The following is a 134,565-nucleotide window of genomic DNA, read 5'->3' on the forward strand; positions in this document are numbered from 1 at the left end:
TCGGCTCTGCATGGGAAACATAAGCTCGCTAGCATGTAATTAGCTGTTACTATTTTCATTCCGTGGAGCCCTAAAGCAGCACGAGGCTGTTGGTTGCATACCCAGTGCCAGGAAACTTTGAGGCTGTCAGTGTGGCTTTTGCGTATTACTCTTCAACTTAAGCTATTAACTTTCTGTATAGAGAGGCATTAGTCTGGGGAGACAGAGGAGACTGTCCTGACCAGAGGACCCCTCCCTGAAATGAATGAGCCCTCACACTACCCACAGTGGGGAAAGACACACTTTGCCAAGCCATCCAGGATGAAAAATAAGTTCTTTCAAGAAGCAGTTTTTTCAGGGAAATTGGCAAAATCCTAAGAAGGCAAGAAGTTGTAAATAGCTTGAAGCTCCAGAGATGGAAAGTGGAATTATTCTCATGGAGCAGGCTTGGTCTTCATTACAAAAAAATTAATTCAAAAAAGGTATGCTCACGCGGATTTAGAGGTTTTAGCATATACATTTTAGGAAGACACCAGCCAACTATTTTAAGTGGAAAACAGGACTGTCCTCCTGAGGGACTTCTCAGTGACTTTGAGGTAAAAAAGCTCATTTTCCCCTTCCCTAAATCCTGCACTGAACATCATCCAAACTGCAGGCTAATGCAAACTACTGGCACCACATCAAAGCATGGCTGGTGTCTGCCTCACTTCCTCTGCCCTCTTCCCTCTGCTCCTTCGCTTCTCTCCATCTCTGGAGGGGGCAGAGTGAAGACGGGCTACAAGAGCGACAGGACATTTTAAACAGAAACACCTTGTCTTGCTGTTCTACTGGGAAAAGTCAACCATAACTAAGACCTCTGAGTAGGCACTTAGCATGGAGTGGAAATAAAATGAATTGCCAACTTGGCAGGATACAGAGAGGCTCGCCACCCTGCCAAATGTTGCTGTTGTAGAGTTTTGCCACACAGGGCTCCATACTCATAGATATCATCCTAACAAAATACTTATTAAGAACATTATCATAACTGTAACAAAGTGATGCCTATTTGATGCCATGAAAAATGACACTTTAGCTGGCTTATGTGTTGCCATAATAACCATGAGATCCTAGACATACCTTGCTAGGATGCAAATCAGGCAGTTCATTAAGTTAATTAATGAATCAATCAGCAAAAATGTATGTGTGATGGGTAAAAACCCTATTTTTTTTTGTATTTTAACTTGATTGAGGATTTACTCAGTCGTCTATGGGTTGAGAAAGTTCTGCAACGCAAGGGTTTGTAAAACTTTTCCAAAACTAATTAGATGCAGTCTCCGTGCTAAAAACAAGACTGTTTGTCTTAGTTTCTCAGACGTTGGCATTCTGTAAATAGTTTTCACCCAACAACAGCAATATGTGTCCTCACACAACACATTGGTGGTATTAATATGAATTCTGTATCTTATACCAAAGGAGTTTTTGAAGTTTACAGAAAATCACTTGATCCCCGGCTACCCCAGAGAGTGTTGAAGTGTCCTTGAGCAATACCCCTAACTAGCTGCTCCTGAAGCCCGGGTTGGCACTGTGCGTGGCAGCTTCTGCCATCAGTGTGTGAATGTGTGTGTGAAGGGGTGAAGGCAAACACTGTAAAGCCCTTTTAGTGGTCAGTAGACTAGAAAAGTGCTAAAAAAGTGCCACTTTATCCAGCAAGACGTACCGAAATCCAATCAGCTCACTGGCATGACAGTGACAATGTGTCAACACACACAGACACCACATACAGTATGACGTCTGTGTATTTTTAGGTATAGTATGTATCATGGTGGGGGGCAAAGAAAAAAACACATTTCCAGAAATCAGTGAGTTCACATCATAAAATCTGCACAAAATGCCAGGCCATGTGACGCAGATATGACAGATCGTATTTTATTTCATTTTAAGAAACTGACAAGCACTCATCAATCAACATATTAAAACATTTGCGCCATCTGTTCAATCAAACGCACATGATGGCTCCTTAAAATAAATACTTTTAAGAGGAAATAATACAGACAGAATATGGGAGATTCAAACCACACGGACAAACAAATTATCCAAGATGTCCAAGAGACGAGAGGGTCTGAAAATTCCCAAAGTCAACCCCGACTCTCCAACGAAAAGTGTTGTATAAAACAGTTAAGCATTTTTAAAAATACAGAATCTTACAAAAAGTTGTTTTTGTTTTTTTTTTTGTTTTTTTTTTTGTACTTCTTTAAATCACTGTAAAATATCAGCTGGTATTATGACAAGAAATGAGGATCTTTTTTTCATGTTTAATAAAAAGACAGAATGTGCTTCTGCATTTTACATTAGTATTCACATATGTTATGAATGTACTGTGTAATCAAAGTCCTCCGCCTCTCTGATGGAGCTGGGATGGAGTCTGAGACACGTGGATTGCACAAGGCTGATTTTTCCTCAACCAGTCCCCATAACCAGATTGTGCGCTGAGCTGAAGATACACACCGGTGACCATGGTAACAACAAAGGTGCAGCCAGTCCTGAAACACCCACATATTTGCAGAGACCACGTCATTAACCATTTTTTCAAACAGCCTCTGTACACCATCCATGCTGAGGCCATGTTCACGAAATACGTCACAGCCAAGTGTTCTAATGATTCAAACCATTGTCTTTGTAGGATATATTATTGACAGTGTTCACATTTTCTGTATATAAAAAACAAACAAACAAACAAACAAACAAAACAAAATTTAAAAAAAAAAAAAAAAAAAATCAATTTTGTTCCGTTAGACAGCTGCTGCACTCTCAAACTGTCGCTGTCCAAAAAAAGACAAAAATAGCCATCACAGGGAGAGGATTTCAAGAATACAGGTTACAGTACAAAAACATGGTCCAAGTGGTAGCACATGAAGCATGCATGTGTTTATGTTGCCCCCCCAACCCCTCATGCCAAGACATATAAAAAGGCCACATGGCTTTTCCTTCACTCTTAAATGCACGTGTGCTCCGTCTGACTGGCCTCTTTGTCTGCTCTACTCCTTTGAAGACCGACAAAAGGTGCTTTCCTATTAACGGACTCAACAACAGATACACCGCCCCATAGCGTCACTATGAAGTGTGTATTCCGCCCGGGACAGGAAGGTGTGTTCCTGAAGCTACCTGCGACCGCGTCGAGGAAACCAAACACAAGTCACAGACTGTTGTTGTTGTTGTTGTTGTTGCTGTTGTTGTGATGGAGCAGTCACTACACGGGATGGATCTACAATTTGTTAGTGTGTGTACACAAATCTTGCTATTAATCTCTTAACAAGGGCTTTGTATTTGTTAAGGGATCAGTGGGAGTAAGAGCATGTAAACAAAAGGCAGTTGGGCTTGAGCTGAGTCTGCTGAGCTCCGTCCTCTTTAGATCACCCCGACACGGAAAAAAAAAAAAAAAAAAAAAAAAAAGACACAGGGCGTCTCCAACCAGATTCCAGCTTTCTCTCTAGTCTAAGTGCAAAGGCTTAGTGAAGCCCTTCACCCCCTATTTATATTTTTCCCCCCATAATCGTAGCATCTGTACTGCTGAAATAACACAACGAAAATATAACTTAAGATAAACTCTCTAGGCACTGTTTGATTTCCAAGGCTTTTCACTGTAGATTGAGATAAAGGTACGTGAACAAACAAATTCTTTAAAAAAATTCTTTAAAAAAAAACAAAAAACAAAAAAAAAACTGAAACATCAGAGAGTGATGGTTTTGCAGACCAAACACTTTTTCCTCTCTGGCACATCAAGGTCCTCCAGTCAGCTAACCCAGCCAAACAGACCAGCTTCAAGCTCTGCGGTGGAGAGGCCGTAAGGAAAGAAAGTGTCTAAAGGGTAAGTGTGTGTAAGTTTTCAAGGTTAAGTGTCAGTTCCAGTCTTGAGCATATCTTTCTCCTTCATACTAAGAAACACCAAAAAGACGAGATCTTAAGCCATGATCTTAAGCCATGATCTTCTGCGGTATCTCTATAGAGGCCTTGAGGAAGATGCAGTTGTCTCGGATGTAGTTTCTCTTCTTGATCTCTTCGTGGGAGATGAACTTGGGGTAGCCGAAGCCCAGGGTGCTCTCGTCCAGCGAGTTGCGGCTGCTGCAGGGCTTCTGGAAGTTCTTCCAGTTGGGGTCCGGATTGAAGGTCTCCGTGATGTGCTGGGGCTTGGAGAGTGACGGGTCGCTCTGGTCCAGGATGGAGAAAGTCACCTTGTAGGAGAAGGGCCACTCCAGCAGGTTGTCGTACTCGCCGGGCAACACGCGGATGTAGATGGACAGGTGGGAGCCCTCCCCGCTGCCGTTACCGTTCAGGAAGGCCGACACCTGCAGCTTGTAGCCGTAGCGGTGGGTGTAGAAAGGCGGGCTGAAGAACTCGTGGTTGTTTCGGAGCTTGGCCTCCTGCAGCTTGCGGGAATAGTCGTTGAGCTTCCAGATGAGCACGCCGTCATGGCTGACAGACAGCTCCTCCATCTCCCTCCGCAGCTCCAGGATCTCCTGCCTCTGGCGCCCCACCAGGTTACACATCATAGTCAGGTGAGACTTAGTGGTGTCTTCCAGGTGACGACCAATAGCCAACTTGGGGCACTGGGGGACAGAGAGCAAAGAGATTATTCATAAAAAAAAAAAAAAAAACACTGATGCAAATAAACTGTGCATCATTTAACCAGAGTTAACATTCAAGTAACTTTATAAATCAAACTGAATATTGCATCCACACATCAACTCCTTGCAATGACAATGAAGATATTGGATGATAGAAATATGGGCTACTACATTTACTGACTCCTCTTCTGTTGTTGAGAGACCGCAATGTTTTGTTTTTTTCATGCCGTCTATAAATGTTACACGGCAAGAATTGAAGATACATTATAATTCTAAATAGAGCTGACAACACGAAGCACGATGCTCATCTGCCACCCTCCTCTCCCCCCCGAGCTTGTCCACATTTTCTCAAATTGACGTCAGATTCAAAAATAGACAGAATGTAGAAGAGTTGCTCTCATTAAAATAGACCCTACAGGCACAGCACTGTATGTCTGAAAAAAAAAAAAATGCTTTGCAATTTGCCAAGTAGCAATATGAGACAGAAAAAACGGAGCAGAAAACAGGAAAAGCTAACAACCCCACAAAAAAAAAAAAAAAAACGGAAAACCCACGTCCATATGAACGTCATAAGCAAATGAAAATTGGTGCGGGTAGATCGATGACGGCATTACTGCAGAACCTATAAAATACGTCAAAAGTGATGTTTTAATCTGGAAGGCAAATGGGTTTTGGGTCACTTTAGTGTGGGTGAGCCTTACCCGGTGTTTGCAGCCAGCATCTTTGAAAGGGCAGAGAACGAGGGCGCTGCCGCAGTTGTCCTTCACATGGTTAGCCAGATCCTCTCGGGCGATGTTGGGTGTGCCGCACTGGTTTGGGCACTGGACAGGAAACCGAGGGCAGTGGTACTGGTGGTTCTGTTGGGTGATCAGGGACACTGTCAGTAGGTGGAGTGACGACTGACTGTGTGAGTGATAAGAAAACAGCGTATACCGCGGCCGGCTCAGAAACCCGAGGACGTGGGGGGGAAAAAAAAAAAAAGACAAATTGAAAATTCATACAATGCCTGTGATGTTAAAAATGAGGGGGGTAAGAAAACGTCCCTTGTTATTGTACCCTTTTCCTGAATGTGACTCTCCCCTGTGGGCCACAGTAGGTGATCGCTCATGACCGGAGAGATTCTTTCCACTGCATTCAGGGCAAGAAAAATCAAGCTGTTTTCAATCATAAAACGATAGAAAATGTTGGCTCCACGCAGCCAGCAGCAAAAGAAAATACCAGCCTCACAAAACCACTCTGTCAACAAAAATTAAACAACCAGTATAGTAAAAAACAACCGATGGGTGGAAAACGGACTGTTTGGAGGAAAAAAATGGCAGTACCCTGTCAAACAAAACAAATCTTTGTAGAACAAATTAAGTGTGCAAATATGCAAAGCAAATGCATTATTTCATAGTTCAAACTGTCCCCCTAAACCAACGAAATGCCTCTAAAAAATAGATAAAAGGGTCAGAAACGCCCTCTGAAAAGAAAGACAGCCTTACTCTGGCGTGTAGTAAAGAGGAAATTAAATTTAATGATTGGAACAAACAAGCCGATTGTTGAGTTAACCTTAATACATCATAAAACACTGTGTGCTAGATTGAGACATTATGCATTGGCTCACAAAGAAAAAATCTGCCGTAACGGGAGAGACGAGTGTGAATGGCTGCTCTGCCTCTGGCCAGGATATGTGAGTAGGCAGGTGCTTCCAGGTGTAGGCGCAGCCAGCACAACAGCAGCGTGCGCTTACAGGGCGCCGCCACGGGGCAGAGGCACCATGAACGCCAGTGTCCCTGCCACCACGGGGCCCATGCCGTCCTGCTCCACTGAGCAACGAAAACCCTTCATCAGCCACATGTGGGATGACACAGCTGCAATGACATCGGCGGGAGACGCGCTCCGTCGAACAAAGCGCAGACACACTGATACCTGATGTGCCTCAAAGCTCTGGGTCCGGGCACCACACCGGATTACTCTTGCCAAATGTCATAAACTTATTTCGCTCTATAACGCGAGCTGGTGTTTGACTGACCTGGATGGTGTCGAAGACGAACTCCTTGCCACAGTACTTGCAGGGCTGTGTGCGTTTGGGACACTCGGCCATGCTGTGTTGGGACAGTAGGCGACGCATCATCCTCGCCCCGCATTTGTTCTCACAGTACACACTCTCCTGGGGACAGATCCCCTGGTGGTTCTGGGATAGAAAGAAAAGACAAAATCATAATCACGGTCACACAATCAGCCATATTAAAAAAAACTTAAATGTCCATGTTTCCTGGCACAAAATTGCTCAAACTGAAAACAAATTCTTTTTGGAAACTAAGTGAGTACATATTAGTTATGAGCTGTCTGAGATGATTAAAGTTACGCAGAGTGACACCGCACTCGCCAGCATGGCCCAGTCACTTCTAATTTAGTAAAATAAAGAAGTAACCAGGGAAATAATATGCCTTATGATTCTGGATATTTAATGATGGAATCTAAAGGGGAAAAAATGATTATGCGGGTCCTGTGTCAAAGCTGAGGGTGGATTAATGCCCCTGTTACGGTGTGCAGAGTGTGGGCCAGTGTAAACAGAGGAGGGGCAGCCAGGTAGAAATGACAGAGGTGTTAGTGAGACGAACCCTGGGGTAGGAAAGCACATGTGGTATGAAAGGCAGCAGTCAAAGCTTCTTTCCATATGCCAACACATGTGTTATTTCAAAATACATCGACACCTCTCTACAGGGAGTGACACAAGCGCATTTGACTCCCTGCTGCCTCCCACAAAGAGCGTCTTTCACACAAGGCTCTGGAAATATGCGGCGTCACTCGGGCTGTTTACTTCCAACTCCTGCTGCACTACGAGAAGAAAAAAGAAAAAGAAAAACAGGTTCGGTCCCGGTGTTTACCTCGTAGGCCTCACCGGTGAACTCGCTGCCACAAAACTCGCATTTGACCTTGCGCTTGGGGCAGTCGTGTTGCAGGTGGTCCGGCAAGTCGCGGCGCGTCAGCTTGATGGAGCAGCGATTGGGGCAGGGTATCACATTGAAGGCGCAGGTGGAGAAGTGGCCCTGAGGGAGACACAACGAGAGAGAGAGAGAGAGAGAGAGAGAGAGAGAGAGAGGAATGTGTCATCAGCCGCAGACACACACCCTCAGCCTGGCATTCAGCCCGGCCTCAGCCGAAAAGACAACACACGAGGAGTGGAGACGGGGCAACAGGTACCAGCAGATACACAAGTCACGGTGTGAGATAAGGCGATGTAGATAAAAGAGGGAGGAGAGCTGACAGGGAAACTGACAGGGGAAACAGAAGAGCGGCGCCGGAAGCGGGAGGATGCGATCAAAGCCTCTCACCTGGAGCTGCTTCATCTGGCCGGTCCAGCGGCAGCCCTCCTCACTGTGGATGCAGCGGATGGGCAGAGCCAGGATCTGCTGCTCCAGCTCCGGGTCCGGGTAGATCTGAAGAGCAACCACAGGACACGGTGAGCGCACCACACGACTCAGGCATATCTACCAACGTCAGCTGTGCACAAGGTGTCAGAGCAGCTGAGAGGCCACTGTGGGCAATATGGTTGAAGTCAATATCAAGACAAAGAGTCAATATAGATCACCACAGGACTCACGTGTAAAATGATGTTACATAATCAAATCAACGTTCATCCTGTCAAACAGAATGGTAATTGCAGATGTGCTGTCAAAACTAAATTTCAAACAACACTCCTTGAAATGTTCCTGGTCTAATTTTCCACAGCTTTTTAAAAATAAAGGTCTTTGTCATCATCAGTTTAGATGTGTGTCACGATATTCAAAATCACCAGATCATCATGATGCGATTCTACAGGAAAAGACAAAGGATTAATGGTGGAGTGTATCGGCGCTCAGACTAATGGCTTCTCTGCTAGAGCCGCACCAGGCAACTCTGTGTGCGTGTCACTTTCAAACATCATCAAGAGGTAATCGTTTGAAAAGCTTGAGCTTCAGGACCTGGAAATAAAGTATCGTGTCATCTGCAAACTGGACGTGGCATCCTCATTTTCACCAGTGCGACTGGTCTGTGACACTGAAGGGCCGCGAGAAGCAAAGAAGTTAAGTTTGTTGAGTCCAGGAGCGCTTGCTTGCTGCTGTTTGTTATCTCAGAGGCAGTTTTTTTTTTTTTTTGCTCTTGGGTTTCAGCTCCACAATTATTCTGGTGTTTCCACACTCATTACCAGAATAACTTTTGGGCAAATCTACAGGGTCTAAATTAAGGGAGATGGGACACCCTTCTCTGTAGCAGCGCTGCTTTGTGATTTAGGATGATCAAGCATGCGCACAGCACCATACATTACATCGCCCAGAGGTTTAGCGTATTGCCAGTTGAACATTTTGAAGTGTGCAGCAAGCCTGGAGGCATGGCAGGCGCAGCCCAGCAAGTCTTGCCTGCTTTAGGTTTAACTGGGTGGTTGAAAAACAGCGGCTTGTTATTTCTGACATTCCATCATAAAACAGTGAATACTCGGCTAAAAGAACAGTTCTTCATCAAAACAAAAAGAGGAAGGACAAAAGATTGGTCATAGTCATGAGATTCTGTTGGAAAATTAATCAGCGCCTCATGCCTGTGGTTGAAAATGCTTACTCCAAAATGCAAACCAACAACGAGCGATGCACTAATGCTGAGTGAGTTAAGTAACGGGTTCATAGGACGAGACAGAGAGAGAAAAGAGAAAGAGAAAGAGAATTGTCTTTGGTCACAGAGTCAGGGGGGATGAGTCAGTTTTCTACCAAATCAGACCAAATCCTCCCCCCTCAGCGCACCGCTCTGCATGCATCTCCTTCCCCGTGCTGTCACAATAGGAGAGCGCTGGTCAAACAAGAAAAGCCACTTCCTCAAAATGTCACAACAGCCCTCTAAACAAATAACAGTTCAATAACAGCTCGATCGTGGGTGTGTGCCTGGGGCAGTCAGTACTGTATTTAAACCCGATAATAAGTGCAACTGGGAACAACTGTCATCAATTAACGGCCAATTCATTAAAACAACAACAACAACGACAAAAAAAACACATCTACTCCTCTAATTTATTGTTTTCTGTCCGCCGTGTTGCGCTCTGTGGATGCCTGTGTCAGAGCAAATAAATGCATAACAGTGTGATCTTAAATTGTTGAGATTAATAATGAATCATATTACACACGCTCTTGTGAGTGGTGCTTAAAATAGTCAGGGGGTTTGGGCAGGCGTATATCCTGAACATTAAAACAGCTGCGGAGCTGCTGTACTTGAGGTAGCAGCCTACAAACGCTTTACAGTGCGATGCACAGAAGCAGAAGCAGATACGATTTTGCTGCCATAATCACTTTCTTTGAGGAGAGGCAAAGAGGGAAAAATCTCCTAAAGTAAACTGAAACACTCTCTCATTGTCCCAGTCCAAGGTTCTGCAGGGGACAGCGGTAATGACCTTTTAATAACCCAGTCCCAGGCGGATCAGGGGAGTAAGCTCTTTGGAGCTCCGACTTGGGGTTTATTCTGTCTGCTTTTGCCATTGTTGGCTGTTGTCCCACACGACGTCCCTACTACACCACAACAGCAGCAGCACACCCCTTCATTCCTGTTGTTTGCTCTGAGTGGATTGGGTTTGTTGTCGGGAGGCTAAGGACAGTGTGCAAAGAGCATTACAATAACCCTGAGAGTAGACCACCAGCATGGGGTAATTTACAGGCGACAGGGAGCCTGTGAAGGCCTTGGTAAATAACAATGTCTGACAGGTGTGCTATGAGCACATCCTTCCCGTGAGCAGTCTGGGCTGCCAGCACAGCATGCACACCAGAGCTGCTGTCCCACTGATCCTGCTGCTGCACTGGCTTAGTGGCTCTATGAGCCATTCAGGCTGAAGCTAAAGCAAAGAACAATTACATATAGTGATGTACTCTCCAGTGGCTCTATAATCAGTCCATGCCAAAATGCGGCTCAGAGACAGAGATGACCGTTTACTGTCCATTGGCTCTTTGATAGTTTTCACTGAAAGCTTGAAATTCTCTCGTGCATAGTTCAGAATTAAGCCCTTATCCTTGCGTTGCACTCCTTCACTGTACAATGGAGAAATCACGTGTGAGAGAGAAATTCTTTGACTCTAAATACAGTCAATCACTATCTTTTTTGCCCCAAGCGTAATCTGATTAACTACTTTAAAAAGAAAAGGGGGAAAAAAAACGCCATAGTTCAATAATAGAGGTTTGGATATATGGTATTCGCTCCCTGGAGTGGCAGAAAGATTTAGGGGAAAAAACAGAGTGGTTTTAATAAATTATCCTCCCTATTTCAATCAGATCAACCCAATAGTCTGCTTTCCCACCATACTGGAATGAAATGCAACCTTTGACTTTGGGTTGCGAAAAGGATTATTGCTTCTATGTTACATTTGAAATCCGTCCTCTCAGATTCTTTGGTACAATTCTTTTTTGTTTTTTTAAATCATGGAAACAGCAACATTAAAAGTTGAAGTCAGCATCCCGAAATGATTCTCCAACATTTTAGGCATTCCAGCTGAAATGAGCTGCATTTGATTCATTAATAATCAAATTAGCAGCGCTGCACTCCGATGGCTCCTTATCTCTCTGGTCTCATCTCCAGATTGTGTCAAGATCTGATGTAACTGGGTTATAGTCACACCTGGGATTAAAATGCATCACCAGTGCACACAAAGACTTACGATTTTTCTTTCACTTGTCACGGCGCTGATTGTCATGCATGTCACTGCCTCTCCTAATATTTTCATCCTTTCAAAACGACAACACACACATGCACACACACAGCACACTCCTCATCACGCTTGCTTCCCACTCCCGAGTATCTTGACACTCCATTTTTGACAAGCGTGTTACCGTCTGAGCTGCGTGACTCCTCTTTTATTTGGCGTGTTTGCTTGTCGTGGGTAGGGCACAAAAGTTTATTTCTGTTCACAGAGGTTCTATATGTCGACTGGAGATGCACTGCATTGCATTTACTCATTGCTGAAGACATACTTTATCCAAAAAAAAAAAAAAAACAGATTTTGTTCCATTTATTCATCCATCTATGTATTCATTCGTCCATCCATCGGGTGCCTCACAAAGAATGACTGTTCTAAAAACTATACCTATGATACAATGATAAATCAAACAAGATATATTGTTTTTGGGTGAAGTATTCCTTTAAAGCGGTGAGACGTACTTCAATGCATTTTTTTTTTGCATTTACACCTGAATTTTAGGCTCTTGCATTATCTCTCTACCAAGGACACATGTTACTGCTTGGTGTAAAGGGGTCTCTCTCTCTGTGTGTGTGTGTGTGTGTGTGTGTGTGTGTGTGTGTGTGTGAGTGGTCAGCACGCGTGTTGGTCTCTGGGCCCAAGGCAAGGGACAAAGTGACTCATGTGTCCTTCATAGCCAGAGTTAAAATTTGCCTCGTCTTAGTATACTGGCCAGGGTATGCAGGAATAACATAAATCATACAACACAACACACACATTAATCAGACGATGCAGGCCCAGGATGGTCAACCAAAGCCGTATTTTTCAAGGAGAACTACATCTGAGGTGAGCAATTTCATTCTAAAACAGCAGTCTTAAGTACAGATACAGAACACTTCATCATTTTAATCCACATATATTCTCAGGTTACATAATCATACTTCATTTCATCTGTCAGTGTGGATTAGGAGTGAATGGCAGTGTATTATTAGAGTGTAACAGTACCTTGGCATAGTCCAAGGGCAGCTGGTCCTCTGGACACTTGAAGACGCCCTCGCTGTAACACAGAAGGAAAAAAAAAAAAGTATTTTATTATCCTATTATCACCACTGACAAGAGGTGCAAGCGAACACAGGCAGCAATTAATTCCATGTATCTCAACAGAGTGGATGATAACCCGCTTTTTAATTATGTGGATACTTTACTTTCAGCGATCATTTTGATTACAAACTTCCACGAGAGAGAAACCAACGCTAAATGACACTTCTTTTGACTGGCAATGAGAGGAGGCCTTGGTCTTATTCTGTCTGTGTTCAAAAGCATTCTTAATCGGAAAAGTTCTTTGACTCATCACATTATGTGATGGACGGGCGCACACGCACACACGCACACACACACACACACACACACACACACACACACACACAGAGACACAGTCACTGCATGGCTCTGAGGCTTTTATGTCATTGCTCTTTTATCTTTCTCTCCCTCAGAGGATATATTTTCACAAATTCAGTTTTACTACTGGAGAGGAAAAGAGCACAAGTCAGAGACTGATCTGTGTATCTATAATGCATTAAGGGCTCGTGCAACCCCCCACCCCATCTATTTTTACGGTTTCTATCACAGCTTAGAGTGAGGGTTTAATTTTTGCTCTTGTTTAGATGACACTGTGTGAGTTTTAAGCGCCTTCCAACTTCTGCCTTTGACAGTAAAGCAGTAAAAACCCAATCTTCACACTCAGGGCTCTCCCTCAGGAAAAACCTGACTGCTGATTTGCCTTTGCGAGGCTGACACTATTGGGTCTGAGCAGCCTCTTTGTTCCTTTTCTCCGACGGCAGCACAAAACCAAAATTAAGATCTGAGCTCTCGCTGCACTTCAGACCCCACACAGTTGCTGTGGCGCTACAAAAGAGCCTCCTTTAGTCGGTTTTAGGGCCAGATGAGCTGGGTGGCACGGCTCGGTGGGGCAGCCCTTTGGCAACGCAGCACCTTCCCAGCCTGATGTCATCATGAAATATTCACGGTTGTAAATAATGGAGGTTCGACGGCCGCTACTGGAGTTTGGGTGGGATTTAGGCTTGTAACAGCGCAGCAAACCCACACAAACATGACTTAGCCAGGAAAAAAGAAAAAGACAGAAGGAAAAAGCCGACAGTGGCTGATCTTGTGTGTTGCTGTAAAAACATGCTGTTTGTCTGGAGACCCCCTGCTGTCCTGGATCACAGAGCTGACGGATCTGGAGGAAGGGCTAAAAAGCAGCTAAAGAGATATACTATACAGGCTGTTTTTGGTGTTCCACAAAGTATAGGATCACAAAGCGGCTGCCGTATTCGGTTTTCATCTGTGGCGCGACCATACTGACAACTCTCAAGTTTGTAATGCCATTGCTTTAACCTTCCCCCCCCCAGGGGCAGCTACCAACGCTAGAGACCACAACAAAAGAAAGGTACAGAATTGTGTTTTGTTCAAAAGTCACAAGCCCTGCAGCCTGAACTGACCTGCCATGTGAAGGAGATAAACAGGCAATATTTAATGAAGAGACTTCTCATAACCCGGACCATCCCTGCATTACGTTTAAACTAATTAAGGCACAACGACGTGCACACACTAGGGCAACTATTTGTCTCTCGGTGCTTTAATTTGGTTGGCTGCAGTGTCACCTGACCGCGGCCCCCAGAGGCACAGGGACATGTGACAGGACACGAGTGTGTGTGTGTGCGCACTTTGCCCCATCTACCCAGCTGCTATTGAACCAGGGAATGCGGTGAGGGGGGCTGGGAGAAGGGGTTAGGATGGAGAGGGAGGTTTGATGAGAGGGGGGCAGGGTATGGCGGAGGGAGGTTAATGCATGACGAGACAGCGGTAATTCGCCTCCATTAGGGTCACTGTGTCAGCAGGGAGCTGGAGACCAATTAACAAGCCACGATGAGCTATAAAAGAGGGTCAATCGATTAGAGTCTAGGAGAGCCCCGTCAGCAGACCGGCTCAGACGTAGTGTGAAGTCATTTACCGACGTTGAGGAATCACCTCATTCTGTGGAGATAAAAGTCCGGACGGGTTTCACAGCGACGGGCCGTGTGTAGGTGTAGGGAACACTGCCCGTCCCGCAGCCACACAGCGAGAGGAAATGGAAAGCGACAGGCTCTCAGTTGTGGACAGAGGCGGTGCGAGCGCAGGCAGGGTACAGCCAGAGGCCCCGCTCAGCTCTGGCCTCTCATCTGACGCACAGAGAGGCAGACAGGCGAAAAGAGCCTAGTCACAGACTGTCAGGATAATTCCCTCTCCGGTCGCAAGGAAAGTCCTGCAGTCACACATTCATGTGTTTGGCCCACTGCTGATAATACCACTCGACTCTCTTGCTCACTTGTTTGTAGGGCTCGCTGCCTCTCTGCGACAGCACATTAGCCGCGGAAGGTAGGTCCGACGCGTGATTAAAGCTCCTATTCAATTCCATCCATCTCGCCTCCGTGGCTATGACGATTTGAAGGCCTCTTCACGGAGAGGAGAGCGCACGAGCGAGGAGGACAGACGTCACCGCTACACCGACAAAGAGAAAACCCGTGTACAACCTCGCAGGTGGGACCTTGCACCTCTGCCAGCCACCTCGGCAACACACGACCTCTTCTGAAACGGCTCTTTCATGCGAATGTTTGTCTACAACGCTGAGATAGCGCTTTGAGCACCGTTCCCAGCCGAGTCAATGAATATCCAGGGTGAGAAACTGATAAACAGGCGTTTCAATGTCGTCTCGGAACATAGCCGGGGATCAGCCGAGGACTGGAGAGTGTATTTAATGCAGTCACCACATAGCTAAATGTGCAAATCACCTCACGTTCACTGGCAGACAAGGCTAACCAGCTTATTGTCTAACTTAGCATGTGGCAAAAGCACTAATTAGGAGTGGTTCTCCTCAGCACAGTGAAACGCATCCACTGGCAGAGCCCGTCATTCCCTTGCACCCTACAGCCGCGGGCCCCCTTTCCACCTCCCCCTCTAATTGCCCCTTCTCTTCCCCCGAGCCTCAAATCTTCTTTCAGGCGCAGATTAAACAGCCATCCATTCACCCGGCGATACCAATGAGGACAGCCGTCACAACATGCTTCGTCACTCCGCATACACCTCCTGACAGGCAGACGGTGAGAAGGACAAATCCCCCAAGTTTAATCTCGCCGGTGCAGAGGAGAGCGGAGTCTACAGCGACGAGCTCCGGGCCACAAAGAGAGAGGACGTCTGGACTTCTCACGGGCTAAGGCCGCCGACCGGAGAGCGACCCTGAAACCTAAGAGAGAGCCTCAAACAACCGCTCCGCCCTTATGTTTGCAATTGTAACGAGGCGAGGCTGCAGAGACCCACTAGACAAATAAAATCGAGAGCGCGGGGGCTTCGGAGCGTCGGAGTCTGTGGCACATTAACACTCTAAACAGACCTCTGCCACCCATGACAGACGAGGCATTTTCTCATACACTCAGACAGCACTGCCCGGGCCGCCTGGTAGGCTCGGCTTATCTCCTGCTGGAGCTTACCACGAGGTTTTATGTTCATCCTCAACCCCAAACCCCCTTTTCTTTCATGTAAAAAGCTGGATTCACTTTTATACACAAACAAAACCTTAAATGTCATCAGCAGCCCCTCCGCCGTCTCAGAGCTTCCTGGCTTTCAGTCTCCCAGCTGATCCCAATTCCCTGCCTCTGCTCTCAGGAAGTTGGGAGAAAACAGGAATTTCTGTTTCATCTCAGATGGAGTTCCTATAATCCCCCCCAAATCCGCCCGTGTTTCTTGTTGTATATGTGCATGTAAGACCGTGCGCAGTCATGATTTTCTCCGTCCATGTCTTCCGTTTTGAACAGTGTAGATATGTGTTACTGCTACATTAAAGGAAAACTCTACCTTCACATAGTCTTGCATGTCACACATCAATTAATAATATTCAGAACATTCCAAGGATTATTTAGTGCCACAATTTAGTTTCCTGGTGGATGTCAGTTTTTTTTTTTCTTTTTTTGTTTTCCCCATCTATTTTTTCGCCAGTTAGTGATTTCTTCATTTCCTAGAAAGCCTATCAATAACCACCAGCCTGATCTTGATGTATTCTTGATATGTAGGTGGTGAGAGTGAGGATGAGCAACAGCCTAGCAAGAGTTTCTCCAGTTGAGAAAAAGCGAGATAGCCACGGCCCTTTCTCAGAAAGCAACGTCTCGTGGCTGCACAGCATCCTGGTTTATCGAAGCTACAGCGAGTGGAGAAATTGATATCTCTTCTTCCTCTGTGATGGATCTTTCCCTGTGTGAGTTTTGATGTTTCAGACAGCTGAAAAATGCTCCTCTATTAAACTCCACTGTAGCTTCCCAGGAAATATCTCATTTGACCACTTACCCACAGGAACAAGAAAAGTACACCATCAAACAACAAAATGGACCCATAAATGCAAAATACGCCACCAATGGCTGTTTCATAACAACATTAATGCTTTAAAGTGGATTTTTCCTTCACCACAAAAAGGTGTTAATGCTGATATCATTCACACTGCACGTTATCAAACATAACGTTACATTTTAAGCAGTAAATAAGCGAAAGCGCAGAGCGGTAAAGAAAGCTGCCTGCCGCTTGAATCAAGTGGTCTGCGCCCACGTAAATTCATGCCGCTGTTACAGCTTTATCAATACAGAGATGTCTATTAGTAACCCACAAGAGAGTGCTTAATGATGAGCTTATGTTGCTGCTTGAAAGTACGCAGCACTAAATTATCCCGCTCCTGCAAAGAGGAGATGAAGACGCTCCGCTGCCTTAGCTAAATGATTTTTGATTCAGAGGCAAAGTTGATTAGCAAAATCAACCTGAGCGCAGCCCGGGTGTGTGAATGTATCTTTAGGAGGAAAAGCCGCAGGTGGTGGCAGGCATGGAGCAGCTCTGCCTGTGTAGAGTATCCTCCGAGTATCCTCCGAACGAGGTCGACCGCTGGGGCTGGGTGGTGTTTCTATCTGCGGAACCTGATACACCATGAGGGCCGGGCTCCCTTCCCCCTTCGGCTGACTTGGCTTTCAGCCTGGACGGTGACAAGCTCACCCCGGCCCTCTCATTTGTCCCAAAAGGGAGGAGCAGCTTCTACTTTTCAGGCTTTGATGACATGTTAGCACACAGGTGGACCCGCTCCTCCTCTACAGGCCATGTGTGTGGCGTATCTCATGATGCCATGACAGCTCCTTGTGTGAGATTTAAGAGCTACAAGATTAGCTGTCCATAGCTGTCAAGGATTATGTCTGTAGAGATGTGTATAGTTGCTAAGGATTATGATGTGCATAAGCCTTCTGACCTTTTTGATGACATTTTGCTCAGCCAGTCATAATCTGAAGACAATTCTTGTGTCCGGGAATAGGCCAAGTCACCTTCTTCTGCACTGAAACAAGGTGCCAGATCAGGCTAAGAGCTTGTATATATTAAATGATGACTCGGTTTGAACCACTTGTCACTTTAGCCGATATCTGATGAGAGGATCGGCAGCAAACTCATCTCACGTCTCCATGGCGCACATGGAAACACTTCAGCGTGCAGAACGTTACGCAGTCAAATTAACTGGCATCATCCAACGTCTTTGAATGGATGAATCATAACGTTCATCTTTGCTGAAGTTTGTTATGAATCGACTAAGGGTGTAAAACCAAACTGAAAAAAAAAAAATCAAGCGTTCAATACACAACACGCCCTACAGAGTTCCCACCAGTGATGTTTGGACCTGCAGGGCGACTGCGCCTGTGCATTACATGTTGAGCTGGGAGATGAAAAGTGCAGTGTTTCAAAGGGAGCCATACATCACACTTAGCTGGTAAATTAATCAACATCCTGAGAGTATGTTTTGAACAGTCTCAATGCCTCTGCCACATCGCTGCATGAAAAAAATGAGACAAAATACAGAGAACATTGTGAAAAGTGGGGAAAGAGAATGGGAATGGTCTCGAAAGTGCAAAATAAACCAAACTGATACCGAAAGTGCAGCCTGCTTTCTATTTTGTGCGTTTTACCAACCCCTGAGCGAGTCTGAGTAATGCTAGAGCCAGCGAATGGATAATGCAAATTGTGTCTGCTGAAGCACTGGCATTCACTCCAGCGAGACCCCGTGCAGAACTCACGGAGGTGATTGTCGTGCAAATTGTCACGTCACATTTCGGTCGAGGCGAGCAACGGGCCGAACAGTAGTCGTTTAACTGCGTTTATGCGGTCGGGTTTTTGATGGATCACAGGAACATGGCAGCTGACTTTAGAGGAAAATGGCCCGAGGTGCATGCTTGTCCAAAATATGCCACCTGTAAAATCCCAACTGACTTCCACAGCGCTGGTCACTGGGAGCCACTGGCAGCTGTTTCATATGAAGTAACAGCGGCTGACAGTCGGTGGGTCATGGTCATCAACGGGAGAGAGAGAGAGAGAGAGAGAGAGAGGAACCGCATCTGACTAAATGTCAGACAACCAGAAAACACAGCGTAAGAGTGACCCAGTGGTTCAGTGGTTATTACACATATCCATATACACATCTAAACTCTTTAGATTGATTTAAGAGCTCTATTTTATGCTTCCTCATCAAGAGAAGAAATTCTATTTTTATTGCGTTGCTTTGCCAAAACAGGCAGAAAAAAAAAATGATGCAAGTGGAAGAAAGAGACTACTATGAGGACGAGTGTGTGGGTGGATGTCTGGCACTGCTTCCCTGGCTTCTTCTCCTGCACCCCATGCAACACACTGACTGAGAAAAAAAAAAGGTGGACCAAGATATAAAAATGCATCAAACCATCAGAGGCTGGTTTACTACGAGCTACACCGAGCAGCCCACAAAACGTGAACAAAAGAAAATGGATTTTGGTACGAGCAGGCTATATCTGTCTCACTCTTCTTTGTTGTACACCTACACAGAGATCATTTAGTGAGCAGGGAAAAAAAAAAAAAAATAAATAAATAACACGGCAGATCATGGCTATCAGGACACCTGAGGCCATCCATGCTCATGCAGCCAGAGCTTATGTAATGATATTCATTTTTCCTTCCGGTTCTCCTAGGCCTCGCTGCGCTGACATTTGTGAGCACAAGCCATCTGTGAGCTAATTCACACGCTTCTAAAACATGCAAAAGGTTAGCAAAATATCAATTTGTTTATTCTTTAAATGTCAGTTTTGTATCAAAGCACTAACACTGACGGCAGATACGGAGTAATAATGGCACGACATATTGTCTAAAGACTATTTTTAAACTTTATTTATGTTTCAGCCCCAAAAAATGTATGGAGGGCAAAGAGAGCATGTTTTTATGACATGAAATAAGAAGCAAGCTCCTAACTCAAAATAACAAAAAGCATGTTACAACTGTTATTTTGCAGTTAATAATGCAGTTCTGATAGTGCAACTTTTACATAATAGAAAAGGTTGCAATCTCGAGTTTTCAAAAATATAATAGCTGAGCTAGTAGTGAAAATTCAATATGCAACTGTCATCCATTCACAAAGCTGGTTACTTGCTATGGTTGTTCATCTAAAAAAAATATTAAATACAGTATGTATGGAAGACGTTTTTGGTGGTTATTGTTTGAATATTTCAACCTTTAACTGCATTATCATGAAAAAAGAAAACATTAACTTAATGCTGAGTAACTTTTATTACATTAACAGTGAATTTATTATGTTAACAGGAAAATTACACTATTAACTGCAGATTGTTTTAATGACAGTGTTTTATTAGGTTAATGGAAAGTTGCAACAAGGCAAAGGTGTGCGTGCTGCCAAAATGAAAATTGAGTTAGTGCCTCCACTCTCCTGGAAGCAGACCTACTTTTCCAGGCCACGGGAGCTTTGCTTGCGTCTCTGGGAGGTTCGTGAGGTGATACCAGGCAATCAATCTGTTTGAATTTGTGAGCAGTTAGATGATGACTCATCAAAATGCCAAATGTACAGCTATGATGCACTGCCATGCGAGCAAACTGTGTGCGGCTCCCCGAAGGAAGGAGCCACCTGCCACCAGGCAGGGCAGCCTCGGCAAGCGGAGCAGAGGAAAGATGGATGAATCGATGGAGGGAGGGTCAGAGGGAGGGGTGCAGCCATCTGCAGACTGAGCGCAAGCCTCCGAGATGCCATAATCCATCCTTAAGTGTGCGAGGAGAGACCGCGCTTACATGTATTCATAATCCCCTGCGCTGTCTCCTTCCATCAGTGTGATTGGGCGATGACACGGAGTCTTTATCAGGAAAGTGAGCGGTATGGAATCTTTATGACATGAAATCTGACCACACCTCATCTACCCACTCTGTTTCTTTACACCAACTTTATACTTATCTCATTATACTTATTTACCTTATCTTATCTTTCTGCTTGCATAGCCACATCACATCCCCTCATCTTATAGTTTCTCTGGAAAGCTCCTCCTAACTCCGACTGGTGATACAGCAGCTCAGATGATCAGTTTTTCTCATTACAGAAAAGATTCCTTAAAAAAAAAAAAAGGCATGGATTTCAGTCTGTTGTACAGTTGCATGCTTGCACAGTTTGTTTTCCACTGCTGGCTGATATACATGTGCTTGGCTGACACTCTAATAAATAAAAGAGCAAATGTAATGCAATGATGTTGGGTCTTTTTTTTTTTTTTTTTGGCTCTGTTCGATTTTATCCCCAGATTATATGCTGTATGCAGGAGGTACAGGAAAATCAATCCACTTTCATTAACTGATGCTGATCTGGGCACAGGGTGGAGGGGGGAGAGAGAAAAGTCCCATCAATTCTAGCTGGAGCTGAGCTCTGCACACACACACACACACACACACACACACACACACGCCTCCAACACTCTCACCCACATAGCAGCAGCAGCAAAGTGCAGACAGCAAAGCACCAGTGTAAAGGAGGCATACACACATGCACGAGTAGACATTCACCGCGCACATGAAAGGAGGGCTTAAAAGGGGATGTTGATGTTTGATCTGGTGGAGGGATGGGGAGGCTGGAGGACTACCCATGAGGACCAATGAAAGTCCTGAGGTTCTCACATGGCGCACATGTGAGAAGGCCCTACTGCTCTCTGAAGAAGTGCTAAAAGCTGCTATAAAGGTAGCCGTGGTGTGAAACGCCTCACTCGCCGCTTTACTACCCGTTGTGACACAATATGCAAAGATACAAATGCGCGGAAAAAGGACAAGAGCATCTGTGGTTCAGAGCCCGGGCGGGAACGGGAGTAGATGTATCGGCTGCTGTGCATTTTCCACCCGAGCGTGTAAATTTCGGTTGTTTTAATTAGAGATGGGTGATCTAATTTTAGCCTGGCTTCAGAGGGCAGATGTCTGCTCGAGAGGGCGATGTGCAGCGACGACGCCCGGCTTTGAGGGGCTGCGGTGCTGCCGCGCTAATCCTGTGGAATGCCTACGCTGAACTGAGGGGCTTTGAGATCGACAAAGAATCGCCTGGCCTATTAAAAGCTGCAACTCTCGGCTGCTGCCTGCTGACTGTATGCACAAGACATTTGAAAAAAAAAAAAATACTCCTAGCCACTGACATCTCATTTTCCTTCAAACAGTGTTAATGAAACAGCCATGGAGTCAAAATTGTCAAGAGGCAAGGCATGAAATCGCAATACTAATACAGATTAAGTGTGGAAGCAGCAGCCCGCTTCAGGCCACTGTACAATCTGTCGGTCAACATAAAAGTAGATTGATGCCGTGCATTTTAAAATCACTACTTGAACGCAGTGGTAATAAGGCGCGCCATTTAGTAAACAAACTAATAATTAAGTGTGTTTGCAGGTGTTTGGCTTGAGGGCATCTCCTGGTGTCTTTGAACTTACACAGTTGCTTTTGATTTTAATTGTCATTAATTTGGAAACAGGGTGCACTTTGAGCCTTCGTACAGCATTCTGAATTATCTTGGGCATTCCTGATGCGGAGGGTATCTGACACAGCAGTCGGGGAGCAGCATAAATCCACAGATCAGATCAGTGGGCTGCTTTTCTATCCACAAATTCTTTTTCTGATCTTTTTCTGAACATGTTTATTCCGATAAGTTCGCAAACTCACTAAGGAATCAGTTTCTGAGATACACTGGAAAATACAGCTCTCGGCTGCAGCCGGACGTGCACCTCGCAAGAAATGTAACTGTAAATGTTTAGGTTACTTTCTGCTGTTTAAATTGTTCATATTACTATTTTTTCTATATTCCTTGTTTATAGTGTTTATATTGCTTGCTACTATTTATTATCTGTTTATAATGTAAATTTGCTTCATATTCTGCTATCCACTTTGCTACTATAATGCTTGAAATTTCCCCACTGTGGGACTAATAAAGGAATATCTTATCTTATCTTATCTTATCTTATCTTAACAACACACCACGGCAACACAACAACTATGATTGCTCAGCTTGATAGTATTGCATTTTCTCCTACGGATTTCCGGCTGGTTCTTCTTCTTCTTCTTCTTCCCCCCTCTTCAGCAGCCACTTGAGTGAACCATGGACCAAATAAAGGAGAGCTTAATTGAGTTTGTAGCTATGAAGTTCGGAAAAAACTGTTGTTCAACATTTATTAGCTCCAACTCCGACACGATCCGCTCAGTTTTGGTCGCTGACGCAAACAAAGAAACCTCCACCGTCTAGTCAACGACGTGGTATAGAAGCCGCCAACACGCTAGTTGGCGGTTTTACTGCAGAGCGACGACGCAGAGGCATAAATCAGCCTGAACACTTAGAGCAGTGTGGCAGCCTTGAAATAAAAAGAGACCGATTTAGCATTTAGAATCTCAAATAAAACCAACAAAAAAAAAAAAAACACGGGAAGACAAAGGAAACACTAGACTCTTTTAAAAACGTGCAGTGCAGTTCCAATCCTCTCACAGAGAAATGAGGACCACAGCAGTCCTGACACTAACTCCCAGCAGAATTGTGTGTTAAAAAGTCATTAAGATTTAAAAAGGATTTTACATCTAGAGGTTTCACATTCCTTTAAGCAATTAAGATGAGGCCATCGCATGGTGGAATAATTCACAAGCTATCTCCTGAATGAAGCAGTGTGGATTTCAGCGTGTTGACTCAAACCAAGCAAACGCCTTTTGTCGAGACAGTTCCTGGAGAAGAGTGAGGATGAGCACGTTGGTGGCTGGTTATTCCCGTGTAATAATCCCCCCCTGTGCTCTCCGTGGGGTTTGTTTTGTGAGTTTTAAAACCGCCAAGATCTGTTTCTCCCAGAGGCCAAGGGGGACAGTTTGGTTTTAACGTGAATTTACTCCACACTTAGCCTCCAGAGACACAACATCAATCAGAAGGCACTTAAAGGTGCTTGCTTACTAGGATGGTCTGCTGCATCCATGAAAATGCGACCTCATGATAAATCACATTTTATAGTCATTTTTTTAGTCTATTAACGGCGATGTTCTCCGTGCCCGGCTCCGCGGCAGACAAGGCAGACTGCTGTTTTTAATGCATCGAAATCAGTGCCCCTTGGGATGGAGCCTCACAGAAATATTCTCATAAGCCATAAGTTAAAATAAAGCGTTCATTGTGGAGTGACTATCATTCCTTGGAAAACCGGCAGCAAACATACGCTATGAACAAACGTGTCCCTTCAGAGGACGCGTTATCTGATTATCTCCTGTAAGCCATAAATTCTCATGAAATGTATTCGTCAAGATGGCTAGATGAACATACAGATCTAAATTCAAGCGAAATAACGCCAACTGTAATAACGCACCACAGCGGCTCCGTGTTTACATTGTGCAAATCCAGGCAGTGACTGACCAAAAGCAGATTACTTTGCCATCTCTGCATTGCCTCTCCCCTCCATTCTGACCAGCAGCAGCAGGTGGGCTGCCCAGATAATCCCTCCAGCCAATAATATCTTATGGTCTACAGATCTTTTAATTAGCCTACATCTGCTCACCCCGTATAGAGACAGGATGGAAAATCCCAAAATCTGCAAACGCATGACACGTCAAAGACTACGTTCATCAGTCACACCTTACAAATTCAGCTGTTTTTACGCCTGAGTTGCAAGGCTGTCAACAACGGCACGCTCATTTACAGCCATAATAGAGTTTATTAATGTTACATCCTTTCTGTTCTACGTAAAGCCTGCGGTGTTCGACTGAGTGCTGTGTTTGTGTCTGCTCTGTATGCAACACTGGAGAATAGGAACATCCCCATTGTTCCTGTTTAGCAAGCCACTGCTGATTCAGTGCGCTGGTTTGCAGCTCTGAGCAGAAACTCTATCAAATTGTGGGTAACACCAGAAAGATCAGCCCTACAATCATTACCCAGATGTCTCTTCTTCCCTGTCCTTCACAGATAAGCACAGCACAGCGCTCTGCTCCACATGCCTCTTGAGCTGACCTCATATGTATGTGTGAGATAGCAGGTGTGGGTAAACCATTATCAGCTTTGCAGTGTGAGGAAGTTATTTTAGTCCAGTCCCACAAGAACATCTTTGGGAAAATGTGTGATGCCCTCAGTGGCATGTCCATTAATTAGCGAGAGGCGCAGGAGAGCTACTTTAATCCTACAGGATCATAAGGAGTATAAACAGCAACACTATGACACAACCTGACTGATTTTATTAAATGCCTTGCAGCTGATTAGCCGAGTAAGAGGCGAGCGCTGTATCGCTTACACGCTGCCAGACAGGATCTGAGATTGTGGGGAGCCGAAGAAGACGGTGTGAAATGGAGAGAGCATAATGATTCGACTCCATTTGGATTTTCCCTTGTCAAAGTCTATGACCTGCCTCCGCATGACTCACCGTTATCACGGTGGAGTGCAGGGAACACATCCATGAGTCTTATGTGCGTGAGTCACAGGCTTCCTCTCAGGCAGGAATACTGGAAACTTTCCTCCTAGGCTCATCAAAAGTCTCTCCTTAAATGCTTCTTACTTTCAGGAAGTATTCAAATAGATGCCTCACCCTGACACCTTCCTCTGAGACACTGAAAGGAAAACAGCATTATATAATGTGAATTTCCGTTTCCTCCTTATTTGCATTTCCATTGAACTGCCAGTGGAAAAGCTCCTTTTCCTGATTTGTCAGTAAGCTGATTCAGGGCTATGAGTTGTGCACATCACTGGCAGTGACAATTTTAGGTTCTGTGCTTTTGTGTCCATGGTAACTGTGAGCGAAGGTGAGGCTTTTTTTGTGTACGAGGGAGAGAGAGCAGTTGGCAGACAGTGAGCTGGGGGTCTAGCTGCTGGAACACCCACAAACACACACATTCACACATCCGCAAACACAAGCGACAGTCACTGCTGTCATAATCAGGAGCTATAATCACGTCTCAGACACGCCGCGGCTCCTGTTGTCCTTATCAGTCTGAATCTGCAGAACACATGCAGGCAGAGGTAATAACTATTGGGAAAAAAAACACAGTCCATGGCCTGTGCATGCTCCCCTCTGCCTCAGAAATGCTATTGTGATCCGGCGTCGTGCTGCAGCTCATGCACTTGTCCACTTCTCTTTCTGGGGATGCTATTCCTTTGTTTAGCAAGGCGAGGTGGTGACGTCAAATCGCCTCCTTTGTTTCAAAATGCCTCAGCTGCATTGCTCCTCGAGCATGAATTCTTCAAACTGCCCCTGTTGCTGGGAGCAACAATGAGGTGAATGATAAGATTTTTTAATGAGCATGTGAAAGAGCAAAGGGAGAGAAAAAAAGGACGAGCAGTAAGTACAGATACTAACCATCTGCTGTAACAATCAATCATTTGGCTGAGGAGGAAATTTTGCTCTGCGACAACAAGGAGGATTAATTTCTTAATTCTTGCCAGATAAATCATATGTGTTGTTACTGTTATTGAGAACTGAACTAATTTTTTCTCTACTAATTTTATACAATAATCTGTTTTTTGGGGGCTATCCTAATGGCTCTTACTTGGAAGGTGTTTTATGTATCTGTGTTTGTTTGGTTAAGACTCTTTGTTTGCCAAACATGAATTTGCATAGAACTGCTCATAAAACAATAGCCACCTTGGTTACACTGTGCCCTTTGACCACGCTTTGTTGTTGCGTAGCATCTAACTGAGGTCTCCCACTGGTCAATTCACAACTACCAGCCAATCACACGTCACTTCAGGGTTGACGGGGTGAGAGGGGCTGCAACACAAATGCTCCCTCATCCTGAACGAGCCGATTGAACGATGCATCTGGACACCGACGTGACAAAGTGACTTCCTTTGCAGGGTTCACGCATGGGATCAATAGTGTGTCTGTTCAGGGGGATGAAGAAAGGAGCTCTGAGTGTTACGCTGCGTTGACATATCTGAAAATGGGCTGCAAGAGAGATCCTGACACCCCACACAAGGGAGTTAGTGTACTTGGGAGAGGCACTGAGCTATTTGGTTAGAGGACCACCGCAGTAAACAGACCAGATCTGATGAGAGGAAGATAGAAGAGCCTCTAAGTCCTGGCAGGAAGGAAGGAAGCCCTCATCACAGATCTTTCACTAGCAGCAGGAGCTGCGTGGGGAGGGGGGCGGAAAGGATGAGGGCGAATGGGCAATGACCTTAACATTGATGGGGCCCCATGGATAAATGACTATAATTCAGAGTGTGTATGCTTAAAGTGAAGGGCTTAACTGCTCTGCCGACACCTGTTCTGGTCTATATAGGAGCCTTTCACTGAGACAGGTGCCTCGGCACCGAGCCGCCTACTTCCCCTCACTCGCTCGCTCTCTCTCTGCTTCACTCCCAGCTGCTCTCCTTTCAGACCTCAGACACAGATTCCTCACATGCCTGGCTGTCAACTCAACAACCACAGCAATGGTCACTCAACTGCCTGCTCCCAATGACAAGTCCCTAATATAAACAAGGCCCGCCAGAATGTCTAGAAAGCATTTTTGCATGAGGCTGACCTAAGTGATAAAGTGAAAATACTACTTCACTGCAATGTTTACATTGTTAAAATCTGATTTGCTGGGTACTTGTGCAAACAGAAAACAATTTCATATGTGTAACAGCACTTTCCCAGACACATATTTCCCCCATAGAAGTATGTGCCTGGTTAAATTTCTGCACTTATGATACTTAGTTTGACTCAAATTAAGAAAAAGATAGAAGTCATCTTATGGCACAATTTCCACTGTTATATGTCCTTGGTTGGAAAATACACGTGAGCATAAAAAATGTGGGCTTGATGGTGCCTGACTCTGCATTCTTCTAGAACAACACCCTGTTTTAGAAATTAAATTATGCACAAAATTTTGACATGAATCAGAAAAAGTGCATTCTACTGGAATAATGCATGTGGGAGCTTGAACATGTGAGTGCTGCTGGATGCATGTGCATGTGTACAGTGGAGCTGTCAGCCTTCTAACCGGTGCAGTGACCTGTGCACAACACAAACAGTTTGGGGGAAGTCAATTAGTACAAAAGGGGAGCAGAGCGCAGATGCAGCCAGACCGAGCGAGAGCTGCGATGGTTTTGAACTGCAAGGCACAATCTGCTGCGCTGTATACCTCTCCATGTCTGCTGCTCAACCTTAAAATGGTCATTAGTGGTAATCTACCCACCCACTAAAAGCCTTCATTAAAAACTTCTTCTCGCAGACCTCTACATCAAACACTGATTGCATTAATTGTAAGGTCCTTCGCCTCTGCACAGGCTCCAGCAGATCACACATGTTGTGCTGCAGCAGTGTTGGCAGAGAACATGCACTGTATGTGTTAAAGATAAGCATGCCTTTATTTTAGGTCCTTTCACATAGCATGCATACCCTTGCACGTGTAAGCACTGGCCATGCTTTCGGATGTGGGCCAGTTGGCCAAGCTCCAGCAACAGAGCTGGAGTTTGGCGGCTCGGTCCCAGCATGCTCACTGTGTGAGAGGCAAGGTGCTCTGCTGCATAGCTGGAATGTTTTCGCTCTTTGTTTGGCCCAAAGGGCTGGGAGATCTGTTTAAAAACGACCTCTTATAGTGGTGGACAAGTTTGGGCAAGTCCGCTAGCAGCTCTCAGGCTGCTCCACACTGTGGAGATGGGAGGTCTAATTCTTTTAACAAACTCAAATCATATGGGCTGTTACTGAGTAGTCATTGATTTAATTTATGGGATTCAGGAATGCAAAAATGAATCACACCCAACAGCAGCATAGTTTAACTCCTCAACTCCTCCCACACACCAGCGTTTTAAAAAGGAATCTCATAAGGTTTTGCCATAGCCTTATAAATAAAAACCAAACAGCTTGAATGTCAAATAAAAGCACTGGTTGAGCCTTACCTTTTGTTACCATTTAAAATAGCCCAATAATCATATCAATAATCAGTAACCAAGTGTGAAATCCTAAGACTGAAGATGTAGGCCTACTTTGCAATTTGAGTCTTCATATTAACAAACTACAAAACCAAGTGATGAAACCAGTTTTCACTGACCATTTCATTAACAAATTAATCTATAAATCAATGAATCAGTGAGTCAAACAACCTGTGGCAAGGCGGCATATGCACCGTCTGCTCAAACAATAACAGGACGTTATTCACATCCAGGTTCCAAAGTATTTCTTTGGACCAAAAAGTGCGAGCAGTGTCACAGTAGCTTTCCTGTCATTAGCAAAGCAGTTAAGCCACAAATTGGCCTAGGCTTCTAAACTTTCAAATCATTCTTACAAAGTGACTTTGGAGAGGCTTGACATTTCAATGGAGAAAACCCACATAAGAACTTTAAGTGGCCTCAGCCTTTCGCGAAGTGTGAATTTCATCCCAGCACAAGTGCTTTACCTCATTCTTTACATTCGCCGTAACAGCTGGGACGGTTTGAGTCCAGGATAACATCTTAGTTGTCCGACCTCTGCAGCTGTGTGAAATGGTCAGAGCACTTTCTCTCAGCAATGTCACAGCCGTCACAGCTGGATCTGTAAAGCCTCTCCGCTTCCTCACAGGAAACTCTCCACAATTATCCTGAGACGAGCTAACAACAAACTTGCTATTTGTGCACGGACAACAAGCATTTCATATCAAATACCCAAATGAGCGTTCCCAAGTGAACGGTGTTAAGCAGATGAGTGACTTCACCAGTTTCTGTCATGCCACACATAAACAAACGTGTTTCCTTCCTAACTGTTCTGGCAAAGTAACAACTAGGGACTTTGATGAAAATCCTACTTATTCCTGCAGTCACACTTTAAGTTTGTTTTCTTTAGTCTTCACCGTGGTGGAAAAGTTTACTTTGCTGCATTTTATAGCAGGTTCATTTAAGTCCATGCCGCCCCATTACAAGCAAACCAGGACTTGTAAACAAATGTCACATGGACTCACAAGAAACTCCATTGGGCAGAGGTTTACTAACTTGCCATCCCACAAGGGTTTTGGCAGCGAGGGGGGGATTGCTGAGTCAAAACAAATTTGATTCCAGTCCCTGTAACTTCAGCTAAGCTTGATGGACTTGCCTCTTTAAATCTGACCATCAGTCAAGACTGTTTTGCACTCAGTTCATTTTATTATGCGAGGCTGTCCAAACATGACTAACTGCTGACTATCAGATGTCATCATTTCTCTCCTTAGAGCCATAAAACCTTGAGTTTTGGGGTTGCTCCCTGGAGCTGGATTGGTTCTAACTCTTAATAAACCTCACTGCACTTCACTACTTGAAAGCGGACTGAGGTCTCAGGCAGCCTCAGTGCAGGTATTTGGTGTGCACCTGGGTTTGAATGACCGAGCAAACTAAACTGAAGGAGTAAAAGCACTAATGTTTGAATAAATTGCTCCAAACATGGCTAGTGTGGACTTGCTGATAGGCAGGGCTTTGATTCTTACGGTCACTGAGCTCTTATTTCTGACTCAACACGTGCTACGCTGCACATGTTTGAAGCAAACAACCATGTTAAACTTTAAAGATCAATGACGTCTCGCATAATCATTTGTTTCAAAGTCCACAAGCGTGGTGATGTGTAAAGTCCTATTCTTGAACATTCAGCAAATCACCATCGCCCTGACCAGTCACTGCTGCGGAAACATGATAGCGATTGCATTTATAGGCATCACATCACAATATCCTGGTTACAGTGGGACTTTACTGATACTGTGCAACGCAGGCGTATAGATACAATTAAGCGTGCCTAGATAGACGGGGTATTGATTGTCCTTTTCCCAGACACAGGCTGCTGTATCTTGGGGCATTTTTTTTCTTATGCACGTGTCCTGCTTTTCTGTGTCACTGGCTACTTCTATGCATTGATGTGTCAAAGTTTATTGGGCTGTTTCCAGCTCCGTCACCCCCAGTACATCAGCTGACAGCAGCCTCAGTGCACAGCTCTAAGAGGCCTTCACAGACCATGACTACAGAGCAGAAGCCTGAGGGCTTTCACTCAGCGAAACAGAATCCCTCTCTGTGCAGCTCACTGACCACCGTTGTAGTCAGAAATGGATGGACAGCAAAGGCCCCTTCCTCCCGGATCTCGACCCAGGATGCCTCCGCAGCCTCTGGACACCTGCAGGGGACTGTGAATGTCTCTGTGATGGGACCGAGGGATAGTGATGGTAATGAACACACAGTCATTCATCAGCCATCCATGGCATCGGGCCCATTCAGATACATACACCCTCACACTGCGACACACACACACAAAGCCCCAGCTGCCTAACGTGCCAGGCTTATACACAACGCTGGGCACCAATGCTATCCACCTCCATTTACCCCTTTAAGAGAGACCCGATCTCTGCAGCCAAAGTGCCTTTATTTACATTCCTCCAATCAGCTGCACACACAACAGACAGAGGTCACTTCATTTTGTACTTAATGGAGAGAAATGCTCTTGCTAACCTAGATTTCCCCATGCTGACAGAGCCTTGCATATCCCTGTGTCTCAGATCACATCCATCATCCCATTTCCTTTCCACTAAACTCTGCCCCTATGCACAAATAAGATCTTTATCCACTTTCTGTGGGTTTTCCCAGATGGCACAAGAGACAAGGGGCTGGTGAAAGATGAGTAAAGGGGGAGAGGGGGAAGAGGTGCTGATGATGGTGGTGAGGATGCATCGGGGCTTGCAGATGATACTACAGCAGAGAACAATGAGCTTTACACATATCAGAGAGAAACAGCACCACTCATACAGAGTTTGTGAAACGTTAAATGAATCATCATCCTGTTCAAACGCACTCAGACACATTTCCTGGATTATGCAAATAAATAATTGACCCACGAAAATCTTTCATTTTAGCCTCATGACTCGGCCTAAGTCAGCAGTTGTGCAACTACTGTTCTGAAGCCTATAGGAAGATGTTGTGGGGCAGAACAAACCAATTACACCCCTGTCAAGGCTCGGCCACAGCACTGTATCATTCCCACAGAGATACCACAGTAGCACTGTATGACATGGCTATAGCTCAACAAGCTCAAGATTGATGTGCCACAAGCCATGGCATGTGTGGCATGGCCATAAGCCCTGCCTAGCCCTAAAACAGGAAACGGCTGCAGATACCATTAAGTGTTTCATGTTCCTTGTTAATGAAGAACCAAAGTTATGGCTGTTAATACAAAGGTTTGCCCCAACTAGCATGCACTGAAATGCCGAGGCATGTGACTCATATTTGATTGCATTGAGTGTTAAGCCTTTAGGGCTGGGCTGCTTTTACCCCATGACTCTCCCTCAGAGCGAGGGCAGCCTCCAGGGCTGCTGCTCTATAGTATTTACACATTCCTCCCAGGGCGGAAACACAGCCCATTAGCATCACATGCTAACATGCCTGTGGACAGAGAGGCATACACCAGCTCTTTTCAGCATTAAGGCATGGTAATGAAAGAACAATTCACTTTTGTTTTCCCCCCAAGTGCTTTTCAGGGAAGTTCTACTTTTGATATCTCTTTGAAGAGGGCTGAAACGTGACGAGGGTAAATACCGGATTAACCCTTTTAAAATAATGACTGTGTCCTTGAAAATGGACTATTTAATTCGGTGAAGATCTATTTCTTGGGGAGGGATGATATCTCGCCTAATTCGCGCTTCACTGAATAAGAGGTTTCAATGGAGTGATTAACAGTGAAGCATTGTCATGCAGTAGCATTCACAGACTTAGGGAGGCTTGTTGCAACAGGGAGCAAATGAGTTGTGGAGACAGTGACAGGGCTGTCAGTGTGAAACTGTGTAGACTGGGCTGGCAAGCCTCGACTGGATCTTATACGGCCTTCAATAATTACAGGAAAAGATCAGCCTAGATGCACAATGGGCACAGCATTAGCTAACTACTCTCTGTCAGCTTCAATAAACTTGAACTGTCCTCACAATGATCCACGGTGCTGTAGCCTCTGTGCTGTCCCTGAATGCTGCACTGTCTGCACCCTCAACCGGCACACTCCGCTAATTAAACCAGTGACAATACACCCAGTCTACTTCAGCTCTCATCCTGTATGAGAGGAAACGTGGGTTGAAGTGTTGCTGGAATATCATATGCTATGTTGACATAAATGTTTATTGAACATTTATTTAACCTGGCAAGTTGCCCGAGAACTCATTCTTACTTACAGCAAAGGCTGAAGTGTCTGCTCTGAGGGAGACAGAGATAGTTTTACAGGATGGGATATTCTGTTTCCCAGAAAACAATCTATAGGACTACAGCAACTCTGCACCGTTCAACGAGCACCGTTCAACTCAGCAGTTGACCGATATTAGAAATCTATACATAAAAAGAGGATGTGTCACATTCTGAAATCATCACCCCATTAGCTTTTAATATAACTGAGCGCAACATTACCCGCTCTATGGATCAAGACGTGACTAATCTCACAGACAGAGTTTCAAATACATCTTTAGATCACGCAGGAGCTCACTGATGAATCATTCCCCGTTGATCCTCTGAGATCCCCGGTCAGCATTACCAAAGACGAGGCAGCCAGTTATCCTTTTTATGTTCAACAAATAAACTTTTAAAAGTAGGCTAACTTTTTATTTGTTGAATCCAGTCAGTCTGTGTGGTGGGAGTGAAAGAGTCTAAACTGGAGAAAGAACACAGAGGCGGGCAGGCCTCTGATGAGGCAGACAAAGCTGCAGGCAAAACTCATTGATCAGCAGTGATCGCTGCTCCTCCTCCCCTCCCACTGTGTGTATCTGTATTTCAGCTTTTCAACCAAGTACAATTTGCTGCAGTTTAGAGAGGCAGAGGAAGCTTCGGGCTGAGATGCATACTGGGTTCTCATACCGATGTAGCCAGAAATCTGGTTCAAATCAATAATCTCATATCACCAAGTCTCTCCTGTCAGTCTCCGCTGCAGCCTGTTTCACATTCACACACAGAGCCAGAATGTCTTAAAGATAATCTTTACGTGAGAAAAAGTAGGCTTCGAATTTTACTTAGCTTAATACCCAGTATAGTACCAGAGTTATTTGCAGGGTTGTTTCTCTTTTTTTTTTTCAAGAACAGAAATAGTTCAGTGTTAAAAAAAAAAATCATTCATTTGCTTGAAAGTTTCCCTCAGGGTGTCTTCTAGTTTCATCAATTAACATTTAAGACCTTTTAAGATCTTTTTTCAGTGCTAGTTAGAATGAAATATCAGCCCGATTTGTAACTGAGATAAAACAAAAACAACTGCAGACCTGTCAGAATAGATGTTTGCACGACTCAGCTGATGTCTCATTGAGTAAACCGCAACATTTTTACAACCTCTAAATCTGCAGTTACAACTTAAAAACACTGTATTTAACTTTATTTAATACCATTTAAGGCTTTGAGGTTAGGTAATGTGATTTTTGACTTATCAAGGCTGTTTCAGGACCTGCAGACCCCCTGCTCCCATTTCCCCCTGCAGAGCATATCTTAAATGAAAATGAGCCAACAGCAAATGTATTTTTGTCAAGGTGTCAAAGTAGCTTCCCATACTAAAGCTCTCATTTGACTGACGCGACATGTCAACATCAGTGATGTTGACAACATTGCAGCTGGTAGGCAGGAAAATAAATTATTCCCGCACCATCTAAATTTGCATAGACAGCCACTCTTTGTGAATACAGAAGATCAACTTCCATTCACAGCACAGGGAGAGAAACTGAAGCCAATTCAAAAACACTGACACTACAGTTCACTGTCTACTCAATGTAATTGAAATGTACCTCCTGTCAAAAGGTGAGGTTACACTATATTAGCCTGACCAGGAACTGTTTATGATTATATCCAGGTGATCATTTTCTGTGCAAGTTGGATGCTAAAGATATTTCTGAATCAGCATTCACGTCTTGGCTCATATTTAGCTGTAACTACTATCAACCTTGGTTTCTGTCTGGCAATTTTTCAATCTGTCTTTGTAGTGCCACTACCTTAGGCATCATGTTTGTGTATACCACTTTGAGACGGCTGTTTGACAGCATGATGATCTACCAATAAATAAGAAAATGCATGTCTTTCTAGAAGTTCCCCGTCTTGACAAAGAGTTTAAGAGATTAACGAGGGATCGGCGGGGCAGGGGTCTGTCTCAGAGTCGTGACCTTGGAGTGAAAGGTCGCTCTGTGCCCCTGATGCCCTGACACCAATGAGGGAATCTGTCTAATCCTTCAGCTCAGGCAGACTCCACCGCCGCGCTCACACACCGCCACCCAGGCCTAAAACCCAAGCAGGCACAGCCCTGGGGCAACAACGCCAACAGGATGGGAAGGCATGGGCCCTCTGGAGGTCTGACACACATACATACACACACACACACACACACACACATACACACACATACATAGACCACAGTGCACCACCTCTGACATTAACCGAAGGCATTTCGACCCTGTCAACAAGTTAAAGTTAAATTAATCAGCAGTTTAGATTCAGTTAGCCCAATCAGGCTTGTGTAGGCGCGTGTCCTTTATGGCCTTTTAACAGCATATCATAAATGTGTCTAAAGCTGGTCCTCTGACAGAACAAAACGTTCCTCAGTCTTTTTTTTTTTTTTTATGTTGACAGTATGAGTCATGAAGCCTGGGGAATGCACTGAAACATTTCATAGCCTATGTCAAGAGGGTGTAAAAAAAAAAAATGACAGTGCAGTGGAACACACCAGAAACTGAAGTGGGAGTTAAATGTAGGCATTGTGCAGCAACACACACACATACACACACACACACACAGCCCAGGCAGGCCTCACACACTCTGATCAGTCACCGTACGACAGTATAGCAGAGTAAAATCACACCACTGTAAAAACCTGCGAGGGAAAGGTGAGCAGGGCACACCTACACATCCTTTATTTACTGTTGCTCTACCGAAACTAGACAACGTTGTAGCCCTCAGTATCGCCTGCAGGGAGGTGGATCTCTCTGTCACACACACACATACACACAGAGAGAGACAAGACACTACACACAAACACACACATACACATACACACAAATTACCTAAGAAATTCTTGCAGGCAGGTGTCACAGAAGCGGTGTCCACAGGTAGACACTTGGACAGGCTCCCGCATCGCCTTGCTGCATAGTGGACACTGGAACCGTCTCTTTGGCTTCTCCAGAAACTTGTAATCAAAGCCGGGCATCGCTGCAGGATTTTCTCGCAATCGGGCCTTTTGCTGCAGGTTACAGGTAAAACACCTCTTTATGTCAACCCCCTCCGGTCCTATCTGCTATTTTGCACGGCCGTCTACGCCGATGCAAGGCTCATGTCCCTCCAGCCACCGGCCGATCCGACGGATATTGACCGATTCAGTCCTGCCGGCCGTCTCCCAGTCTTCTCCTGCAGCCGGGGCGACTGATGGCAACAAAAAAAAAAAAAAAAAGAAAAAACCCAGACAAAGCCTCGACAGTCCCCAAACGCCGCCGCAGTCGCCGATTTCTCTGACAGCCCCTGATCCACGTCTACAACACGGGGTTATTTTGCCTGGCGGTGCGTGTGTGTGCGTCCTTCCTCCCCTCTGTAGGTGCAGTACTTACTGCCAGGCTGAACACAATACATATCCCTCAGTCTGTTTAGGAGGTGAGCGGAGTCCCGCCTCCTCTTCCTTGCAGGAGGAGTCAAGAGGCTACAGTCCGTGTTCGCACCATTTTCATCCCCCTGATCTCGTTTATGGATCTTTAATTGGCCGTTTGTCCGGACGCACTAGTCTATAATGACACGTAAATGAGCTGTTTGTCAATCATGCATATAGATAATATAGCCTACAATGGCAGGTAACCCTACACCTTGATGAGCAGACCCAGTGTTAATTGTCATGCCTCGCCATTAATAAAAAATTCATATATAAGTCTTCTGCCGAGTAAAAGCCACATTACTGTCAAGGGTTTTTGTTGTTAAGGTTTAGGTTGATGATTGCACTAACTAATTGACGCAATACCTATATGAATCTATAAGAGGTGAAAGATGCCCTCTGGTGGTAAGGGAGGCATAAGACTCAAAGAATATTGTGTTTTGCTGTATTTCATGTTGTTTTTGTATGTACTATAAAATATAAAACCTGAATACCACTGTGAATATTAGTGATAAAAAAAAAAAATGGGGGTATGTTATTTGAACGTGTGGTAGTGTGCACAGGCACGGATCTGGATCAGTTTTTTTTTTTTTTTTTTTTTACCTGCTATATTGCCACTTAATTACATCACCATTACATCATCACACAGGAAAGCATTTGCAATATATCCATCTGTACTCCAGCATACCTAACCCTGTCACATGTTCTTAGATGGTGATGTAAAATATCACCACTGTGTTTATACATTTACATACATTTACAATGTAGTGTAAATGTCTATTTCCAGTTGCAATCCTAATGTTCAATAATCAGGAAGATCAGACTGCACTAATCTGATTCAGAACTGGTACCTCCCTTGAATCGTAGCCACTAGGAAATAAAAATAAGACACTGCTTATTGAATTAAAGATGCACAAAGTGAATGCAAAAAATACATTGTAATGTAATGAACATAACATATAGAATGAATGATAATGTTGCTGTACATGTAATGGTAATTACAGTAATTACACTATCTGATATTTAATCCAGTAAAATTACACATCACACTAAAATGATCTGCTTAACGTGGGAATTTAGGGATTTTTACAGGCTGTGAAATGCAAAAATAATCAGATTATTCCACCAAGTAATCCAGTGCTAGAGATTATCTATTCATTCTAAGCAGGTAATTGGTAACCGACTACATTTTGAAATCCACCCTCCATATCTCACCAGTCAGTGACCAGACATGATAATGATGTCTGATTACCAGCAGCTAATAAAACGATGTATTTAAATTAGTTAAATGCAGAATAACAATCAGTTCAACAGCATTTGAAATTCATTATGATTCAGAGGAATGAAGCAGGAAAGAGAGACAGGAAGAGGCCGTCTTTTAAAACTGGTTTTCTCTGTTTAAAGCCCTTATAGCGTCCATTCCTGTTTGAATGCAATCAGCGCTCAGCCACGTCAGCCTTCTCTCTGAACATATCAACACAATGCATCTTCTCATTAAACGCTCACTTCATTATCACACCATTTTTCACAATCATCATGGTTTTTGTTGTTGTGTTGTTGGTTTGTTGGTTGTTTGCTCATTTCAAAGCTCCAGCAACCAGTTGACGCCCTGCTTTTGAAATGATTTCATCACTGTAAAAGCTTGAAGACTGGTTATAAAAGGGTTACAGGCAGTGATAATGACAAATGAAACATACAAAAAAAAAAAAAAAAAAAAAAAAAAAACACATTGCGCAAGACAATAAAAAAGTATTTCACGACTAGATGTCTCTAGGACCTTGTTTTTGCCTGCCTCTGTTTGGCAACAGCCTAAGGTCACCCTGGGAACACAGTTTGTACAAATGTATACAGCCTCACTAATGATGTCAAAAATTTCAGTGAGTTACACAATGCTCCAAAAATATATAAAATCAGGTTGCACCATCAGCTGTAATACCATCGACTGCCTTCAGGGTCGGTTCAGTTTCCTGACACTAAACAATGAATCGTTATCTGCTCTGTGTTGTGGACTAAAACCATAAAGAACAGCGTGACCACTGACAAAGTGATGGAGATTAGTTTGTTTGGCTCATTGGGCTGATGGGTAACTAAAGACTGAAGTGGCATTCATTCTTTTCTTTTCCCTGCATTGTATCACCTCATTCACCACTAGCTCAAGAGATCAAACCAGTTTGACTCTCCACTAAGTGTCATCTCATGCTAGTCCTGCATGTGAGAGAGGACAAAAGCTGCCGAATGACTTCCTGCAGTCATACTACTACAGCATTCCACTACCTAACCTGCTTGAGAAACACACTTTACTTGAGCAGTGAAATATCTGACCTTTTTCAGATTTTCTCCATCATATCGTGGCATTATTGTGTGACTGAAAGCAAACAGGCTTACATTTCTAGAAAGCACAACATAAAGAGGGAGAGCAAATGAAACGCTGCGGCCGCAGCTGCAGTATGAAAGGGAATCTTTCAGCTGCCGCGCAGACGGGGCCTCTGGGAGAAGTTATTCAGAGGAAGCTGTCCTTCACCTTGCGCCATCGCCGAGCTTCGGGACAACTGCTCGGTGGGTGAGGAGCACTTTTCAAGACAAAAATCACGAAATCATCTTGGGGCAGGTTCTTCGAGCAAAGCTGGAAAAAAAGGAAGGAGGGGGAAGTAAAACATCAACATAACATCTGTTCATTAAATATCAGATTTCAATCACTTCCATCGTCCACTTCCAATATAAAAAAGGTTTCTCCCTCACCACAGCCACATGAAAACAGTCTAATGAAGCTCCAGTGACTTTATTGTCTTTATTCATTTAACTGTTCAGTTTTGGGATTGTTTTTGTTTCTTCATCAAGACATAATGTATCACAGATTTCCCATGCTGAGAAGAATATATTTTTGGAAGACACACCAAGCACTTGTATTGTTTTGGCATGAAAATGGTGAAGTTTAAAGACTTAAAAAATATCGTCGATTCGTGTCGTATGTCTAAAAATACTGGATTCTGCCTTCAAATATCCATATAAGTCAAGCGCTAGTGCAAAAGAAAACACGGGGGGGAAAGTGGTGTACGGGGCTGACACCTGAATCTGATCAGAGATTAAAAAGCTGCTGCCATCACAGTTTGGCAGGACAAAGAGCTTGAATTGGCTCGAGTCAATCCCAACACCAAGCTATAATTTTGGTGGCTGACTGATAAGCTGGATGGCGGCCCAGCCTTGAGAGTGACATAACAAGTAAAAAGGTAGAGGCTCCAAAGGGAAACAAGCTCTTTCATTTCCTCTGTGCGAAGTTTCTATTGTCCACTATAAAAACTCCTGGCTAAGGTCAGAGAAACCCACCTCCTGCCTGCAAATGTTTTATTATTGTACAACCTTACAGCAACATTGCTCTTCCTCCCTGTCCATTCCCATTGTATAAATAATTCATTTATTAAAAATACATAGGCGCATCAATATGTATCATCAATACTATTCCAAAAAGGTATACAGTACTTGTCAGATTATTGTCTGTATCATTCTGTTAGTCTTAAAAGAAAATCAGTGGTATTGATATTATTACAGTTACAATGAGTGGCAGTCATGTTGGTTTTCAGGTCACATGGTGTGGGTCATGGGAACATTAGGACTGCAGCCCTGCAGTCTCTACCAAGGATTACCAACATCTCTGTTACTTATTAGATTGTGATGCAATTTAATCTTTTCTAAATCTGCATCTATTTTCAATTTGGAGTGTGGAGGGCCGATTTAATCCCACTTTCATTGTTTTGTGTTGTTGTGTTGTGTTTTTCTCATCACAATATCTGGGTTTTGCAATATCTGGGTTTTGCGCTAGAGGGGAAAAAAATGCAGCCTAAATGTCCTCTATTATTCTCGAGAAGGAATCAGTGCCCACAGTATTTGGATCTGTGTCCGAAATCAATACCAACAGTGCACATAGTAAGATGATAGCAAAATTGGGGTAAATTATTACTTGGGCACAGAGATAGAAACACTCTTGTTAAGTAAACAAAGAGTGGCTGAGAGAGCCTAGTTTGTCATGGCAAATGCTCCAGAAACACAACGTCCAGTCAGCGAAAAAAGTTGGGAGCCTGAGTTTTTGGTTATTGGTTGTAACTGGTAAGGAATACCAAATTGCCTCAATCCAAGTGAAATAGGTGCTGTGACTGGAATACCACAGGCTATGGGAATACAAAGAGGTAAAGATGGGGCAACACAGCGGTAAAGTCTTCACAGTGGGGGTCGGCTTTCAAACTTACAAACGAGCCCTTTCATGTTCCCAATTCTACAAGGAAAAACGTGCGTCTCTGTCAGCGTCATCGAGGGGAGCTTGTCTCAACTTTAGCATCTCTTTCATTGGGGGATTAGCGATTGCTGTTGGATTTCACCACATCCGAACATCTCATGGTGTTTGTTAACAAGAGGTAATAAGTGAAATATTACGTTTCACTGCCAGCAGAGTGTTGCCATGACAACAAGCCACTGATGTCACCGTGAACGGGTGACTCTCCTCAAGCTGCACCGCCTTCGGTATCCCAGAATCCTCCTCTTTCCTTCCGAGGCGGCCGCGGGCTCCCTTTCCCCAGGTGTACACCTCCCCTTCTGCGGCAAAGGAGAGGAATGGCTGTGGTCACCGTCTCCTCAAAATCACATTGCGCCCAAGAGGTTCATTAATCCACACAAATCCTTAACTGACAGCTCTCTCTCTCTACTGCCATGGCAGCATAATAGCTCTATCTCCAGGAAGCCAAAGCTGAACAAAGCCTTTTCCTAACAAAGAACACCTACAGGCATGGCCGGCACCGCCTTCCTCTTCCCCCAAGGGGAGGCAATCATTGGCACAATCTGACATTTTACTGTTTGATCCTGGACTAAATTAAAGAAACAGACACATATAGTTGTTAAATATCTATTTAACATGTGGTTTAAAAAAAAAAAAAAAAAAAAGAGAAGAAAGAAAGAATCTGGAATTTAATTGCCCCCGACGACTCACCAGATCCAATGGCTAAGGAGAAGGCGTCTCCACAGGCGGCCATGGTGATTCCCTGTAGCCCGGGCACCAAGTATGGCACACGGCTGCTACGGCGGGAGCTACAGCCCATCTGCCCATGCTGGTTACTGCCAAAGGTAAAACACTGACCCCTTTCTGGACAAGGAGCAGCACAAAACGAGAAAAATCTATGAGCTTCATCTTAAAGGTTTGTTTTAAAACTTCACTATGATTGTGTCCTGATTGTGAAGTTAATTGTAGGACCTTGATATAATTACTGTAATCAGATGAGAAAATACTCAAGATGCTTGTTAGCACAATTCTCATGCGGGTGGTGTCAAAAACACATTTCCTGCTGCTTTCTGTCCCAAAGAAGGTGTTGCTGGTTTCCCCATGCTCGTTTCCTCTATGGCTTTACTGCAGGGTCTGAAGATCCCTCACTCATACCACAATCTAGAGAATATTTCACCTGTAACGGCAACCGAGTGGGCTGTCCCGATGTCCGCATAAACAATCTTCTCCATATTCAGTGGGGCCGACTGGACAGGAGCAAAAGAATGGACCTCTTCCACCTGATTCGAGGGATTTGGCTCCTCTCCAGCAGCTATCTTATCCAGGCCAAGCTTGTTAAACCTGACCACAACAAACAACAACGAAACCCAAGTAACTTAGAGCAGAGGCTGTTTTTTGTTGAAAGAGAACAGCAGCATTAATTCCATTCTTCATAAAAAGAAAGAATTTATACTATATGCAGATATTCTTAAATGTGTCCCAAATTGAAACTTTTTCTCTGGGTACATTTCATTTCATTTCATTTCATTTCATATTCATAAGATAAGGGCAGATGCAATATATATAAAGAACTGCACATCAAGAATCCAAGGCAATGCATCACAGCATTAATAGCCAGGTCCTACGCCCATTAGTGTAATGGGCTGGCATACACACACATACATATATAGACACATACATATAAAGCCTATATACATATATGCATATATACACACATACATGCCTACACCTCACCCACCCTGATTAGTTTTTAAAAAATCCATCACTATATGTGGGTGAATGTCATGAGTTCGCAGGAAGTAACTAAACCACAGGTATCTGAGCAATGCTGCCTCCACTCACAGCTCAAATGAACCCTGTTGTGTTTACTCGTGCTACTCCTACTCACACAGAACTTCACATCCTGTCCGAAACCACGCTGAACGCTGGATGAACAATGAGGAAAAAAGTGTTTCTCATTTTAAGAGAATGCTGTCTCACAGGAAGAGGAAGCCAGAGAGCAAAGCCATTTGATCTCCTTTAATCCTCCACCATCCACGACAAGAACTAGGTTAATCATCCACAGCTACATTTTAACCGAGGAATGACGAGCCTTGGTGTGGTTGTTAATGAAGAAGAAATCACTTTCATGAACTGGATCCAAATCAGCCAGCAGCAAGTTGATCAACATTAATGGCATAGTTTGAGGTGAGAAAATATCAGATATGTACCGGTTGCTTCCACATGCCAGGATTTTATACTGGGTGCTGATGATCATAGAGCAGTCCACTCCACACAGCACCCTCTGGGCTTCAAACTCTACAGGCACACACACCTGCTGAGGACAGTTGTGTGAGTCCTGGGTGCCGAGCCCGAGGCGACCTTCCAGACAGGGGAAGAGAAAGGACAATTGAACTGTTACCTCATATGCTAAGATCGACTCCGAGCGTTCCTGTCGTAAATCAGTGACGTAAAAATAAGGCAGTGCTAAGGTAGAAGATGACTAGCTCATTTACCATTGTCTCCTCTTCCCCAGGCAAATACTTCGCGTTCATTGGTCACAGCGAGCACATGGGAGGCGCCGCATGACACCTGAACCAGCTCGTATCCCAGCAGCGCCTCCACTATCTTGGGCTAGGTACAAAAAACATGAAGAGGCGCATGAAGCCTGATTCATGACTCTGTATCCACCACAAAAAGATCAAGTGGGTCTATAGTTTCGTTGGTGTGTGGCAGGATTTTTTTTACTTTAGTATTTTACTTTATTTTTTACAGTATGTCTTATATATATATATATATATACAAAAGGCCCTTTTATATTGTCTCATATTCTCTTGTGTATGCTCTATATACTTCATATACTTTGTATGTTTCTAACATGACCACTGTTAGGCCAAAGACAAACTTACACCTGTGGATGATAAAGTTTACATTCAATTTTGTTCTATTTCCCATTTCATCACTTTCTTTAATCCATATATTTTGAAAGGAAATGATCTGTACAGCTAAAATCACCAAATCAAAAAGTAAGAAAATGAGGAAAATTTTCAGTACAGTCCATGTTTTACAGTATGAAATAAGGTTTACAGCTAGCAACCAGAGTCACTGTGTAAAAGCAAGTAAGCGCTCTCAGCGAAACCAGGACTCGAAACCGGGACTTCACGATGTTGAGTGAATGTACACTGTGTTGGATTAACAAGGATTCCTGCCTACAATACGTTGGGTGGAGTTTTCAACTGAATGGCATCCAGGTGATAGTTTGACTTTGAATCACATGAATCATAAAGCACCGTAAGCAGCACTTCTTTATGTGGTGGAGAAACAAAATCTAAATCTGCATAAGTTATCAGGACATTTTAATATTTCTAAAACATTTGAATGTTTCCATTTAGGGGTTTAACATTTACCTGTGTTACGTCATTGAAATTACCATGCCCCAGACAGCCATTGCTTCCACTCCCAAACGTCATGATAATGCCCCTGTCTGCAAATTGAAATAAAAAGTAGGGATTAGAGGTCCTATTAGTTGCTGAGTATAGGTGTATCCTTATGTGGACCAACAGAATGTTTATAATCCCTAACTAGTGAACACTAATCTGCTTCAACACGCTGACAAGTGATGAAAGAGCTGAGTGAAAGGTTCTTTAATCCTATGTTATCTGCTTTGCAATACTGGACAGACGACAGCCTCCTGAACGCAAATGGGACTAACACTGTACCCCAAGAAAAAGTGCACTTCCATAATTCCAGACAAGTTACAGTGAGGATTATTTCACGAGATTCTGCAAACTAATTTCATGGTAAGTGAAAAGTCCAGCAAAAGAGATGACTGCATCTATACTCTCATATGTGGGGCTCAATTCGCCGGCTGTCTCGGTGTTTTATGACAGCAACGGTGCGGTGGTGCGTGAAAGCAGAGAATAAACATTGATTTCCTGCTGGGGAACTCCCCGCTAGGCTGACTGGACGTGAATGCTATCGATGGCGCTCCAAAGAGAGATGGCCCACCAACCTGTCATGCAGGTGGTAAAGAGATCACCGCAGGACACAGACTTGATTGTGACTCCAGACTGACCCTCGAGGAAGCGTGAAATGAACTGCGGCTGCATTTGCTCCACCACACCAGGCAGACTGGGCTCACCGGAGCCTACTGATGGAGACTATAGCAGTAAATGATTATTAGTCACTGACGACAAAATGAAAATGCACCACTCAGTGGAAAATGGGTCTGTGAAACTAACAGCAAAAGTGAAAGGAAACACCCACTCTCAGATACTATTACACTGTTAGATATCATTAATCTGTGATGTACAGTGCATTCTAGGAGTTGGTTGGGATGAAGCAGTCTAATTTACTGAGTGATTTTCAACAACATCCAAAGAATAGGCATGAACATGCTGCTGTCAATCAAAGGTGGGCCTATGGATATATAAATATAGCAAGCAAAGTAGCCTATGATGCCTGAGCCATGTGTGTGAGTCATGCTCCTTACTGAAAGCACAACACTGTGGTGCCATTGCATTATGATCTACAGAGGCTATAGTTAGAGGACAAACTCTTCAACTCTTCGACTACAATGAATTTCTCCTTATATTGTTGTTGTTGTATGTTTTATAAAGATAAAAATTCTATTAAGCCATTGCAGCAGCACTGGAAAGATTGTTTGTTTGGCCAGTTACGTGCAGGAATAAGAAAAATGCACAAGCAAACAACAGTTGGGCTTTGAAATGCAAGGGGCATCACCAGTAATTGTTTTTCACAGCGTTGAACTGTTTTAGGGAGGATATTTTCTTTACGATGCAATGAAAGCAGCGATGCAAGTCACTGACATCATCGCCAAACTCTTGAGGGTTTACATGGGAAAAACAAGTGCAGGAGTACACGGACCTCCCAGGTAATGAGACGGCCTGACTTGGTGACCCCCATCTTCTGCGTGCGGCCCAGGGAGACCTGCAGCACCTCGGTGTTGAGCATGGGCAGCCGCAGAGGCACGGAGATGCCACTGCCCCACGTGTAGACCGAGGACAAGGGCAGCGAGTGCAGCTTCCCTGTTCCTAAACCTACGGCTCCATCTGGGTCAACACAGGAAAAAAAAAATCCATTTATAGAAGTGGATGTTAAATTACTGTAAAGCTGCTGGTTCTTTTATCAAACAGAAGAATAGCAATGTGTCCAACCTCTGGATCTGTTGCTAGGCACTCTCCCTCCTGGTCTACCATGAGGCCCAGGCTGCACCGTGGACAGTGGTTTTTCAATTCTGGGAAAGCAGTGAGATCATTGTTGTGATTTTTGTCATAGAAATAAGAAAAAAAAACTAATTGCACATGATACAGAGCACCTTTACAAGTGTTATCTCAAATAAAATTCATATCTCTTAATGCATCTTTCTAGTCATTAGGCACAAATCCACGCTCGGAGACACTACCTGCGCATTTTGACATTGCCGATATCTGTGTAGAGATTAAGCAGCGGCCTGATGCAAATGGGAAGAGCCATTATTTCATTGAGCTGCGGCCGTTTGGACGGGTCCAGGTTGAGCATGTTGAGGATGAGCTGCCGGAGTTCGGGGCTATATCGGTCTGAAATCGGAGCAAAGGTGCCGCTCATGATCTTCAGGACAAGGGCAGGGAGATTCTGAAAGATACGGAGCAGAATCAAAAGGTGGGTAACAGAAAATTGTGCAATGCTTGATCCATGCTTTGCTCATTTTAGGCTTAAAGTTCCAGTTCCAGTGCAGGCAAAAAAGATTTCACTATCCGCGTTAAAATCAACAGCCGCAGCAATCTGCTTTGTGCTGCAACGCGGGGACAATGTGGGACCTTTGAATTAAATATTTTGAGAGAAATCTTAAAAATTCAGCTCCCACGAGGTTTATAATGTAGCACTGACGGTTGTTAGGATGGCTCATTTTTATTGCGTACCCTTTGGTAAAAATCCTCACAGCAATCCACACAGTTATCTTTAATCTATTATACATCAAGTTACAGCAATAATACCAGCACTTCAAAGACTAACACAAAAGGAAGAGGAAGTGAATCACTATTTCTGGAATAATGAGGGACCGTGTGAAAGTGGAATGACCATTTGAAAGTATTAGTAAAGAAAATGCTTCTCGTACAGCAGCCTCAAAGGCTCTCTTAAGACTGGCTAGTTCATAGAGCACACAGCCCAGAGCCCAGATGTCGCTCTTCTGGTTGTACGGCTTTCCCTCACACAGCTCCGGGGAGATGTAACATGGGGTTCCAACCACCTGTGTGGAAAAATAATGAGACACTGAGTTGTGGTAGCACTGTTCACGAGATACTGTTAAAGGGACAATATGGAAGTTCTGACATAATGCACTGCAGAATATACTGTATTTTATGTTGTTTTTTTCACTGCTTTACTGGGCTCTCTGACCACCTTGGAGTATTACTGCGCATTAGAGTCTGTTCACATATCATGCCACTGTACAGGCTCTGCTGGGTAGTAATATTTGTGTTCTACTTCAAACAAAGTAGTACCAAAGTAAAGAGTGATCTGATGGCACGGTAAAATACACAAAATACAGTGTATTCAGTTGTGGATGGCGAAAATGTTTTTTGGGCATGTTTGTTGTGGTTTAAATATTGTCATTGCATTTTTTTTTTTTTATCAGTTGACGCTGTTTGTCACTGCTGTTGTTGTCCTATTGTCAATTGCCTGCCTGAGGTTACGTCCATGCAACTACATGACCATTGGTCAGTCGCTCATACAGCCTCATGCTACAAATGATGAACGACACCTTTAAGATCCATGACATCAAGCTATTCTCTGTGAAAGACAGACGCAGGCCAACTCACGGTGTAAGCTTTGCTCTTGCTCACGAGGATTTTGGAAATTCCAAAGTCGCCGATTTTGACTATCATCTGGTGCTTGTCGAGAAGAATATTCTGTGTCTTCAGGTCCCTGTGTAAGATGAGTTTGTTGTGCACATGGTAAAGGGCCAGCAAGATCTGCACAAAGAAGTGAAGGATGGTGTCTTCATCCAGCAGGGAGTTACAGCGCTTCTGGATGTAATCAGCCAAGGTTCCACCTGCATACAGGAGCAAACAATGTAAGGTTCATCGTTTGCAATGTGAGACGGACACTGTATTGTCACGGTTCAGACAGTTACCTAACCACACTTTCCCCCAAACAACACCACAGGGTCTGATACATACAGGCGCTCTCATATTTAGGCTTGACACAAGAGCAACAGTAGAGGTATGCAGCCCTCCAGCACAAAACCCTGGGAAAGGCTACAGCTGTGTACTGCACTGACTGCTGTGTGATGAATGACAGGAGGTGATGTAATGAGACACTACAGGCCTTTTTACCTGGTGCATACTCCATGGCGATCATGAGGGCCTTGTCCTCCAGGAAGTTCTCATAGTATTCGATGATGTTTGGGTGGTTGAGCAGTTTCAGCACCTGACACTCGTTCTGCGCCGCCAGCCGCTCGTCGCGTGACATCTGCTCCACTGGGATCTCCTTCAGGATGACGAAGGCCCCATCACTGCGGCGCCGACACAGGTGGACAATCCTGGTCAAGAATAACAACAACAACAACAACAACAAAAAAAAGGATTAATGTTGCAGGGTCCTTTGTGGTAGTGTTTCATATTGCAAAGCTTTGTGGGGATTTTTACAGTATTTTGGTACTGGCAAATATTTAGTATGACTATGGAAAAAAAAGTTGGACAATTGAAGTGATGAGGAGCGTAGCAGTGAAATATGAAGAAAGAAAGACAGGTTTACATGATTTTAATTAAATACAGAGGAGGAATATGGGCTCTCACATTAAGGACCAGTGAGTTCAGTGCAGCATAGTTTCATATTCTGAGTATTGCTCGACGTTAACAACTGATATAAAAATGTAGTTTTTAGGGAATGTCATTATTTTCCCACTGAATGGAAAAGATGCGACAAATGTAAAGTAGGCATGCGAAAACAAAAGACTCAGTCATTTATTTATAATAAAACAGAGTACTATAGCTAGATGTAGATAGATAAGAGTAGCCTATATTATAAATCCGTGCTCTGTGCATACCCCGCAGTAATTAGCTAGCAGAAACAACAAACTGGCAATAAGTATAAAGAGCTGAAAAGAAATAGTAGCCTACACATAGGCACGAAAACGGCTTATTTCACTGTTTCTTGACTTCGTTTGGGAAACTACACCAACATCATTTCTGTTTTGTACAGAAAGTACAAGACAGAAAAGTTTCCACAAGCAGGCGCCTTGACGCATCACTTCAGGTCCCATCTGGAGGTTTTTTCCTCTCTGACTTCGGCGCTGCGTCACGAAACACCGAGAGAAATGACTTGCATGGCGCCGCACAAATACGAAGAGAAAAACTTGTTGTTTTACCCAAAGGCTCCTCTTCCGACCACTTTGATTTTCTCATACTTCTCCATCGGTGCGCCCAAACGTTTCCGTCGTCTCCAGGCAACCCTCCCCTCCTCCTACAGGAACCAACGAGGGACAAAAGACAAGCGCACAGCTCGCTTTTGACCATGGAAACGCGATGTGGATGCGCCATGTGGCTCAGGACCCACCAACTAGTTTGTGAGGTGAAATATATTTTAAGAAACTTCAAGAGCCATACATTGTGTGCCAAGTGTGGTCCCATGATGAAACTTCATCATCATCACTCATAGCCAGCATCACAAGGTAGATAGACACAAAGAAAAAAGATAGATAGACAGAAAAAGATTTACAACTGATTTGAACTGAAAAAACAATCTTATATCATCATTAGGATGCATTCCATATTTATGCTATATTTAGTTGTAATACATTATCTTGCATTCAACAGGAACAAATTAATGAATTTTATTGTAATTGACTGGGAATTACATGTGGACTAAATTTCTAGGGAATCTGATGTTTCCACATGCCAAGTTTTCAAGCCAAGGGAGTCTTCTTTTATCAGTCTGTGACAGGCTACAAAACTGATCTGTACACAGTTCATGTTCTATGTGGCACATCTTTGTTTTTGGAAGATGATCCTTTTTTTTTTTTTTTTTTCCAGACAGTGGATCGGCTTCTCTTGGTTTCAATATTTTGTCCATGTTGTCAGGTGAAGGCTGCTACCTTTCTCCAGTCATGGTTGATTTCATCATGGTGTGTTAGTGGGACCTGATGTAGAAACTGTGCCTACACTGCAGGATTTCTATGTTTCCATCCTCTGAAATGCAGCAAACTAAAATTATAGTCTCACAAACTTGAAATACTCAAGTAGTCTAAAAGTATACACAAGTACAGTACTCAGCTACTTTCCAACACCTCTTGTCATGTGTACCCAGTCTCAGAAAGAGACACACTTACACATAGCTTTCACACACACACACACACACAACCAGAGAGAGAGAGAGAGAGAGAGAGAGAGAGAGAGAGAGAGAAATGAAACAGTACAAAATCGAACATCAAAACAAAGGCAAGTGCTACTTGTGATGCAATCAAAAACAAAAAATTTCAGCTGGGAAATGGCACTGAATTACTTTGAAGTGAGCGTTCTTTCAAAACTCAATCTGCTCAGCATCTCGAGACAGAGGGAAAGAGGCTTCAGCTCTCCTGGCTGCCACAAGGACAGAGGCTGCAGAAACAGTGTGGGCTAAACAACACAAACACAAAAGGCCTACACATTTCTGAGTTGAACATCCATATCATGCAAGAATAAAACATTTTCAGACTGTCAATTCACATTTTTGATAACAGATTTTGTCTGCCCTCTCTCAGGAACAAAATAATTATCATATGGCTAGAGCTGCTTTGAACAGGCAAAGTTTTACACTATATTAGTAGTATATTTATTCAGTCATTACACACAGTACAATATATAGAAATCTATTATTATTGTGTAAACAGTCTAGACAATATTGTGCACAACAAAGTAATTAAGAATGAGAGACACAGGCAGAAGCATAATGTTTATATATGCCCGTCCTTCATTCTTATTAATTAATCCCAGAAAAAAAAATAGTCAAAAATCATGATTTGTGTGCATTGTTGCTTACATTCTTGCTTGCAAACAAAACAATTACATTACTCAAAACAATTGCATGTGGTCATTAAAGCCAAGTCCAGTTGAACTGAGCAGAACTGAAGAGAGAGTGAGAGAGAGAGAGAAAGAAAGAGAGAGAGAGAGAGAGAGAGAGGTAGAGCAACACTCAGGTTGAAACTGAAATGGGGAAACAGATAAGAAATAGATGGATGCAGACCGAGAGAGCGAGAGGAGAGAGAGAGAGGGAGAGAGAGAGAGAGAGAGAGAGAGAGAGAGAGAGAGAGAGAGAGAGAGAGAGAGAGAGAGAGAGAGAGAGAGGACCGATGATTACCTGAGTTTGCAGAGCTGGAGCTGAGACTTGTGTCTAGACGCCCGGTGATTATGAAGCGCCTTCCTCTGGTCTCAGATAAGCAGGAAGGGGGCTGCATGAGTACTGTTTCCCCTCTCTGCCACGATGGAGATAATAAATGCTTTGTGCTCTAACAAAGCCCGGTCTGTGTTGCACCGAAGTAGCTCCACTATTATCTCCATACTGAAATAATGACATATCAGCACAAACAGTTAACGCCATGTAATTGAACTAATACTTTTTCCTCTACAATTTGCAGTATCTTGATGAAGATGGGGTGAAAGGAATATAAGATGGGCAGATAGGTAGTTAAATAAACTTAACCACTGTAATGGTAAGATTTTTTTTCCTCTCTCTCTCAGGTATATACTGTCCAAAAAAGGACTTTAAGGAAGCTCACACGTGCACAATATATCACACTCCTCAGACCTGCTTAGTGACATTTTTGGCCTTTTATCTGATATCTTCTGTCAGCATCGGAGCTGTCTGTGGATGCAACAGTCAGTGTCCAGGTATGCACGGTGTGTGTCGTCTGGCAGCAGAGTGAAACTGTCGATAAACCCTTGGTATGCACCTGCCGGTGAGAACTGCCCTTACAGCACAATTTGCCATACATCTTTTGAGATTTCCCAAGAGACATTTCACAATCAGAGGAAACAGTGGGTGACCTTCTCCCATCACAATGTGGTTCTCACAACGTGGCTGTCTCTTATGTCTCCACTTGATTGTCAGAGAGAAAGCGACATCCAGCTCGTAAACACCATCTTCCCAACGGTGCTGAAACTTGTTTCTGCTCAAGTGTTGTATAAATGATAAATGAGTTTCTGCTGGCTTCCACAGACAGCTAGAAATTTGTTTTAGCACACAAATACTTCTTTTATTACCATTTATTGTCAATGGGTAGCCAGATAGACAGACAGATAGAAAGATATTGACAACTGAACTGAACTGAAAAAAGCTTTCATTGCACTTATATCGTCATTAGGATGAATTTTTTTTCTGTATTTAATTGTATAACACTGTCTTGCAATTAGTATGAACAAATCAATAAAACTGGTATTTGCTGGACATTACATGCCATAAGTCTTTTGAGATTTCCCGATATATGCAGTTGTACAGCTTAATTGAGCATTTATTACTGTATAAATGACTTCAAACCCACTCTGCGAAGCAATGCTCCCATGCTGCTGCCGGGGAAATAAATTAAATCTGCCCCTTCCCCCGACCAGGACAGACCTATTTTTGTTTGGCCATTTACAATGCTCTGGCTGGAAATCAATTAACCCCCAGCTTTCCCCTGTATTAGCCGTTCAAAGTCTCCACAGTAGCCTTTTCTCAACAAGCCTCAGGGGGAAAGAAATTCAGCCTGTGATCAATAAGGTTCATGAACGCTGAGCCAGGCACAAAAATTTCTGCCACATACATCATATATCGGGGCACAAAACTGTGTCAGTCCTATCTGCTGTGACTCCACGTTCAGTGAAGAAACACAACAGCAACTGTGAAACCGTCGTGACCCTTTACCTCTGCTGCCAAATGTGAAAAACAAAAATCCTTATCTGTTTTCTCCAAGAGGCTAGAGCTGTTAGGGAATTCAAGATTGCAATTTCTGACCGTGTCACTTGGTAGGTTATGGTGATAAAACCGTTCAGAAATCCACTAGAACAAAAGCCTCACATCAATGTGAAAGACAACTATGACAAAAGAATCTCAACCAGGAAACACAAGCCCGAGCATTAAGTTACTAAGTTATTAAGTTATTAAGTTACATCTTCCTTTCTAATTGCAAGGTATTTTGTTGCCAAGAGCTCTCGGTGCTCACTGGATGTATTTACACTCACTATAAGTTTCGTCTTTCATATAATAAGTTTCATCCTTGAGATCCTGAGAAAGAACATGAGAAAGGGAGCAATAGGCCTATTGATTGGGTCTGAAACACGGCACCGCTGCATGTATATTATATATACAGCAATGGCCTCAACTACTGCTAATGGCACATGATTGATACCATCAACTCAGTCTTTGTTGTAATCTGTCTGTTTGCCTTTCTCCCTCAAACACACTAATGCACACAGATATATGAAAATATACTGTACATGTTCTTGAGAGAAATAAACTTGAATTATTGGTCAGAATTAAACAAAAAACAAAATCCACAGAGGCTGTCATGACTGGATTGTTGTGGAGTCACACTATGGAGCAGATTGCCACCTTACCCATCATAGGGAATTTTCTAGTACATGTCAAGTCTCAAAGAGGCGGGCCTTTATTTTTGGTATTTGCATTGAGCGCCCCCAAGTGGCAGTAAAATGAACTGTGAGCTGCTGAGCTGAAAAACAGCTCCTCTTGTCTGTATCAGTGGCTCTTCACATTGGGTTTTGCTGTCATCTGGTGGTGTGTTTTTTATATTGTATACAGCGTCTATCATCATTTACCATACCATCAACATTTAACATTTTTCCAACTTATGACTGCAAAAAACAAAGGCATAAACAACATTTATTTAAGTTATGATGAGCGCTCCCAAACTGACTTGATATGTATTGTGGGCAACACATACACTGTTAGATTTTGGCAAACAATCAACAAGCGATCAAACCTATTACGAAAAAAAAAAAACAAAAAAAACATTACCAGTATTACAAAAGTATTATGCAATATCAGTCGAGTAATAGGTAGAGTGAAGGTGAGGTAAGCAAAGTGGTTGCAAGATAACATGTGGAAGTTAAAATTTAAATTTAAATTCAAATGAGCTTTACTGGCATAGATGTTGAGGTTACATTATTGCCAAAGCCATATTGCAAAATATTACATTGTGTATGATCAATGAAAATGTAACAATGTACAGCAATGAAGTGTTTAAAAACAGTCTGTGCATATAAGCATAGAAACATTTTCTGCACCCCAGAAAAAATGAATTTCACTTAAGAAAATGTGATATCAGCATTTCCAGGTCTATTTACAGTAATTCCATAACTGAGGCTTAACTGTCCTTGTGAATGGGAGTCACGAGGGTTGTGCAGGTGGGTGTGTGAGTAAGTGTGCTCGGTCTTGGTTGTTGCCAAGATGATTTTGCTCCCTCCTCGCTTCCTCTTCCCCTTTCCCCACCAGGCTGCTGAGGCCAGCTGTGGGGACTGAGCTCCGCGCTCGCTGTGTTTATGGAAAAAGTTATGGATTGGCAGCTTCTTCTCTCTGAGGAAGAGGGCGTTGGAGGTAGAGTTTCAGTTTGACATATTTGTTTCAGTCCCTGTTAAACAGGACTTGCTGGTGTGTGTTGCAAAGAAATTCAACTGGAAAAATCCTGACTGCACTCAACCCAGCGGCTGCATATCATTGATCCTGTTTCATCACAGCATCCATCCTGAACTTTTCTACAGCATTACGGAGGCATGACCATAGGGCTTCAATAAAGAAATGAAGACTATCTTGTTTGAACTTGTGTGCACTCCAATCTGCTCGCCCTGAAATCAGATTTTAGCCCCACTGTTTACGATTTGTTTTCTTGAGTACAGCCGCTGTTGCCCCTCCTTGTTTCTGTGGTTTTCTTAAGGCAAGCCACCACCCACACCGCTCCCTCTCCACCACTCCCCCTTCACTCTGCTCACAGACAGTCAGGCAGGCTGAGCAGCAACACATTACAAGGGGCAGGGAAAGACAAACACAGTTGCACTGGAATGAGCTGTTACAGGGATCCCCTACGTGCCTTCCTATTTAGGCTCAGGAAGTTGAAAACGTGAGGAGAAGCAACATCTGTTGGAGATCAGTCGTGCAGAGGGAGCCGTAAAACGGTGGGAGAGAGACAATCTCCAGCAGACCTCTGTTCACAGACTCCTGGATCTGCCTGGAGGAGAACACTCCCATCACACATACCCGTCAACGGACCGTGGAAAGCAAGAAGAGACGTGGATAGAAGTGTGAAAAAGTCAACAGGGGAGGAAGAAGAGGCGGGGGAGACAGACAACAAGAGCAAGCGCACAACTGGAACAAAAAAAAAAAAAACAGGGGGGAGGAGAGGATGGAATCCCTCTTTCCTGTACTGCAGAGTCACCCAGGCCCCTCAATCCTGGTGTGCTCTCTCTTTTTCAGGTTGGCCCATCGGCTGCTCCAAACTCTGCCTGTGCCCAAGTTGGTGAAACAGGATGACTTCCGCTCCTGGAAGTGGAGAAACCTCTCCGTCTCCATGGTTCACTCGCTCCTCACTGGGACATGGGCCGTGACCTGGTAAGTCTCCACACTGGAAGACCATTGTTCATTCACTGTGAATCCACATGATGAGTTATGCAGGGGGGGTGTGGAGCAGTGACAGTCTGTGGCAGCCAGGCCAGGCAGCGGCGAAGAAGAGCATGCTCATACAGGGTCAGGAATGGGGGAGACAATGGCATTTCTAAGTGGGACGGAAGGGAAATACCACTGCCTGATCCATACAAAGCTCTCAGTTCTCTGCATGTACTTGCTGAGCTCTTTGCAACGATGGTTTGTGCTCTATGTTGATGTTGAAAGTGTACCAAATAGTTTAGCACTTGTGGTTCAACGTCACCTTTGAGCAACAGTCTGCTTCACTTAGACAAGAACCTGGAACGATTAACAGGAAAAACCTGCTGGCTAGACAACAGTTGAGAAACTACTAGAATGAGAAATTATTCCTACAGGGCGGTGGCAATGCTGCTGACTCATCTTTCAAGTTTAAAAACTGCAGGGGGAAAGTTTAATTTGACCCCGTCATTGGCTAATTCTTTTGGCCCTCTGCTTTTCAGAACTTTACTGGGCTTTTTAACTAGTCGAAGCCTCTACTGTGCAATCACATGTTTGAGCAATGGTGTAACATCTCTGCAGATGTGAGGGGAACAAGTGACTTAACAAAACAAAAAAAAAAAAAAAAAGGTTGCTTTCCAGCCATGCATCCATAACCACAAAGTTGTATTCTCAGCCATAACAAGGCAGAACCAGCTACTACACTGCTTTATATGTCATAACAGCAACAGGTTACTCATTAACATCCATTCATTCATGGCATATTTATACAGGGAGGGGACAGACAGAGTAATCTTTTGTTGAAGTATGCCTGTTTTGCAAGAGAACCACAAAGTGACCAAGAATGATAAAACACCAAGGAATGCAATTTTTCAATAGTTGATACACTGGTAATGACAGCAGTTGACATTATACAGAAAGGAGATATGCTAAAATGTACTCAGTAAATCAATATACATATGATAATGTACTACTGCTACCGCTACAGGGACAGACATCTGTTGGTAAGGGGTTGAAGAATCCATAATGCCTGATATTAATGTCTCTGCTTAGTCAGGCTTTTCTCTCCAGGAGTGAGCCCATGTTTGTCTGAGTGAGGGGAATACAGACCCCACTATCGATAACATGTATCCCTCTCCAGTGTGGTGGTTTGGCCAGAGACTCTGCACAACATCCACTCCCACTACACCCCTCTGTCCTACGTGCTCGTCTGCGTCTCGACAGGTCAGTGAATGCATCGTGACAAAGAACGACACCCCAGGAAAACAATTCAAATACTTGCACTGTGGTATGAAAAGACAAGTTTTGATAAAAGTGGATGTGTGAATGCAGCATTGTGTAAAGTTTGCTGTAAAAAAAAATAAAAATAACATGTTTATTTAGGGAAGCACTGAAGTAAAATCATCAACCTTGTGAGTGACAAGGGACAAAAGGCTGTGACTGGGGAGCCTCATGCCTCATGCACAATACGGAAATGTGTGGGATGATGTCATTGTTATCCATCCTTTACTAAAACAGATTGCCCAATACTAGAGAAACACTGCCACCTCCCAGCCGCTGCTTTTCACGAGGCTGAACAAACGTCTCACCTGATCCCACAGAACGGGGGGTGGCGGGAATGGGCGGCACCTCTAAATCACCATGGGCACCAGAGCTAATCCTCTAAAGACTCGGTGGTCTGGCGTGAATGCCGTGCGAGCTGTAGGTGTCAGATGAGAAGAGGAGTCTCCCCTGCATTTGTGTGTCACCATGAAGACGCAAATCTGTGGAGATCTTCCCTAACAACCACAAACAAGCAGTAGTTCCTCTGAGGCAGGCCACACCAGATCCTGGAGTTCATACTGCTTGACATGGTGGCTGGTTATCTGTCTCGCTATTCACAGCATGCCAGCCAGTTGAGGGCACAAAAGGACTCTTAGTCTCTTGAATACTCCCAGCTTAATGAGGCCTACACAGTAAGCTAAGCATGGTTATATTGTGAGCTGTTTGGCTGGCATCTTCTAAAAATAATAACAGGAGAGGCATTTAACCCCTCGCTCACTGGTGAATGAGATCACTTCCACAAATGTGGCCTCTCATTGTGTGCTGATGGCCCTTGTTAAAAGTCCAGCACATGCAGCACAGTGCAAAGAGTTAATGTATTGCATATTTTTAAGAGTAAGCACAGAGAGGCTTTGGCAAAGTTGGTGAAATTTAAAGTTAATATCAATTAATATCTAAAAAAAACTTCAGTGTTTATAAATTTTAAATATGTGTATCACATGCTTACCACTGTTATAGTGTGTCAGAAAGCATTTGCTATCTGCCTACACACTATTTATAAATGCTTTAAGGAGGCTGGGAATTCAAAGTAAAGTGTCATCAGATATCCAGCTATGTTATATGAGCAGGTGGTGTGATTGAGTAAGTAATGACAAAACAAAACAAAATTAGTGAGTAAAACAAAATTAGATTCAATGGTCACATGTCGATACTCAGATAGTGAAGCAACAATGAAACAAAGAGCAGATGTTCAATAAACCTTCACATAAAAACACATTCAATGAGGTAAAAAAAAAAAAAAATGACATTTTTGCCCACACATTTTCTCTTTAATTTTTTTTTTTTTTTTTTTTTTTTGATAAATGGAAATTATGTTTTACAAGTGAAACAGGGTTTGTCACATACCATTTACTTGTAGTGTTTCGTTTGGTTTTGTTTTCCTTCCCGCTGCAAGCTGCACACGGCTCTCCAGTAGCCTAATGATCTAATTCTGCCATTGTTCCAGTTTTGCTCTGCAGAAAATCGATCCATTATCTGCCATGCGTGCGTGTGTGCAGCAGCCACAGTGACTGATTTGTTTAATGCTGCTATTGTCCCCAAGTGTCAACTGTAGTTTTGTGGCAACTGTAATTTCACTACCAGGCCTACATACTGGTCATGCGGTTTAAAGTGGTTTGTACCACAAAAGCATTTGGAAACACATTCAATTTCATTAAGCAGAGATTTTTTTCCCAAAAGGTTTGGTGTGTTTTTATGAATGTTTCAATCATCTAAAATATCAGCCATCTGAAATAAATTAATTACCAAGGGGTTCGGATTATGATTATTACACAGAGTGAAGTTTGATGTGTGGTGCGGACGCTTTTCATCTAATAATCGAAATTTTCACACTGGAAGTCAAACTGGTTACATGTAATGTCAGAGTACAACATGAAAGAAATTGTTAATTTGAAAGCCAAAATGTGTCCAGGAGCACATTGGATGCTATCATATCACCTGACGCTCAGGAGACGTTTTACAGAGGCGTTACAGTCACTTTGGCATCGGAATCAGACTATCCCCATAAACTGTGAACAAAGAGGTTTAACAACTTCGATTACAGATCACATTGCTGAAATGATGAGCTCCCATCCCTGCAGCAATCATGTCAGTTAATCTTTTTTTCCCCCTCTTCTTTCCTCACAGGATACTTTGTGCAAGATGCAGGCGACATTATCTTGACTGGACATGCAAAAGGATCGTGGGAATTCCTACTTCACCATGCACTGGTGAGACGGCTTACCTGTGGCCGCGTTTTCTTTTCAGTAGTATCGTACTTACATTCCTGGTTCAGATAACATATCACAGCCAGCGCGCTCAGCCCGGCCTCTTAGCAGCTGGTCTGTGAACGAGTCTGATGTCAAGGTGAGCTGCCCAGGTAGCGCCTTCCATGACTGGGTGTGTGCATGCGTGTGTGTAAAACGGTAGGAAAAGGAGAGGTAAATATAAGGAGGAGGACAGATGTTACCTGGGGGGGAAATGAATATCGCTAGTTTAAATACTGGTGGAAAATTTGCTTCTGCGTGTCATGAAATACAGGAGGTCATGTCAATTTTGAGAACATTTTCTCCACTGTGAGAAATGCAGGCCTTCCTCATCTTCCTCATCCCTTTTGTGACTTATTAACTTGGTGAACTGCTTTTTATATGCCACTGCTCTCTCATGCTGTTGCTGTCACCTGCCAAACGCTGTTTAATGTTTGTCTCTCATCTCTTTGCGGATGACTTATTACATTATTTTATTTTGTCCCTTGCAAGCCCTTTGGCAACTTAGATCCTTTCTCTGGGTAAGAAGAGAGAGAGAGAGAGAGAAAGAAAGAGACTAATTGACTAGTTATAAGGAAAACAGACTGCCTGTATGGCCTGAACTGAGATAATTGCGGTGCTTGGCGCTACTGAGCAGAGGATCATTGTCTGGTGAGAGCAATACAATTGACAGACTTGTGTATCGTTGAAAAGACATATATCTCTTTTTCCAGGGTATTTTTGAGCATGATAATGCATCACAACATCTACAATTAATGAAACTGCCAATATGTCATATCCAAAGCTTGGTTTATGTGCTTAATTGAACTAAGAGCTCTTCTAACACATCTCTCTCTCTCTGTGTGTATTTGTCTCTCCCTCAGGTGATCTGGTGTTTCCTGTACGCCCTCTACACACAGCTTTACGTGGCTGGCGCCGTCATAGCTCTCTTTGTAGAGGTCAACAGTGTCACGCTGCACCTGAGGCTCATGCTGAAGCTGGCGGGGGCGCAGTCCTCTGCCGTTTACCAAATCAACAAACTACTCAACGTCTTCACCTACATCACGTTCCGCCTGAGCGCCCAGTTCTACCTCACCTGGTACATTGTGCACAATTACGCCTCTCTGGACCACGGCGGTTACTTTCTCGTCACCATGGTGGTGATGAATATCATGATCCTGATTTATTTCTACCGCCTGCTGCGTGCTGACTTCCTCCCCCGGCGAAAGAGCTGCGTGGGACAGAACGGGACGCACAACAACTCCAGAAAGTTTCTCAGTGATTGATCGTGAAAGGTCTGCATGACAAGGACTGTGGACCAGCACACTTAGTATGTTTTGTGGGAGGTTTTTTTTTTTTTTTTTTTTTAATCTTTTGTCCTTTCAAACCATTACTGTTCAAACACGACACCTTCCCTCATGGCAGCAGGTTCCCTTGTTGCTGCGTGTCACGCGGCCAAAGAGCAAAAACATCTGGTTCAAAACAGGTGGAACCGGGTGCGGCCTCGCTCCGGTGCTGCATTCCAGAGACGCTCAAAAGTCGGAAATTCCAAATTCCTACTAGGAAAAATGCAGCAAAATAGCTCATGAAGTCTGAATTACGTCAAGGAACCTTTAATTTCCTTTTTTTCCAGGATGCAGGTATCTGACCTCAAGTCAATAAGTCGATGTAAACACTTGAACATGTTTATAGACCTCGAAATACACTTAAAACCACTTTTTAGCACCACATGACCATGAAATCCATAGAAACTCCTGTGTGATAAGTAGTGAAACCTACACATTTGAAAGCTGCACTTACAGTTGCTAACATTCTTTGCTCGCTACCCGGCTAACACTGCCACTGACATCCAGTAAGCCTTTGCATGAGGAACAGTATTTTATTTAAACATGGGACTCCATTTTCCTCTCCTGCTCAAATGTTTTAAGGGAATGAAGCGAGAATCTCAGATATGTCCTCTTTCTTTATGACGCCCGCTGCGGCTGAAGAGATAGTGGGCTGAGGCTTTACTGACAGACAGAGATCATTCAGCTAACACACTACGGTGCAGGACAATTTAACACTTATAGTTGTCAAATTACATTTTGCAGTGAAATCTGTTTTTATGTGGCACATCTTAAAGGTGAGCTGAGCTGGATCCTGGGAAAATCTTCATAAGTAGCACAATCAATATGTTTGATATTACAGCAACATTAGACAGATTTGATATCAAGTAATAAAAAAAGCCAATATGAGATACCAACAAGTGATGAAATAATTGAATAATGGTGCATTTTAAAAGACAGCGCACCTCATTTGCTCAGTTGACAAAATGATACCACTGTTCCTGAATGGATCCCCTTTGTTTGCAAGATATTGAATGAAGACTTAAGGTGAAAGTATGCTCTGTGTTTTCTGTTTTCTGTTTTTGTTTTTTTCAAATATGGAACAATCACATTCTGGAAGTAATCTCTTCAACCGTGCAACTGCACATTTCTGATGCATTTCAAACTAGAAGTGTGCACTCAGTGGAGTGCAGATCTCCGCCAGGCGTGTCGTCTTTTCCGGGTGACGGGATGCTCTATGTGCTGAGCAAAACCCGGGAGAGACTCAGCCGCCTATTGTTTTGCCAAACGGCCCAGATTACCAGATAGATTACTGCATGATTCAAATATAATACAGTAGGGCATACACTACCTATGGCTCGCAAGCCATATTTTGCCATTATGGCTTTTGGCAGAAACTACTTTTTAAAAAGAGTATGAATTAAAATATCAAAATTTAAAATTGCTACTAAGGTCTCTCTCACACACACCACTTAGTGACGGCTACTTTACACATCATTTTTCACAGTTGTGAATCATCGGGCAATTTAATCTATTTTAAAAACTGGTAGACAGATTACATCAGCCTCTGACACTTTTTACAGTGTTTTTCTCCCGCGTGGCTGCTCTGTGTTTAGTGTTTTATAAAATCAAAAAAAGGAAAAATGCAACAGATGTCCCGTATTTTTCCACCCATAATCAGAGCGAACACGACCGCTATAGGATAGAAAATATATATTAGGCTGATAGACCTACGCAGAGAGAGAGAGAGAGAGAGAGAGAGAGAGAGAGAGAGAGAGAGACAGCACCAATATTTGAGTAAGCTAGACGGTGAGTGAGGAGAGGCAGCAGAAGAAGCGAGAATGTTTTGAATCACTGCAACCAGGAGAGCTTCTTCATCATTGTCATAACTGCACACAAAACACTTCAGGCCCAGTAGTTTCCAAGATTAGCTGCGGACGGACACACACACACACACACACACACACACACATACGACCAAACACACAATCTCCTCCAGGCTGCTGCCTGACAGAGATTATGATAGTACATGTGCTCAGTTGACCATGAACTTACAGCCTTCATGTCCTGCTCATTCCATAGTGACAGTTAAAGTTAAAAGCCAACAATTAGTACATTTCAGTCAGTCTGTTCTTTTTTCTATTTCAACAACGGCCAAGAAAATCAAAGCAAGACATGAACAGACATGAACAGTGTAAATGTGCCTGGTAACATGTCCTGGTGCCTTTTACCACAGTGCCTTTCAAAGTCAGAGCTGAGTGGGGACGGATGTAATCAACTGTGCCTTTATAAGAGACAGACTAATGCCAAACAATTTTTTGTTTCGTTTTAAGAGGAATTAGATTTACTTGACCATCACCTCAAATAATGTCTGAGATATCTTGCATCTTGAAGTGAAAACTCCTTTTTTCTTTCTTTCTTTTCTCAGAGGCTTTGTATTTTGGATTGTTGAGTGACCGTGAATAAAGAAACATGAAACAACAACAACAACAACAATGTGCTCTTTATGTGTAAATTGAAGTAAAATGAAGTAAAGAAAAAAAAAAACTTTGGGGTTGCTGTGCATTACTTGACTTTTACTTTTAATTGAGCAAAGGAAGCAATATCAGAATATACACATTCAGCCTTCAAAGCCAACAGCATTTTAAAGAAGAGTCAAATATAAAGTCAAAAGTGATTTTTAATCTCTCTTTTTTTTTTTTTGCCTCAAATAACCCTCATAACTCTGATATCGAGCATAGGTTACCCAGAAAAGGTGTAGGGCGCCCTCTGTGGTCCAGAGGAGGAACAAATAAATGTCCTGGAGCATTTTTCTCTCAAGTAGATAAATAGATAAATAGACTGGAATAAATAAATACACTTACATATACTTCAGTTTGTGCCTAGATATGTGTTTAAAAATACTCAAATAAGGAAAATAAATACATACATAAAGCCAAGAATGTGGAATGAATGAATGAATGAATAAATAAATAAATAAATAAATAAATAAATAAATAAATAAATCCTAGAATATGGAATAAATAAATAAATAAATATAAAAAAAAAGTACTTGTATATGACACCCATCATGAATATATGCCCAAACAAAACATTTTGGATATCTACATTTGGAGGAAGAAGTAAGGAAATACATTAAAATAATACTCTGAATGAGAGTCATCCACATACGGGCTACAAAGGCATCATTTTATACATCTTTTTTTGCATATTTATTATTTTGAAATTATTTGCACGCATATCCGGAAACAGCCTAACGTGTGAGATATTTAATATAATTTAATTTAAGGGCAATTTGTTGAGTATGGCTGATCACATCGGAGCAGTGTGAATATTCATGAAGCTCAGTCTATTTGTCGTCGTTTGGGATGCTTCCTCGTTTTCTCCAGCAGGGGAACCAGGAGGAAAAATGTGGCAGTGGGAAAAAAAAAAAAAAAAAAATCTGGGAACTGGGTACGTCCCTGTCGACGTTATTTCCCCTCAACTTCCGTGGATCATGTTTCACCTCAGCCGACAGTGAAGCTGATGGTGTGGATGGCTTTGTGCTGAAATAAGCGGAGCCTTAGCGGGAGGAAAACGCCGAGACGGGAGAGCGGAGGACCGGAGCGGACTGTCCCGGCCCGGTTCAAGGTATCCGGAGACATCCGTCCTCACCGTCCTCCTGTGGGACTCTGCACCTCCGTGTGTGGAGCGCCACAGCCTCTTTTTTCCACCTCGGACCCCTCATCATTTATATCTGGTCGTTTTAACTCTCCAAAATACTTAACATGGAATTCACGTCGGATTTCGCCCGATTTTCGCTTTTGTAAATGTGTTTTCTTCAGTTGTTTAGGTTTTCGTGAACGCAGACCTCTAACTTGTAAAACCCTAATTACACCCGCTTGTTTCTCCACAGCTTCGTTGAAACAATAGGATTAAAACAGATCTACAGTAAGTGGATCATCTCCCTGCTGTCTTGTCTGCCTCCGCCTGTGGCCGCGCACAGATAATGAACAAAACTTCATCTGTATGCTTACCCTGTGGTGTGTCTGTCTGTCTCTCTGTCTGTCTGTCTCTCTCTTTCAAGTGAATTGTACATAAAGGTGGTCACAGGTCGAAGGTGTGGGGACAGTGAATGATTAAGCTCCATATTTAAATCATTTCACTGGTAAACTTGTGCAAAACATGCAACAGCTTGTATTGAGTGGAGGGGGTGCTGAGTAGAGCGGGGGTCACTGGGGTAATGTGTGCTGTTGAAGTGTGTGTGTGTGTGTGTGTGTAAACTGATCGAAAGTGGTGAGATTTCAACATCAGTTTAAAATTTTATCTTATATATTTTTTGGTATTAGAACGATTTCTAGTGAATTAAACTCTAGTATTCTTCCTTTTTGCTGAGGACTCCTGCAGATGGCACATTGTTGATCTGTCTGTCTCTCTCTCTGTGTCTCTGTCTCTCTCTCAGCACACCACATGTCCCCCTGACTAACATTTCCCTGCCGTACTCATGTCCGTCCATGTTCCAGCCATGAGTGTGTTTCCTCCTGTGCGCAGGGACCGCGTCATCGCCCAGCTCCCCCAGGTAAGCCACCAGTCACCGCTCATTCACCTGTAGAAACTCTCCTCTGTAAAGCCTCGCCGAGTCACCAGGCCGGTCTGCTCCAGTGTTTCAGCAGAGACGCCGCCCTTCACACTAAAGACGAGTTCAACAACAAAGTGAGGACCGCTTGCCAGGAGCAGCGCACCGGCACCGTGGGGTGAGCACAGAGGCCACGCACATTTAGTGAAGTTAGAGTGTACCTTCAACTTATGTGCTGTTTTTAATGTTTACCCTGTGTTGCTTTTTGTTTCTTTCTTTCTTTCTTTCTTTCTTTTTTTAAGTAGGTTTAAAATCTCCAAAGTCATTGTTGTCGGTGACTTGGCTGTGGGAAAAACCTGCCTCATTAATAGGTAAGCAAAAATCAAACTCAGTCGCTTAATATTTGACCGCAACTCGAGTAAGGAAGCGGTTCCGGGAAATATATAACAGAAAGGGATGTAACCGTCCCTTCATTGCATCAGCTGTCAATTCTGCTGATTCATCTGGGTTTATCTGCCAGAATAAATAAATAAATAAATAGAATGAATCACTCTCTTCTGTCTGCATCAGGATGAGATGTTTTGACAAGATCATTTACGTTTCTTAAAAAAAAAATCTGAATGATGTTGTGATCTAAAGCAACACTATGAATTCCTGTAACTTATCTTTTATTTAAATAATGTCTAGGTAATTGTGTTGTCTGTCCACATGTTTATACAACGGATGTAACACGGTGGATGGATATGAAATTTGGACTAACACAGCTGAATCAGATCGCTGACTCGAACTGTGATTTACAGACTCAACCTGAAACTGAGTCGAATTGAATTGTTGCACAAAAGACAAATTGCTCTTAAGTGAATCAGCGACCAGTGACTCATGACTCAAACTGAACCATCTGTTCAGCCAAAGATTCACTTCCCCAGTAAATGCTGATCACCGAATTATACCAGTGCCTCACTGACACCAGTGAAACAGCCCGAGCTAATGTGGTATGTGTTGTGCCTATTTATAAGCTGAATAATGTAATAAGCATGTTTCATTATTAGGTTTTGCAAAGATGCCTTCGATAAGAACTACAAGGCGACGATCGGCGTCGACTTTGAGATGGAGCGCTTTGAGGTGCTGGGCGTGCCGTTCAGCCTGCAGCTGTGAGTCCCATCGCCTCATTCTTGCACTTCAGAGTCTGTAAAGTTCGTCTGCTGCACCGCCGCTCACCAGCCTCTCTCTGCGTTACAGGTGGGACACTGCAGGGCAGGAGAGGTTCAAGTGCATCGCTTCTACATACTACAGAGGAGCCCAGGGTACTGCAAGACACACTATAACAATCAGCTTGTGTTATTTAGTGCAGCACAATAAATCAAAATCATGTTTAACCCTCTCCTGCCACCCTCCTGACATTCATTTTATTAACAGTGAACATCTTCCTGGAAAAGGATTTATGTAGAAAAAGCAGTGTATACATACAAAATGCAGTATGTTGCTTTTATGGCATGTTTCTTGGTGTAATATGTTTTCATCATCACATTGGTCACTGTTTTTCTTTCTTTTCCTCCAGCTGTGATTATTGTGTTTGATGTAAACGACATCGCCTCCTTGGGTCATGCAAGGTGAGGATGTGTTTTTATGAGAAATTGTTTTCATATTTCCACACGTTTATTTTATTTTCCATCGAGGCGACTTGACATTGTCTTTGTCCGTTCGCAGACAGTGGCTGGAAGACGCTCTGAAAGAGAACGACCCCACCAGTGTCCAGCTTTTTCTCGTCGGCACAAAGAAGGACCTCAGCGTATGTATTCACGTTATTCCTGAGGCTGTTTTTACGTGGATCTGCCTGGGAATGGCAAACACTGCTGGCTTCACTCGAGCCAGAGTTAGTTGGGGGTTATTTGGACGGATGCCAGTACCACCACGTCTGTGTGTCCCGACTCAGACCTCAGGAATGTAACTTCTCCTCCCTCAGCAGACCCAGAGCACTGGTGATAGAATGGGAAATCACAAGACATTTCAAATTGTAATGTAGCAGCGGTGGAAGGCAACTACCCATATTTTAGTATCTGAAAAAGAACACAACACACAGGACCTTTTTATGTAAGTATTTTAAATGTTTACCTCTGTATTCACTTTGCAGCTTTTATATAATTAATGGAAAAAAGGACCTGGAATGGAATCCATTAAGTGCAGCTCATCAAAGGAATAAGGATGAGCACTGAAACATGTGCCCAGCTGCCTCAACACACACTGAAAGAGGCTTTTTCCTGAAACACTGGTGTACCCATCCCTCTGTTGCTGCTTTAAGGTTATTCAAATAATAGGAGAATTGAGTGCTACTTTTTGTTTTCATGAAAAAAAACACCAGAATGTTGAGATCTGTCATTTATATTTTTAAAAGGCCTGGACTTTACCAAAGATTACCTATATGCTGCTATGCTTTGCTATTAGGACAACATAGGTAATCTGTTAAACATGCATACATACATATTTTTTGGACATTACTGAGATTTTTTTTTTTTTTTTTTTTTGCTAATCAAATAATTTCCTAGAGAATCACTTAATGTGACTTGAGCAAATTTGAACTGAGGTATTAATAGTAAGTAAAGGCAGAATGAGTGGGGTTTGTTGGCTGCTGTTTGTAAAAACAACATTGAAAGCTGGCCCCTCCTCTGTGGCTGAGCTAATCACTATCAGAAGGTTTTCCTTTCCTAGGATGGCGACGGAATGAAACGGCTGCCCAAAATCTAACATTTCCGTCCTAGGAAAAAAATTTGCCCTGCTGGCACCTACCTGTCCAACAGAAAACAGGCCAACGTCGCGTCACTCTTCATCCTCCTCTCCCTCAGTGCTCATCAGCAGGTGAAAGCCAGATTCACTCTCGCTGTGCAATGAGCTTTGTCCACTTGCTGATTTGCCTCGCTAGATTTCCTTTTTTTGGCGGTCCACATCAGCAAGATTCGTAGCTTCCTATTGGATGTCGTGCTATCGATCTGGCACTGTGCAGCGCTGTGATTGGCTGGGAGCTGGGAGAAGAGTCCCGAGCTCAGCCAAACAAGTAAATCCAGGCAGAGGGCAGGGGCTCTGCAGACACACACCAACACACACTTCCAGTGGCTCATGAATGATAATTGAGAGGGATTATATTTGTATGAGTGTATACATTATTATTATTATTTTAGAAAAATCCTACTCATTCTGCCTTTAATTTATATTATAATATCAGAGTTAGATTTGTATTATTCATATCTGAACTCGTCCGTCCTTGGCTTCCTTCAACAGTCTCCTGCACAGTACGCTCGGATCGAACAGGACGCCATCAAACTGGCCCAGGAGATCAAGGCAGAGTATTGGGCTGTGTCGTCGTTATCAGGTAAGGGACTGCTTGCATCAAAATAGCCTGATACAGTACTATAAATGCATTCAATAAAAGTTTATTTGAAATTTAATAACAGCCAGTGACCACAGTGCTAAGTGATTTATCTGTTGTTGCGATTCTGAAGGGGAAAACGTGAAAGAGTTCTTCTTCCGTGTGGCATCACTGGCCTTCGAGGCCAACGTCCTCGCCGAGCTGGAGAAGAGCGGGTCGAGGCAAATTGGAGATGTTGTCAGTGAGTATACCATCCCACATGGTGTGGTGTGGCAGAGGAGCACTCGCTTTTGGCACACACCTTGATCCCAAACTGCATTTCTTTCAGGAATCAACAGCAATTCAAACAATGTGCACGCCACATCCAAGAAGAAGCAGCCCAACTGCTGCCAGTGAAGACGGACACACGGGTTAAGAGGCAGAGGTACGGACCAAAACAAGACCTTTCTCAGTGGAAAATGACGGGCTCCGTGGCCGCTTTCCAAGACTTGGGATTTTGTGGTGAAACTGGGAGGAGGGACGCTGGAATCCTGGGATCTTTGAGTTCAGTTTTTCCTGGCCTAGAAAGAATTTTCCTCAGTGGGCTGTGGATTCTTGTGGCATTGCTCAGTTTAACTCGTCTGGCGTTATGACACAGCGATCACCCAGAGTCTGTCTGTTTAAAAAATGACCATCCTGGTGCCGCCGAAATGCCCGAGGACAGTGTTTTCAGTGGAAAGATGTTGGATGGATGTGTGGATGCTTATGTAGCTCATCAATGAAATATTTTTGCTGCGTTACTGTTGTTTTTATAGCGAACGCTTTTTTTTTCCCTCGCAGTAATGCTCTGTAGTGTACAATATATTCCACTGTTCTGATGAGTTCTCATGCTTAGTAGTATAACTGTTTTTGCCTGGTGCACAGTTTTATAATATCACCGCTGCGTTATAAGTTACAGCCGTGGACATTTTTTTTATATCTACCATGTACACTGCATAGGTACTTTTTCACTTTCTGGTTACTTACTTGTGGTACGAATGAGTCACCTCAAACTAGTGCTGATGGGTAAATCAGAGTCCCAGACAAAAATGTATCTTATTCTTTGTTTAATTAAAAAAATATATATATATAAACACTTACCATCATTTATTTCTCCTTATATTTTACTGATCTAATACATTTTATGAGAAATGAAACATCAGTGAAGAAGTGATGGTTTTGAAATGAGTTATATTAGACAAGCCGTACACAAGTCAAAGACACCTGTTTAAACAAAATCAGTCATAAGCTTGAATTATTGAAAAAAAAAAGGAGATCTGTTGATATTTACAGAGATAAAAAGTGTTAAAAATATGATCATTAGACTAGTCACTTCCAAAAAGGTAAAATGTGTGTGTGCTGGTTGGATTTCTCTGACATTTTAGGCACAGATATTAGCGCTATTCCCTAAGTTGTGTCATTGTTGTGACTGCTGAAGCTCTTGAAGGAATCGAGATACTGCCCGTCGATTTGACTCTGGAGTTCGTCTGGGATGCAGTGGGAGTATTTGTAATTTTCCTTAATCCACTTCCCTCCCTCGGTGTTCTCGATGGCCACAGCAGCCACACCTGCGGTTAACACGGGTGTGACATTATCTTATTTATAGGTGATGACGCTCAGTGAGGTGTGGTGTATTATTGTAATTGCCTGTAAAAGGTTGAGGGTTAAAGGCAGCACTCACCCACAACGGTGGCTCCCAGCTGCTCCACCAGCTTGATTGCGGCCCTCATGGTGCCGCCGGTCTCTATCCACTGGTCCACTATCAGCACCCTGAGACCTGCAGCGAGGAGACATGGTGGATTCTGCTAACATCTGCCGGGACATGAGTTCACAGAAGGCGCCTCACTCACTCAAACTGAGTGCCCGGACAAGGCTGCCAGGACTGCGGCCCTTTGTGGTGAACAGACCAGACGCCACAGTAATTTGCACTAACCAACACTGGGAGGCGCTGCGCCACATGAAGTGAAAGATGAAAAGAGGCGCCCCAAATGGACAAAATAATAATAATGATGATCATTTCAAAAGGCAAATCAATAAAATCCCCAAACGACAAATGAAGTTAGACTGTAATAAAACAAGAAAGCACCCAGTAGCATGCAGAGATGATGTAGTTTTGTATTTTTCATTAGTTTTTATTTTTATTTTTGTTTTCTGTTCAGTTTAGTTTCACTCTGTTTCCAGGGTGGGTTTGCTCATATCAGTTAAGTTTTTATTGTTTAAAAACGTTTAAATATAAACTAGTTCTTATTAGTTTTGGTGTTAGTTTTAGTTTTTTTTTTTTATCATAATTATTATAATATGGGAGGTGTTTGTCAGGGTCTAGATTTAAGAAGGTCAGAATAGGTATTGTGACACAAACACACCACTTTGTGAGGGTCCCACTCTCAATAAACATCAGCACCAAGGCCTCATGCTTGAGCAACTGACCAAATTCACAAAGACTAAACACATTTTCAGTAACTTTGGCTTCATTTTAGTTGGTTTTGTAAGAACACAATATCGTTTCAGTTAGTATATTTTTATTTCAGTTGACTAACATGCTTTTTCACACCTAGTTTTAGTTTTTAGCTTTAGCTCGGCCAATATAATGACCTATAATAACCTTGGTGGAGTGCAAACCTCCTATGCGGCAGTCAAGATATGCCAGTTCCACATGTTGGACGTCACCAAAGTTCAATCAGCATGATACTTCTTGGCTCCGTTAGGAAGTTATGTGCATTTTTATGTGAAGCCATGGACACTGCCACATCCCAATCTGGCAAGTCAGCATGAAAAGTGGTGTAAATGTTTTGGAGATCCTGATATCAAACAAAACCGAGCAGCAGAATGGGGTGAAAACAAAATCCCCGTCCAGCTCTGTTGGTGGTTGTAATAAGATGATAGTGCTTTATTGTATTATGAGGAATAAAAATAAATAAAAGTTAAAAATTGTAGAAGTTTTATGGTTAATGTAAGTCTTAAAAGAGTTAAGAGATGCTACTGATTCTGCAAGCTGGGGCAGAGTTTCCCTCATCCTACTGAGATATTGGCTGATTCTAAATATTGGATATTGGCCAATAATGTCATCCACCTCCACCTTGATGGAGGCTCCTTCCTGACCACAGGCACATAACAGAAATCTGTAATGCATGAAAATGTATATTTCCACATTTAATTTATTCTCTGGTCACACTTTATTTTGACACTCCAGTGTTTGTCCACTGAGTCTCGTGATATTCATAATTGTGTGAAAAGTAGTCAGTCATTATTCAGTCTGTTCATTCAGTGTCTGTTTATTCAGTAGTTATTCAATTATTCAGGGTTCATTGTATGGTGAGGGTTGTAATTTAAGTTTGGCTAACAGGTCAGTCAGCCTTTTGCAGTCTGGTAGTTAGATATTACCACTAGACTATTCAAACACAGTATTACATACATATATATTTAACCACTCAATCCTGTGTTTTGTGAATTATTTTACTGATCAATTCATTGAAAGACATCAGTGCATCCCATAGTTTCCTCCACTACTCAATCTCTGGGCTTCTGACTTATCTGAAAGAAGTTCAGGCAGGGTTTTAGTGTCAGATGATGGTCCAAATAATCATTCAGGGGCTTTTCCGACCTGACAAGAACAAAAAAACTGAATCTTGGTAATTTTCTGGTCAGAAATATGGCCAAATTCAGGTATTGGTACTGCATGCCTGTGAAAGATTCACATTGGTTGGTCCCTGCTTTGGTGTGTTTGTTTCTTGATTACACATTACGCTAAGCTTTTTCCCCACAGCTCACAAACTTGACCTGTTGAATCATTCCCTACATGTTGGGAAAACATCAGGTCACTTGGTGAAATAATAAAAAGTGAAGATTAACCTGGTCTCAGCACATCCAGTCTTACTTCCATTGTCTTTTCTCTGCCCGAGTAGTCTCTGTACGGCTGGCTTTGGGTTGCTATGCACAGGTGTCCTGCTTTGCGGATGGCCAGAAAACCTTTTCCAAGGGTGCTGGCAATAGAAGCTCCTGAAAACGGCAAATCAAGAACATTCAGACATCCAGACACAGAGTGATTTTCCATAAATGATAATCTTGTCTGAATAAATCCAACTCATGACAGCAGTTCCAGTGTGGAGATGTGTAAAGTGCATTTCAAATGGTCTTGTTTGTTGGTTACAAAAGTACTAACCAGTGGTGGAGCCTGGGGGTGTCTGGGGGTGACCATCACTGATTTTTTTCCCCCCGTTGTAGTTGTGCCCACTGTTGCTACCCAATTAGGACCACTGGTTGATTTGTAAGGCACAGGTTAAGGGACAAAATTAAGATTATTGAGAAGTTGGAGGAGGTTACATCCTTGCCAAAACCAGTTAGTAATCGGGCCAATGATAAGCCAGTACTGGGAAATCAAATAACAACTATTTGTTTGACCAATGTGGTAACTCTACCACTCTCTATACGTCTAACCTGGCAACCCACTGGTTTGGCTACTGGCTTGGCTGTCCATGAGCTTCCAAAGCTCCTGACCAGCACATCGAGGCTAGCAAACCCTTCCTTAAATCCCAGACTGATACGCTGATATTTGATGATATGCATTTTAAATGTATCATTGTTGGTAAGGTTTGGCAAATTATGCATGTCATAAATTGAACGTAATATAAAAAATAGTGGTGCACTCATAAGCTTGGTGTTCATTTAGCAGTCACTGTTGTTGTGAATTGAAAAGAGAGTAACCTGAAATAGTAACTATTTGGCCTACGTCACTGTGCTATGAAAGAAACCCCACTGATTTCTGTGCTACCCCAAAGAAAATTATCTGGCACCGCCACTGCAACAAGCCTGACAGAAATGTCTAAATTTAGACTCTTTGCCATTGGCTTGGGTTTCCTGCCCTTCTTATGGTAACATGGCCGCAGCTGAACATGTGCGCAGACAGGAGACACACATGTTCTGTGTGCAACAAATTATGGTTGCCCTTTGCATACAGTTGACTGCCTTCAAAGACTTGTTGTTACCCAGAATAAATCCCATTGCGTCTATGCCAGCTACCAGGTCAATGCTGTCGTTGTGGAATGGACTGAGAAGGTCTTTCACACAGTCTGCTAGAGCCTGGAACAAGCATAAAGGTAAATATGAACAAGTATACACAAAATGCAAACGTTTCAAGTTCAAGTTAGATGTTCATTTATAGTTCCTAATCACTGTTTGCTGTCTCAAAGGGCTTTAAAGACAACAAAACGACAGCCCCTGAACTGAGAAAACTCACCCCCTCACCAAAAAAAAAAAACAAAAACAAAAACACAGTAGTAAACAGGGTGATATGTATCACAGTTATTCATGACAGTGAGAAACTATAATGCACAAGACTGGTGCATAGTGGGTAACAGTCATTACTGAAGATAAATTCTCTTGCAAAACAGTAAACAGCACTGAGTTATTTGGAGGACAGCCGCAGCCTCTGCAACACATCAGCCTGCTATGTTAATGTGATATTCCCAGAAATCAAACTGTCTGTCATACCTGGGAATTGCAGTAGAGTCTTGATGGGTCCAGCCAAGCAAACTTTGGTCCTTTTGTGTTGGGCGCCATCAGAGAAAGATACCATCCTTTCTGCCTGTTTGCTGGAACAGCCAACACGTCCATGCTCACACTCACAGCACTTGTCTACACAGTTAGACAGAGAAGAACTGTGGACGGTGGGTGAATGGGTGGACTGTGAATGAGCAAGTCACCCATATCGGGTTCCAGTGGGGCTGGGGAGGGAGGGGGGGGGCGTGTGAGTGGTTGCCATGAAACATGATGGGTCACAATGCCCCAAGCTTACTTATTCACCACAGGCTTTGCACTGCAGGTGCATCTGTCACCAGTCCCAAAACAATATTCTACTGCATTATCTATGATTTTGCAATGTAAATTAGTCAGATGATAGCTGTTTTAATTGCTGTACATTACAATGTGGTTTATCAGGAAATTAAATAGTTTAATTTAACCGCAGGGTTGTGGTTTGAATACAGTTACAGTACAAGTGCACTGTTACTGTATACCCTACTGTAACCCTTTTTTAGCGGCCCAACACCCCCACCCCCTCCTCCCTCATGAGAAGCAAATAAACTTAACATACCAGCACGTTCTTGTTCTGGCAGCTGTTCAGAGCTGCAGAACTGTGTTGTCTTCAAAGTGCTGCCTTTCAGAGTCATGGGAGGATCAGTGACTGATAAGTAAGTTAATTTTGCTATCATTTCCACTCCATGAGGTGCAAAATCGGTGATGTCCAAGCGAGCTCACAGGTTTCCACAGCACAGGATTTATATTCCTCAGCTCACAGGCATGAAACTCTGCTCCAGTTATTAAATACTCAAACATTCATGTTTTTTCCTGTGCCACATTCAAGCCACATGACTTGTTGTTTACACACCGGCCAGGGGTTAAGGCTGCTGTCCTTTCCCTTACTTCTAGCTAGTTGTGGATACAGTGTGTATCCAGTGTGTGATTTGAAGTAATTTGCCACCCCCCTCATTTGCAAAAGAACCAAGATGCACTTGCACCCCAGTGAACGGACTCCATCCCCTTATTTATCTTGCAATCACTGATCATTATTTAGAATATTAACTACTTTTTCCAAGTTTTTATTGTAATCTTTGTATCACTGAACAGAGCTGGGAAATTGTAACCAAAGTGACACTGAAAAGAGTGGAAGAACAGTTTTACCTAACATACAAACAGGTGAGAAATTAATATTTCTGATTCCTGGCCAGACGATTAAAGGGCTGCATAATGACTGACCCTGGTCTTGGTCTTTCCTTACTTTGTGCAAAATGATAGCATTTGTTCATGTGATGGTTACAATGTTTCCAAAATGTTGAGATCTATAAAACTCAGGGAATCCTCAGTTCTAACTGACTTAAGATTGTAAATAAATTGAAAGAGAGGTAAATTCATTTCAAAAGCCAGTAACTTCCTAGTTCGTTTAAATTGGTTCAGTTCAAGAATCAGCACCTTCAAGGCCACAGCACACACTGACTGTCACATTCTTTCATTTAATACATTTTTAATTAAAATCTTTTTAATACTAATTCTATATTGTTCGCTCAGTTTTGCCCTCTTTCTTCATCTTACCCCAGCTGGTGTTACAGTGCAACACTGGGATAAATTGATTAATACTGATCTATGATAAAAACTCAATATATTGATGATAATCACAAAGAAGACATGTCTTTGACATGGACAATTAGAGCTGCTAGCACTATTTGAAGGATCCAAGGGCAGAGAGACACCAGCAGGCAGACTGGAGCAAAAACAAAAACACAAGGACAGCAGCACAAACAGACTCAGTGACCTCAAGAGAAACAGGTTAGCAGACAACGAGATAACTGAAACACAAAGGACCCTGAGAAGACTGACAGAGGTTATCATATCATGCAGAGGTTATTATGAGGGAGCTCCTCAACTGCTCCACCACCACCACTCCATTGGCCATGCTTTTATTTATTTATTTATTTATTTTCATTTTGGCTTTATTGGCCAGATTCCAGTGAGGGAGACATGAAAGCCCTGCATTTCCACAATGTTTGCAACCCCTTTCATTAGTGCTATTTTTGCATTTCAGAGGCCTATGACCTTGGTATTAATCATGTGGCCCTTAAAAAAAAAAATCTCCAAGCACACTGGGATGGTACAGCAAGTAGCAGACAGAACTTGTCTAAGCTGCAGGCTCAGGTGCAAGCCTCATCCAATAAGTGTCTTTGAGCAAGGCACTGAATGCGCTGTTCAGCTGATGCAGAGGGCTACTGCTGCTGTGCAGAACTTTAACCAGCAAATGCAAAGAAAAACAGCCTGTCCATCATAAGCATAGAGTCCATGTCTTTTCTGGTGAACAGTAGGGTTATTAAATTCATTTTGCCCTAAATCCTCCCGGCAATCACCTTTCAGTTCAGAAGAATTTTTTTTTCTCCCTCAAGATGTGGTCGAATGTTGCCTCTGGTGATTTGACATCATTTCTCTCCGCCTTCTAACAATCCGATTTCAGCGTCCTGAGTAGGCTGGATCTCCGCCTCTGCCAGAGATCTGTGTAAGCCCAGCCATGTGACATAATACTGAGGTGATTAAAAACCCAACCTTTCTTACTTTTTCCCCCTCTTCTTTTTTTTTTTTTTTTTTTTTTTTTTCTCCAGGTCTTGTTGCACTCACAGGCCACACCGGGTTGACTTGTCAGTGAGAGGAGCGGAGAAGCAAAGGGCTGCGCAGTGTACGCCGGGATGAAATTCTTGCAAAAATTCCTCAACATAATAAAGTGAAATCAAGACACTGACTGGTGCTGATGCAGGGAGCAAGTTTTCCTGTGGTTTCTGTATTTTTCTGTACAATGAATAATATCGCAGCAGCAGAAACTGGCAGGAAATTTTGAGCAGCGGCATCATGGCAAAATCCCTGTTGGTTACCTTTGTCATTTATGCCATTTAGGCCTCTAGGAATATCAGATGAATTTCCGGAGACGAGGTGAAGTAATTCCTAAGTGAAGAGGGAATATACATAGAAGTAGAACAACTTAATAGATAAAACTGTTTTGTCTTTTGTAGAGTTTGAATTCAACAGTCATAAATCAATCAATCAAAAATAAAGCAAACTCATGCTCCTCAAATAATCTACACAGGATGCAACAGATCGGCGCCTCCTGTTTCTGCTCGTCAGGTTTGTCTAAATCCAGCTCCATGTGAAAAGCGGGCCGCCCCTCACCGAGGCTGCCAGTGGGATTGCGTGCGAGAGCGCCAACCTTTCTCCACAATGAAAGAGTTTTGTCCCCACATTGTGATTTAGGTCATCACCAATTCAGTCCCTTTTTTGTGGCATTTGAAAGATGTCCAATCTCCTGGGCTGGCACAATCACCCCATCCCTGTTACCATGGGAAGCGGGGCAAGAACCTCCTCCATGCGTGTTCCCGGAGTAAATCTCGACTTTTTGGGGGGTGGGGGGGGGGGGGGTCGAAAGAAAGGGGAGCTGGGAGGTAACTTACGGTCATCTCTGCACAAGCGTGTCAGTGGTCCATACCGCACACACCCCTGTTGCAGCGTTAACCCTATAGGCTAGCCTCTTACTATAGATTTTTCTGTGAGGTGGCATTTGTGGATAATATCTGCTGTCAATGACAAATCCATCGACGCTGTTCACGCATCAGACAGAGACACTGCAGCTCGTCTGAAATCTGAAGAGGTTAATTCGCCTGACTCCTCCCAGCATTGTCATTTATGGTATTAATAATCGCACCACTTCAGCGTTGCTTTAAAAGTGGGTGGGTTGCTCCCAAGCGCCGGGAAGTGAGAGGAGCTGTCTCCTTTACGCATGGTGCTGAAAGTGCCTCTCGCCCCATAATGTGGTCGGTCTTTTTCGTGTTTCTGTCTTATCTGGACAGAAACTTCGTCAAGAGCGAAACCCTCAGCCGTCATTTAGACGCGGAGAAAGAGAGCAAAGAGATGTTTTTCATGCTCAACAGCACTTTCTGCGCAAAAATGTCACTCGTGGGGGAGAATTACCTTTACCAAGTGTCAGACGGGGCCGAGGAGGTGCGCTCTGTGGTGAACCCCGCTGGGAAGCTCGTGGACTGCTCTGTCATTGTGAACCAGATGCAGGTGAAATCCTTCATGCATGTGTGCAGGCTGGGACTGAAAGAACAGAGAGCCGAGCGACTTTTGGAGACGCCGTTTGCGCGCATGGATGAAGCCAAAATGTTTTGCCGGGAATTTAACAAGAGACCAGCGCGCACGAAGAGGATGGTGCCTGCACTGAAGCAGCTGGACAAGGAGGAAGATGAGAGCTCTGTCAAGAGATCCAAGAGAGGCTTTACTTATCCCGGGACGCTCTGGTGTGGAGCGGGGAACATGGCTGATAGTTATGATCATCTGGGTAGGTTGTCTGATAGGATTTTCAGTGCAGATGAAAAGCTGTCAGATATCGATCCGGTTCACTGATAATGTCCTCCATGTTACAGGGGATTTTGCTGAGACCGACAGCTGTTGCCGTATCCATGACCACTGCCCTCATGTCATCCATGCGTTCTCGTCTAAATATGGCCACACGAATTTCAAGTGGCACTCCATTTGTCACTGCGACTGTGATAATGCGTGAGTCAACATTCCTTTGTTATTGATTTATTGATTCATTTTGCTTACTTAGTTAATTGTATTTTCACTTCATTTTAATCAACACCAGACAAAAAAGTTATTTATGGAAGCCAGCTTGCATGGGTTCAACTTGAAGGGTCAGTTGGACCAGTGCTAGTAGTAAGTTCAAACACCTGTTTGTTATGATGACAACTAATTGTAATAATAACAAAATAAAACAAAACAAATTAAATTAAATTAAACAAAAACGTGTATTTAAAAAAATATTGTACTCTATATTAATTTTTGGATACATCATTAGAAGTCAGATCAGGATCCTGTGCATGACAGCATGTGGAAACAGGATGATTTATTTTCTTCTGAATGAAACCCATTGGGAGACAGTCAATCCCGTCCTTAAAACGTCACGGTGAAATAAAAATTTCCTGGTGAGAGATGTTACATCATGGGTGCATCTCAATTCTTACACATCAGACACAACCGATGCAAACCCTGACATTTTAGGATGATGCATTTTGGGACTGTGCCCTGACTTTGAAAAATAACACTTATTAGCCTGACGGGGTAATCATCATTTCAGTGCATAACTAATACATCACATATTCAGAAAAGACAAAAGGGAAGCGCTGCAGAGAGATTCCCTTTCAAAAATTGGACAAGTGGTGGGTGTAAGAGTTAGGAAGATAAGATAAGATAAGATAAGATAAGATATGCCTTTATTAATCCCACAATGGGGAAATTCACAGTGTTGACAGCGGCAGTACATGCATACACATACACACACACACATATTATAAAAAGGCAAGATGCTAGGATGTGACTTGAGTAAAAAAAAAAAAAAATAACTCATAAAAAAACAATATCTAAGGCGCTCTCTCTCATTTAATAAAAACCTTTATCTAGAATGGCAAGCAAAAAAACTTGCCTTTTCTCCTTTATCACTGGTTGGGATGTCATGAACCTTGGATGGATTATGAACCTTGTTACTGACTGACCCATGGGGCGCCCGCATCATTGGTAGGGGAAAACATGTTTCACTGGATGTGGATGGGTGGCTCTTCATTCATTTGTTTGTGACAACTCTGATGCCACTGAATGGATTTTGATGACCTTTTTGAAAAACCTTGATTGGCCCAAAGGGAGCTCTGCAATTACAGCTCAGTACAGGGTGACATATCTGTTACTGACTGACTGTATCTTTTGATGTAGCTTCTGTTTGTGTTTTGTTTTGTTTCCAAACAAAGCCAACGTCCGAGACACTATTAGAAAATCCCTAATAATTCCATAATCTCCATTAGGATCTGAATTGAGGACAATGAACTGATGTGAGTGGCTAACATCATTATTACACAGCTTGACGGTCATTTTGATGGTGCCTTGCAGACGGGATATATGAGCATATTCAAACCTGAGCTGTGCTGGATCCTCGTGTAGGTGCATCTGCAGCATAGTGTGTGTGTTATTGGCTGTATTACAGACAAATGCCACTGGATTCCTCGATTAAAAATGCCTGAAACTCAACTGAACATGTCATTGTCTCTGTCACATGCTGCAGGTTGAAGGCGTGTCTGAGGAAAGTCAACGACACAGCGTCCCGGGTGGTTGGTCAGGCTTTCTTCAACGTCATAGGAGTGCCTTGCTTTGAGTTTACCTACGAAGAGCAGTGTGCAGAGCGCCACTGGTATGGCCTGTAAGTATCAATATCCTCAGTTTAAACTTTGTTTTTTAAGCGGCTTTGCAACATACTGAGCTGTATTACTTTCTGCAAATGACATGAACTAATCCCCTCTCCCTCCCTCTTGTTCCCTCTCGTAGGTGTAAAAGGTACGAGAAGTTCCCAGTTGCTGTGCTGAAAGACTCGATCCCATATGATTTTGGTGGTATAGATGTCATTGATGTGCTGACTTTGGCTCCTCCCAAAAAGAAAGTCTCTATGAATAGCAACGAAGAGAGGAAACCGGAGAATACAACCCAGTCTACGATATCAGGCTCCCAGAGCGGCGGCCCCGAGGAGCCGTCAATCAGAAACATGGTCACAGCTGCCGAGGACTTCATCAAGGTGCTGGCGACTGTCTCCACCTCTCAAAGCTCCACCGCTGATCCCGCCAAAGGAGAGACTCAGAGCTCCGAGAGGAAGAAAGGAAAGAACACGGGGAAGAAGAAGCAAAGCACCAAGAAGCACAAAGGAAAAAGAAAAGGGAGAAAGAGAAAGCTGAAAGCAGAGGCAGGCGCAAAAGCAGAGGAAGGAGCCTCGGTTCCTCCCTCTGGCGGCAAAGCAGAAGAGGTCGTCGACGCGAGTAATTTCATCAGTGAGGCAGGTGAGAATGAGCAGCCGAGCAGAAACACAAACAGATTTACTGATAGCCAGTACGATCTGGCGGGGAAAGAGGAGCATTCCAATGAAGTCTTGAAAGATGAACCAGCGATGGATAAAGAAACCTCTGATGTTTCTGTCACGTCAGTCGCTCCTGTCAAGAAGGAGCTGGTGGCACAGGAGACTAATGCACTTACACTTTACACAGAAATAACTCCTCTTTCTACATCAACCGGCACAACTACTGTGATTCCACATAAAGCAAAAAGCCGAAGGTCAAGAAAGGGGAGAAGAAAAAAGAGCAAGACAATTCCCATTCACCCCCCTACAGATATGGTATCCAATATTGCCCTAACAGATGAATCCCTCGTGAAAACAATAGATAAGTTAAGTAACATTTCGGTCCCCACCACCATTAGCATAACTCCAACAGCACAGCTTGAACAAAAAAAGTTTCAGAGCCCCGCTGAAAGACATGCCAGTCCCCCCATTGTGATCCCCAAAGTCAAAAGGAACAGGTCAAAGGAGAGAGCGGAGGGAGAAGAAAGGAAAAGAAGGAGGAAAATTGGCTCCGCTGCTCCCATTGTGGCCGCTGCCCACAAAAATTCCTCTGCAGACAATCTCACAGCGAGCGCTGAAGCTGCTGCACCAACCACACCACCGGTCCCTGCCGCAGGACCGTCACAGCCGCAGGTTTCACACAGATCAGAGATTTATGGACGAACATCCGTCCACAATACGGCCGTAAACTCAACCTTTAGTGTTCTTAAAACCAAAAGGCAAAGGTCAAAGGAAAGAGGGCAAAGAAACAGAAAGGGGAAAACAGCATTGCCTCTTCCAAGCAAAAACCCACCTCTCCATAATACCTCTGAAAATGTCGCTGCTGTTCTCCCTGCTTCTGAGAGCATTAGTGCAGCGAACAGTCCAACACCTACCTCTGTTATCAGTAGGCCCCCTGTCGACACAAAGACTCCCAGTGACAGAGGGTTTCTCACTACTGTCACAAGAGACCCTTCTGTCAGTAGAAAACCACACAGGCTGAGAGTCGGTCAGGAAAGAAAACCGAGAAAGCAAACCACGCACAGCAGTGGAGTCACCATCTCTAGCCGCAGTGACACTCTGCATACGCCGGCGATGCTTACCAGACTGAACGTCCCAACGGTGCCATCCAAAACGGACAAACCAGAGGAGCTTAACCTGCAGCGGGCGTCCTACATGACCACAACAGCCAGAGCCTTCATGAGCCCGGTTCAGTTATCCATGCAGAGAGCGAGAGAGCAGTTCAGTCGGAAAAAGAGAAGAAAATCAGCCCTCTCTCTTAGACAGCAGTGAGCCGTTTGATGCCAACATACAAGGATAGGGTGATCAGGCAACTTAGCGATCTAGCCTAGGTCTTTATGATCCAAAAATGTAATTTTTGACTGAAATACTCCATTTACAGTGTAATCTTTAATGGCACAACAGCATACAGGAATCATATCGTCTGATTATAAAATGAAAATCATGGTTTGTAATTCTGTATCCTGCCTGTCTCTGCTCTGATTATGAATATGTGTCAGTTTTTACAGTGTAACCGTCTATGAATAATAAAACAATTGTTAGAAAAAAAAAGTAGAACAAAACAATATGATCCAATATGACTTTTTTTTTTTTTTTCCAAGGTGGCTATATATATATATATTTTGGATAAACTCCCAGGCTATTTCTTGTTTTTCAGATTCATTTTCAGGGCATATGCCTCATAATCTCAGCATGAAATATTTAATCAAAGGGGGAAATTAAAACTTGGTGAATGCACAGGCTATTCACCAGCTTAACACTAACCTGCTTAGCTTGATTTTTTTTTTTTTTAAACAGTTCTTTCCATACTGTATGCACAAAATCCAAGCCAAGAAATTTTGCTAGCATTCCAAGTTTGTGTACTGTGCTCTTTTGTTCGTGGGGACCTGGGACTTTGGCCTTACATGCCCCTCTCCCAGTGTGACCTAAGGCATTGTCAAAGGGGGTCACATTCTCGACGACGGATTAAGTGCTCACCATGCACACTACCCCTTCCCAATGAGAGTGGTAACACCCGGCGCTGAGGCTGAAATCCCTTGTCAGCTGATACTCACATGGTTTCACCACAAGAATTTATCTGGATGAGTTTTAAAGAATGAGATGTCCCTCAGTGTTGACAGATGCAATTAGAAACAGCGTATTAGGCCCAAGAGGAGGGAGGATTTGTGAGTATATCGCCTAAATGATCGATCTTGCCACCAGCTGCAGGAGCAAGAAGGACTTTGATCACATGGATTAAAGTCACAGATTTTTGGCGGCATTCAAGCAGTAAAAAGAGACGACATAATTATTAGCTATAATGGCAAAGTAACAATTTCTCTGTTTGGCAAATGAAACAAATGAAACTTTTGTTTTGTCTGCAAAAATACATGCAATGATGGATTAAGATTAGGAAAGTCAAATATTTACTACAGCATGATGCTCTGATGTAACTCTCATAAGAGCTGCGGTTGTGTTTTTGGGTGGACACTGATGGGATTAAAGAGAAATCTTCTCATTTTGTGTGTTTTGTTCAAAGGTTCGATTCACACAAGCAAAAAGACACATTTTTTCTTTTTTTATTATTATTACCCAGCACATCAGCTGTGTATGAAAGGCAAATATAGAAGGTTTTCTTCACAGGTGTGTCTTACATTTGTAACTTGAGTTGGTCCAAACACAATTTCTATGGGTGTGATGAACAAAGCTTAATACACTGACACGCCCGCACGCACGCATACTATGCGACATTATGTTCATCGTGGAACACACTAATACTATTTTCAGCCTGCAGATTGTGCGTGACGGAAGCTAGGTAACAATAAGGCTTAAAACAACCAAGCTAAGCAACGTCTGCAGCTGACATGATGACTGTAAAAGCCTCGGGTGATGACAGCGATGCAAGAACCGAACACTGTCGCAACATGATCGAGTTGAAGTGGCTGAAAGTGAACACGAAAATCTTAGACATTTCCCTTCATTTTCAAGGCTTCACAGCGTTTTATTGCTGTGAACTCTTAACATACATGACTGACTTGACATCAACCTCAATGCATTATCCATTCATTGATATTTTTAATGCATGCATTTGAAGTTAAGCTTATAGTCTTACTCAAATAGAGCATGCAGTTTCAAATGGCCCCATTTATTAGGCAAGATATGAACAAATTATAGTGAACATACTATACACACTCATTGTGACACTGAAATGTTGCGATATGATATGTGTATACGTTTACAGTAACTTGGGGTTGTGTGTTATAACATGGGGCAAAAAGGGGCACATCTCTGCATATTAGTAAAGCCTCTGTGACACTGGTTTGTAAAGTAAACTGTATGTTTCTTTGAGGAAAAAAAGAAGAAAAGCACGTTTTAGAAATTTGTGACAGCTTAAGCTGCACAACGTCATAACCAACTTTAAATAGGCCTATGCAATCTCAGCGTTTATGGCCTCAGTTATATCCACTTACAGTCAATATGGTACTGAAAATGGAAGGAGAGGTTTTTATGTTTTACAGCTAATGGAATGGTTTTATTGCAAATGTAAAGTTGGCCTTAGTAATTCTGCACTGGTCACCAACAACACAGCATTTAGCTCAAATATGAACAGCTGCCGGCTCTGCAAGTGGAGAGCTGCTAACAGTCACAGCAACTTCAAGTGCCCACCGAACATTTCGGACATGGAGATCGCATCAGTGAATCTGTTGAATGAGACATGCAACAAAATATACACATGTATCCTCTTGTGTCTACAAGACGGATAAACAGGGAAGAGTTTCAGCGCAGCTCCACTTTGCACACCGATTACACACAACACACAGGTTGATAAATGATGACCACTCTACAAATACTGCAACGGGGGTAAAAAGTGAACCACAAGCAGGACTTTTGGTTGGTATTGCCTTATTCTGGAAAGCCCTTGGATCATTGTGACCTGTTCACATAGCGACGTGGGTAAGAAAAAGCATATTTCCCTTGTCACAATTAAAGGTGTGCTGTGGCTGTGAAGCAGAGCGCGGGCAGGTCTAACGATCCATCTCGTCCAGCAGGGGCGTGGCGTCTCCGGTGACCGACATGGGCGTGCTCTCTATCATGGGGCTGGGCGAGGGTCGCGGGGTCAGCCTGCTGGGTCGCTGCTTCTTGCGCTCGGCCTCCTTCTCCTGCAGCCACTGTTCGGCCATCTTCCCCCAGTCCACGGCAGTGTGGGAGGTTGCCCTGAGGATTTGGGAACAGGACGTTGAGGAGAACAGAGCACAGATCCGTACAAAGGTGGCTAGGTTATGGATTAAAAGGTCCATACCAGGAATTTTGAATGTTACAACAGTTTCCCCACACTTTACATTGCAACAACCCATTTTGCAAATCATGCAGGGGTACTAAACGTTTCACAACATATTATCAAAATCCCTCCATTTCCAAATTTGAGTGTTTGGCTGAACCACACACTTTATAATGGTCTGCATATGTGGCTCACAAAGTCGTTGCCATTCATAAACCATGGAGTTTGTCCATTTTTAAAACCAGTCTTAAAACCCATTTTTACTCATTGGCTTTTAACCCAGCATGAGACGTTGCTGTGTTTTATTTGTTCTATTGTTTATATACCTTTTCACTGTTTTATTGCTTTTACTGTTTTGTTGTTTTCTGATCATTAATGCACATTGATTTTAAATTCCAGCATCAGACCTTGCTCTGTTTTAATTTGTTTGATTGTTTTTATTCTTTCTACTTTTCTTTCTGTTTTGCTGTTTTATTTTCATTTTTGTACAGCACTTCGTTTCAGCTGTGGTTGTTTTTAAAGTTGAGCTGAGTTGAGTTGAGTTGATAATTCACTGTGTAAAGGAAACATTTCCCAAGGGACTATTTTCTGGCAGAGAGACCTTGTCAGTGCTGCTGCTTTTAGGAAAACTAATATGGACGACTTTATTACAGTGATGCAATACTGGTGTGAAGAAAATTTGAAGTCTCTGAAGGTTCATCTTAATATCGTAGCTGAATGAATGCACACCAATGGCTGGATTCAAGACAGGAAAAATGATATTGGGGTTCTGAAATACGACTCTGTACTTTGAAAGAAGATCAGTGGAAACATGAACATTTTGTACATCACTAACTCTTTCAGACAGCTCCATCCCTCTCAACCTCGAGGGAGATGGAGCTGCTGTCTGAAGGGACTATGAAGGGACCTACTTTGGCTGTAACTGTGGAGTCCTCTGGTGAGAGGAGGATGAGGATGGCGTGGAGGACGAAGGGCGGTGTCCATGTGAGGACTGAGGGGTGCTGCTGGGATACTGTGGGGTGTTGATGCTCTGCGGCTGGCTCGGGGTGGTATACGAGTAGCTGGGCGTCATGAGGGGGGTGGCAAGAGGCTGCTGGGCAGGGGTGGCAAACACCTGAACACAGAAAATATCAAAGATCAGCTGGAGGAAGGAAACAGAGCTGTGGGAACGTCAACGGCAGAATTCATGGGTCTTCCGAACGTACGTGGTAGGCGCTGCTGCTGCCCCCTCCCCCGGTGCTGCTGCCACTGTATGCGTACTGGCTGGAGGCCCACTGGGCCGGGGTCGTGTTAGGGTTTTGACCCTGGCCCGTTACCGCGGCGATGGCATTGAACATCTGAGAGGTCATGTTGGGAGGGAGGGCGCTGACTGCTCTGGTCAGATCTGAATAGAGGAGGCAGAAAAACAACTCACAAAGACATACTCAGTCCAGTATTCACTATAATGAGAGTTCACAACATGCTGTGGCAGCCTATTTGGTGAAAAATCCAATAATCGGTTAAATTGACCAACTGAGACTGATTTCATTGAAGCCAACCTGCGATATTAATGTTGGCTGGCGTGGCATTGAGGGACGCAGGAGTGCGGGTCCTGCTGCTGCTGCTGGGAGTGATACCTGTGGGACAAATAAAGAATAAGACCCTGATGAGATGCAAACGCCCCCTGAACCTCTAAATTCACGGTTTAGTTTTGTAGGGCAGCTTGACTCTGACCTGGCACGGGCTCCTGGTAGTGATCCTTAAACCAGCGGAAGAGTCCGTTGACTGTGGGAAAAATCTGGGCTCTGTATCTGAACCCCTCTGGAGTGATGGTCACAAATTCAATCCTGTCAAACAACATTATTAGCTGATAAGTTTTTACATAAATTATCAAATGTGACAAACAATTCTCCCGCAAGTATTAAAAACAGTTTAGCTATTTCCAGTTATTTGGGGGACGAACTACAAGCAGTGACAAAACTTGAGTCAAAAGACAATGTCCCTCAAGATGACCCTCAAGTAGTTTAAAAGGATTAGATGTGTTAAAGTGGAGGAGCCAACCGTGTGCAAAGGATCCAGACAGAAACATCCTGTCTCACCTGTTTCTAAACGACGAACATACTCTTCTCAAATTTTGTAACATATGAATTACCCATTAAAGATGTGTGCATTGCATTTTGGGAGGTAGTCCAACAAATTTACTGTAATTCACGGGCCAATATTTTTATTCACCTGTTCAGTATCAGCCATGCCAAAGGATGTTAAGGAGTTTATGCCACAAGAGTTGGAAGTCTTTGTGATAACTGAAGTAGCTGTGAAAATACAGTTAAAAAATTGTTCTTTTACTAAAAACTGTGAAATTACTAAATTTCACCCTCTTTTTAGTTGAGTTTTACTAAAATATGAAACATTGAGGGCAGCTTTTCAATCTTCAAAGTGACAATGTATTCTAAGGCCCAAACCTTTACAAAAGGGGTGTCATAATTAATTAACTGCATTAATGCATCACAATTATAAATTCTGCCGATTCCACTGAATCGATCTGCAAAATAAAATAAAAATGAAAAGTTCTGAGTTTTTTATTCTATTTATTATGTGATTTTTGTTTGTCTTGTACAGTGTTTCTATGCTGAATAAATGAATTACCGTTAAGGATCGCACTTTTAATTTCGTTGTGCATTGTGCAATGACAATAAAGAATATTCTATTCTATTCTATTCTATTCTGAATTGATATGAATTTTTTTTTTAAAAAGACCTGATGTTGCAGTGCCCAGAACAATATGAAGTGGAACTTTTTTGTCAATATTTTTTTTATGTTAATGTAATTCTGTCATCTGATTATTTTTATGTTTCAGGGGGAAAAGGATACTGATATGGTATTCAATGTTTATTCAATGGAAATCAAATTTTGGCTAAAAATACTGAATAGAACCAGTGACTCAAGTTGTGATTTACAAACTCAAATCTAATTTAAGCGTTCCAAAAAAGAAAAAAAAAAAAAAAAATTCTCAAACCGAATCAACCAGTGAACTGAGAATCAAAGTGGGTCTCTGTTGAGCCACAGATTCCCAGTCCTACTTTGCAGTACAAGACAGTGGCATGTAAGAGCTCATGCTGTTGCCCAGGTCTTTTTTTCCTGCTTTTTAAAGGAGCCAAATGATCACGCTTTTTCTTGGCATTCAACAGCGGCAGAGACAAAAAAGCCCCTCATGGTCCCCCTTTGCACTGACACACATTTTCTGTTTGGGTACGAGGAGCTGCGGTCTGGCACCGGAGCCGCTTCCTCACGCCGTCCAGCGCACACGGCTAAGAAGCGAGCCGGGGCATTGGCAACATTTCTGTATGTATACAAATGCATTCTTGGTGTGAATAGGTGCTCGTTAACATTAGAAAGGCGGTGGGTGGTGGTTGGCAGAGGCCGGCTGACCTCGGCTTTCCTCTGGGCTGGTAACCAAGCAGAAACTTCCCTGGCAGCTCGCGACAGGCGGACACATAGTAGGGGATGAAAGTAGGCTTCTCCTTCTTGCTTTTCACCAGGACCTCCTCCATTTTCTGTAATTCACAAACCCAGCGGCTGATGATTGTAAAGCATACCAAAAGGGTCAAACACAACAAAATACAACACATTAAACACAACTGCAAATTATTATTTTTTTTGGACTATCAATATATCACTCCCTTTCTGTCGCCGCCACTGCAGTCTTGAAAATATTTGTGGCCGAGGAGATCACGAGCAAACGCAGCCATTGGTTGAACGTATCGGGCTGTGATTTCATCCAGATCTTCAAATTCCTGAGGATGAGAATATGAAATGTTAAATATGAAAAGCAAAACTGAATCCAAATCCTTGGACACCTGCGGCCACATTCACAAATGTGTCCTTAACATAGAGCTTGAAAATATTATTATTATATTATTAAGTAAAATAATAAAATATGCTTGTTAAATCAATATTTATGCTGTTTGTCACGTAATGTCAGACTTGGTGTGATATGTTAGGCTACAAATCCATCGCATTGTATCATTAAATTAAATTAGTACAAATTATGGTTGATCTAAATAAGTACATACTTAATTTATATATTATAGTAGGTATAAGAAAATTTAGACATTGGTTTCAGCAGACATGAGACATGAGGCCTACATCAAATGAAGCTTTGCAAAAAATGATAACCTTAACGTCAGTTTTAATGAATTTAAGAATTAGAGAATCAAAGAATTTGAATTATAACCTGCTTAGCTTTTCACCATGGGAACTTTCAGACAAGTGAAGGGTGGTCTTAAGCTAAGAGAATAATCAAAAGCAAACTTTCATTTCAAGAATAGCAAAACCTGAATAGACATCTCGTCTTGTTGCCTGATAAAATGCTGAGGTTTGAAATGACCGCACAACTTTTTGTGGTAATAAATCCACTCAGGGAGCAACTGTGTGACTTCCTTGCTTATAATTTCTACTAAAAAAGTAGCGGTTTTATAAGACTTTGTGAGGAAATCTTACTTCATTGTTGATCCAGAGGGTGTGTCCCAGGCTGAAGGCGTTCTCCTTGCCTTCCTCCCGCACGTCAATGTGCTGGTAGATCCCCTCAGCCACCTTCCAGGTGACAGTCAGGTGATTCTCCCCTTTGCTGCTCGGCCTGATGATCAGATCTCCCTGATCCATGGACTCCATCATCTTCTCCGCCTGCTTGAAGTTGATGTTGTGGAAAGACGGGTGGGCGATCACTCTCTTGATGTAGGCTGCAGAGCAAAGAGGATGGGAGATACTTAACCAATAGGAAAAACACACTGTAACATACCGAAGTCACTGTATTTATCGACTGAATATTTGGGACAGTGCGAGCTCCCTGATACAAACTTGTTCTGTGCTGTTTCATTTTGGCCTCCTCCTCCTTCTTCATGTCCTCAGTCTCAGTATCAAAGTCGTAGTAGGTGTCCTTAGGAAGTTTCCAGTCATTGTTCTTGTCCGTCAAATCTGATGTCCGACAGGTGAGGTCCACACTGAGCTTCTCGATGTCAATCTTCATGATTCGGCAGTGCACGGTCATACCCACCTACACGTATGATCAAACACCACATTAGTAATTTACTAACCTGAACGCACGAGTGTACTGCTCATGACCTCTTGTGGACAAAGCCATGAAGAAACAAAACTGAGGTCACACTCCCCTCTCTCTCTCTCTCGCCTCTCCTTTATGTCTCCCTCACCTCCTAACTCTGCCCTTTCAGCTGTGAGTGACCACACACTCTTGAAATTTCCACGTATGCATGACATTACATGTTTAAAATACTGCACCTGCTATGTTTGTTCACCAAATGAGAGAATCGGTGTCTTAGGATTTGTTCCAGATGAGAAAGCACACATGCATACCATCAACAAATGTACTACTGCATTGTGAATAACAAAATGCTCTTTACTGGGTGAAAAGCTCATATATAAAATGTGAACTTTTCTTAACTTTTCTGCCTGGGTTTTAGCTTGATGGTTCAGTTTTACTAGTTGGTTTTGAAAATGTGCTGTTAAGCCAAGAGGAGGATGAAATGCTTCAACTGAGGTCAGAAAATTAAAATCTTCAAAACTGGAGTTACAAGGTTTTCGCAGCTGCAGAATATTCAAAAACACAACTGCACCTTGACTCTTTCCTCAGGATGCTTGACCACTTTGTCGCTGAGGAACTTGGTGGGGATGAAACCTGTGACCCCGTTGTCCAGGCGGCAGCGCACACCTATCGCCTGCCCGGGACAGGAGCCGCTGTCAAAGTGATTCCACACCTGGAAGAAAGAAAGAAAGAAAGAAAGAAAGAAAGAAAGCAGGATCACCTGTCAACTCGCTTTGAGCCACCAGTATTGCATAGTCATGATCCATCATGCAGGGGCAAACAAAAGAGGTGGATAAACTACGACATTCAGTCACTGATCATTATAAGGAAAATAATGACAATAATAAGAAAACATTAATTTTCCTTTCATAAAAAAAGTATGTTTTTTTTCCACCTCAACACCATATGTTCATATATTTTCTTTTTTTTTTCAAACAGTTTGATAGAACTTACTTTACTGTAAAGTTTAAATTCACATCATAAAGATGTATGTCAGTGTAAAATATCAGGTAAACTATACCAGAAATAAAATGGTGTGTAAACTTAATTTAAGAGGGTTTGTTCTGGTCATGACTGTACATTTTTAAGGCATCACCTGAAGTATTTGTTTTTACTGGTTTACTTAACTTTTAACTGTGTTGGTCTTCTGTTGTCTAAACTGTCTGTTGTTTAAATTGTTCATATTTCTATTTTTTTCTATGTTCCTTGTTTATAATGTTTATATTACTTTTTGCTATTTATCATCTGTTTATACTGTTTATAATGTAAATTATGCTTCATATTTTGCTATCCACTTTGCTGCTGTAATGCTTGAAATTTCCCCACCGTGGGACTAATAAAGGAATATCTTATCTTATCTTATCTCTTATCTTATTTTTGCTCATGCACAATTTGATCTTTGAATTGTCAGTCAGAATAATGAACAAACTGAAAAAAACAAACAAACAAACGAACGAAGAAAAAAAAACCCTTAAAACTCAAGTAGTGCTGCTGTTTGGTCTCACCTCGCTGAGCTCAGGGAAGTTGTCCTGATGACAGAAGGGGCACTGCCACAGTCCCGTCTCATCATTCCTTATAGCTTGGTCGTAACTTTCCCCTTGGGGGCGCCGATGAGCAATGCCAGTCACCACACTGGTAACCAGTTTGCCTGGAGGGAGCGACAAAGACTATTTGATGCCTGTTTTGTTCATTTCGGCGTTATACTCAGATCAGTGCGGCTGTGTGGGTTGTTGTCATTACCTATGTAGAAGGTCTCGGGTGTCTCTTTGGTGAGTAAGTTGAAGATCTCCTCGGTGTTAGGACTTCTGTAGGCGGACCTGAGATCCTTGTATCTGCAGCTCAGCTCGGCGCGGATATCATACAGAGTGATGCCCTTGTTTCCATAACCCTGCAGAACAGAGACCGCGTCTGGGCGTGATCACACCTACAGATTGTTCTCTGTGGCTTGTTTAGCATCACACTGCCCACGCACGAGCAAATGCGGGCTTGTAAACAAAAGCCACACGGACTCACAAGTAGATCATTTGTTGGACTAAAATCGTGCACAAATCCAACTGCAGCCCACGTAACTTCAACTCAGCAGGATGACCTCGTTCACGCTTTTCACCACGAGCAAATTTTTCTGGCGTTTGTGCCACATGCAGAAACAGTCTAATATGATGCTCAGTCAAAAATGTGGTTTGCTCTTGGTATATCTTAACAGCCCGAGGTCAACCCCTGTGTCCTTACACCCACAAACCTGCACATTTTACAGTCCTTTCCTGCAGCTGGTACTATTTAACTGTCACTGTTAATCAGTGTTGGAAGGAACGGGTTACAAAATATTCCACTTTTTCTCTATGTGCAGGTGTGAGAACGTTCTCCACATCAACGAGAATCGCTTGCCGCTGTTAATGAAATGGTTTGCAACCTTCACACCGACCTGCCTCTCCAGCTCTTCGGCAAAAGCATCCAGATCCAGGTCTTTGAGTCGCTCCGGGTTTTCCAGGATCTCCTCCAGAGCTCCTGCTGGGTTGGCGTCCTCCGCTGACTCGTCATACTCCAAGGCGTCCACGGCCATCTTGCGCGCCCACTCGTAGGTCTCGGGGTGAACCCGCGAACCGTCCAGAACCTCGATGTAGGAGTCCGTGCTGCACAGACAGACACCCAGCAACCAGATTTCCAGGCAGTGAATCAACACACTGACATGCAAATAAATAGATTTCCTTGAGAATCTGCTACATAATTTCGTGCCGTCTAAATTTGTAAGGCTGTTGTAAAATCTCAAATGAAAAGTCATGAACATGTTGATGAGAGAATGAATAAACTTGTATTTTAAGCCAGTCATGACCACTGATGCAGAGGTATTCATTTCATAATGAGGTCCATGTTATTTTTCTGTCAGTATGAACATGATAAAGAGGCTGTGCTGTCAACAAACTTGTATTATTTTCGCCATGTACAATGCTGTAAGTCAGACCTGTCTCCCAGAGAGGCCGTGTCGATCTTAATGAATCCTGCACAGTTGATGAAGACTTTGGGACCCATGTGACACGTAGTGACCAGCTGAGTACGATTTTCCAAACGGGTGTTGTTCTGCTTCAGGATCTGAAACCAGAATTACATATTGATCTGCTCAAACCACACGACTTCACCCTGAAACATAACACACTTTGCTCTCTTCGCTGCCAGGAATATATTAACAGCGGGACACGGCGTAAATGGACACGCTCACTTTCACTTCCTACCTTCAGAAGATGGGCGCCCTTCCTCGGGCCGAGGCCACAGATGTACTGGACCAGACTCTGGGTGTAGGGGTGGGCCATGGCTCGGTTCACATCCACACCCACCTCATTGACCCGGTTGATGAACTCACACTGCAAAGCGTTCAGCAGATCCTCCTTCCCCACGTTATCCTGCACGTGCGTTACAGGACAGTCAGAATGAGAGACGTAAGGACAAGACGATGTTTGGACATGGGATTATCTGTGTTAAATACAGTGTTGGGGAAGGACTAGTTACGTGTAAAAAAAAAAAAAAAAATGTAACAAATAAATGTAATTGTTCTTTGTTACAGTCATAACCAATGGATTACATATAACATTCATTCTGTCGCTTTGCATCTTTTCGCCCTGCAGGTTTCCAGGCGACAGGCTCCACTCAATCAAATCAATACACGTCGACTATTTGTTGCTTGCGATCCACACACTTTAGATCTGTTTTGGATGTTTGTGCTTAAAAATAAAAACATTCTGATCTTAATTCAAGTTGTATTGAGGAACTTTTAATAAAAAAATTGACAGCCAAGTTTAGAACATTTGTTAGAAAAGTAATCAAAATGTAATCAGATGTAAAACGTTACATTACTTGGATGTAAGTAACTAAAATACTTCGATTATTTTTTAATTACATTTTTTTTACAGGGTAATCTGTAACTTATTTCATCTCAAAAGTAACCTTCCCAACTCTGGTTAAACACATACGTACGGCATGTGTCAGTCTGTGATTTTAAACTCTGTGACACTCTAACTGAGACACGGTCCTTGTTCATCGGCCGTGCTCAGCAATAAAAGAAGCTTCATCCTGAAATTTCAACAGACTGAGCAACATCATTTCTAAGAGGAATTCATAGAGCCGTAACACAAGTTTGTCGACATCAAAGCGTGTAAAATGACCTTGATATTCACAGTGTCATACAGCCAAGTAGTCGTATTGTGTACTGTCAGCTGCTTTCACCTGAAGGGGGTGCAGTTTGAGACACAGGATGTCCTCGTCACTGCTGCACACCTGTGCGTACTCGACAAGAGGATCCTGGATCTTCCTGGCTACGGATACAGCTTGTCTCAGGAGGGGAGGGTAATCCCGGAAATCTGCCTGTACAGCAGGAATAAAGGTTAGAGGCAAAAGCTGGAATATAACCAGAAAGATACAGAGGGGAGAGGGAGACACACAGAGACACTGAAGGCAAAGTTAAGTGCGCTGGAAGGGTGGGATGCTTTTTAAGTCGTGAGATCTGAAATGCTGACCTCGGACTTCTTGCTGTTCATGTAGAGGATGGCGAGCTCGTTGTCCACCAGCTCCACAGCTATGGAGGGAAACGAGGACTCCTGCTCCAGCTCACTGACAGTGCGCTTTATGTCGTCGATGACCAGCTGGGCATCCCTGAGGGTCACAGCACACGGGACACAAACCAACAACTTAGGAGACCTTCTTGATGAGGCGGCGAAAGTCAAGGAAAAGGTGGAATGCCAGCTAACTAACCTGTTCTCTCCGGACACGGCGATCATGTGAGGCTTCTTGGTGCTCAGGAACTTCTTCAAGCTGTCAATATCTTGGAGCTAATATAGTATTATACATATAATCAAAAAATGTATCCATAACAACGCCATCCACAGGTTAAGGTAATGCACATGATCACAATATTCCCTAATTCTATATAATACCCTATTAATACCCAAGCCAAAACCATGGAAAAACACAAATCCCATTCAGCACACACTCCTTTCTTTAAATACTTTGTATAAACATGAACAAGTAAACAGAAACTGTATGTGTTTCAAATATTTAAACATGCACACACAAAATGCAACATCGGCCTCTAGCCCTCAAGTAGAAAACAGAATAACAGCATACTGTTTTCAAATTATGGTAGATTGATTGACTGAGATCTTTATTTCGAACATAAACAGCAGTAAATCAAACAAAAACAAAATAATAATAATCAGTACTAAATAAAGGTAAATAAGAAAACAAAGGTCTAAAAATAAAGTAAAATAAAGAAAAATAAAACAAAATAAGATGCATCTATCATTATTAACATGCTCGAAAAGGAGTAGGAAGAAGTAAAAACTTATTTAATCCTACCCCCTAATCTCTATTTCATTATAATCAGTCAGAAAATAATTTGTTCATCTGAAATTTCTGTACAAAAAAAAAAAAAAAAAAAAGGAACTGTATGAAATGTCCTACTGTGACGTTAAATCTCATGGTGTGATTATGTGCTCTTATTTCATCACTGGTATTAGTGTATTTTTCAAAGCACTGATTATTGTGACACCCCTTTATGAGAGCCATCACCTTCCTCTCCCTCTCATCCTCTCTCCATGCGTTTCTCCTCTTCAGAAAGTAGGGAAGCCTCAGGAAATCCCCCATCTCTCCGTCACCGTTCACTAAGGCACAGAACACCGGAGTATCTCTGAGGGGAAAACAGAGAGGTTAAACAACCCAGCATGCACTACTGCACAGCGGAGAGAGTCGAGGGCCAGCTGGAGCGCTGCGCTGCAACCCACCTGCTGGATGCGAAGGCCACGCCCAGGACACGGATCCCCTTGCTCTGGGCCTCGGCCATCAGGTCTTCATCTTCCTCCTCCTCCAGCTGCTGGTCAGGACGATAGGGCGCCACCTTCAGCCAGTTATACAGCTTCCTGCTGCAGGCCTGAGGGGTGGCAACCACTATCACAACACTGTTGGCTCAATATACATCAATGCTCTGAGCCGCCTGCTTTGGAAAGCCAATGCCAGAATGAAAAAAAAAAAAGTTATCAATACAAAAGTAACAATTAAATTGTAAAAGAAATAAAAGGCTTTTTACATGATCAACTTCAGGTGGTATTCTTTTACTAAGTGGATCTTGAAGGTTAGTGAACACGATATACCTTGATGATGTTCTCCTTCGCCTCAGCTATCAGCTTGTTCTTCAGCTCTTTGGCCATCTGCGGGTAGAGGAACTGCTTGAGGGAGCGCTCGATGGCCAGGGTGCGCTGCCGATTCCACTCCTGAACCTGGTGGCTGAACTCGTCTCGGTAATAAAACTGCTTGATCTCCTCAAAGTACGTCTGGTCACCATACCTGCAAATTAAAGGTACAAACGTAGTCCGTTTTAAAGCAGAGAGACTGCTGCCAGATTTTAAATTTATACCAAAATTTCCATCTTGTCTAAGAAGTCGCTATACACTGTGCAGCTTTGATGGAAAAAAATTCTAAATAAATAAAAAATCTAAAATACTACTACTACTACAAATAATAATAATAAACTATAGCCACAAGGATCGATTCCACAGTTCAAGCCAACACAGACCGTTAGAAATTGAAAACTTCAACAGCTTAATCAAAAACATCCACCAAGTTTGATGAAGTTTGGACAATCCATCCATCTTCTGCCACTTATCCGGGGCCGGGTCGCGGGGGCAGCAGTCTAAGCAGATATGCCCAGACTTCCCTCTCCCCAGACACTTCCGCCAGCTCCTCAGGAGGAACCCCAAGGCGTTCCCAGGCCAGCCGAGAGACATAGTCCCTCCAGCGTGTCCTGGGTCTTCCCCGGGGCCTCCTCCCGGTGGGGCATGCCCGGAACACCTCCCGTCCAGGGGGCATCCGAAACAGATGCCCGAGTCACCTCAACTGGTTCCTCTCGATGCGGAGGAGCAGCGGCTCTACTCCGAGCTCCTCCCGAGTGACCGAGCTCCTCACCCTATCTCTAAGGGAGTGCCCGGCCACCCTACGAAGGAAACTCATTTCAGCCGCTTGTATCCGCGATCTTGACCATAGGTGAGGGTAGGAACGTAGATTGACTGGTAAATCAAGAGCTTCGCCTTTAGGCTCAGCTCCTTCCTCATCACGACAGACCGGTACACCGACCGCATCACTGCGGAGGCTGCACCGGTCCGCCTGTCAATCTCACGCTCCATCCTTCCCTCACTCGTGAACAAGACCCCGAGATACTTGAACTCCTCCACTTGAGGCAGGACCTCTCCACCAACCCGGAGAGGGCATGCCACCTTTTTCCGGTCGAGAACCATGGCCTCGGACTTGGAGGTGCTGATTCTCATCCCCGCCGCTTCACACTCGGCTGCAAACCGCCCCAGTGCCTGCTGAAGGTCCTGCATCGATGGGGCCAACAGGACAATATCATCCGCAAAAAGCAGCGATGAAATCCTGTGGCTCCCAAACAGGACTCCCTCCGGCCCCCTGCTGCTCCTAGAAATTTTGTCCATAAAGATTATGAACAGAACCGGTGATAAAGGGCAGCCCTGCCGGAGTCCAACATGCACCGGGAACAGGTCTGACTTATTGCTGGCAATGCGAACCAAGCTCCTGCTCCGGTCGTACAGGGACCGAACAGCCCTTAGCAAAGGGCCCCGGACACCATACTCCCGGAGCACCCCCCACAGGGCACCACGAGGGACACGGTCGAATGCCTTCTCCAGATCCACAAAACACATGTGGACTGGTTGGGCAAACTCCCACGAACCCTCAAGCACCCTCCGGAGGGTATAGAGCTGGTCCAGTGTTCCGCGGCCGGGACGAAAACCGCATTGTTCTTCCTGAATCCGAGGTTCGACTATCGGCCGAATCCTCCTCTCCAGCACCCTGGCGTAGACCTTCCCGGGTAGGCTGAGAAGTGTGATCCCCCTGTAGTTGGAACACACCCTCCGGTCCCCCTTCTTATAAAGAGGGACCACCACCCCGGTCTGCCACTCCAGAGGCACTGTCCCCAACCGCCACGCGATGTTGCAGAGGCGTGTCAGCCAAGACAGCCCCACAACATCCAGAGACTTGAGATACTCAGGGCGGATCTCATCCACCCCTGCTGCCCTGCCGCTGAGGAGCTTACAAACCACCTCAGTGACCTCAGCTTGGGTGATGGACGAGTCCACCTCTGGGTCCTCAGCCTCTGATTCCTCACCGGAAGACGTGACAACGGGATTGAGGAGGCCCTCGAAGTATTCCTTCCACCGCCCGACAATATCCCCAGTTGACGTCAGCAGGTCCCCACCTGCACTGTAAACAGTGTCGGCAGAGTACTGCTTCCCCCTCCTGAGGACAGTTTGCCAGAATTTCTTCGAGGCCGACCGATAGTCCTCCTCCATGGCCTCCCCGAACTCCTCCCAGCTCTGAGTTTTTGCCTCCGCCACTGCCCGAGCTGCGGCACGCCTGGCCTGCCGGTACCCGTCAGCTGCCTCAGGAGTCCCACAGGCCAACATGGACCGGTAGGACTCCTTCTTCAGCTTGACGGCATCCCCTACTTCCGGTGTCCACCTGGGATTGCCGCCACGACAAGCACCAGAGACCTTGCGGCCACAGCTCCGAACAGCTGCGTCGACAATGGAGGACGAGAACATGGTCCATTCGGACTCAATGTCCCCCGCCTCCCTCGGAAGCTGAGAGAAGCTGTCCCGGAGGTGGGAGTTGAAGACCTCCCTAACAGGGGGTTCAGCCAGGCGTTCCCAACAGACCCTCACAGTACGGTTGGGCCTGCCAGGTCTGTCCAGCTTCCCCCTCCGCCAGCGGATGCAACTCACCACCAGGTGGTGATCAGTTGACAGCTCAGCCCCTCTCTTCACCCGAGTGTCCAAGACATACGGCCGGAGATCAGATGAAACGACAACAAAGTCGATCATCGACTTCCGGCCTAGGGTGTCCTGGTGCCACGTGTACTTATGGACACCCCTATGCTCGAACATGGTGTTTGTTATGGACAAACTGTGACTAGCACAGAAGTCCAATAACAGAACACCACTCAGGTTCAGATCGGGGAGGCCGTTCCTCTCAATCACCCCACTCCAGGTATCACTGTCGTCGCCCACGTGAGCGTTGAAGTCCCCCAGTACAACAGTGGAGTCCCCAGTCGGAGCACCATCCAGTACCCCTCCCAGGGACTCCAGGAAGGCCGGGTACTCTGCACTGCTATTCGGCCCATAGGCACAGACAACAGTGAGAGTCCTCCCTCCAACCCGAAGGCGGAGAGAGGCAACCCCCTCGTTCACTGGGTGAACCCCAACACATGGCGGCTAAGCTGGGGGGCTATAAGCAAGCCCACACCTGCCCGCCGCCTCTCACCGAGGGTGACTCCAGCGTAGTGGAGGTTCCAGAGCCCAAGCTGTGCGTGGAGGTGAGCCCGACTATTTCTAGCCGGTACCTCTCGACCTCCCGCACAAGCTCAGGCTCCTTCCCCCCCAGCGAGGTGACATTCTATGTCCCCATCGCCAGCCGTTGCATCCGGGGATTGGGTCGCCGAGGGCCTCGCCTTCGACTGCCGCCCAATCCACAAAGCACCGACCCCTTACGGCTTCCCTTGTGGGTGGTGAGCCCGCAGAGGGTTGGACCCACGTCGTCGGTTCGGGCTGGGCCCGGCCGGGCCCCATGGGCAAAGGCCCGGCCACCAGGCGCTCGCTCACGAGCCCCAACCCCAGGCCTGGCTCCAGGGTGGGGCCCCGGCTCCGCCGTACCGGGCGACGTCACGGATCTTGATCTTCTTGCCATCATAAGGGATTTTCGAACTGCGCTTAGTATGGCTCATCACCTAGGACCTGTTTGCCATGGGAGACCCTACCAGGGGCTAAATGCCCCCGGCAACATAGCTCCTAAGATCATGTGGGCACACAAACCCCTCCACCACGGTAAGGTGGAAGTTCAAGGAGGGGAAGTTTGGACAAACTGTCATTAATTTATGAGCAAATCTGCGCCAGGCCCATGCACTTATTTGGAGCTGGTGGCGCCCCCTATTGTATGATTTCAAAATAGTTTTACTTATGATTTAACAGTTTTCTGAAACATATCCTGCCAGTTTTGTAATTACAGGACCAACAGTTTGTGATTTCTAGCCTGATTTGTGATATTGGGGGTATTTCTAGCGCCCCATAGTGGCTTATTTGAATGAAACTTACAGGGTATATTTCAGGTAAGTATGTGGACATATCCTGCAAGTTCTGTGATGATTGGACAAATAATTCCTGATTTATAGTCTGATTTGCACTTGCACGCAACTTCCAATCAATGTGCAAAATGTCCCTCTCACATGAAATTACAAAAAAAAAAAAAAAAAATACATAACAATTATAATAATAAAAATAACCCAGCATGACAACAATAGGCTTTCAGCCCTTTGGACTTCAACCCCTAAAATTCTTAACAAGGTTAAAGGTCAAGGGCAAAATGAACTTTCATGCATAATAAGGTGAATATTACCCCTCACCCCTTCACTCCTATCAGGTCAATGCAGATGCTGATGGTGAGCAGTCCCTCCTCCTCCGCCTGACACATCCTGAGGAACTGGTCTCCGTTCAGCTCCTTCACCGGCTTGTTCTTCAGGTACTTGAATGAGTAACCATAGTGCGCCTCATCGATATCCTAACAGCAAATGAGACGAATGAGGTGTTGAATGTGTTAAAAATAGAGGTGATCCCTCACTTAACCACGAGCTGTATACAACCACTACAGATATCACAGGAGCTGCAGGGAGACTTACAGGTGGCACCACTTCCTTTGGGGTTCAATGAACCAAAAAATGAGTTTAAAGCCATCTTTTCACAGCGCACCTTTTTGCCTTTCTTGGTGGGTTTGATGTTGATCTTGGCCCTCTCCTGGAAGGTCTGTCGCAGCACGTGTCTGACCAGAGGCTCCCGGGCGATCTGCATGGCCACCATGTAACGAGTGCCCTCCAGCACTGCCTCTGCTGTGCTGAACTGACTGGATACACACACACAGACATGAGCTTGTCTCGTCGTATTGGGGATGAGAGACAGATAGGCTTGCACGTGTTATAAAATAAGTTGAATCTGGCCGACCTGCAGATGTAGTCCTTGGCGAGCTCCAGAGGCTCTGCGGGAAACTGCTCCGTCTCGTGGCGTTGGTAACTGTCACGCAGATTCTCTCCAAACTGCTCTGGAGTCAGACCAAATTTCTTCGCCAGGCCATCTGACCGCACCACACCAGACAGAAAAGGTCAACATAATGCCTTTTTATGCCATCACCTCAACCACTTTTTCCCGTGACAGTGAAGCAGACACACTAGTCAACACATTCCTGCACACTAAAAGAATGGTATAAACCTCCTGTTTCACACAAGTGCCATCGTTTTATTGCATTTATTTGCATTTGCATCGTTTTAAGTTGCCCAAGGAGCCACAGGACAAATGTTACAACACTGGTGATACCATGTTTGCAGCATTTCATCTGCATATTTCATTCCATGTGCATTAAAAAGAAGAGATTTCAGAGATCCCTCAACATTAACATTTGGGACTTTGAGCTCCTTTTCATAACATAATCATCGCTTTTGCAAATTTCTTCCTTTTCATTAGCATTTCACTTTTTTTGAGATTTGAGAGACTGTATCAACTGTATCTATTTAAATTATGTAATTTTATTTGTATTTTCATTATGGTTTTCCCAGAGTCATGCTCTTTTTTTCTGCAGTTTATCCATATCCATGTGTCAAATTTTGTGTTTCTCGAAATTAAGACCATATTTCCCATAAACCCTTAAACATCTCATTGAAAACATAATGTTACACTCTCCATGTATGCTTGTTTTGAATAGCGAGAAGCATAAGAGGTGTAAAAGGTGATTACAGCCCTTGATAACAGCCAATAGCATTCAAATGAAGTACAGGAAGCTGAGGTTTTGCAGTTACAATAGTGGAGCTGGATTAAAGTCAGTTATTTCTTGCAAGTGGCCGTATCACAAGGCAGCCTCAGTGTGTGTCAGAAAGCAGATCCATACAGACTCACACCTGGTGGCATATAACGTCAAATGAAATGCTGAGCACAGAGGAAACTGACGGTCTTTTTGGTCTGATTTGTTTATCCATATTCTTCCTAATCATGTCTTTAAGGTAAAGTAGCAATTATTTCTACATTCTACAGAAAGCAGCTTTATTAATTTTATCTTGTGTCAATACACATGTGTACTGTCCAACATACAGATTTTTTTTTTTTTTTAAATCATCAAAATCATTTTAAATTATTATTAAGTTGGGCTGGGTGTATGGACAAAATCAAACATCACATTATTTTTGACCAATGAACTCAATATCAATATTGTGTCAATGCTGTGTGAATACTGGTGCTTTCACAAAATATTTACATAATGAGATTTTTGACAAATACTTATTAGTAATGTGGATATGATCAAGCAGGTAGAGCAGCTACAATAAGTTAATATTACAATATTACAATATCCAAAATCCCAAACGATACTCTTATACGATAGTCTTATATCATGATATCAATATGATATCAATACACAGTCCAGCCCTACTCTTAAGCATAACACACAATATGTGACAGTGCCACCTGGTGGACATTAAAGGACTCAGCCCCACTAGATGTTGCACTACAGCACCAGCTCCTCCTCCTTCCCTTTGTGTTCTCATCAAGGCCCTTTAACACAAAATGAGATGAACAACAGGAAAAAAAATGATCCTTTTGAGAAAAATGTCAAGTGAGGAGGTAAGTACACTTGGAAAACAGGAGGATGGAGGTCTTGCCTATTAATCCGTTGGTAGGAATATTGATTTTTTCATTACAGCGCCACATTAGTACCATATTCAGCTTGGTGAGGAGTCATTTCCTCAACCTGCTGAGATGCCTAAATCCATTTAATGTAATTATTAGCTTTCTAGATATCCTGATAACACCAGCTGCCTAAGAAATCAAGTAAAATATGCTTCAGGTAGCTAAAATTAGATGGTTTCAGCCGAATGTTTGGGACGCCACTAGCAAACGACTTTGACTACAGCGTAGTTTTTGGGACGTTTTGTTTTATGTTAATATGAAAACATGGCCGAGATGCAGTCATTTATGGAGTGTAGTATTTTTTCGTTGTTATTACAAATTTATTACACCCGTTGAATCCCATGATAACACAGAGTTACTGACCGAGTCCAGCCGTCTGGCAGATACTGTACATGTCCCTGCGAGATGCCAGCTTCAGGTCAGGCCCCTTCATCTGCTGCTCCTCCTCCTCTTCCTCTTGCTCTTTTTCCTCTGGTTCGTGCTCTCCTGCGGATGTAAAACACGATACAGATGTAATTGCAATAAAACAGGAGTAACGAGGGTCCACACTCTGGAATAGAACGGAAACTTACTGTCTTCATCCACTTCTTTAATCCTTTTCAGTTTCTTCGTACTAGACCTGACCGCGTTTTGCATCTTTGGTATGTCGCGGCCATAGTACAGCAGGAAGTGGTTGTAGACGTCACTCAGTTCGTCGCTAGACTGGACGTTCTTTAACCTGGACGAGTTCAAAAACACGGCGCAACCTTGATCAAACCGCCATATTGGGAATAACAAAGATCGAAGTCAACTCCTTTGCTCTAGTAGCAGAACAGCTGGAGCCGAACGGTTTGAGAGGCCATACCTTTCCAGGTCGGCGGTGTCGAGGGGACGGATGCCGTCAGACAGTGGTTTGTCTGGATCTGCGGAGATCTGCTCAAACTGGAAAGCCTGCATCCTCTGAAACAGTCGGGTCAGGTTCTGCTTGCGGGTCCTCAGCTGAGTCCACTGCAGGAAAATAGCTGGGTTTAGATTTAATTCAGAATTTGTGATGTAATTACACAGAAAACAGACGCTGGTTATTGATCACCTTTTCGTCCCACTGCCACACCTTCCACAGGTCATTTATATTGAGTTCTGGCTCCACATACTCTTTCCTGTAGAAGGCTATGAAGGGAACCTGAGAGGACATTCGGATCATTTTAAAACTGAACTTTGACATTTTTCATCCGCTGAGTATGATTAAACAGCAGTTCTTTTTTTTTTGTATGAGAACAAATAAGAACCATACATACCTCAAAGTGTTGGTTTCTCATAAAATTCAGAGCTTCTTTTATCTTTTGGATCATGCTTGGACCTTTTTTGCTGAAATTGGTGGCAGGGCCTCTCTCCAAGTAGTCTGTGTTCTCCTGCATTCAAGGCAAATTACAATGGGTTAGTCTGACCTCTCTGTCAAGCAGCTTTAAGACTACACTTTGCCACTTCATTCAGACATCTTTACCTGCATGGAGATTGTGGGAGTGGAGAAGGCATTCCTGTAGATCCACTCAGCCTCCTCCTCCAGCTCATCGTCCTCTGCAGGCTTTACAGGAAGCGATCGCAACTACAAAGAACAGAGGGACAGCAAAAGTATGTCTACTGGCGATACATATCCTGTGCTTACAGCTTTCCAAAATGCCAACATTTCCATCATGTGCAATGATATACAATAATAATAATAATCAGGTAGAGGTGTGAGTGTGTAGATAGCAGTGATGTTCTTCCATCACACCTGGAACCTCTCAGGCATGTCTGTGGAGCGGATCTCGTTGTCCTGGTCCGTCATGTGACTGCTCTCCAGCTCACTGGGCTCATAAATCTCGAAAATGCTGCGACGGCCCGCCCTCTTTTTGGCCTGCTTCTTGGGCCGGTCCCAGGACTCCTCTTCTGCATCCTCCTCGTCATCCTCTACATCGTCGTAGGCCTCTGTGTCGAAATCTGCAAAGTCAAAATCCCCTCCGAATATCTCCTGGGCCTCCTGAAGAGCTCTGTCGGGAAGGTTTTCATTGTTACTCAGAGGGCAAACATGTCACTGTCAAACGCAGAAGCAGGTAAACACTGAGGTCGGAATCGCTTACGCGTCCGTGTATCCTGGCAGCTTCTTCCTCCATTTGGGCTTCTTCAGAGGTTGACCATCATCGTCCACAATGAAGTCATCGATATCTGAGAATTCATGTGAGTTTATAAAAGTTTATGAGGCAAGCGTGGACGTCAAAACAATTCAAACATGTTGAAATGAAGTAAGACCTGCATACCAGATTCCTCCTCTTCCTCCTCATCTTCCGCAGGATGTAAAGGCACATCCACCGCTGCGTCGTGATCGTCCATGCCACTCACTCCCATGAAGATCTCATCTGCTATCATATCCTTCTCATGGGCCTCTCTGACATCATCATCCCCTTCCTCATCCTCATCCTCGGACATGTCTCGCAAACGTCTGAACTTTTGCTGGCGACAGTAAGCAGGAAAGAAAAGCAATGAGACACCTTTCTTGGGGAAATCAGAACAACCAGAATTCAAAATCAGGATCTCTGAACCAGATTATTTTCAAACTGCCTATCATTAATGCCTGAGATTACCCTTTTCACTTTTACTCCCAGGTTCTCTTCAATGAGATCAATATCATCATCATCCAGGCGGTCATCGTAACCTGTTGGCAGTCATAAAAGCAATCAGCAATCTGTGGCAACACTGTAGGCTCCAACGTGAAAAACAACACAAGGCTGCACAATGAAATACTGACTTCGCTTCCTTTTGCGGTGCCCTATCTCTTCCCCGGAGTCACTTTCTTCCTCTTCGACCCTCTTGTCCTCTTCCTCCTCCTCTTCATCCCCATCTCTGTCGACATCATCATCAATGAGACCTCGAAGGTTTCCATGCTCATCTTGATCCTCGGTGTTGTCCTCCTCCTCTTCCTCCTCTGTGACGATGAATTAAGAGAGGTCAGAGAGAGACGGCAGTTAAAAACAATCTGGACAAAGTTTAGTTCATTAAGATTATGATTTATTTATGGAGTAATATTATACCCACATACCCTGCATACTGGTCTGCCATGTGGCTTTGTTTAGTACACACATACAATCCCTAATTGTCCACAGCTGACCCTTACCATCATCAACGTCCCCATGTTTCTGTGCCTTCTTCCCATCACCCGGCCTCTCGAATAATTCCTCCTCAGACTCCTCTGCCTCACTTTCGATGAAATCAGACATGGCAACAGGATCTGTAGATATAATCAGCGCAAACCTGAGCCCATTGTCTGCTGCATCTTTGGTTTATGAAGTGAAGCCTCGCCTTGGTCCGGATACTCTTGAGTTTCATGCTCACTTTATGTGCGCCTAGCAGGCCCACAAATATTGACATCAAGTGAATTTGCAATCATGCTGTGCACTGCATCAATCTGACTGATGGAAATGCCTGTGGGCATAACGCGAAGAGCACCATATCACCACAGACAGCCTCTGGGTTATTATAAAAGGAAAAGGACAAAGACAAGAAAAGGTATATTTATTTATTTTCACCCCAAGCTACAGCTCGCATGCTAAACGATCAAACACGACATTGTGATGATAATGCAAAGTCTAATAAACGCAGCAAAGGCTTCGGTGGGGAGAAGAGAACGGGCTCCAAACGCACGGCTGAGGTGGAGCTTTACAGGCGCAGAGCTACATGCACATACGCTGGTCCAGGACATGCATGCTAACTGGCTAGCAGAACACACACACACACTCACACACTCACACACACACACACACACATACACACACACTCACATACTCACACACACAGAGCCTGGGGCTGCCAGCGGCGGCCGGGAGTCGCTTTTTCCGCGTTGTTCGCCATACACCATCACCTAACGATACATACCTTAAAAATCAGAGTCTCTATGCGTACGGGAGGCGACGCAGCTACTGACGGGAGGCCATCCCGGTCCGCTGCTGCAGCTGTGGAGCAGAGAGATGGACGCAGAAATGGATCCGCCGAACTAATGGAGGCGACGCACAAACGTCAGAGAACCAGAAAGCTGCTGCCGTGCGAGGAACTACAACCGGACCATAAAAGACAGCACCGGGTTTTTAAACAGGACACATCCAAGAATACAAGGCATTTAGTTCAGACATGCATGAGGAAAACATGCGTATTTCTTTTTTTCTCAGATTTTATTTTGTTTTTTGATTTCACATATGATCGAGCTCTGACAATAGTACCGGGAGTCGCTTATTTTAATTAATTAAATCACACCGCTGGTGTCATTCAACCAGAGGACGAGAGATCAACGTCTTGAGGAGTCACAATAAATAAATATAAATGCCTTGAAGTGTCCTCGTGCAACTATGGCGCAGATGAGCAAATGACATGATATGTAAAAATTTGACTTTCAGGTTTCATTATGTAGGCATGACATTAAAAAAGTGCAGCATCAAGATACCAAAAGTATAAAACATCTTCAGTGCAATCTGTTTATTGTCCATGTACAATATCACAGTATCTGAAAGACTGATGATCAGATGTGACTGTCAGTGTCTGATGATGAATCCGGCTGATGAAGAGTATACACTCATTTCTGCTCCACAGATTGCCTTTGAACATCTCCAAACTGGGAGAAAAAAGTAGGCTAAAGTTTAACTAATAATGATTAAAGTATAATAGTTTCATAGTTAGAACAGGCTAAATGTTACCCCAAAAAAATTGTGTGAGAGGAATCACTCACCTCCACGAGGAGGTGCATTTGTGACATGTCTGACAGCATCTGCAATGTCTTTTACCTCCAAACACTTACAGAAGTAGAAATGTAATTATTCAGGATTCTCCAAACATTTAAGTTGTTGCATTGTAATTACATAATTGCTGCTCTGTAGACTAAAATTGTCACTTTAATGACCGTGTATGCAAAAGCAACTTTCTCAGGGTTGTTGGGGCTGCAGATGAGGAGTGAACTGTCTCCACTATACCAGGATATATACACTGCAAAAGCAAAGGCAAATCAGAAATGACCAAACTTTTTTTTTTTTTTTTTTTTTTAATACAGATTTGACTTACAGCAACTTGTGCAATGGGTCTCATGAACCCAATCAAGACTTCTGCTACAAATCAGGTTTAAGGTACTCTTAGTCAGATTATGGATCAATAAAGCATAAGTTAGATTCGGGTGTCTTAATATTAGCAATAAAAATGAAGACACTGGAAGTCACTAAATCTTACTCATGTACAGATCCTCTGTCAGGGCTGTCAGCGTACTTTGTGGCCATGTAGAAGTGCACATCAGCACTGCAAATGATATGATTCCCACATCATGCTACAACAGAGAACAATGGTTTTGAGTTGTGTAGAAGATTTATGAGCAGTATGACACTCCATCAGCCTTTTTAACTGGGAAGATGGGTGTATGACATGGAGAACTGGGGCAGTGTGTCTGAATCCCTGAGTTATGCAGCTGTTAAATTACTGACTGTATCCCTGCACTGCAAAAACGCAAAATCTTACCAAGATTATTTGTCTTATTTCAAGTCAAAACTGTCTTATTTCTAGTCAAAATATCTCATTATGCTTAAAATAAGACATGATCACCTCAGAAGTAACTTGTTTTTAGACAATTTTCACTTGTTTCAAGAGAAAATTTGCTTGTTTTATTGGCAAAATTTGCCAGTGGAAAAAGTGAAAATTCACTTGAAATAAGTGAAAATTAGCTAGAAACAAGAAACAAATTTTGCCAATGAAACAAGCAAATTTTCACTTGTTTCAAGCAAATTTTCACTTGAAACAAGAGACAATTGTCTAAAAACAAGTTACTTCTGAGGTGATCATGTCTTATTTTAAGTGTAATGAGATATTTTGACTAGGAATAAGACATTTTTGACTTGAAATAAGACAAATAATCTTGTTAAGATTTTGAGTTTTTGCAGTGTGCTTGTGCATCCGGTCTCAAGGGATTTTGCTGCTTGCCTGGTCTGAAATCAGACTTTGGAGTGAGCTCAAGGTGGGGGGGTTGGACATTAGGCCCATGTCATATTTGTGTAACGCCTACAGAGTTTCAGGCACACCTGGATGCTGTGTTTTTAAATACGGTCCATCTGGGTAAACATTGAATAATCTAGTTCTGTTAGATATATGGACCTTTGCACATTGAACATTACTGAGTTTGGGTACCACGTGGCTTTCCACAATTTACTGGTTCTTACCCCCTGTAGTTTCATTAGTTTTTCCCCTGTTCTTGGGAAAGGAGTGTGTGAGATAAAGGTTCTTGGTGTGTTACATCAGGTAGCAGTCTCTTCCTGCAGTTAATGGTGTAGATGCCCTTCTGGGGTCATTAAAAACAGCTCCTTTCAAATAATAAATCCATTCTGCATGTGAACAGAGCTGCTTTCCTGGGCGGCCTCCAGCTCTGGCAAATGTTTCATGAGGATCCCTAACAGTGTGGGACAGCGTTTCAATGAATGCATTCAAGTCTTATCTGATGCTGAAACTCACCAGAGGGCAGGGCAGTGAAACCATGGCCGGCTTTCACTACACAGCCACATAAACTGGGTGAACAGTATGCATGCCAGCAGTGTGTAAGGAGGGGACTAGAGGGAGGATTTCAGAGTCCTGACAGCTGACAGGCTGACAGGGGGAAAAAGCTGTTTGTGAAGCGTTTAGTCTTATTGGACATTGACCTGTAGCGCCTCCCTGAGGGAAAGAGCTGGAGGAAGTGATGAGCAGGATGTGAGGGGTTGGAGATGATCCTCTTTGTTCGCTTTCCAGCCTGGTGACAATGTAGAGATTCAACAGAGCTGAGTGACAACCCATTGTATTTTTTTTTTTTTTTTCCGTGTTTGGTTGTCCGTGCTGCCTTCCCATACTGTAGAAGAGGATGTGATGATGGCTGAGTAGAACAGACCAAGAAGTCGATGCTTGATCCACTATTTATACTCTCTGGTTCCATTTTATTTTGACTTGGTTACATTCTGAGTAGTTAAATCTGTTGCTGGACAGAATACAGAATAACTTTTTAACACTTAAAAACACACTGTTTTACATTCATAATTAGCACCGCTTGCATTGTACTTTCATTGAATATTACTATATTATTGAAAATTATGTATTAGTGTTAACAATGTTTTTTATCATTATTATCATTATTATTATTATTATTCCGCCTATGCCTGTGCCAAATGTGATCTCTTCTTTGATCATGATCATAATTATTAGCATCACTAATAAATCCAGCATCCAAAAATGCACTAATCCAATAATTTCCCACCATGTGCTGGAATTCTACACCACCTGCTCCACACTTTGTATTTGAATGTCTCCAATCTGCAAAACAAAATGTAAACTTTAACTGATAAAGGTTAAATCAAAACGTGATAGGTCACTGCACAAAGAAACACAGTGGGTCCATCTCCTTTGCAAAGAAGCTTCCTGTTATTTTGGCATCTGGTTAGGAATGTTAGTAATTTATTGTCCAAAAGTTATCCAGGGTTTCTGTTTTCATTGAATAAACTTTAATTTAAAATGTGTCTTTAAGCAACATTTCTGTCAGCCATTAAAATAAAAAGATGCTAGAGTTTAATGGGACATCCTGTGTAGCAAAGGAGCCACTTGATGTTTCTTTAAAACTGTGCTGCATCAGTTGCATCCTGTTGTAATTAAACAGTCCCTGATAGCCATATTTCCTACAAAGGCTTCCAGCTAGGAAGCTTCCTTGCAAATGAAGCAGGTCAAATTCACAAGAGAGGAGGGATGACTCACCCGCACATGAGGAGGTGCACTTAGGACATATCTGACAGCCTCTGCAATGTCTTTGGCTTCCAAACACTGAGAAGAGAATGTAAGAGAAGAGAATGTATAAATGTAATTATGTGGGTTTGTCAAAACATCTCACTTTTTGGACAACATAAAATGTATTTATATTAATGCTACTCCTCAGACCAAATTTGTTACCTTGAAACGAGTAAATACTGAGGCGGCCCTCTCATTGTTGTTGGGATAGAGACGAGAAAAAAAATCTGTCTCCACCAAACCTGGAGATATACACTACAAAAGCAAAAGCAAATCAGAAACGACCAAACCTCTTTAAGGCAACAGATTTGACTCACAGTAACATTTGTAATGGGTCTTATGAGCCTAAGATAGACTTGTGGTGTCAATCAGGATCAAGTTAGCCATGAGTCAATCTGATTCTGGATAAATTGTGCTCAGTTCAGAGTTGGCTATCCAAATGTCTACACTAGAAATGAAAGTTTTAACATGGCAACATCGAGAGTCTCCAAATCTTACTGAGGCTCTTATATGGGTCCCAGCCTCACACAGCTCTTGGTGAAGGCCCTCTGTCAGGGCGGTCACAGCAAACTTTGTGGCAGAGTAGAAATGGAAATCAGCATAGTTAATGACGCGATGTCCAGAAATGCTGCAACAGAGAACAGACTGTGAGTAGTGCGAAAGGTTTATCAGGTGACAAGTATGTCTGGCCAGTGCGTACTATATGTGTGTGTCGATCCAATATTGGCCCTGCCTACAGATATTATAGTCACTTAGAAATGAGAGGCAAATAATAGAAATTTGGGTGAAAGGAAGACACAGTTTAGTGCACACAAGCCCCAACAACATCTCGACTTCAGAATATATCAGAAATGTATCAGAAATGTGATGTGCAATTACTGTGCGTGTTAAATGATAAGATATAGGTGAGAGCCTTGTCAAGGCACCACAAAGTAGGAAACTGATTTGAGCCGGCCTTGCAAGCCTACGTTTTGCAAAACTGTCAACTCCTTTTGGCAAGTGATGCTTTGCTGTGTCCACGGTTATGTGATAAGGGTCTTAGCTCCCTTGTGGTCACCACTGGTCACATGCTTTCAGGAAAGCTTTCAACAATGCCTATAAGTTAAAGTGAACAGAACAGTACCTGTTTATATTTATGATGTGCCCATCATCAACATTTCTCTCTTTCATTGACTGATAGGCCTCACGTGTGCATATAGACAACGCAATGACATTCACCTGCAAGACATCATGCATACACTTAATAAAAGGAATATAGAATTAATGACTTCCCGATGTTTTATTCAAGAATTCATAAGTACCATAATAGTATTATACATTTCTTGTGAAACTTACATCAATCATATTCCTCCAGCCACTGGTTTTGCCTGTCAACAGTAGCTCTGAATGAGCCAAGCCAGCGTTGTTGATGCAGACGTCCACTCCCTGGTGCTGGGCTCTGATGGTGGAGAACATGGACAGGATCTCCTCTTCATTGGCCAGGTCACACTTGAAAGGAACCAGAGCACCACTATAGCCTGCGCTTTGACACTCAGCTGCCAGTTTCTGAAATCATAGGTGAACAGCTGATTGGAATGAGGCTGAACCAAAAAAAAAAAACCAAAAAAAATGTGAAATGTGTCAATGACATTGTATAAAATGTTCAAAGTAACATTTATGTGTACAAGTTTCGCTCACTTTGTCTGCACTACCCAGCCCAACTGCGAGCAAAGCATCTATGTATTTGCATTTAAGTTTTTTGAATAGAGCAAGTGAATATTTAGTGGGCAAGCTTGCACACTACTTCCACATACTTAGTGCTAAAAATTTCATTCAAACTTTAAAAAATTCAGCTTCTTTGTGTGATGTTTCCTTGTATTCAACTTTTTGAAAACTTTAAAACTTTTTGAATTATTAAGCTTTATTTACACTTTTTTCCCATAGGAAAGAATGGGACAGCTGGTCCAAAATTCAGCAATATTCAACGATTTGTTACTCTGTCATACTTTGAGCTAGAAACTTCATTCAAATTTTAAACTGTTCAGCTTGTGGCTTAGAATTTTTCAACTTTTCAACCTTCTCAGACTTTTACAACTTCTTTTATTGATAATTGTTTTCTCTATTATTTTAATAATTGAACTTAATGGGACGTGACTTCAAACCCACCCATTTTTATAGTCTTAGTCTGCTTTCATAGTTTAGGTTACAGATGTCATTCAAACTTAAAATGGTTGAGCAGAAGTAGTAATTTAAAGGTTTAAAGCAACTTTTCAATATCTTTCATAGGTTTTTAGAAAATATTTTTTTAGTTTTATGCTTTTTTTCAGACATCTTCAGATTTTAACATAAGTGTGTATGGGGCGGAATGTTCGCACCTAGAGTGTGTGACCTAACTGACAGAGTGCAGAAGGCCTGTAAAAACTTTCTCTTCAATTCGCTCTTACTCTCACAGTTTTCACTCCACATACATACGAATTTGTAAAGTAGTGGAGAAATTTGTGCTGTTTGTGATGGTGCAACTATGGAAGCAAACACACTTCCAGTTTTGACTCAGCAAGCCTCAAAGTGACAGCAGTACCATCCATCTTCCCCCTTCAACCTCCATTATAAAGTCTGACACAGGATGAGAAACTTTAAAACAAAATAAAACAAACAAACAAACAAACAAACAAAAAATTAAACTTAATTTGCGTTTTTGTCAAAACCGTTCTATATATCAAGATAAGATTTTAACCCAACAAAGTCTTAAGTCTTGACACCCATATAAAGTTACAACCATGTTTCTATGTTATCATGAAGAGAATAAGCCTTCTATGAGGTGTGGTTTGACCAGTTGAATCAGGGGTTTAAAATATCCTGTTAAAGCTGAATTTTTTTGAGCAGCTTTAAACTTATTTTCAGCAGATTTAACCTCACGTTTTCAAGCTTTGACCTCAAATTTTCAGCGTCTTCCAGCTTGCCCACGCAGTTTCCCCAGAAACTGCATTTTTCAAGTTAAATATGGTGTCTTTGCGTCTTATAATTTTGTCAAAAGATATTGTGGTCAATTTGGGACAGAGTAGTTATAAATACTACAAATTTTGCAGAAATGCAAAAATACTCACCCAACAAGCATCTAAGAGAAGAGTTACATGACATTACATAGTTACTGATTTGTATGAAGCCTTGCGCAGGTGTGAAAACAGCCATAAAAAGTAAAACAAACATGCATCACATTAGATAAGCATCTTAAGTGGGTCGGGGCAGGTTAACATCAACCCTCTAGACGCAATGCAGTTTAATGATTATGAATTTCATTTGCTAGCCAAAGTTCTCCAAGACAGTTAAACCGCATGTCATGCCAGGTAAAGCATCTTGCGATTTCTTGGTGGTTGTTTGAAGCTGCCTCAAAGTGTAAAATAAAACAAGACAGTCACTTACAGAGAAAAACAAAAAACATTTATTTTGTGACTGCGTTCCTCATGTACATGCTCTCATATACATATTGAAAAGCCTAGTCAGGGAAAGATGTGTTGTAAATTAGCCTTGGCTAGAAACCTGTATTCATGACATTTATGTTGAATTTTACATAAGAAATAATGTTTAATATATTTGTCCCTTTCAAATAAGTAAACAAATAATTAAGTCCTCCGTGTAATTCAGGATTAAATTACTGTATTAAAACTGTACACGTTTCATAATGACATGGTTTATGGCTGTGAATTTTGACATGAAATGTACTGACAGGACACAACTCATTCTCCCCTCCTAGACTTGGCAGAAACAGTGCCATTGACATATGGGTTGAAATGGACTTTAAGGGGCACACTGATGGCCCACCCGGTGGAGCACACACCACATATTGTTATCGCAACAGCCCTGGTTCACGTCTGAATTGGGCCCTTTGCTGCCCCTCTCTCCTCTGTCTTTTCTACCTGTCTCTACTGTCACTGACCAGTGAAGCGGAAATCCCAGGAAAAAAAAAAAAAAAAAAACATATTTCATGAAATAGTAGGCATCCTTCCATGTTATCTGGTAAAAGGTCTTTTTATTAATTGTTTTTATGTATGTTTTCTTGTGTTGTTTTTATGTTGTTTTAATGCCTTTATGCTCTATGTAAAGCACTTTGAATTGCCTTGTTGCTGAAATGTGCTATACAAATAAACTTGCCTTGCCTTGCCTTGCCTAAAAGATTTGCATTTGAATAGATACAACCTAATAATAATGCAGGAAATTTAGGGGCAGATTATTCTGACTAGAAATGTAGACCCCATTCACTTGTGCTACTGATGTGGATTAAAATGGACTTGGATAAGATAGCTGTCCTAATCATTTTTCCATGGGATCTTGCATATGTCAGACTGCATGTTCATAGGAATATTGGCATTGGCAGAAAGAAAAAGAGACAACATTAACCCCCTTGTTATGTTCACATTTTTGAACATCTTTTATGTTTGGGGTCAATTTGACCCCTGCAGTTTAAACTTCCACCAAATTATTATAACTAAAATTGTTATCAAAGTTTATGTGTCAAGTACTTCATGTTTCTTTGTTGATTACCTAAATAGCCCTTTAAATAAAACATAATTTGCTTCCACCCCCATTTATACATCCAGTATTCCTATTAGGCAACAATGGAAAAAATATGCAAATCTCCATAAAATCTCACTGATTGGTCTAAAATTGGAAAGAAATATTAATTTTTGGTGTTTTAATGGCTTTATATCATTTCTAAGTACAGATTTTTGTTATTTATAACCAATGCGTTACAAAGTGTGTACAGGACATTGAAAACATATCATCATGTCAATTTTATCTTTACCTGGTAGTGCCCATTACATTAGGATCACTCATTAAATATGAAGCAAAAAAATGATGTTAATCATTTATTTAGAGACATTAAACATTGGCTGGGGTCAAACTGACCCCAAACATAATAGGAGGGTTAAACCCAGAAATGAATGACTGCAGCTGCTGAGAGCAAAAATGACGAGTGCAAAAACTGGAGAAGTTACTAGACACAGATACAGTCTTCCAAATCAAATCTTGAAACAGTATAGTACAAGGTAACGGTAAGATAAGGGTATGAGTGTGTGTTACTCTCTTGTCTTGCATATATTTATAGCCTCTGACTGACGACATGTGTCCACAATGAGAAGGGGGGCAAATTATCTACCAACCAATCAATCAATCCATTTGTACAGACAATGCTTAGTGCGGACAGACAAGGAAGAGAGGAACCTCCTTGGAATGAAAGAGACTTGGAGACAAAACAGACGACAGTTCCATGTCTAAGTGCCACCATGCACGTTCATGCTTTCGTGTGCACTGGGCCAAAGACACATTACACACAGGCATGGCTGCCACTTGGACATGAGAGTAAATTCAGTCTCATATTAACTTTCATATGTGCTTGCATCATGTTGTGCCACGAGTGCGTGCTTATAGCCAAAGTATGTAGCAAAAGGCTATTTGACTGTTACTATTGCTTGAAATTACCCCAGAACAAACCTGTACTTTCTGGACGTCCCTGGCACAGCCAATCACCTTCATGCCATGCTGAACCAGATCCTTGGCGACAGCCGCCCCGATCCCAACCGAGGCCCCCGTCACCAGAGCCACTCTGCCTCTCCAGCGCTCCATTACAAAACCAACCAGAAGGTGCAAGACCGAAGGAAAAAACCCAAACGTCTCAATGCTCGTGGAAAAGAATTTAATTCTTACTGGAGTCTGGAAGGAAAAACACAGGCACAAGCTCTTTCACATCAAGGTCATTGAGCATCAAGTGAGAACTGCATCAACATCAAGGACAAAGACCAAGGAAAATAGATTTGCAACTGTTTTAACAGCTGATCAGAGCACAGCTGAAGACACTGCAGATAACAGCACAACTGAGTGCAAAGTGCTCAGTCTAACACCTCAAAGTCAAATTTGTGTTTTGGACCAGTGCCCTCTGCTGGAGAAGACGCAGTAGCTGGTAGTAGTGACGCTGCTCTTTCTGAATTTTAGACTCAGAAGAAAATGCCTCTGTCTATATGTAATATAATCTCAGATGAGGAATTAGCAAAGTGGCCATATTTTGAGTGGCATCCACATTGCCCCACATCCAAGCTGACGTGGACTTGCTGATTGGCACTAATACTTCAAAGTTAATGGAACCCTGGGAAGTCGTAAATAGTGTCGGAAACGGACCGTGATCCATTAAAACCCAGTTGGGATGGGTGATTAATGGACCCCTTCGAGGCAGCAGCGGTGAGCAGCGGCTGCTCTGTAGCAGCTGTGCACAGGAATGCTGGTGTCTGACTGGAAGAGTTGCCTCTTAATCAGGGAAACTATGATTTTAACAAGAAAATCTCAGGTGAACAGGACATATCCAGAGAAGAAGGGAGGTTTGTGTGTACTGTACTCAACAACAAATCCCTGAAGTAAAGAAGAGGTTTCTGTCCATCATGACAGGTGGTAAGGCAGTGGTGCAGGCATTCATTTGTTCAATAGTTTGCTGAAAAGAGCATTGATTGAAGCATCTTCCTATATATCTATGAACTTTGTCACGTCTTGTCTCCCTGTCATTGTTGTTGCATGTTGAATAACGATACTCTGAGATGTGAATCCTGATCTGAGAGTTCACACAGCGTCACATCAGACACATATCTGATTCAGGACCAAATCAGAACTGAAAAGGTCACATTCAGTGTATTTCTTGCTGTTCCCACTGGCATGAAAAAAAAAATCATATCTAGGTCACTTTCTACTGGCTGCCTGACTGTCGGCCATGTGTCACCTGGCTGGCTTTATAAAACTCACCTGGGCAAAAGCAGCTGCAGCTCCACGTTCCTCCTCTCTGCGCGAAGTTTGACTCAAGTGCGTTCAGTCAGGCACAGAGGTTAAGACCAGAGATGGGATTAGGGATGGGCACTCTGGCACTCCATCAGAAAGCCTTGAGCGCTTCAGGCAAACACCTCCCTTGTGCGACTCCTCCCACAAGCCGTGTCTCGATGTCACTACAGGGGTCTATTCCAGAGAGCAGGTTTAACAAACTCTGAGTGTACAACCCTGAAGTCTGAGCTGACGAACCCCAAGATGGGAAACTCGAGAGTTTTCAGTCCCAGAGGAGTTGATCAGAGTCAATCAACTGAGTCTTTTCTCTCTGAGTGCCCCAGTCCTCATGAAATGACCTCACATGACCTCTACATCCTCAATGGTGACATCACCCTGCACTAGTGGGTGTAAATTAAAACTTAAAATCCCTTCTCATTCACCTATCAGTTCAAATAAGACTGTGTTTCTCTCCCAAACTGTGAGTGATCCTTCCCTGAACCGTGTCCCGCCCAAACTCAAGATCAACAAAGTAAGAGTCCATTTCATTTAAGGTCCTGCATGGTGAATTAAAAAAAAGCCTTCATCAATGGAATACAGTATTTTTTTTTTTTAGATATCTATTTCAGATCTTGATTCAACAGCATTCAGTGATGCTGTTGAATCAATCATCATCCAGTGAGCCAAAAAATGGCTCTTGAGCAATCAGAGTTGCCAACACTAGGTGCTGTCTGACTTCCTGCCAGTGTTTTTTTTTTTTTTTTTTTTTTTTTTTTTTTTTAACTGTTTTCTGTGTTGCTTTACAAGAACCATCTTGTATTTGTTAATTACCATTGTTGGTATTAAATGTTCAAATCGTCATTGTAACTCTGTAGCTCTGAACTACCATGGTTGGTATTTAAAGTATCTGCAGTCATATCTGATATTATCAATAACTTCATGACTTTAATATTTTGCAATGGCACGTTACATTATAATGCTAATAGGTTTACAAGCACTCTACATTGGCACTTTAAGTATGCAATAATAATTTCTACTACCTAACAGGCACTTCTACATCGCACTTTGCATTAGGAATGTTTAGGTTGTTTATTTATGTATGTATGTATGGCATTGCATTGTGTGGTTTGTGATATAGGCCATATGGCATGTAGAACACACACGTGCCTACTTGTAGTGTTTATATTGTATGTATTGGTATCTGATCGGTGCAGGTCTGTTTGTTTTACAGTTTTTTTCAATTGCTTTACCTCCTTTGTCAACTCAGAAATGCTGGTATCAAAACAGTTAATCCATAGGCCTAATGAGAGGCGCACTTCCCAAAATAACACATTTTGTTTGCAAAAGGCTCTTACCATGACAAAACATTTCAGACATGCAGCAAAAGCACATTTTGTCACCGCCCAATACAACTCGCAGTCAAGCGACATAATCCAGCCACTCACTCACTTCATACTCAACACCAAAATGCAACACACCTTTTTTAGTCTGAGCAGGTTCCACTTTGCTTTTTTCCTGTGTATATTGCAGTCATATTTTTGACAATTTACATAGTTACATATTGTAAAGCAAGTAGCAAAAGCCAATATTTCCCTCAAACAACTCAACTTCTGCCCAAATGAGTAGATTCCTTCAGTCAGCTATACTGTACTGTAACAGTTGACAGCAGAATACAAAATACAGCTATCAGTTTGAACAAGGTTCTCCTGTGAGCTACACATTCAAATGTGAACTTACAGTAAAGAACTGCATCCAAACTCAAAGACTTTGAAGTGAAATTTTACTGTATTGATGGCAAAAACTGAAATACTATAATTCACATACAGTATTACACAGAAAAACTCAAAGGAGTTGAGAAAAAAAATACAAAATACAATTTATAGGCCCCTTTTTTGTAGGTGCATACTAATTGATTGGTGAATGGTGATTTGTGGAAAGGGTAGTGATGCAGGTGCACTAGTGATTTCACAGTGATGCAGCTCATTTCTATCAGCTGTGAGCAGACGTTTTGCTTTTGACTACCATAGTGAAGTCAATGGAGTCAGGGCCGTGTAAATGACACATGCGAGAAGTGTTCCCTGCTGAAAAAAACAGCTTAAACCAGCTAAAGCTGGTAGTAGGTCCAGGCTGGTCTTAGCTGGTTTTAGGCAAGTTTAGCTGGTTTACCAGGCTGGACAAGCTGGTCAGGCTGGTGTTGCTGGTCCATCAGTACAGGTGGCCAGCTTGGTTAGCTGGTCACCAAAGCTGGTGGTCGAGCTGGACCAGCTGGATGGCCAGCAAGAAAAAAACAGCATAGACCAGCATGGATTCTTTGCTGGTCTATGCTGGTTAATGCTGGTCTGATGCTGGTGTAGCTGGTGGACCAGCATGGGAATGCTGGTGGATGCTGGTGGACCAGCATGGGATGTTGTTGGACCAGCATGGGATGTTGTTGGACCAGCATCCCCCAGCAAACATGCCCCAGTGGGGCCCGCGCAGGCTTTTTGTGGGCACTGTGGGCTAGGGCCAGCCCAGACCAAACCTACACAGGCCCAGTGCTGGCTTGCCCAGGCAAGGCCCAAAGCTCTGAGCTCACCACGGGCTCTCCGTAAGCAGCCCATAATAGTGGATTGCCCACAGAAAGCCCATGTTGGCCCAGTGTGGGCCAGCCCATTTGGGTCCAGAGCAACTTTTGTACCTTTGGGCCCATGCTGGTTTTGTGCAGGCAGCCCAAAGTCATTTCCCACACTTTGGCGGCTTTTTTTTTTTTTTTTTTTTTTTTTTTTAATGTAATTTGAAATTCAGAGAGAGACTGCATTTATAGCCTCTGCACAGAATGCATAAAAAATCCATTATTTGAATTGGATTGTGTCTACACATGATCACTTAAAAACTCATGAACAAATATTACTTTTTGTTTTTAACAAGAAAAGCCTATAATTTTTAATAGATAATTGATGTTTTAAAAGGTTTAGCAGGGTTCAGAATTAACAGTTTACCATTTTTTTGGTCAATAGACCTCATTTACATAAAATTATACCTCATTTTTTTAGTTAAAAAAAAAAATAAGGAGAAATTCTGAATTATTTTGACAATAGTTAAACTCAGGCATATAGCCACCACCACCCAGCGTGAGCGGTGAGCGGATCAAATTGACCAGGGAATATCACAGGAGGGGAGAAACTGAAAAAAAAAATAAAATAAAATAAAATAAAATAAAATAAAATAATATATATATATATATATATATATATATATATATATATATATATATATATATATATATATATATATATCAATGCAAAATTGCCTTTTGAAAAAGTGGAGGGGATATGTCCTCCCTGCCCTCCCAAATTACGTCCGTGCTTGGAACTATTTTCTGCTGAAGAGGTGCCATATCACTACGCACTTGAGCCTCTTCACATCCCCACCGGAACAGAGCGCGACCGTTACTTCTGGCTGAAGGTGGTATTTTCCCGAGGTGAGTTTTAATTGTAATGTTTCATCTTAAAGTTTAATGTTACAGCAAATATTGTCATAGTGTGTGTTCTCCTGGGATTGTATTTGAGTATGGTTTTAGTTAATTCAGACCATTAGCCATTTTTTCGAACGTTGACGAATGTTAGCTATCTTTGTCAGCTAGCAAACCTTGACGTTGACGGTTGGCTTAGCTTAAACTTCACTCAGCGAAAAATAAATATAAGGTTGGGCTACTGGTCCCTATCATCCTGTTTCTCATATTCCTCACCACAGTGGCCTGCGAGAGTATCTAATTTTCTGACAACAGTCGGGGCTCCAAACTGAGACCAGATCTTGGCATTTTGCCGTTTTTAGACAGCGCCAATATTTTCACAACTACTCTCGCAAAGCTCGCGCGTCGTTGTGCGTCGAATTTGCCGACGTTTTTCTTTTACTATAATTTTAATAATCCATGTTGAGGGGGAGAGAGTTTACCTGTCTGAGTGTGTGCGTGAGGAAGGCTGAGGGTCCAGCTGCGTGGCTCACACCACCTACACTCCTCGGTGTGGGTCTGTGCCTTTTTCAGCTAACGTCACAGTCTCTCCGTATGTACTATGTTTTTGCGGATAGGAGACAGAGGGGGCATTTGTTAAACATGGCCTTACACGCTCTACTTACTCAAGTCCACTTTGTTTGCGCCGGTTTGCGCATCCTCACGGCACTTCACGGTTTACTCATGCTAGTCGTGGAGGGTCCACAGTGTAAAACGGAGTTCAGTACGTGTAAGAGTGAGGAGGCAAGCGCGGTGGAGAAACACAGCGAGAGAAATGTATTGTGTACCAAGTTTTAAAGGCTACTGTACGTTAAAATAGACTATTAGCAGGCAGGGCTTAACGTACACAGCTTTTTTTCTGGCTAAAAAAATGAAAGTGGTACTTGGTAAAAATGAAGTGGTACTTGGAGGCCGGTGTCTGATGCGTGTAAGTGACTTGTAATGGGCATCATGGTGGTCAGTATTAGCAGAGATAATATTACCAAGCAGCTGTTTTTATTCCAGAACTACCAGTCAGTTTTTAAATGACTGCATTAATCAGAAATAGTTTTCTTTTCATCAGTAGCTACTTCCCATGTGAACTGTTATGGATTTGGATTATTTTTATGGACTTAAGTCAGAGAGAGTAGATGAGTCTGTTTGCTAGGGGAAAAAAAAACACTTCTCAGGCTGACCATTGAGCGCTGATAAAAGTGATAAAAGAAAATTTTTCCTGAAGCATTTAGCCTCAATAAAGTGTGATGAACAAAAGACATTTTTATAAAATTCTGGGTTATTAAACCGTGACTTTAAAATCAGGACATCAGTGAAAACAGACAATACTAATAATCAAAAATATTAACGTTTCTTTTCAGTAAAACTAATTTGTGTGCCACTGCCTGACACAGTGCACAGTTTAAATACTGCATGCAGGTTTTTATTCAGTGCAGATGTTTGTTGATCAGGTAACAGTACAGAGAGAGAAACTCATATGGCTGTGAGCCTAATATTACAGCACTGATGTGCTCAGACACAAACAGCTATTGAACTGACTGACAGCTGATCCAGATGTGATCAGGTCCGAACGACACCTCCCTAAAACTCCTTCCCTTCATAACCGCTAGTTCCTGGACATTTTTAGACATAAAAAAAATGTCGGCAAATTTACAAGTTGCACACGTGCAAGTGGTTGCCAAATATGCTTGCGCTGTCTCAAGGGTCGCTGCAAAAAGTGACCATTTGGTCGCAGTCTGGAGCCCTGTACAACAAATGACAACAAATGACACACCCAAATATGCTCATAATGTCAAATGTTATCTTCAAACAAACAGTGTGAATTCTAGAATAAACAGATACTGTAACGTGCTTTTCTTGTCTTTCACAAGGAAAATTACCCAAGAAAACCAGAAAACCAAGAAGTACAGACAGAAGAGGAGTTGATCTTGACTTCCTGGTTCGTGACACAGAGTAGGGAGATTAAGGTATATCTCTGTCTCACTCAAGCACACACACACACACACACACACACACAAAGAAGGAATACATCCACTCTGTCGGCATATTTAACATATTATTCACTGCTACGCTGTCTAAGTGATTGAACATGGTGGCAACTCTGGAAATAGAAAATTAATATGTGGAGGACAGTGTTGATATTGTGGCGGCCCGCCAAAAATAAATGACTGTTTGATAACACTGGTATTAGAAATAGCATGTAGATACTGCTCACTACACACAGTATTTTATATAGGCCCCTTTACTTTTATGTTTCAGAGGCTGTAAGAAAATGCTCCCTCCAGCCAAGTCCTCAGGAGTCTGAAGTTGAGGATGAGATGAAGGTGTGGCTACGGAATTCAAGAGACAGCGGGTGGACGAATGGAGCGCTACCATCGTCGGCTGACTACCCAAGAGACTTTGGGGGAAGAGTGAGCTTTGCCAATCAATACATCACCTCAATTGAAATATGGACATGTTAGCAGCACACAAGAATATATTTTCAGCATCAGAGGTCAGAGTTTTTGCTTTTTCTTTGTTTGAAGTATGGGCTGAAAAATGTGCCACTAGTAACTGAATTTGAATCATTCATATTTGGATTTTGACTGCAGTTCCTCTCATGTTCCGTTGACCATGTTTAGTAGGAAGAGTTAGGGGGTCACGAACAATAGATATCAATAGATCACCAGGTGATTTCACTGATTACCTCACCTTGTATCAGAAAGGAGGAACCAATCAGTGAAATCACCTGGTGGAGGTTTCGGTTGGAATGAAAACCTGCAGCCTCTTGGCTCTCCATGGCACCAGTTTGACAACCCTGTCTTAAATTAATAAGGCTGTAATGTGCAGAGTAGAACATTTTTCATTCAGTGTAATGTGTTTGTATTTAATAAATGAAGTGATTGGAATCCTTTTGACTATTGTACATTTTTGACAATGCATACATCAATGACCACATCCATTTCAGATGTATGGAACTCCCAAAGGAAACTACACTTCTAGCTGAAATACATTTATGTGTGGAACTGATTTATTGTTTCAGATTAATAGGGGGATTTAACTGCAAAATCAGTGTGGGCCTAGCGAGGGCAATGAGGGCTTCCTGAAGGCTAGGTAAAGCCTGCCTGCTGTGCGCCCTCTAGCCAGCCCTAAGTGGGCCCATACAGGGCCAGTGCAGGCTTCCTTAGGGGTTAATGAGGGCTGCCCAGGCTCATTAACCCCTCATCCCATGCTGGTTATGCTGGTCACCAGCATAACCAGCATGGGATGCTGGTCACCAGCATAACCAGCATGGGATGCTGGTCACCAGCATGGGATGCTGGACCAGCATAACCAGCATGGAATGCTGGTCACCAGCATAACCAGCAGTTCACTTAATGTGTTGTTTTATTTTGTTTATGTTTACAAATAGACTTTAAATAGCCTTCATTTAGGTACATTTTCATGACCAGCTCAACCAACCGTCTGATTCTGTTAACTGTTCCAATGTTCTAAATGTTATGATGAAAATTACTTCATAAATGATGGTACGTTGTTGTTTGCAGTAAATATGAAACTGACACTCAACTTTCTCATATTTTAATGGATTTTGTTAATACATACCTTTTTTATATATCTCCTGCTGTTTGCAACTGGCTGAAATTCACCATCATATATTCTATTCAGGAAACAAGGTAGTGTACCACCTTAAACCAGTATAAAACAGCTAAAACATCAGCATAAGATGGCCCTCTCCAGCTTGACCAGCTAAAACCACCAGCATAGGCTGGCCCTCTCCAGCTTGACCAGCTAAAACCAGCATCATAGGCTGGCCCTCTCCAGCTTGACCAGCTAAAACCAGCATAGGCTGGCCCTCTCCAGCTTGACCAGCTAAAACCAGCATCATAGGCTGGCCCTCTCCAGCTTGACCAGCTAAAACCAGCATAGGCTGGCCCTCTCCAGCTTGACCAGCTAAAACCAGCATCATAGGCTGGCCCTCTCCAGCTTGACCAGCTAAAACCAGCATAGGCTGGCCCTCTCCAGCTTGACCAGCTAAAATGTGTCCAAAACACACCTTAGACCAGCTACCATAGACCAGCTGGAATTTAGCTGGTCACCAGCTTGACCAGCCTTAGCTGGTCAAGCTGGTTTTTTCAGCAGGGTTGTGCAAAAGAGCGTGAAAAATTTGTGAATCCAATGAAAAGGTATGAACACATTTGCAAAAGAAAACTTCTGCTGTGGTTTGGAGGTGAAGATGACGACAAAGTGGATCCCAGTTTCATTATACTGGAAAAAGCGAATGAAAAAAACTGTAATGTTTTTGTAAGGACTGCATGCAGATGGAAATTAGCTTCCCTGCTAAATCATCTTTTTATTCTTGCGAAGAACTTATGAAAGTGCACCCTGTCCTTCATAAATTGAATAAATTAAAATAAATTATGCTGCACCAGGGCGACCAGACAACACAATGAGTGACATAGGTAATTATTGCATGATCCTACGTGAGATTATTAACACATATTCTCCAATATTATGGGGATTACGTTGCACCAGGGTTACATGATGAGTGGCAGGGATAATTATTACATGATCCTATGTGTCTAAAAGCTTCATAGCGACTTTTTAAAATTTAAACTGAGATTATACATTATGTCACGCTGTCTTGCGTGCAGCGAGTCTTGTAAAAAAAAAAAAAAAAAAAAAAAAAACTTCCACTCGCAGAAAGAGAGACTTGCAGAGGTTTTACACAAGGTGGATTTTAATATGAGGGCAAAAGCCGCAGTTAACAGAAAAGACTGATGAGTAACAAACCAAAATCCGTCCAGCAGGGTTTTAATTGTGACACACAGTAAACCTCAGTGCGGACATGACGACCTGAAAGCGGGTAGGGTTAGCTTCACACCCACAGTTGAAGTTACACCTGTTTTCTGGGACTGGAAACCCAGAGTTTCTCCTCATCCCAGATTAACCATGTCAAAGTTTGCGCTAAATCCGCTTTCAGCATTAATTTACACCGCAGGAAAAAGTGCACAGTGTGGGTCATTACAGTAAATACCGTAAATACAGTAAATAATGTCAGTCACATATGAAGACGTACACTTCCACTTCCATACTAAAGAGAGCTGGTAGGTCAAAATATGCTGATAGGTAATATAACATTATAATATAATACTTCTCCAGTATATTACCAAAAAAAAAAAAATAAAAAAAAAATAAAAAAAAAAAAATGTACTTGCAAAACCGTCAACGAGCTCCTGCTTCTTCTTCTGTGAATTTTACGGCAGCTGGCATCCACGATGTTGCTATACTGCCACCTACAGGCTGTACTCTCCCTCAGCCTCCCTGCATTTAAAATCTGTTTATTTTTTTCTCCCCCGTCCAGTAGCCCTAAAAAAAAATGTTTGAGTGAGCAAGCGATTGTTGTTGTTGTTGTTATTACTATCATTATCATCTGTGTAAAATAAGTTGTTTGGCTTAAATTATTTTCATCAGTATAAAACTGCCTCCTTTTGCTCCACTCCTGCATTTTTTGGTAAACAACCACATTAGACATTGGACATTCTAGTTTTAATACCATTCATCCAACTTTAGTCTTTGGAAAATAGTATGGACTTTTTTTTAACCTTTGATTTAATTTAGGGCAATGACCAGCAGGGGGCACATTATCACTAACAATGGCGCTTGTTAACGCTTAAACAGACCTGTGTTTGTTCAGGGATTAGGCACTCACCAGACAGAATTAGGTTCACAGGTGAAGGAGCCCATTTTGATGGACTTTACAGCCTTCCAAAGACTTTCAGGATTACAGTGAGAGCTTGTAATTGGGTCAGATTCTGATTTGATTTGGCTTTCCTGACAACAGATGGACTCTACTGTGCCAAAGGCCGAGGCCACCCTGGAAATTCTGAATAAAGCCATTTACATGAGAGGAAAGTGTTTAGCCAGGTCGTTAAAACACTTAAGTAAAACACAAAGATAGAAGGTTTATATCTGCAATACCTGGAAACAGGTCAGGCAGAAAACAAGAGACATGAACGCCTTCAACCGTGAATCACAGATGCTTCACAATGATCACACCAGCAACATGACTTGTCACTGAGTACGCTATTATCCACTTCATAATAGCCAGAATTAAATTTATCACTGCTTTTGTGACAGTTAATATGCTGGTTTAACAATGTGACAGACTTTAAATCACTTACTGACAGTGTGACTTCACTGCAAACTGCTCAAGACTCCATGAATAAGCGAATGGGTATGATCATACATTATGAGGTTTAGCTGAGGTGCTGCATAATTGCAGTCTTGAAAAAGTTATGTAGATTATGCAGGACAGACATTTCCATTCATTCATGAGGCCTGTTTTGTATTTTATGCACACTCAGGTTACAGCACGTTGTATTAAAATTTATTAATGTGGTTCAACAGTTTTAACTTCACCCTGGCCCAAGATCATGCACACTAAGTCTAATGGCTCCTTGTTAATGGCAGCAGACTTCTGTCATTATTTGACAATAAAATCATGAGTCTGGCTGTCAATCTGTCATCTTCAAGTTGTTGTGCTCAAGACACCCGAGACGTGAGGAGCACGATAACCAAACTTTACTGAGGAGCTGACCATCAACGTGTCACTGTCAACCATGGACACATCTGGTGGAGCGATGTCATTATTCTGCAGAGTGTTACATACTGTGACATCCACTTATTTAAAAAAACAAAAAAGATACAAAAAAAAAAATAAATTAAAAAAATTACATCCTCTTACTTTTCAGGTAAAACAAAAATGTGTCACTTGTCTTTCTGCACTTTTTCCACTATTTGGAACATAATTTTTTTTTTTTTTTTTTTTTTTTAATAAAATGTAACATTTATACAATTATTCCTCCTACTTGATATTGCAACAGGCGACTTGTCCATATAAACACACACATCTCTCTTTTTAGTGACATTGTCAGTGTCTTCCCTCTGTGTCATGTTTTCAGTTTAAGTCTCAGTCTTATCCTTTTCCTGTGTGTGTGTGTGTGTGTGTGTGTGTGCGTGTGTGTATGTATGTGTGTTGGCTTTCTGCAGCTCCCTTGTTTTCAGCAGTATTTCTCTGTTTGTCCTGTAGACTTGTCCGTGTGCAGGTTGCACCAAGTGGTTTTGCTGCAGCTCCTTTCACTTCCTGAGTCCAGACTCCTTCTCGCCACATTCTCACTCTGTGTCCGGTTAAGAGCCTCTCAGCAGTGTCACACCACACTCACGATGCTGTTTTTGTTTGACCTGTGTGTGTTCCACTGTTTGCTTGGCTGGTTTGGTTACTGCATTGGGACGGTCCAGTGACAGACAGCGTGTGGATCAGAGCAGCTACTTTACTGTTACAGTATTGCTGTGGATATGGCCAAACTGTCACTCCGGCCAAGGCTGGCGAACAGACATGTGTCTTACATCTTTCAGCATCAGACCTGCCCACCACATTCAGCTCAACAGCAGGCAAAACTCTTGGATTTGATTTGATTTTTTTATTGCAAACCTTTTCTGTTTAATGGGATAATAAAGAAACACAAAACACTCCATGTATTAGAACATCATGTGAACTATTTTCATACTGAGACTATACAGTTGAAGGATTAGCGTAAAAGATTCGATCTGACTAAAACACCCCTTTGTCTCTCATTTGGTCTGCCTCTGAAATCACACACAGATAAATAAAATAATTACAAAAACAAACAAACAAAAAAATTAAGTTCTTGAATAAGTTTGGATTTTCCAGGGAGAATTTTCTATCAAGCACAAGGCTGCACTGCTCCATGCCAAGAAATCTGGAGGCAAACTTTCTAAATGAGGCTATACTCATTATCTTATCAATATTAATCTCAAGATATCATTTTTTGCCATATACCCAACAGCCAGAGAAGACCAGTGTCATAAAACTAAAGCATGTGGGCACAGTGACTGGGCGGGATTGATAGGTGGGCCTGCCTGGCTTATGAAAGCTAAACTGCGGGTGATCTCTCTCTGGCATCACCTTCAAAGTCCTCCAAAGCAGACAGACCAAGACACTGACAATGCTCACTCCCGTTTTGTTTTTCCTTGCATCTTCTATAAAGATCATTTCTGGGGCAGGTGAGTTTATTATATTAGAGAACATTTGAAAATTGTGAATTTATTTACATTTGTTGGAGACAGACAATCATTGGTGTTAAGTATATGTACTTGATGTACATATTTTTTATGTTTGTGACTTGTGGAGTTTGTGAAGAAATACAGAACAAAACAATTATGGAACATAAAAGACTTAGAACATAAACACAGCATGAAAGTCAAAGGCTGGTTTGTGTGTGAAAATGAATTTACATTATTTATTTCTCATAATTTGCTCACTCACATGTTTGGCTTTGCTTGTTGTCCCTGCAATGTTTTGTGATATGCTCTGTTTCTGATATGATATTAACTTCCAACTCTCTACACCAGATTGGTGCTACCAGTCCCAGGTTATGTGCAATGACTCCTGCCCAGGTATACCTTCACACACGCACACAGCATTAACCTCTGAGAGTAAAGCCTGTGGCAGTCACGTTGGTTTCTTGTGTCGTCTTTGGCCCACAGGACCTGAAGGATGGGCAGTGGTTTCGCAGCACTGCAGCGGCAGAGCCCAGTCTCCAGTTAACATTGTGAGAAGGAAAACACTGCCTGACGAACGTCTCACTCCACTCCATTTTATTGGCTATCAAGAGACCTTTCATGCTCGCATCGTAAACACTGGCCACACTGGTATGTCTTTATAAACCAATTAAACCCAGAGCAAGACAGATATTAAGATATCTTAATAAGATATCTTTATGTCTATGACAGATTCTGTGCAAAGCCTGTGATTGATCCTTCACAGGGCGATTAAAATAAACTTGAATAATGTGAACAATATTAGTAGAGGGAAAAGTTAAATGAGTCCAGGTCAAATCTTTGAGACAGAAAATATAACATACAAACTGAGGCCTGTCTAAAACTGTGTAAGAGACAGAAAATCAATTTAAAAATAGCCCAAAAAGGATAATAACAGATAACAGTACAATTAAGGACTTTACAGTCCTCACATCCTCTGGTAAGGAGTTCACACGATGTGAGACCCTTGCCAAAAAACAGGCCTGGGTACGTGACTGCTTGGTGTGCACCCTCTTAAAACCTTTCAGCAACCTCTCCTGATAAGAAGCCTCATCGTTAATGACTTTAATGATTTTATTTTAGTTCAACTGGACCTGCCTGCCGGCGCAGTGATCAAAGGTGGAGATCTGGCTGTGCCATACAAGGCAATTCAGCTCCACCTGCACTGGGGCAAAGACGGAGGTCCGGGCTCTGAGCACACCATTGACGGAGAACAGTTTCCAATGGAGGTATGAATCATAAGCATGGAAGATAATGAACATCAGTGTGTGGTATAATCACTGCGATAAATAATATAACTGTTTTAAGTGCTGTCGCAACATTAATGAAAAATGGATTTTAATGCTGCAAAAAATATTTTCCCATTCATATATTTTTGTATATGAGCAGACAGTCATAATGAAGCAATCATAAACTTTATGCCGTCTACAGATGCATATTGTTCACATAAAGGAAGAATACAACTCGTTGTCCCAAGCTCTGGGAGACCGCACCGGTGTTGCTGTTCTTGCATTTTTCTTTCAGGTGATGTGTCAGCTTGGTTTTCTTTCATCAAAAATAGATGTCAGTTGAAACGGAAGAAGCGACCATTATAGTAGTCGACATAGACAGGTATAAAAAGCATCTATAAGTCTCTCATTTCTAACTCCTAAAGTGGAAAATACATCCAGCTCTTCAGTACATTGCTCATAATCTATAAGCTGCTAAATTCTCAGATACAGGTTTTGATGTGACCATTAACAAAAAACTTGATTTGGTTAAAACTGAGAAAATTAAATGCACATCAATCACATAAGACTGTCAACTTCCAGGATTTATTTGCAGAAAAAGAAACAAGTCATATTGCCAAGGAGTAAAACAAAAAACAAAAAAAAAAAAAAAAAAAAAAATTGCCAAAAAAATCAAGGCTCCAGACTTGAGCCTAGAGGTAGTGAAGACACTAAAAACAGGCAAAAGACTAAAAATATTCTGCTTCACGGTTAAGATTAGAACCAGTGCCTGCCTGATTCTTTCAGTGCTACAGTAATTAATTAAGACATGAAATGATTTTCTTTGAAGACTGTACCTCCTTACTTTGAATTTACATTCTCAAAAAAAAAAAAAAAATGATGATCAGAATATGAAGTATTAATGAGACTTCTACCAGCTAAACTGAGGAAACAAGTAATTCCTGCTGTCATAGCATTTATATGAATGAGAAGTTGTAATCCTGAAACTCAGATTTTATTTTCTATCATTTCAGGAATGGGCATCTGCAAACAAGAAATATGATGCTCTTGTACGTGCTCTGAAACATATCAGGCAGCCCAGTAAGTCATACAATAAAAAGACAGATATATTCACACACAGATGGTTTTATCAATGCACAGTATAATATATAATCATTTGTGGCTTCATGCAAGGTGTGTATTCATATTGAGGCAAAACACAGTCTGCTGGTCACGTTGGATCCATGCGGCTGATTATTTTTCTGTTAGGCTAAAGTGCAGTTTCTATGTTGTCGATGTAACACACTGTAATGAAACACCTTTTCTTTCATTGCTACAATAAAACAATTACAAATGTGGAGTTGTCACCTTGAACCTATTGTTGTCTAATAGGAGAGATCCTTCTACTGATTCACTGTGTTAATATTTGACCAAACCAGGCAATAGCACTACGCTGAATGGCTTGTCCCTGGATATGCTCCTTCCGCCGCAAAGTAATAGGACAACTTACTTTCGCTATCAGGGCTCCCTCACTACACCGAGCTGTGCAGAAGCACTCATCTGGACGGTGTTTGAAAACACCATTCGTCTCAGCAAGCAACAGGTCCTTTTCAGAATATTGTATCATGTGTCATAAGTAATGTTTACAACCCTTTTACACCAACCTGCAGCTCCGACCATATTGCTTTGCAGCATCGTTTTTCACTCATTTGTGCTGATTTTGGTCTCTGTTGTTCCTCACAGCTCGCTGCATTCTGCCAGCTTAAGTTTTCTAATGGAAAGCAAATGGAAAAAACACACCGACCAGTGCAGCCTTTGAATGGGAGGAAGGTGTATTACTCTGGAGGCCACAGTGCTTTGGTTAGCTCTACATTACTCATCATTTCAGTGATGGCATCCAGCGGACTCTCCCTGCATGCCCGGGGTTGAATGTCCTCACGATGTACTTTGCTGTCATGTCACTATTTTTTTTTTTATATATATATATATATATGGCAGACAGAGCAGTCAAATTACTTTATGAATGCTGTTGTCCATTTATAATTGTGGGGTTGTAAATGATGAGAGATAATAACAATAACATGGCAAGTGGAGCGCCCCAGTGACTCAAGTGGTAGAGTGCGTACCAAGCAGCAAGAGTCCTTACCACAGCAGCTTGGATACCGAGCCGAGCCATGTGCTGCACTCTCTCTCCTGCCTGTCCCGTCTCTCTCTCTCTCTCCTTTTTTTATCACTACTGAATAAAGAAGAAATGCTAAAAAATGAAAAAACAAAACAAAACTATGTCATGTATTTATAAGTATTGAATAAAGCATTTTGCATCTGTTTATCTGTCACTTCCTGTATTATATGAGTTGTAGATCTGACATTTTACATGTATTATAATTAATGATTAACACTTTTGCCAGACTATGCAGAACAGACTGTGATGGACATCACGTACGATATGATAACAATACTTATAATTATTATTGTTAGTGTTATTTTAACTGTAATGTAATGTAACTGTGACTGTACTAAATATAAACAAGGATCATGCCACACTAACACACATATACATGCATGCAGATTCACCTGTGCACACACTCCTTATCGCTCCCTATAAAGGAAATGTTACATAATATTTGAAATAAATGATAATGCCGCTCTAGTCCAGACTGGGGCTGGATGCTGACAGTGTTAGCTCCACCATGATCCACCATGTGGCAGCACTGAATAAGTCTGAGTAGCTGCTGTCAGCTCTCACATGGGTTCTGCTTGGTTAGCTTTTACACTGCATTGAACTGTGGATAGCTGTGGCACATGTTAATGATGTGCACAAATATCCTCAAACTTTATCATCGGGACTCCAGGAGGATCTCCTCCTCTCATTTTGGGACAAACTCACCAACCCATAGCTGTGATTTAGAGCGATACTGAACCCTTTGACTCAACAGAAACAGCAGCTTCTCTGTGGTGCATGCAGATAGAGACTAGGTGGATTCAGAGGTGCCAGTCCTCATTTACAGTTAGGGTTGTACACCCGATGGAAAATGGCTTAATGCCTCCAGTCATGTTGTTTGATGGCACAGACATCTTTAACATCCAACGCTGCAACTCAAAGGAAAGCTGTATTCAAAGATACAGTATGTGGCATAATGGTTCAGAGAAATATGCAGACAAAAGGCTTATTTGTCTTCTTAAGATCACATATCATGGATAATACAATCAACCCTGGTCGGTGACCTAGGAGGATAATACCTATTGGTGTCAATTGCTACTGTTCTTGTTTTGGGACACTGATGCTATCTATATCACCCTAAGTACCAGAGGAGATCACTTTGGATATAATCCCACGTTACACAGAAATAGATGTCTGATGCAAGCACAGCGTCTAGCGCCACAGTAGCGAGCTGGGGAGATAATCTGCACAATGCACAGTCATCTTTGCCCATTGCAGTGGTGCATTCCTTGCCTTCTTGAATGAGACAGATACAGCCTCATTATAAGCTTCAGTCAGACAAACAAAATGTGTGAACACGGGGAATTCTGCGTTCATTTTTATAACGTGCGGCACGTTTAGAGGCTACAGTAGTGTCTGCACGACGTTTTTTTCTCTCTTTTTTTTTTTCACAAGGATATCTTTTCTCAGTTTGTGCACACCGCCCATCCCCCACTTCCTCTTATTTCTCTTGGTGTGACTCTGAGGTTTGGGTTGTCTTGACAACAGAGGACATAGGCCTATCTCTATTCTATTTGCGAAGTTTCTGTTGTTGCAAGCATATTGCACATTTGCTGCTGGGATAGGGAAGAGCCTCGCACCATCCCCCACCCACACCTAGCTAGAAACGCATAAGCGTGAATGGGTTTTCAGAAATATAAGTGAGATACTGAGCCTTGCTGTTTCTGTGGTTTATATTAGAGATTTTAGAGCTACATTGCTTTAATACCTGAAATATTTAAAGCCACTACATGCACCACACTTTGTCATTGTTAAACAAAACACATAACTGCTATTACAGATTAGTGCACCCAGTTAGGCAAGATCTTTGAATAATTTTAATCTTTTAGTATCTCAAACCTCCATTTTAACAAGAGCACATCTTGATAATATGTCAGGGAGGTGTTGTCCTTATATTATGGGTCACTTTCACCCAAGTTATTGCTGGAAACAATATCAAGCTGCTTTCTTACAGGACTCTTAACTACTTTTTAAAGAAAAAAAAAACAAAAAAACTTGTGATTGCTTGTCCTTAAAAGGGCTGAACACAGGCTTGTTAGCAACGATGCAGTCGCCTCATGGGCGTAGGCTATGAAATGTATGTGTGTGTGTGTGCTTATGTGTGCGTGCATGCATAATAAGGACATGCACATCTGCATATGCTACCCTGCATGTATAGTTTGTGTGTGTGTGTGTGTGTGTGTGTGTGTGTGTGTGTAGACTGCTAGTCCTTTTCCTGTGTAAACCACGTGGCTGAGACAGGGTTAATAAAAAGATCACATTCACTTCTGGGTTCTCTTTCTTCTGGGGAGTCCAAGAGCTGGTAAGACCTTGGCATCAAATGACTTAACATTGTATTCTTGCTACTTTCCCTGGAGTAATGTTGTATCTTTCCTGTGAAAATTAATTCAGATTTACAGCGTTTCCCCACAGCGACACATTTTGATAACAATGCGCCTCATTAATGTACTGTATCAGCATCATTTTGAGGAACATTCATATCAAACGCTGGGGGTGAAAATGAAAGTCAACTGTTTAAACTTTTTCTTCTTAGTTTTGAAATGATGTTACAGGCTGCAACTGTGTTAAAGTGAATTTGTGAACTCTTGCCTTAACCCACCGAGACATTTGCCCAATACTTGTGGCAAAATGTCTTGGTGCCTCGGAGTGACCAGGAGCTAC

At 42.8% G+C, this 134,565-nt stretch overlaps 9 protein-coding genes across 10 annotated transcripts; 4 read left to right on the forward strand and 5 right to left on the reverse strand.

Annotated features, from left to right (window-relative positions):
* Positions 1–2,163: 2,163 nt before the first annotated feature.
* On the reverse strand, positions 2,164–35,690 carry traf4a (tnf receptor-associated factor 4a). Its single transcript, XM_030067668.1, has 7 exons — positions 35,548–35,690; positions 12,256–12,307; positions 7,901–8,005; positions 7,454–7,615; positions 6,595–6,756; positions 5,282–5,437; positions 2,164–4,562 (listed from the first exon to the last, which is right to left on the reverse strand). The coding sequence occupies exons 1-7, from the start codon at positions 35,688–35,690 to the stop codon at positions 3,930–3,932; spliced, it is 1,413 nt and encodes a 470-aa protein (XP_029923528.1). The 3' UTR covers positions 2,164–3,929.
* A 1,414-nt stretch (positions 35,691–37,104) lies between these two features.
* On the reverse strand, positions 37,105–48,780 carry nek8 (NIMA-related kinase 8). Its single transcript, XM_030067099.1, has 15 exons — positions 48,734–48,780; positions 47,700–47,905; positions 47,184–47,416; positions 46,481–46,612; positions 45,788–45,996; positions 45,540–45,619; positions 45,250–45,434; positions 44,375–44,522; positions 43,770–43,846; positions 42,879–42,996; positions 42,594–42,744; positions 41,561–41,724; positions 41,095–41,247; positions 40,545–40,703; positions 37,105–38,742 (listed from the first exon to the last, which is right to left on the reverse strand). The coding sequence occupies exons 1-15, from the start codon at positions 48,778–48,780 to the stop codon at positions 38,714–38,716; spliced, it is 2,091 nt and encodes a 696-aa protein (XP_029922959.1). The 3' UTR covers positions 37,105–38,713.
* A 5,550-nt stretch (positions 48,781–54,330) lies between these two features.
* On the forward strand, positions 54,331–62,317 carry tlcd1 (TLC domain containing 1). The gene is made up of 4 exons (XM_030067857.1): positions 54,331–54,939; positions 56,111–56,193; positions 58,417–58,499; positions 59,399–62,317. The coding sequence occupies exons 1-4, from the start codon at positions 54,734–54,736 to the stop codon at positions 59,798–59,800; spliced, it is 774 nt and encodes a 257-aa protein (XP_029923717.1). The 5' UTR covers positions 54,331–54,733; the 3' UTR covers positions 59,801–62,317.
* A 974-nt stretch (positions 62,318–63,291) lies between these two features.
* rab34a (RAB34, member RAS oncogene family a) lies at positions 63,292–69,796 on the forward strand. Of its 2 annotated transcripts, none has more exons than XM_030067924.1 (12): positions 63,292–63,469; positions 63,735–63,769; positions 64,281–64,397; positions 64,481–64,572; positions 64,697–64,765; positions 65,444–65,545; positions 65,634–65,698; positions 65,953–66,004; positions 66,102–66,183; positions 67,668–67,758; positions 67,889–67,996; positions 68,084–69,796. In XM_030067924.1, the coding sequence occupies exons 3-12, from the start codon at positions 64,323–64,325 to the stop codon at positions 68,149–68,151; spliced, it is 804 nt and encodes a 267-aa protein (XP_029923784.1). In that variant the 5' UTR covers positions 63,292–63,469; positions 63,735–63,769; positions 64,281–64,322; the 3' UTR covers positions 68,152–69,796. The 2 variants fall into 2 exon arrangements, with proteins under 2 accessions (XP_029923784.1, XP_029923785.1); XM_030067925.1 differs by having other exon boundaries at positions 63,294–63,469; positions 64,700–64,765; positions 68,084–69,794.
* LOC115370768 (adenine phosphoribosyltransferase) lies at positions 69,106–73,417 on the reverse strand. Its single transcript, XM_030067926.1, has 5 exons — positions 73,261–73,417; positions 72,756–72,849; positions 71,623–71,769; positions 69,455–69,550; positions 69,106–69,341 (listed from the first exon to the last, which is right to left on the reverse strand). The coding sequence occupies exons 1-5, from the start codon at positions 73,381–73,383 to the stop codon at positions 69,181–69,183; spliced, it is 621 nt and encodes a 206-aa protein (XP_029923786.1). The 5' UTR covers positions 73,384–73,417; the 3' UTR covers positions 69,106–69,180.
* A 3,629-nt stretch (positions 73,418–77,046) lies between these two features.
* On the forward strand, positions 77,047–82,083 carry proca1 (protein interacting with cyclin A1). The gene is made up of 4 exons (XM_030067010.1): positions 77,047–77,638; positions 77,724–77,856; positions 79,412–79,546; positions 79,672–82,083. Exons 1-4 carry the CDS (start codon positions 77,107–77,109, stop codon positions 81,500–81,502), a joined length of 2,631 nt encoding a protein of 876 aa, XP_029922870.1. The 5' UTR covers positions 77,047–77,106; the 3' UTR covers positions 81,503–82,083.
* A 745-nt stretch (positions 82,084–82,828) lies between these two features.
* On the reverse strand, positions 82,829–106,336 carry LOC115370137 (transcription elongation factor SPT6). Its single transcript, XM_030067009.1, has 37 exons — positions 106,224–106,336; positions 105,466–105,579; positions 105,100–105,276; positions 104,936–105,006; positions 104,612–104,804; positions 104,435–104,519; positions 104,089–104,344; positions 103,819–103,920; positions 103,613–103,726; positions 103,408–103,497; positions 103,183–103,325; positions 102,911–103,056; positions 102,702–102,824; positions 100,608–100,737; positions 100,359–100,509; positions 100,016–100,170; positions 95,700–95,892; positions 95,334–95,479; positions 95,122–95,239; positions 94,306–94,382; positions 94,071–94,206; positions 93,781–93,918; positions 92,793–92,960; positions 92,525–92,652; positions 91,988–92,195; positions 91,306–91,453; positions 91,071–91,213; positions 90,098–90,238; positions 89,325–89,520; positions 88,968–89,206; positions 88,148–88,261; positions 87,897–88,021; positions 86,202–86,314; positions 86,027–86,104; positions 85,694–85,872; positions 85,400–85,602; positions 82,829–84,424 (listed from the first exon to the last, which is right to left on the reverse strand). Exons 2-37 carry the CDS (start codon positions 105,566–105,568, stop codon positions 84,235–84,237), a joined length of 5,220 nt encoding a protein of 1,739 aa, XP_029922869.1. The 5' UTR covers positions 105,569–105,579; positions 106,224–106,336; the 3' UTR covers positions 82,829–84,234.
* A 3,166-nt stretch (positions 106,337–109,502) lies between these two features.
* On the reverse strand, positions 109,503–117,160 carry LOC115370244 (dehydrogenase/reductase SDR family member 11-like). Its single transcript, XM_030067172.1, has 8 exons — positions 116,880–117,160; positions 115,587–115,805; positions 111,453–111,662; positions 111,241–111,335; positions 110,616–110,745; positions 110,280–110,372; positions 110,088–110,153; positions 109,503–109,652 (listed from the first exon to the last, which is right to left on the reverse strand). Exons 2-8 carry the CDS (start codon positions 115,716–115,718, stop codon positions 109,611–109,613), a joined length of 768 nt encoding a protein of 255 aa, XP_029923032.1. The 5' UTR covers positions 115,719–115,805; positions 116,880–117,160; the 3' UTR covers positions 109,503–109,610.
* An 11,221-nt stretch (positions 117,161–128,381) lies between these two features.
* Positions 128,382–131,612, forward strand: ca4b (carbonic anhydrase IV b). Its single transcript, XM_030066410.1, has 8 exons — positions 128,382–128,439; positions 128,788–128,832; positions 128,923–129,087; positions 129,559–129,704; positions 129,907–129,999; positions 130,718–130,784; positions 131,123–131,286; positions 131,427–131,612. The coding sequence occupies exons 1-8, from the start codon at positions 128,382–128,384 to the stop codon at positions 131,610–131,612; spliced, it is 924 nt and encodes a 307-aa protein (XP_029922270.1).
* Positions 131,613–134,565: the final 2,953 nt, after the last annotated feature.

Source organism: Myripristis murdjan, chromosome 13 (assembly GCF_902150065.1).
Source record: "Myripristis murdjan chromosome 13, fMyrMur1.1, whole genome shotgun sequence".
Lineage (NCBI taxonomy): Eukaryota > Metazoa > Chordata > Actinopteri > Holocentriformes > Holocentridae > Myripristis > Myripristis murdjan.

Bases quoted from the DNA above. Each gene is read 5' to 3' on its own strand.
- traf4a (XM_030067668.1), bottom strand. From the start codon at position 35,690: ATGCCCGGCTTTGATTACAAGTTTCTGGAGAAGCCAAAGAGACGGTTC. The intron at 12,308-35,547 runs GTAATTTGTGTG...TCTGTGTTACAG, and splicing joins TGCCTGCAAGAATTTCTTAG to CGAGGGCGTCTTCAAGTGTC. The intron at 8,006-12,255 runs GTACTGTTACAC...GTTGCTCTTCAG, and splicing joins TGCCCTTGGACTATGCCAAG to ATCTACCCGGACCCGGAGCT.
- nek8 (XM_030067099.1), bottom strand. From the start codon at position 48,780: ATGGAGAAGTATGAGAAAATCAAAGTGGTCGGAAGAGGAGCCTTTGG. The intron at 44,523-45,249 runs GTCCGTGTACTC...TTACTGCTATAG, and splicing joins GCCGTCTCATTACCTGGGAG to TCTCCATCAGTAGGCTCCGG. The intron at 43,847-44,374 runs GTTGGTGGGCCA...TTCAATTTGCAG, and splicing joins CTTTACCACCTGCATGACAG to ACAGGGGCATTATCATGACG.
- tlcd1 (XM_030067857.1), top strand. From the start codon at position 54,734: ATGGAATCCCTCTTTCCTGTACTGCAGAGTCACCCAGGCCCCTCAATC. The intron at 54,940-56,110 runs GTAAGTCTCCAC...ATCCCTCTCCAG, and splicing joins GGGACATGGGCCGTGACCTG to TGTGGTGGTTTGGCCAGAGA. The intron at 58,500-59,398 runs GTGAGACGGCTT...TCTCTCCCTCAG, and splicing joins TCCTACTTCACCATGCACTG to GTGATCTGGTGTTTCCTGTA.
- rab34a (XM_030067924.1), top strand. From the start codon at position 64,323: ATGTCCGTCCATGTTCCAGCCATGAGTGTGTTTCCTCCTGTGCGCAGG. The intron at 65,546-65,633 runs GTGAGTCCCATC...TCTGCGTTACAG, and splicing joins GTGCCGTTCAGCCTGCAGCT to GTGGGACACTGCAGGGCAGG. The intron at 66,184-67,667 runs GTATGTATTCAC...TTCCTTCAACAG, and splicing joins GCACAAAGAAGGACCTCAGC to TCTCCTGCACAGTACGCTCG.
- LOC115370768 (XM_030067926.1), bottom strand. From the start codon at position 73,383: ATGGACGTGTTGGCTGTTCCAGCAAACAGGCAGAAAGGATGGTATCTT. The intron at 72,850-73,260 runs GTATGACAGACA...TGCTTGTTCCAG, and splicing joins GACTCTACTGCAATTCCCAG to GCTCTAGCAGACTGTGTGAA. The intron at 69,342-69,454 runs GTGAGTGCTGCC...TGTTAACCGCAG, and splicing joins GCTGGGAGCCACCGTTGTGG to GTGTGGCTGCTGTGGCCATC.
- proca1 (XM_030067010.1), top strand. From the start codon at position 77,107: ATGTGGTCGGTCTTTTTCGTGTTTCTGTCTTATCTGGACAGAAACTTC. The intron at 77,639-77,723 runs GTAGGTTGTCTG...TCCATGTTACAG, and splicing joins TGATAGTTATGATCATCTGG to GGGATTTTGCTGAGACCGAC. The intron at 77,857-79,411 runs GTGAGTCAACAT...CACATGCTGCAG, and splicing joins CACTGCGACTGTGATAATGC to GTTGAAGGCGTGTCTGAGGA.
- LOC115370137 (XM_030067009.1), bottom strand. From the start codon at position 105,568: ATGTCTGATTTCATCGAAAGTGAGGCAGAGGAGTCTGAGGAGGAATTA. The intron at 94,383-95,121 runs GTGATGGCTCTC...ATACTATATTAG, and splicing joins AGGATGAGAGGGAGAGGAAG to CTCCAAGATATTGACAGCTT. The intron at 94,207-94,305 runs GTTAGTTAGCTG...TGTGACCCTCAG, and splicing joins GCCGTGTCCGGAGAGAACAG to GGATGCCCAGCTGGTCATCG.
- LOC115370244 (XM_030067172.1), bottom strand. From the start codon at position 115,718: ATGGAGCGCTGGAGAGGCAGAGTGGCTCTGGTGACGGGGGCCTCGGTT. The intron at 111,663-115,586 runs GTTTGTTCTGGG...CTATGATTTCAG, and splicing joins GGGACGTCCAGAAAGTACAG to AAACTGGCAGCTGAGTGTCA. The intron at 109,653-110,087 runs GTGAGTCATCCC...TTTGTTTTGCAG, and splicing joins GTGCACCTCCTCATGTGCGG to ATTGGAGACATTCAAATACA.
- ca4b (XM_030066410.1), top strand. From the start codon at position 128,382: ATGCTCACTCCCGTTTTGTTTTTCCTTGCATCTTCTATAAAGATCATT. The intron at 128,440-128,787 runs GTGAGTTTATTA...TCTCTACACCAG, and splicing joins AAAGATCATTTCTGGGGCAG to ATTGGTGCTACCAGTCCCAG. The intron at 131,287-131,426 runs GTCCTTTTCAGA...TGTTCCTCACAG, and splicing joins TTCGTCTCAGCAAGCAACAG to CTCGCTGCATTCTGCCAGCT.